This window comes from Lithobates pipiens, unplaced genomic scaffold (genome assembly GCF_037356315.1).
Source record: "Lithobates pipiens isolate NorthernLeopardFrog02 unplaced genomic scaffold, aLitPip1_a1.2 Scaffold_19, whole genome shotgun sequence".
Lineage (NCBI taxonomy): Eukaryota > Metazoa > Chordata > Amphibia > Anura > Ranidae > Lithobates > Lithobates pipiens.
In genome coordinates this window covers 519,342,139-519,482,343 of record NW_027507764.1, presented here as the reverse complement: position 1 = coordinate 519,482,343, position 140,205 = coordinate 519,342,139, and the positions used below count along the sequence as shown (strand labels likewise).

At 47.1% G+C, this 140,205-nt stretch overlaps 53 pseudogenes; all 53 read left to right on the top strand.

Annotated features, from left to right (window-relative positions):
- Nucleotides 1-2,887: 2,887 nt before the first annotated feature.
- LOC143999079 (5S ribosomal RNA) lies at nucleotides 2,888-3,006 on the top strand (annotated as a pseudogene).
- Nucleotides 3,007-3,699: 693 nt separating this feature from the next.
- LOC143998807 (5S ribosomal RNA) lies at nucleotides 3,700-3,818 on the top strand (annotated as a pseudogene).
- Nucleotides 3,819-3,920: 102 nt separating this feature from the next.
- On the top strand, nucleotides 3,921-4,039 carry LOC143998717 (5S ribosomal RNA; annotated as a pseudogene).
- A 375-nt stretch (nucleotides 4,040-4,414) lies between these two features.
- Nucleotides 4,415-4,533, top strand: LOC143999477 (5S ribosomal RNA; annotated as a pseudogene).
- A 1,191-nt stretch (nucleotides 4,534-5,724) lies between these two features.
- Nucleotides 5,725-5,843, top strand: LOC143998761 (5S ribosomal RNA; annotated as a pseudogene).
- Nucleotides 5,844-6,265: 422 nt separating this feature from the next.
- Nucleotides 6,266-6,384, top strand: LOC143999494 (5S ribosomal RNA; annotated as a pseudogene).
- A 102-nt stretch (nucleotides 6,385-6,486) lies between these two features.
- On the top strand, nucleotides 6,487-6,605 carry LOC143998716 (5S ribosomal RNA; annotated as a pseudogene).
- A 360-nt stretch (nucleotides 6,606-6,965) lies between these two features.
- On the top strand, nucleotides 6,966-7,084 carry LOC143999476 (5S ribosomal RNA; annotated as a pseudogene).
- Nucleotides 7,085-8,275: 1,191 nt separating this feature from the next.
- LOC143998760 (5S ribosomal RNA) lies at nucleotides 8,276-8,394 on the top strand (annotated as a pseudogene).
- Nucleotides 8,395-8,816: 422 nt separating this feature from the next.
- LOC143998806 (5S ribosomal RNA) lies at nucleotides 8,817-8,935 on the top strand (annotated as a pseudogene).
- A 102-nt stretch (nucleotides 8,936-9,037) lies between these two features.
- LOC143998715 (5S ribosomal RNA) lies at nucleotides 9,038-9,156 on the top strand (annotated as a pseudogene).
- A 360-nt stretch (nucleotides 9,157-9,516) lies between these two features.
- LOC143999474 (5S ribosomal RNA) lies at nucleotides 9,517-9,635 on the top strand (annotated as a pseudogene).
- Nucleotides 9,636-10,826: 1,191 nt separating this feature from the next.
- Nucleotides 10,827-10,945, top strand: LOC143998759 (5S ribosomal RNA; annotated as a pseudogene).
- A 424-nt stretch (nucleotides 10,946-11,369) lies between these two features.
- On the top strand, nucleotides 11,370-11,488 carry LOC143998616 (5S ribosomal RNA; annotated as a pseudogene).
- Nucleotides 11,489-12,657: 1,169 nt separating this feature from the next.
- LOC143999391 (5S ribosomal RNA) lies at nucleotides 12,658-12,776 on the top strand (annotated as a pseudogene).
- A 5,903-nt stretch (nucleotides 12,777-18,679) lies between these two features.
- On the top strand, nucleotides 18,680-18,798 carry LOC143998435 (5S ribosomal RNA; annotated as a pseudogene).
- A 701-nt stretch (nucleotides 18,799-19,499) lies between these two features.
- On the top strand, nucleotides 19,500-19,618 carry LOC143998431 (5S ribosomal RNA; annotated as a pseudogene).
- A 319-nt stretch (nucleotides 19,619-19,937) lies between these two features.
- Nucleotides 19,938-20,056, top strand: LOC143999532 (5S ribosomal RNA; annotated as a pseudogene).
- A 160-nt stretch (nucleotides 20,057-20,216) lies between these two features.
- LOC143998636 (5S ribosomal RNA) lies at nucleotides 20,217-20,335 on the top strand (annotated as a pseudogene).
- A 99-nt stretch (nucleotides 20,336-20,434) lies between these two features.
- Nucleotides 20,435-20,553, top strand: LOC143999489 (5S ribosomal RNA; annotated as a pseudogene).
- Nucleotides 20,554-21,287: 734 nt separating this feature from the next.
- LOC143999508 (5S ribosomal RNA) lies at nucleotides 21,288-21,406 on the top strand (annotated as a pseudogene).
- A 99-nt stretch (nucleotides 21,407-21,505) lies between these two features.
- LOC143998829 (5S ribosomal RNA) lies at nucleotides 21,506-21,624 on the top strand (annotated as a pseudogene).
- A 321-nt stretch (nucleotides 21,625-21,945) lies between these two features.
- LOC143998950 (5S ribosomal RNA) lies at nucleotides 21,946-22,064 on the top strand (annotated as a pseudogene).
- A 100-nt stretch (nucleotides 22,065-22,164) lies between these two features.
- On the top strand, nucleotides 22,165-22,283 carry LOC143999305 (5S ribosomal RNA; annotated as a pseudogene).
- Nucleotides 22,284-22,384: 101 nt separating this feature from the next.
- LOC143999491 (5S ribosomal RNA) lies at nucleotides 22,385-22,503 on the top strand (annotated as a pseudogene).
- Nucleotides 22,504-37,299: 14,796 nt separating this feature from the next.
- Nucleotides 37,300-37,418, top strand: LOC143999191 (5S ribosomal RNA; annotated as a pseudogene).
- Nucleotides 37,419-50,281: 12,863 nt separating this feature from the next.
- Nucleotides 50,282-50,400, top strand: LOC143999943 (5S ribosomal RNA; annotated as a pseudogene).
- A 687-nt stretch (nucleotides 50,401-51,087) lies between these two features.
- LOC143999266 (5S ribosomal RNA) lies at nucleotides 51,088-51,206 on the top strand (annotated as a pseudogene).
- Nucleotides 51,207-51,310: 104 nt separating this feature from the next.
- Nucleotides 51,311-51,429, top strand: LOC143999372 (5S ribosomal RNA; annotated as a pseudogene).
- A 99-nt stretch (nucleotides 51,430-51,528) lies between these two features.
- On the top strand, nucleotides 51,529-51,647 carry LOC143999016 (5S ribosomal RNA; annotated as a pseudogene).
- A 160-nt stretch (nucleotides 51,648-51,807) lies between these two features.
- On the top strand, nucleotides 51,808-51,926 carry LOC143999994 (5S ribosomal RNA; annotated as a pseudogene).
- A 952-nt stretch (nucleotides 51,927-52,878) lies between these two features.
- On the top strand, nucleotides 52,879-52,997 carry LOC143999507 (5S ribosomal RNA; annotated as a pseudogene).
- A 99-nt stretch (nucleotides 52,998-53,096) lies between these two features.
- LOC143998827 (5S ribosomal RNA) lies at nucleotides 53,097-53,215 on the top strand (annotated as a pseudogene).
- Nucleotides 53,216-53,536: 321 nt separating this feature from the next.
- Nucleotides 53,537-53,655, top strand: LOC143998949 (5S ribosomal RNA; annotated as a pseudogene).
- A 100-nt stretch (nucleotides 53,656-53,755) lies between these two features.
- Nucleotides 53,756-53,874, top strand: LOC143999304 (5S ribosomal RNA; annotated as a pseudogene).
- Nucleotides 53,875-66,689: 12,815 nt separating this feature from the next.
- LOC143999190 (5S ribosomal RNA) lies at nucleotides 66,690-66,808 on the top strand (annotated as a pseudogene).
- Nucleotides 66,809-80,671: 13,863 nt separating this feature from the next.
- On the top strand, nucleotides 80,672-80,790 carry LOC143999015 (5S ribosomal RNA; annotated as a pseudogene).
- A 160-nt stretch (nucleotides 80,791-80,950) lies between these two features.
- Nucleotides 80,951-81,069, top strand: LOC144000087 (5S ribosomal RNA; annotated as a pseudogene).
- A 99-nt stretch (nucleotides 81,070-81,168) lies between these two features.
- LOC143999497 (5S ribosomal RNA) lies at nucleotides 81,169-81,287 on the top strand (annotated as a pseudogene).
- Nucleotides 81,288-82,238: 951 nt separating this feature from the next.
- LOC143998826 (5S ribosomal RNA) lies at nucleotides 82,239-82,357 on the top strand (annotated as a pseudogene).
- A 321-nt stretch (nucleotides 82,358-82,678) lies between these two features.
- On the top strand, nucleotides 82,679-82,797 carry LOC143998590 (5S ribosomal RNA; annotated as a pseudogene).
- A 100-nt stretch (nucleotides 82,798-82,897) lies between these two features.
- Nucleotides 82,898-83,016, top strand: LOC143999303 (5S ribosomal RNA; annotated as a pseudogene).
- A 101-nt stretch (nucleotides 83,017-83,117) lies between these two features.
- On the top strand, nucleotides 83,118-83,236 carry LOC143999408 (5S ribosomal RNA; annotated as a pseudogene).
- A 14,464-nt stretch (nucleotides 83,237-97,700) lies between these two features.
- On the top strand, nucleotides 97,701-97,819 carry LOC143999252 (5S ribosomal RNA; annotated as a pseudogene).
- A 5,872-nt stretch (nucleotides 97,820-103,691) lies between these two features.
- LOC143998736 (5S ribosomal RNA) lies at nucleotides 103,692-103,810 on the top strand (annotated as a pseudogene).
- Nucleotides 103,811-104,508: 698 nt separating this feature from the next.
- On the top strand, nucleotides 104,509-104,627 carry LOC143998628 (5S ribosomal RNA; annotated as a pseudogene).
- Nucleotides 104,628-104,726: 99 nt separating this feature from the next.
- LOC143999244 (5S ribosomal RNA) lies at nucleotides 104,727-104,845 on the top strand (annotated as a pseudogene).
- A 160-nt stretch (nucleotides 104,846-105,005) lies between these two features.
- Nucleotides 105,006-105,124, top strand: LOC143998604 (5S ribosomal RNA; annotated as a pseudogene).
- A 1,188-nt stretch (nucleotides 105,125-106,312) lies between these two features.
- Nucleotides 106,313-106,431, top strand: LOC143998487 (5S ribosomal RNA; annotated as a pseudogene).
- A 320-nt stretch (nucleotides 106,432-106,751) lies between these two features.
- LOC143998948 (5S ribosomal RNA) lies at nucleotides 106,752-106,870 on the top strand (annotated as a pseudogene).
- A 9,612-nt stretch (nucleotides 106,871-116,482) lies between these two features.
- Nucleotides 116,483-116,601, top strand: LOC143998512 (5S ribosomal RNA; annotated as a pseudogene).
- A 1,193-nt stretch (nucleotides 116,602-117,794) lies between these two features.
- On the top strand, nucleotides 117,795-117,913 carry LOC143998758 (5S ribosomal RNA; annotated as a pseudogene).
- Nucleotides 117,914-131,805: 13,892 nt separating this feature from the next.
- On the top strand, nucleotides 131,806-131,924 carry LOC143999189 (5S ribosomal RNA; annotated as a pseudogene).
- The last annotated feature ends 8,281 nt before the right edge of the window (nucleotides 131,925-140,205 follow it).

The window sequence follows — 140,205 nt, the reverse complement described above, 5'->3', positions numbered from 1 at the left end:
GGAAAATGGTCGCCTCCTTCGAGACCGCTCCATTCGCCCAGTTCCACTCAAGGCCTCTGCAAAATTCATCCTTGCGGCTTGGAACAGGAAGCCCCAGTCCTTGGATCTTCCTATGCCTCTATCCCCAGGGAAACGCAAGAGTCTCGTCTAATGAGTCTAAGAGTCTCGTTACAAACCGAGAATTTGCTGAAAGGCAAAACTTTTCTTCCTCTTCCATGGAAGATTATTATGACAAATGGCAGCCTGACAGGCTGGGGAGCAGTGTTGGAAGAGATGTGCTCGCAGTGGAAATGGTCTGTGATCGAGAAGCTATTGCCCATAAATGTCTTGGAGATCCGGGCAGTTTATATGGCTCTCATAAACTGGTCTTTCAGACTACGGGGTCTCCCTGTTCGGGTTCAGTCCGACAATGCCACAGCAGTGGCCTATATCAATCACCAGGGTGGTACCAGGAGTCTGGTTGCGCAAAAAGAGGTGAATCGCATACTTGTCTCGGCAGAAAGGCATGGAACATGCCTTTTTGCAGTCTTCATTCCAGGAGTGGAAAATTGGCAGGCAGATTTTCTGCGCCGCCAGCAGTTGTGCCTAGGAGAATGGGCTCTGCACCCCGACGTGTTTTGGAACATATGTCGCAGGTGGGGTACTCCAGACGTGGATCTGTTTGCGTCCAGGTTCAACAGAAAACTGGACAAATTCGTGTCAAGGACAAGAGATACACTCGCTCAGGGGTCGGATGCTCTGACAGTTCCCTGGGATCAGTACAATTTGATTTATGCCTTCCCCCCGTGCCCGCTTCTGTCGCGGTTCCTGGGAAGAGTCTAGAGGGAAACAAAGTCACTTCTTTTGGTAGCCCCGGCTTGGCCCAGGCGACCGTGGTACGCAGAGATCATGAAGTTGGCAGTAGGCAGGCCGTGGATCCTCCCTCTCTGGCCAGATCTGCTCTCACAGGGTCCAATTTACCATCCTGCTTTACACAGTCTGAATTTGACGGTTTGGCTGCAGAGACCCACATTCTGAGAGACCGTGGGCTTTCGGGGCCATTCCTTTCTACTCTGGTCAATGCCAGAAAGCCGGCCTCCAGGCTTATTTACTACAAAATCTGGAGGGCATATGTTTCCTGTTGTGAACTCAGGGAATGTCATCCTAGAAAGTATGTCATTAGCAGGATCTTGGCCTTCCTCCAGTCAGGCCTAGAAATGAATTTGGCCGTAAGCACTATCAAGGTGCATATTTCGGCCTTGTCAGTGTTTTTTCAGAAACCACTTGCATCACATTCCCTGGTGCGGGCTTTCATCCAGGGGGCTATGCGGATAAGGCCGCCAGTCAAACCTCCGGTATGCCCATGGGATCTGAATTTGGTTCTCTCAGCTTTGCAGGGGCAACCTTTTGAACCTTTGCATCAGGCTTTGTTAGTTCTTTTGACTAAAAAATTGGTTTTCTTGGTAGCCATATCCATGGCTAGAAGAGTGTCAGAAATAGCAGCTCTCTCCAGTAAAGAACCGTATCTAATTATTCATAAGGACCTGGTGGTAATGCGTCCCAACAGGTCCTTTCTGCCTAAGGTGGTTTCAGGATTCCATTTGAATCAAGATGTAAGCCTACCATCCTTTTTTCCGGACCCACAGTCCGCAGAAGAAGAATCTTTGCACACTTTGGATGTGGTAAGGGCAATCAGTATCTATCTTCAGGCAACTGCTCAGATAAGGAAAACTGGTTGCTTATTTATTTTGCCGAAAGGCCCTAGGAAGGGCCAGGCGGCATCAAAATCCACTCTCTCAAATCCCATTGTACGATGCAAAATGGAAACCGTGGTCTATCTTTAGACTCCTACATTAACTGTGCTGGTCTCTCCTCTCTCTTTACTTTGCTATCCTGTTATTTCCTCTTCTTTTCTTTATCTTTGGGTGCTCCCCCCCTCTTTTTTCTTTTTTTCCTCCTTTTGTCTCTTTCAGTTCTTCAGAAATATTCTGTTCTTTTTGAACCATGTGGTATCTTTTATCTCATATGTTAATACTCATGTTATCCATGCGGATTTCACAGTTCCTTTTTTGTTTGTATTGCCATATTCACTCAATTTTGATCATATGTTATGCTCACTATGTTATCTGCGTCTTTTGTTCTGTATGTTTAGACATGCTCTACCACTGTGTATTTCTGATTCTGTTTATTATTTCCTAATAAATACTTTTGAAAACAAAAAAAAAAATCCACTCTCTCAAGGTGGATTAGACAGATTATTTCTCAGGCCTATAGTGTTAAAGGGAAGATCCCTCCTTTTCAAGTGAGAGCGCAATCAACTAGGGCTGTAAGTGCTTCTTGGGCAGTGCATCACCAGGCCTCCCTGGCTCAGATCTGTAAGGCTGCAACTTGGTCATCAGTCCACACATTCACCAGATTCTATCAGGTGGATGTCAGAGGGCAAGAGGATATCGCCTTTGGGCGCAGTGTACTGCAGGCTGCAGTTTAGGTCCTCCGGTCCTTGGCGGTCTATATATTATGATCTGTGTCTCCCTCCCCTCAATCTGAGCATCTTTTCTTGAGAGTACATCACGGGACACAGGGCTCCCACCCCTCTTGGGTTTTACATGGTTTCCTATTGCTTTGCTACAAAACTGAGGTGCCCCCCATATGGGAGGGGTTATATAGGGGAGGAATTGTCCTTAATTTGGGGTTAACCAGTGTCCAATCACCAGAGGTGCCTATATAACCCACTATGTAATGAAGCTCCTGTGTCCCATGATGTACTCTCAAGAAAAGGATTTTACAGGTAAGCTGTATATAAAAATCCTATTTTTTATGTTGTTGGCGTTGACCTGTTTTCTTTCGCTTGTTTCCCAAGATGACCATCTTGGCGTTTGTCAAGAGGGTGAGAGTGCCCAAAGAAAGTGCCTACGGCCAAATCACCCTGAAAGTGCCCGATCTTGTCTGATCTCGGGGGCTAAGCATTGTCGGGCCTGATTAGTAACTGGAAGGGAGACTGACTGGGAATACCAGGTGCCGTAGGCTTCTTTTTATGTTGTTGGCGTTGACATGTTTTTTTTTCCGCTTGTTTCCCAAGGTGACCATCTTGGCATTTGTCAAGAGGGCTGAGAGAGCCCAAAGAAATCTCCTATGGCCACATCACCCTGAAAGTGCCCGATCTTATCTGATCTCAGAGGCTAAGCAGGGTCCGTCCTGGATAGTACCTAATTACAGGTGCCGTAGGAATCTTTTTATATTGTTGGCTTTGACCTGTTTTTTTTTCACTTGTTTCCCAAGGTGACTATTTTAGCATCTGTCAAGAGTTTTGAGTATGTCCCGAAGCGTTCGCCTAAGGCCCCATCACCCTGAAAGAGCCCGATCTCAGAGGCTGAGAAGGGTCAGTGTCAGATGGGAGACCGCCAGGGTCTATGTTGTTGGCGTTGACCTGTTTTTTTTCACTTTTTTCCCAAGATGACCATCTTGGCATTTGTTAAGAGGGTTGAGAGTGTCTGAATAGAACACCTATGGCCACATCACCCTGAAAGCGCACAATCTCATCTGATCTCAGAGGCCTAGCAGTGTACGGCCTGGTTAATACCTGTATGGGAGGCCATCTGTGAATACCAGGTGCCGTAGGCTTCTTTTTATGTTGTTGGTGTTGACCTGTTTATTTTTGCTTGTTTCCCAAGGTGACCATCTTGGCGTTTAACAAGAGGGTCGAGAGTGCCCAAAGAGATCACCTACGGCCCCATCACCCTGAAAGCACCCGATCTTGTCTGATCTCGGAGGCTAAGCAGTGTCAGGCCTGGTTAATACCAGGATGGGAGAACGTCTGGGAATAACAGGTGCCGTAGGCTTCTTTTTATGTTATTGGCCTTGACCTGGTGTTTTTTTTCACTTGTTTCCCAAGGTGACCATCTTGGCATTTGGCAAGAGGGTTGAGAGTGCCCGAAGAGATCACCTACGGCCCCATCACCCTGAAAGCGCCCAATCTTGTCTGATCTCGGAGGCTAAACAGTGTCGGGCCTGGTTAGTACCTGGATGGGAGACCGCCTGGGAATACCAGGTGCCAAAGGCTTCTTTTTATGTTGTTGGCTTTGACCTGTTTTTTTTCGCTTGTTTCTGAAGGCGACCATCTTGGCGTTTGTCAAGAGGGTTGGGCGTGTCTTGAAGAGAACACTTACGGCCACATCACCCTGAAAGCACCCGATCTCATCTGATTTCAGAGGCTAAGCAGTGTCAGGCCTGGTTAGTACTTGGATGGGAGACTGCCTGGAAAGACCATAGAAGGATCTGGCCTGGTTAGTGTCTTGATTGGGAGATCACCTGGGAATACCGGATACCGTAGGCTTCTTTTTATGTTGTTGGCTTTGACCTGGTTTTTTTTTTAGCTTGTTTCCCAAGGTGAGCATCTTGGCCTTTGTCAAGAGGCTTCAGAGTGCCCAAAGAGAGTGCCTACGACCAAATCACCCTGAGAGAGCCCAATCTCATCTGATCTCGTGGGCTAAGCAGCGATGGGCCTGGTTAGTACCTGGGTGGGAGACAGCCTGGGAATACCAGGTGCTGTAGGCTTCTCATTATGTTGTCGGCGTTGACCTGTTTTTTTTCCCTTTTTTCCCAAGGTGACCATCTTGGCATTTGTCAAGAGGGTTGAGAGTGCACAAAGAAATTGCCTACGGGCACAACACCCTGAAAGCGCCCAATCTCGTCTGGTCTCAGAGGCTATGCAGGGTTGGGCCTGATTTGTACCTGGATGGGAGACCACCTGGGTTTTCCACATGCCGCAGGCTTCTTTTTATGTTGTTGGTGTTGACCTGTTTTTTTTCGCTTGTTTCCCAAAGTGATCACCTTGGCATTTGTCAAGAGGGTTGAGAGTGCCTAAATAGATCGCTTACAGCAGCATCACCCTGAAAGCACCCTATCTCTTCTGATCTCGGAGGCTAAGAAGGGTTGGGCCTAGTTAGTACTTGAATGGGAGACGGCCTTGGAATACCAGGTGCCGTATTCTTCTTTTCATGTTAGTGGCGTTAACCTGTTTTTTTCCGCTTGTTTCCCAGGGTGACTATCTTGGCATTTTTCAAGAGGGATGACAGTGCCCAAAGAGATTGCCTATGGGCACATCACCCTGAAAGCACCCAATCTCCTCTGATCTCAGAGGCTAGAAAGGGTCACGCTTGGTAATACCTGGATGGGAGACCACCTGGGAATACTAGGTGCTGTAGGCTTCTTTTTATGTTGTTGGCGTTGACTTGATTTTTTGTTTGCTTCCCAAGGTGACCATCTTGGCGTTTGTCAAGAGGGTTGAACGTGCCTGAAAAAAATCTACTATGACTGCATCACCCTGAAAGAACCCAATCTCATTTGATCTCAGAGGCTAAGCAGGGTTGGGACCTGGTTAGTACCTGGATGGGAGACCGCCTGGGATTTCTCAATGCCATAGGCTTTTTTTTTAAGTTGTTGGCATTGACTTCATTTTTTATTGCTTGTTTCCCAAGGTGACCATCTTGGCGTTTGTCAAGAGGGTTGAAAGTGCCTGAAGGGATTGCCTACGGGCACATCACCCTCAAAGCACCTGATCTCGTTTGATGTTGGAGGCTAAGAAGAGTCTGGCCTTGTTAGTACGTGGATGGGAGACTGCCTGGGAATACCAGGTGTCGTAGGCTTCTTTTTATGTTGTTGGCGTTGACCTGTTTTTTTTTAGCTTGTTTCCCAAGGTCACCATCTTGGTGTTTGTCAAGAGGGTTGAGAGTGCCTGAAGAGATTGCCTATGGCCACATCACTCTGAAAGCACCCAATCTTGTCTGATCTTGGAGGCTAAGAAGAGTCAGGCCTGGTTAGTACCTGGATGGGAGACCACCTGGGAATACCAGTTATTGTAAGCTTCTTTTTATGTTGTTGGCGTTGATTCGTTTTTTTTTTTTCCGCTTGTCTCTCAAGGTGACCATCTTGGCATTTGTCAAGAGGGTTGAGAGTGCACAAAGAGATCGCTTACAGCAGCATCACCCTGAAAGAGCCCTATCTCTTCTCATCTCTGAGGCTAAGAAGGGTTGGGCCTAGTTAGAACCTGTATGGGAGATGGCGTTGGAATACCAGGTGCCGTATTCTTCTTTTTATGTTGTTGACATTGAACTGTCTTTTTTCGCAAGGTTGGGCCTTGCTAGTACCTGGATTGGAGACCACCTGGGAATACTAGGTGCTGTAGGCTTCTTTTTATGTTGTTGGTGTTGACCTGTTTATTTTTGCTTGTTTCCCAAGGTGACCATCTTGGCGTTTAACAAGAGGGTCGAGAGTGCCCAAAGAGATCACCTACGGCCCCATCACCCTGAAAGCACCCGATCTTGTCTGATCTCGGAGGCTAAGCAGTGTCAGGCCTGGTTAATAACAGGATGGGAGAACGTCTGGGAATAACAGGTGCCGTAGGCTTCTTTTTATGTTATTGGCCTTGACCTGGTGTTTTTTTTCACTTGTTTCCCAAGGTGACCATCTTGGCATTTGGCAAGAGGGTTGAGAGTGCCCGAAGAGATCACCTACGGCCCCATCACCCTGAAAGCGCCCAATCTTGTCTGATCTCGGAGGCTAAACAGTGTCGGGCCTGGTTAGTACCTGGATGGGAGACCGCCTGGGAATACCAGGTGCCAAAGGCTTCTTTTTATGTTGTTGGCTTTGACCTGTTTTTTTTCGCTTGTTTCTGAAGGCGACCATCTTGGCGTTTGTCAAGAGGGTTGGGCGTGTCTTGAAGAGAACGCTTACGGCCACATCACCCTGAAAGCACCCGATCTCATCTGATTTCAGAGGCTAAGCAGTGTCAGGCCTGGTTAGTACTTGGATGGGAGACTGCCTGGAAAGACCATAGAAGGATCTGGCCTGGTTAGTGTCTTGATTGGGAATACCGGATACCGTAGGCTTCTTTTTATGTTGTTGGCTTTGACCTGGTTTTTTTAGCTTGTTTCCCAAGGTGAGCATCTTGGCCTTTGTCAAGAGGCTTCAGAGTGCCCAAAGAGAGTGCCTACGACCAAATCACCCTGAGAGAGCCCAATCTCATCTGATCTCGTGGGCTAAGCAGCGATGGGCCTGGTTAGTACCTGGGTGGGAGACAGCCTGGGAATACCAGGTGCTGTAGGCTTCTCATTATGTTGTCGGCGTTGACCTGTTTTTTTTCCCTTTTTTCCCAAGGTGACCATCTTGGCATTTGTCAAGAGGGTTGAGAGTGCACAAAGAAATTGCCTACGGGCACAACACCCTGAAAGCGCCCAATCTCGTCTGGTCTCAGAGGCTATGCAGGGTTGGGCCTGATTTGTACCTGGATGGGAGACCACCTGGGTTTTCCACATGCCGCAGGCTTCTTTTTATGTTGTTGGTGTTGACCTGTTTTTTTTCGCTTGTTTCCCAAAGTGATCACCTTGGCATTTGTCAAGAGGGTTGAGAGTGCCTAAATAGATCGCTTACAGCAGCATCACCCTGAAAGCACCCTATCTCTTCTGATCTCGGAGGCTAAGAAGGGTTGGGCCTAGTTAGTACTTGAATGGGAGACGGCCTTGGAATACCAGGTGCCGTATTCTTCTTTTCATGTTAGTGGCGTTAACCTGTTTTTTTCCGCTTGTTTCCCAGGGTGACTATCTTGGCATTTTTCAAGAGGGATGACAGTGCCCAAAGAGATTGCCTATGGGCACATCACCCTGAAAGCACCCAATCTCCTCTGATCTCAGAGGCTAGAAAGGGTCACGCTTGGTAATACCTGGATGGGAGACCACCTGGGAATACTAGGTGCTGTAGGCTTCTTTTTATGTTGTTGGCGTTGACTTGATTTTTTGTTTGCTTCCCAAGGTGACCATCTTGGCGTTTGTCAAGAGGGTTGAACGTGCCTGAAAAAAATCTACTATGACTGCATCACCCTGAAAGAGCCCAATCTCATTTGATCTCAGAGGCTAAGCAGGGTTGGGACCTGGTTAGTACCTGGATGGGAGACCGCCTGGGATTTCTCAATGCCATAGGCTTTTTTTTTAAGTTGTTGGCATTGACTTCGTTTTTTTTTGCTTGTTTCCCAAGGTGACCATCTTGGCGTTTGTCAAGAGGGTTGAAAGTGCCTGAAGGGATTGCCTACGGGCACATCACCCTCAAAGCACCTGATCTCGTTTGATGTTGGAGGCAAAGAAGAGTCTGGCCTTGTTAGTACGTGGATGGGAGACTGCCTGGGAATACCAGGTGTCGTAGGCTTCTTTTTATGTTGTTGGCGTTGACCTGTTTTTTTTTAGCTTGTTTCCCAAGGTCACCATCTTGGTGTTTGTCAAGAGGGTTGAGAGTGCCTGAAGAGATTGCCTATGGCCACATCACTCTGAAAGCACCCAATCTTGTCTGATCTTGGAGGCTAAGAAGAGTCAGGCCTGGTTAGTACCTGGATGGGAGACCACCTGGGAATACCAGTTATTGTAAGCTTCTTTTTATGTTGTTGGCGTTGATTCGTTTTTTTTTTTTCCGCTTGTCTCTCAAGGTGACCATCTTGGCATTTGTCAAGAGGGTTGAGAGTGCACAAAGAGATCGCTTACAGCAGCATCACCCTGAAAGAGCCCTATCTCTTCTCATCTCTGAGGCTAAGAAGGGTTGGGCCTAGTTAGAACCTGTATGGGAGATGGCGTTGGAATACCAGGTGCCGTATTCTTCTTTTTATGTTGTTGACATTGAACTGTCTTTTTTCGCAAGGTTGGGCCTTGCTAGTACCTGGATTGGAGACCACCTGGGAATACTAGGTGCTGTAGGCTTCTTTTTATGTTGTTGGTGTTGACCTGTTTATTTTTGCTTGTTTCCCAAGGTGACCATCTTGGCGTTTAACAAGAGGGTCGAGAGTGCCCAAAGAGATCACCTACGGCCCCATCACCCTGAAAGCACCCGATCTTGTCTGATCTCGGAGGCTAAGCAGTGTCAGGCCTGGTTAATACCAGGATGGGAGAACGTCTGGGAATAACAGGTGCCGTAGGCTTCTTTTTATGTTATTGGCCTTGACCTGGTGTTTTTTTTCACTTGTTTCCCAAGGTGACCATCTTGGCATTTGGCAAGAGGGTTGAGAGTGCCCGAAGAGATCACCTACGGCCCCATCACCCTGAAAGCGCCCAATCTTGTCTGATCTCGGAGGCTAAACAGTGTCGGGCCTGGTTAGTACCTGGATGGGAGACCGCCTGGGAATACCAGGTGCCAAAGGCTTCTTTTTATGTTGTTGGCTTTGACCTGTTTTTTTTCGCTTGTTTCTGAAGGCGACCATCTTGGCGTTTGTCAAGAGGGTTGGGCGTGTCTTGAAGAGAACGCTTACGGCCACATCACCCTGAAAGCACCCGATCTCATCTGATTTCAGAGGCTAAGCAGTGTCAGGCCTGGTTAGTACTTGGATGGGAGACTGCCTGGAAAGACCATAGAAGGATCTGGCCTGGTTAGTGTCTTGATTGGGAATACCGGATACCGTAGGCTTCTTTTTATGTTGTTGGCTTTGACCTGGTTTTTTTAGCTTGTTTCCCAAGGTGAGCATCTTGGCCTTTGTCAAGAGGCTTCAGAGTGCCCAAAGAGAGTGCCTACGACCAAATCACCCTGAGAGAGCCCAATCTCATCTGATCTCGTGGGCTAAGCAGCGATGGGCCTGGTTAGTACCTGGGTGGGAGACAGCCTGGGAATACCAGGTGCTGTAGGCTTCTCATTATGTTGTCGGCGTTGACCTGTTTTTTTTCCCTTTTTTCCCAAGGTGACCATCTTGGCATTTGTCAAGAGGGTTTAGAGTGCACAAAGAAATTGCCTACGGGCACAACACCCTGAAAGCGCCCAATCTCGTCTGGTCTCAGAGGCTATGCAGGGTTGGGCCTGATTTGTACCTGGATGGGAGACCACCTGGGTTTTCCACATGCCGCAGGCTTCTTTTTATGTTGTTGGTGTTGACCTGTTTTTTTTCGCTTGTTTCCCAAAGTGATCACCTTGGCATTTGTCAAGAGGGTTGAGAGTGCCTAAATAGATCGCTTACAGCAGCATCACCCTGAAAGCACCCTATCTCTTCTGATCTCGGAGGCTAAGAAGGGTTGGGCCTAGTTAGTACTTGAATGGGAGATGGCCTTGGAATACCAGGTGCCGTATTCTTCTTTTCATGTTAGTGGCGTTAACCTGTTTTTTTCCGCTTGTTTCCCAGGGTGACTATCTTGGCATTTTTCAAGAGGGATGACAGTGCCCAAAGAGATTGCCTATGGGCACATCACCCTGAAAGCACCCAATCTCCTCTGATCTCAGAGGCTAGAAAGGGTCACGCTTGGTAATACCTGGATGGGAGACCACCTGGGAATACTAGGTGCTGTAGGCTTCTTTTTATGTTGTTGGCGTTGACTTGATTTTTTGTTTGCTTCCCAAGGTGACCATCTTGGCGTTTGTCAAGAGGGTTGAACGTGCCTGAAAAAAATCTACTATGACTGCATCACCCTGAAAGAGCCCAATCTCATTTGATCTCAGAGGCTAAGCAGGGTTGGGACCTGGTTAGTACCTGGATGGGAGACCGCCTGGGATTTCTCAATGCCATAGGCCTTTTTTTTAAGTTGTTGGCATTGACTTCGTTTTTTTTTGCTTGTTTCCCAAGGTGACCATCTTGGCGTTTGTCAAGAGGGTTGAAAGTGCCTGAAGGGATTGCCTACGGGCACATCACCCTCAAAGCACCTGATCTCGTTTGATGTTGGAGGCTAAGAAGAGTCTGGCCTTGTTAGTACGTGGATGGGAGACTGCCTGGGAATACCAGGTGTCGTAGGCTTCTTTTTATGTTGTTGGCGTTGACCTGTTTTTTTTTAGCTTGTTTCCCAAGGTCACCATCTTGGTGTTTGTCAAGAGGGTTGAGAGTGCCTGAAGAGATTGCCTATGGCCACATCACTCTGAAAGCACCCAATCTTGTCTGATCTTGGAGGCTAAGAAGAGTCAGGCCTGGTTAGTACCTGGATGGGAGACCACCTGGGAATACCAGTTATTGTAAGCTTCTTTTTATGTTGTTGGCGTTGATTCGTTTTTTTTTTTTTCGGCTTGTCTCTCAAGGTGACCATCTTGGCATTTGTCAAGAGGGTTGAGAGTGCACAAAGAGATCGCTTACAGCAGCATCACCCTGAAAGAGCCCTATCTCTTCTCATCTCTGAAGCTAAGAAGGGTTGGGCCTAGTTAGAACCTGTATGGGAGATGGCATTGGAATACCAGGTGCCGTATTCTTCTTTTTATGTTGTTGACATTGAACTGTCTTTTTTCGCAAGGTTGGGCCTTGCTAGTACCTGGATTGGAGACCACCTGGGAATACTAGGTGCTGTAGGCTTCTTTTTATGTTGTTGGCGTTGACTTGTTTTTGTTTTGTTTGTTTACCAAGGTGACCATCTTGGTGTTTGTCAAGAGGGTTGAGAGTGCCTGAAGAGCTTGCCTATGGCCACATAACCCTGAAAGCACCAGATCTCGTCTGATCTCAGAGACTAAACAGGGTCGGGCCTTGTTAATACCTGGATGGGAGACCACCTGGGAATACTAGGTGCTGTAGACTTCTTCTTATGTTGCTGGCGTTAACTTGTTTTTTTTTGTTTGTTTCCCAAAGTGACCATCTTGGCGTTAGTCAAGAGGGTTGAGAGTGGCTGAAGAAATCTCCTACGGCCACATCACCCTGAAAGAGCCCAATCTCATCTGATCTCAGAGGCTAAGCAGGGTTGGGACCAGTTTAATCCCTGGATGGGAGACCGCCTGGGATTTCCAGATGCTGTAGGCTTCTTGTTATGTTGTTGCCGTTGACCTATTTTTTTCCGCTTGTTCCCAAGGTGACCATCTTGGCATTTGTCAAGAGAGTTGAGAGTGCCTGAAGATATTGGCTATGGCCACATCACCCTGAATCTGTTCCATCTCATCTGATCTTGGAGGCTAAGCAGGGTCGGGCCTGGTTAATGCCTGGATAGGAGACCGCCTGGGAATACCAGGTGTCGTAGGCTTCTTTTTTTTTCTCCAAACAGGGGAAGACGCTCCCCCGAGTACATAATGCAACAGAGAAATACAGAGCAAAAAGCAGTTGAACAATACTTGATACAGGTATATTCGCAAATGTGAGTCTGCCTTCCATCAATCATAATGATTCAAGGCACGGATAAAGTACAAGAATTTTTGTGTTATGCATCGGATCTCTGTCCAGAAGTCCACCAAGCTGGGGCAGGACCAAAAAATGTGGAGCAACGTGCCCTCTTCTTCTCCACACCTCCAGCATATGTTCGAGGAAGAGGGGAAACATTTATGCAGCTTTGATGGTGTCAAATACCACCTGGTGAGAAGTTTAAAATTTGTCTCCTGTATCTTCGTAAACTTTTTCAATTTGGCCGAACGGCCGGACGCAAGTTGCCCCCGGCGCGGGAACATGGGGGGAGACATGATGCACATGTTTTGGAGATGCCCGAAGTTGATCTGCTACTGGACGGAGGTGACAGGAACCATTGATCGGGTGTTTGGAACCTCCACCAGGATGGAGGCGAAGGATTGTCTCCTGGGATTAGTTGAAGGAGTTGGAAACCCGGGAAGCAGCCAGATGGCAGTTCTGAGATGCCTATTTCAGGCAAGGAAACTGCCCAACCCTGCTTAGACTCCAATGTTGGCAATGACTTGTTTTTTTTAGCTTGTTTCCCAAGATGACCATGTTGGCGTTTGTCAAGATGGTTGAAAGTGCCCAAAGAGATCGCCTATGGCCCCATCACCTTGAAAGTGCCCGATCTTGTCTGATCTCGGAGGTTAAGCATTGTCGGGCCTGATTAGTAACTGGATGGAAGACCGACTGGGAATACTAGGTGCCGTATGCTTATTTCTTGATCATACATCACGGGACACAGGATCATTACATAATGGGTTATATAGGCACCTCTGGTCATTGGACACTGGTTAACCCCCCATTAAGGAGAATTCCTTCCCTATATAACCCCTCTCATATGGGAGGCACCTAATTTTTTCCTTCGCCAGTGGTGGTTGGTCACGTAAAACATGTGCTATGAAGAAAGTTCTGTGTAGGTCCTTGCAGGGGCCTAAGGGCTACAACAAACCAGATCCATATCTCGGGCCGATATTTTGACTCCCAAGATGATGTGGTACCCGGGCCTCGTCATCTGAAGAAACGAGGTTTTGCCTGTAAGTCCTCTCCTATTGGAAGACTGGGCTCTGGGAAAACCAGACTTACTGTACTATTTACATAGTGGCATGAAAGTTTCTGGCAGAGTCTTTTACAAGGTCCAGGTAGGAGGTTCTTCTGAGAAGGAACCCCAAAAAAAACCTGAAGGTTGGCACAACTCTGCCCGCCGTGATGGGTGAAGGCTGGAATCTGTCTGTTTTCAGCAATTCCTGCGGCGAGGACAGGTAAGGGAAGTTAATCCTGTATAAATTATATTATGGATTTCTTCATTGAGTAGTTGTATGTCTTACCTGGTTTCCACAACTAGGGGGAGTAAGAGCAGCCTGATGCATACTTACATGCCTTTCAGATACACACGCTCAGTGAAGCCTGGTTCTCCCAGATGACTCACGTCTCCACTGCAATCTCTGCCACAATGAAGGTAATACAGGGGTCCCACGTAGTCTGGGGGTCCCAGACAGCTCCGATGGCAATTCCCTTCCCCCCTGGATACCGGCAGTCCTCGTGCATGCGCGCCAAGCACGCTCCCGTGCTAATGGAGGAGGCGGGAGTGTGTTTGCGAGCCGCGTCGTTCGGTGTGCACGGCGCTGTACTGCGCAGGCGCCAGACGGCAGTTTTACAGCCCAGAGCGTCAGGGGGCTGTAAGTGGAGACACAGGAGCTGTGGGCAGTAAGCATCCCAAGGGATTGGATCCAGGCAAACCTAAGACACCTACTCAGCATCAGGTTGTGCAGTTTAAGCATATATATTTATTGTGAGACTTTAAGCACAACAGTGATTGCACTTTGTACTAGTACCTCTGCTTTGTAGCTTAGGACTATGTCTCCTCGTAAGAGGGTCTCAGGGGGAGATAACAAGGACACTGGTAAGTCACCGCCTAGGTCTAGGGGTTCTACAAATGCCTGTAGGTTACCATCCCCCCCTGCAAGACTGGAGTCAGCCTCACAGGATGAGTCAGTGCCCCTGTCAGGATTTGCAGCCTCTCCTAAAATTTCAGCCCCGGTATACATCACTGAGGACTCCCTTAGGGCTACATTGGAGGGTTTTGAAGGGAGAATCATGAATTTTATTTCAGCTTCCCTGAAAGATAGCAGGAAAAGGGGTAGATCCCCTCCCTCTGCTGAGATTCCTCTTTCAGATGACACTTCTGACAATGAGGAGAGATCCCTATCTTGGGACAGGGATCTTGAGCAGTCGGATGAATCAGAGGAAAAGGAGAGAGTCCCCTCCTCCCAGGTGCTCAGAAAACAGGTGCAGTATTATACTGAATTGGTGCGTACCTCATTCAGAATGCCTGCTGCTGAGATCGCTACATCCTCTGTTTCTTCCCTGGGAGTCAGGAAAATCCCACAACCTGCCTTTTCCTTTCCAATTCATCCCTTAATGGATAAATTGTTGTATGAGTATTGGGGACATCCCGATAAACTGTTTGCTCCTCCTAAAAGGTTTTCTATGCTTTATCCTCTGGAGGAAAGTTCCACCAAGAAATGGGGGGTCCCATCTGTCGATGCGGCTGTTTCTTGCGTGAATAGAAACTTGACCTGTCCTTTGGATAATGCTCAGATATTTTAAGATCCAACTGATTAGAAGCTGGAAACATTATTAAAAGCCTCCTTTTCCATGACTGGCGCTGTAGTGCAACCTACAGTCGCAGCTGTGGGGTTGTGTCAGTTCCTCAATGAACAGGTTAAGCAGATGCTTGGCCTCCTTCCCAATGAGGAAGTGGAGAATTATGCAGAAATACCTCAAATTCTGTGTTTCATGATTGATGCGATTTTGGATTCTGTCCAACAAGCATCTCGTTTGTCTCTCCTGTTGGTACACATGCGAAGGGCCCTATGGCTAAAGAATTGGGCAGCTGAGCTATCATGCAAGAAGCATTTGATTGGGTTCCCGTTTAAAGGGGAACGTTTATTTGGAGAAGAATTAGACAAATTCGTCCAAAAAATTTCAGGGGGGAAATCTACTCTCCTTCCAGTCAAAAGGAGCAAACGTCCATCATTTAGGCGTTCTCTCTCTCCCGGAGCATCAAGCTCTAAGCAGTGGCGACGGCCTTCTCAACCCCCCTCTACAGGAAAGGCTCAAGGCCGGGCCCAGGGGCAGAAGAAATCCTGAGGGCGAAAGCCTGCCAAGCAGAGCCCGAAAGCTTCCTTGTGAAGGAGCGCCCCCGCTCGGCCAAGTGGGGGGAAGGCTCCTGCAGTTTGCAGAAGCCTGGCAGGAAGAGATCCGGGACGAGTGGGTGGTCTCTTCGGTATCTCTGGGCTACAAGCTGGAGTTTCAGGAGATTCCACCTTCTCGCTTTCTAAGGTCAAGGATCCCCAGGGACCCAGTAAAGCAAAGACCGCTATTTCTGGCCTTAGATCACTTACTATCCCAGGGAGTGATAGTAGAAGTGGACCCAAAAGAACAGGTTTCAGGGTTTTACTCGAATCTCTTTACCGTTACAAAGCCAAATAAAAGTGTCAGACCTATCCTGGATCTGAAGGATCTGAACCGATTTTTACGCATCCGGTCCTTCCGAATACAGTCAATTCGCACTGTGGTCTCCTCCCTGCAAGGGGGAGAGTTTATGGCATCAATAGACATCAAGGATGCATATCTCCATGTGCCAATTTTTCCCGCACACCAAAAGTATCTAAGGTTCGAAGGTAGAGCAGCACCATTTTCAATTTGTGGCTTTGCCGTTTGGGCTAGCTACGGCCCCTCGAGTCTTCACAAAGATTCTGGACCCTCTCTTGGCAAACCTAAGAGCTCAGGGTATAGCCATCATGGCTTATCTAGATGATTTGCTTCTCATAGAGAAAACAGTAGCGCTCCTGAACCACAGTGTTACCAGAACACTAGAATACCTGAAACGCCTAGGTTGGATTATAAACCTAGAAAAGTCGTCCCTACAGCCTGCTACCAGGTTGGAATACCTGGGTATGGTTATCGACACTGCTCAGGGCAAGGTGTTTCTACCAAGGCCAAAAGCCTTGGCCATTGGGGATCTGGTGCGCCTAATTCTGGGCAGAAGATCTTGCCCCATTCGGTTGTGCATGAGACTGTTAGGGGAAATGGTCGCCTCCTTCGAGGCCGTTCCATTCGCCCAGTTCCACTCAAGGCCTCTGCAAAGATGCATCCTTGCGGCTTGGAACAGGAATCCCCAATCCTTGGATCTTCCTATGCGTCTATCCCCAGGGACACGCAAGAGCCTCGTCTGGTGGTTACAAACCGAGAATTTGCTGAAAGGCAAAACTTTTCTTCCTCTTCCATGGAAGATTATTATGACAGATGCCAGCCTGACAGGCTGGGGAGCAGTGTTGGAGGAGACGTGCTCACAGGGGAAATGGTCTGCGATCGAGAAGCTATTGCCCATAAATGTCTTGGAGATCCGGGCAGTTTATATGGATCTCATAAACTGGTCTTTCAGACTACAGGGTCTCCCTGTTTGGGTTCAGTCCGACAATGCCACAGCAGTGGCATATATCAATCACCAGAGCGGTACCAGGAGTCTGGTTGCGCAAAAAGAGGTGAATCGCATACTTGTCTGGGCAGAAAGGCATGTTCCATGCCTTTCTGCAGTCTTCATTCCAGGAGTGGAAAATTGGCAGGCGGATTTTCTGCGCCACCAGCAGTTGTGCCCAGGAGAATGGGCTCTGCACCCCGACGTGTTTTGGAACATATGTCGCAGGTGGGGTACTCCAGACGTAGATCTGTTTGCGTCCAGGTTCAACAGAAAACTGGACAAATTTGTGTCAAAGACAAGAGATACACTCGCTCAGGGGTCGGATGCTCTGACAGTTCCCTGGGATCAGTACAATTTGATTTTTGCCTTCCCCCCGTGCCTGCTTCTGTCGCAGTTCCTGGGAAGAGTCAAGAGGGAAACAAAGTCGGTTCTTTTGGTAGCCCCGCCTTGGCCCAGGCGACCGTGGTACGCAGAGATCATGAAGTTGGCAGTAGGCAGGCCGTGGATCCTCCCTCTCCGGCCAGATCTGCTCTCACAGGGTCCAATTTACCATGCTGCTTTACACAGTCTGAATTTGACGGTTTGGCTGCTGAGACCCACATTCTGAGAGACCGTGGGCTTTCGGGGCCAGTCCTTTCTACTCTGGTCAATGCCAGAAAGCCGGCCTCCAGGCTTATTTACTACAAAATCTGGAGGGCATATGTTTCCTGTTGTGAACTCAGGGAATGTCATCCTAGAAAGTATGTCATTAGCAGGATCTTGGCCTTCCTCCAGTCAGGCCTAGAAATGAATTTGGCCGTAAGCACTATCAAGGTGCATATTTCGGCCTTGTCAGTGTTTTTTCAGAAACCACTTGCATCACATTCCCTGGTGCGGGCTTTCATCCAGGGGGCTATGCGGATAAGGCCGCAAGTCAAACCTCCGGTATGCCCATGGGATCTGAATTTGGTTCTCTCAGCTTTGCAGGGGCAACCTTTTGAACCTTTGCATCAGGCTTCGTTAGTTCTTTTGACTAAAAAATTGGTTTTCTTGGTAGCCATATCCACGGCTAGAAGAGTGTCAGAACTAGCAGCTCTCTCCAGTAAAGAACCGTATCTAATTATTCATAAGGACCTGGTGGTAATGCATCCCAACAGGTCCTTTCTGCCTAAGGTGGTTTCAGGATTCCATTTGAATCAAGATGTAAGCCTACCATCCTTTTTTCCGGACCCACAGTCTGCAGAAGAAAAATCTTTGCACACTTTGGATGTGGTAAGGGCAATCAGTATCTATCTTCAGGCAACTGCACAGATAAGGAAAACTGATTGCTTATTTATTTTGCCGGAAGGCCCTAGGAAGGGTCAGGTGGCATCAAAATCCACTCTCTCATGGTGGATTAGACAGATTATTTCTCAGGCCTATAGTGTTAAAGGGAAGATCCCTCCTTTTCAAGTGAAAGCGCACTCAACTAGGGCTGGAAGTGCTTCTTGGGCAGTGCATCACCAGGCCTCCCTGGCTCAGATCTGTAAGGCTGCAACTTGGTCATCAGTCCACATATTCACCAGATTCTATCAGGTGGATGTCAGAGGGCAAGAGGATATCGCCTTTGGGCGCAGTGTACTGCAGGCTGCAGTTTAGGTCCTCCGGTCCTTGGCGGTCTATATATTATGATCTGTGTCTCCCTCCCCTCAATCTGAGCATTGCTTTGGGACATCCCACTATGTAATGAAGCTCCTGTGTCCCCTGATGTATGATCAAGAAAATAGGATTTTTATACACAGCTTACCTGTAAAATCCTTTTCTTGAGAGTACATCACGGGACACAGAGCTCCCACCCCTCTTGGGTTTTACGTGGTTTCCTATTGCTTTGCTACAAAACTGAGGTGCCTCCCATATGGGAGGGGTTATATAGGGGAGGAATTCTCCTTAATTGGGGGTTAACCAGTGTCCAATCACCAGAGGTGCCTATATAACCCACTATGTAATGAAGCTCCTGTGTCCCGTGATGTACTCTCAAGAAAAGGATTTTACAGGTAAGCTGTATATAAAAATTCTATTTTTTATGTTGTTGGCGTTGACCTGTTTTTTTTCACTTGTTTCCCAAGATGACCATCTTGGCGTTTGTCAAGAGGGTGAGAGTGCCCAAAGAAAGTGCCTACGGCCAAATCACCCTGAAAGTGCCAGATCTTGTCTGATCTCGGAGGTTAAGCATTGTCGGGCCTGATTAGTAACTGGATGGGAGACCGACTGGGAATACCAGGTGCCGTAGGCTTCTTTTTATGCTGTTGGCGTTGACATGTTTTTTTTTTCCGCTTGTTTCCCAAGGTGACCATCTTGGCATTTGTCAAGAGGGCTGAGAGAGCCAGAAGAAATCTCCTCTGGCCACATCACCCTGAAAGTGCCCGATCTCATCTGATCTCGGAGGCTAAGCAGGGTCCGGTCTGGATAATACCTAATTACAGGTGCCGTAGGAATCTTTTTATATTGTTGGCTTTGACCTGTTTTTTTTTCGCTTGTTTCCCAAGGTGACCATTTTAGCATCTGTCAAGAGTTTTGAGTATGTCCCGAAGCGTTCGCCTAAGGCCACATCACCCTGAAAGCGCCCGATCTCAGAGGCTAAGCAGGGTCAGGGTCAGGGTCAGATGGGAGACCGCCAGGGTCTATGTTGTTGGCGTTGACCTGTTTTTTTTTCACTTTTTTCCCAAGATGACCATCTTGGCATTTGTCAAGAGGGTTGAGAGTGTCTGAATAGAACACCTATGGCCACATCACCCTGAAAGCGCACAATCTCATCTGATCTCAGAGGCCTAGCAGTGTACGGCCTGGTTAATACCTGTATGGGAGACCATGTGTGAATACCAGGTGCCGTAGGCTTCTTTTTATGTTGTTGGTGTTGACCTGTTTATTTTCGCATGTTTCCCAAGGTGACCATCTTGGCTTTTAAAAAGAGGGTCTTGAGTGCCTGAAGAGATCACCTACGGCCCCATCACCCTGAAAACACCCGATCTTGTCTGATCTCGGAAGCTAAGCAGTGTTGGGCCTGGTTAATACCAGGATAGGAGAACGTCTGGGAATAACAGGTGCCGTAGGCTTCTTTTTATGTTATTGGCCTTGACCTGTTTTTTTTTTCACTTGTTTCCAAAGGTGACCATCTTGGCATTTGTCAAGAGGGTTGAGAGTGCCCGAAGAGATCACCTAAGGCCCCATCACCCTGAAAGCGTCCAATCTCGTCTGATCTCGGAGGCTAAACAGTGTCAGGCCTGGTTAGTACCTGGATTGGAGACCGCCTGGGAATACCAGGTGCCATAGGCTTCTTTTTATGTTGTTGGCTTTGACCTGTTTTTTTCGCTTGTTTCTGAAGGCGACCATCTTGGCGTTTGTCAAGAGGGTTGGGCGTGTCTTGAAGAGAATGCTTACGGCCACATCACCCTGAAAGCACCCAATCTCATCTGATTTCAGAGGCTAAGCAGTGTCAGGCCTGGTTAGTACCTGGATGGGAGACTGCCTGGGAAGACCAGGTGCCATAGAAGGATCTGGCCTGGTTAGTGTCTTGATTGGGAGATCGCCTGGGAATACGGGATGCCGTAGACTTCTTTTTATGTTGTTGGCTTTGACCTGTTTTTTTTAGCTTTTTTCCCAAGGTGAGCATCTTGGCCTTTGTCAAGAGGCTTCAGAGTGCCCAAAGAGAGTGTCTACGGCCAAATCACCCTGAGAGAGCCCAATCTCATCTGATCTAGGAGGCTAAGCAGCGATGGGCCTGGTTAGTACCTGGACGGGAGACAGCCTGGGAATACCAGGTGCCGTAGGCTTCTCATTATGTTGTCGGCGTTGACCTGTGTTTTTTCCCTTTTTTCCCAAGGTGACCATCTTGCCATTTGTCAAGAGGGTTGAGAGTGCACAAAGAAATTGCCTACGGCCACAACACCCTTAAAGCACCCAATCTCGTCTGGTCTCAGAGGCTAAGCAGGGTTGGGCCTGGTTTGTACTTGGATGGGAGACCGCCTGGGTTTTCCAGATGCCGCAGGCTTCTTTTTATGTTGTTGGTGTTGACCTGTTTTTTTTCGCTTGTTTCCCAAAGTGATCATCTTGGCATTTGTCATGAGGGTAGAGAGTGCTTAAAGAGATCGCTTACAGCAGCATCACCCTGAAAGCACCCTATCTCTTCTGATCTCGGAGGCTAAGAAGGGTTGGGCCTAGTTAGTACTTGAATGGGAGACGGCCTTGGAATACCAGGTGCCGTATTCTTCTTTTCATGTTGTTGGCGTTGACCTGTTTTTTTTCGCTTGTTTCCCAGGGTGACTATCTTGGCATTTTTCAAGAGGGATGAGAGTGCCCAAAGAGATTGCCTATGGGCACATCACCCTGAAAGCACCCAATCTCCTCTGATCTCAGAGGCTAGAAAGGGTCGTGCCTTGTTAATACCTGGATGGGAGACCGCCTGGGAATACTAGGTGCTGTAGGCTTCTTTTTATGTTGTTGGCGTTGACTTGATTTTTTGTTTGCTTCCCAAGGTGACCATCTTGGCGTTTGTCAAGAGGGTTGAGCGTGCCTGAAAAAAAATCTACTATGGCTGCATCACCCTGAAAGAGCCCAATCTCATTTGATCTCAGAGGCTAAGCAGGGTTGGGACCTGGTTAGTACCTGGATGGGAGACCGCCTGGGATTTCTCAATGCCATAGGCTTTTTTTTTAAGTTGTTGCTTGATTCCCAAGGTGACCATCTTGGCGTTTGTCAAGAGGGTTGAAAGTGCCTGAAGGGATTGCCTACGGGCACATCACCCTGAAAGCACCCGATCTCATTTGATGTTGGAGGCTAAGAAGAGTCAGGCCTTGTTAGTACGCGGATGGGAGACCGCCTGGGAATACCAGGTGTCGTAGGCTTCTTTTTATGTTGTTGGAGTTGACCTGTTTTTTTTAGCTTGTTTCCCAAGGTCACCATCTTGGTGTTTGTCAAGAGGGTTGAGAGTGCCTGAAGAGATTGCCTATGGCCACATCACTCTGAAAGCACCCAATCTTGTCTGATCTTGGAGGCTAAGAATAGTCAGGCCTGGTTAGTACCTGGATGGGAGACCACCTGGGAATACCAGTTATTGTAGGCTTCTTTTTATGTTGTTGGCGTTGATTCGTTTGTTTTTTTCCGCTTGTTTCCCAAGGTGACCATCTTGGCATTTGTCAAGAGGGTTGAGAGTGCCCAAAGAGATCGCTTACAGCAGCATCACCCTGAAAAAGCCCTAGCTCTTCTTATCTCTGAGGCTAAGAAGGGTTGGGCCTAGTTAGTACCTGGATGGGAGATGGCGTTGGAATACCAGGTGCCGTATTCTTCTTTTTATGTTGTTGACATTGACCTGTCTTTTTTCGCTTGTATCTCAAGGTGACTATCTTGGCATTTGTCAAGAGGGTTGAGAGTGCCCAAAGAGATTGCATATGGGCACATAACCCTGAAAGCGCCCGATCTCCTCTGATCTCAGAGGCTAAACAGGGTTGGGCCTTGCTAGTACCTGGATTGGAGACAACCTGGGAATACTAGGTGCTGTAGGCTTCTTTTTATGTTGTTGGCGTTGACTTGTTTTTGTTTTGTTTGTTTACCAAGGTGACCATCTTGGTGTTTGTCAAGAGGGTTGAGAGTGCCTGAAGAGCTTGCCTATGGCCACATAACCCTGAAAGCACCAGATCTCGTCTGATCTCAGAGACTAAACAGGGTCGGGCCTTGTTAATACCTGGATGAGAGACCACCTGGGAATACTAGGTGCTGTAGACTTCTTTTTATGTTGTTGGTGTTGACTTGTTTTTTTTTTTGTTTCTTTCCCAAGGTGACCATCTTGGCGTTTGTCAAGAGAGTTGAGAGTGCCTGAAGTTATTGGCTACGGCCACATCCCCCTGAATCTGTTCCATCTCGTCTGATCTTGGAGGCTAAGCAGGGTTGGGCCTGGTTAATGCCTGGATGGGAGACCGCCTGGGAATATCAGGTGTCGTAGGCTTCTTTTTTTTTTTCAAATATAATTTTTTCTCCAAACAGGGGAAGACGGTCCCCCGAGTACATAATGCAACAGAGAAATACAGAGCAAAAAGCAGCTGAACAATACTTGATACAGGTATATTCGCAACTGTGAGTCTGCCTTCCATCAATCATAATGATTCAAGGCACGGATAAAGTACTGTACCAAGATCCAGGGTCACACAAACCCCAGGTCCCTCCGGCATAATCCATCCAGAGGGGGGGGTGGGGCCGTCATTCCCAATTTTCCACTTTTTCCAAAAGAGAGAGTGGGTGGAGGGGGTGAGAGATAGGGGAGGAAGGCAGAAAAGAGAAGGGGTGAAAGATCAGGAAAGGAGAAGAGGGGACGAGACACAATGGCAGCCACTGTCCAAGGGGCCAGTCAAGGAAAGCTCAGAGCATTAAGGTGATAGCAGGCGACATCCTTCCAGCGAGAATATAAAGGTATTCCAGATGTCCCAGGTTTGTTTAAAAAATTCTTGTTTACCTTGTGATGTGAGGATCAAGTCCTCCATTTTTTTTAATGTCCTCTATTTTCCTAAGCCAGTGAGTAATGAAAGGGGGGGAACATTTTTTCCAATAGAGAGGGATGCAGGATTTCGCCGCATTTATCACATGCCGTAAAATTTATTTTTTTGTACTTCTTAATGGGAATCTGTGAATGGTGCAAGAGAAAGAATGCAGCCTCTTCCGGGATGGAGAAGTCTGTGAATTTTTGTGTTATGCATCGGATCTCTGTCCAGAAGTCCACCAAGCTGGGGCAGGACCAAAAAATGTGGATCAACGTGCCCTCTTCTTCTCCACACCTCCAGCATATGTTCGAGGAAGAGGGGAATTATTTATGCAGCTTTGATGGTGTCAAATACCACCTGGTGAGAAGTTTAAAATTTGTCTCCTGTATCTTCGTGCACAGCGAGGTTTTGAGAGCCAAAGTGATAATGCGTTGTCTCTGTGCTGGGGAAAACGAGCAATTAAGGTCCTTTTCCCAGTTGGACAGACAGGTTAAGTGTGGGTGATCTGTTTGAGAGAGAATGTGGACCAAAGGGCCTTCGCTCCTGCATAGAGTCTCAAACTCCGTCTGAGGGCGTGCGAAAGTTTGAGTATTGGGGATGGAATGGAAAAAATGATGTTGTTGCGCCGCTCTCCAAAAAGGCATTTGGAAAAGCCCTGTCGGATCTGTTAGGGTTGAGAAAGAAGGTCATTTTCCATCAATGACGAATTTAGACGCATGGTCTAGGTTGGAATTTCTAAGTGGGTCCCCGGTTCCAAGTTCGGATGGCCACGTATAGGGAATAGGGGGGAAGTCAAAGACGTGAGTGTGTTTTGGGTAGCGATCAGGTGACTGACTTTCAATGAAGCCCCTATAGTGGGATGTGACGTCAATTCTGTGGGTAAATCCTTATAGCACCACATGGTGCTTCTTAGCGGAATTTGGGAGTGAGATTGTCCTAGTAGCACCCAGAGCTTAGAAAGTTTGTTTCCATTCCAGTCCAATACACGCCCCAGATGGGAGGCCAGGTAGTAGCATCGCAAGTCAGGGAGAACCAACCCTCCCTGTTGTTTAGACAATGTCAGCTGTGACCACTTAAGTCTGGGATTTTTGTGGGCCCAGTTAAATTGAGTGAGCAGGGATTGAGCTTGCTTAAAAAACGGGACTGGAATCTGGATCGGGAGAGCTTGGAAAAGATAGGTAAATTTAGGGAGTATGTTCATTTTAATGAGATTGCATCTCCTGAACCAGGAATGGAGGCCAGAATGCCACCCGTGAAGCAAACTGCGGATCTTAGTGACAAGGGGTGGGGGGAAGTTCAACATAAACGTACGCGCGTTGTCCTGTGGAATGTAAGTACCTAAGTACTTAAGGGCTGTATGGGTCTATTTAAATCGAAAATTGGACTACAAGTCTAGTAACGTTTGCAGGCGGACTTCGACCCCCATGGCCTCTGATTTCAAGAAGTATCCCGTATATCTGGAATTCCCGAAGGAGATTTGGCAAGGAAACTCTGGGATTCGTCAACGAGAACAGCATGTCATCTACGTAGGCAGATGTCAATAGTACCGATTTGGAGTCGCGTTATGTCTGAGTTTTGTCGAATTGTGGAGAGAAAGGGTTCCAATGACAGTGCGAATAACTGGGGCGACAGGGGGCAACCCTGTCTGGTCCCATTCCCGATGTCAAGGGGAGATGAGAGCACCCCATTCGCTTTGAGTTGAGCTGAAGGGCGTGAGTATATCTTACTTATCCATGCCAACATCCGTTCACTCAGACCTATATGGCGAAGGACCGAGAACATGAATGTCCATTTGACCCGATCAAAAGCTTTCTCGGCATCAGTACTCACGAAAAGACAAGGGGTCCCAGATGACTTTGCTTTATGGACCAGGGTAAGCACCTTAATGGTGTTGTCCCTATCTTCCCTGGTGGGAATAAAACCTAACTGGTCAATATGTATAAGGGACTGCAAGTGCTGTGCCAATCACGTGGCGAGGATTTTAGAGAATCGTTTTAGGACCGAATTTAGGAGGGAAATTGGTCTGTAGCTCCCACATAGGCCCGGGTCTTTGCCCTCCTTAGGTATCAACGAGATGTGGGCTCTAAGGGTATGCTCAGGAAAATCCCCATTCAAGCTCAGAGTATTCAATAAATTCACCAAGCGTGGGCCGAGAATAGGGAGGAAGGTCTTATAGTATTGTGCGGTATATCCGTCAGGGCCCGGAGCCTTACCCACCTTCGGAGGTCCCACGGCCATCTGGACTTCTTCCAGTGTGATCGGGTTGGTAGACCAGAACCGGTTACATATCTGTCTATATTGTCCTGTCCGGACCCTGAATCGGGCAGGTTGTAGAGATCAGAGTAGCATTTTTCAAAGACTTTGGCTATTTGGGTTGGGGTAGAGCCCCTCTGGCCATTCTCATCTATCAACTGTTGTATGTAAGAGGCAGATTTCAACTCCTTTACTGACCTGGCAAAGATTTTTCCGCATTTGTCCCCTGATTCCTACATCAGTTTACGACAAAACTGGAGTACTGCTTTCGCTTTATAATGGAGTAGGTCAGTAATCTGGGTACGGAGTGTCCCCAATTCAATCTCTAAGGTCCGTGAGGGGGCATGTTTATGTTTCGCTTCCACAGAGGCAAGTTCACAAAACAGATTAGCAATTTGTTCCTTCCGTGTTCGTTTGATGCGTGCCCCGTGCCTGATAAGTACCCTGCGGAGTACTGACTTGTGAGCCTCCCAAATTATCCCCGGGTCGCAGTCCTGCGTTTAGTTTTCTTGGAAATAAAGGTCCAATTCCCTGGTCACATCTGCTAAAACTTCCGGTATCTGGAGGAGGCTCTCATTAAGGTGCCAGAATAGAGTCCTAGGTGAGGGGTTCCTAGAGAGGGTGTAGGTAAGGGCTACAGGAGCGTGGTCAGACCAAGTAATATGGCCAATGGAGGAAGAGCTCACCAAGTGCAGTTGGTCATGTGGAATCAAGAAGAAGTCTATCCTCAAGTATGATTTGTGAGGGGAAGAGCAAAAAGAGTAGTCCCTTTCCCCGGAGTGTTGCAGACACCAGATATCAACTAATTGGTCATTCAGTAAGCACTTAGTAATCCGCTTTCTAGAGTAAATGAGGAGCGAGGAGCAAGAGGCAGAAGTGTCAACCGATGGCGAAAGGGGACATTAAAGTCCCCACCTAATATCAACTGGCCCTCCCGAAAGTCACATCATCTGTGCAGGGTAGTTCTGAGGAATGTGTCTTGGTGATCATTGGGAGCGTACACAATGGCAAATGTAAAAAGGAGCTCTCCAATGTGGCCCCTAAGAAAAAGATATCGGCCCCCAGGGTCCACCAGAGAATCCTGGAGAACCGAGGGGAGCCTGCTAGAGATCAGAATGGAGATTCCCTTGGTCTTAGAGGAGGGGTTAGTAGAGTGGTAGACCTTAGCGAAGGATCTTGACTGTAGAAAGGGGAGGCTAGTATTTTTAAAATGTGTTTCTTGTATAAAGGCCACATCAGTACAGGAAGTCTTCAGTTCTCACAGGAGGATCCACCGTTTTTCAGAGGAGTTCAGTCCCTTAACGTTTAGAGAGGTGACCTTGACTGAGTCTGCCATCGCTCCTCGGGGAGGGGAAGGGGGACGTCCGAGAAAAGCAAAGAAAGTTGAACCAAGGTAGGTATTGGGTAGGTAATGGATGGCGGGAACTAAGGGGGAAAAAGGAAGGGCAAATGGAAGGAAAGGTAAGGGGAAAAAGAGGCCGGGCACCTAAACCCCAGGGGGAGAGGGAAATTAAGGGTTGTCCGCACTCAACAGTACAGGAATTGTATACTAAAACAGCACAATTATGCTATAGCGTTTACCAGATGTACACTGGGTTTAAAGCGCCGTCCTACTTGGGTTGGTGGGTAGACAGGTCGGAGAGGGAGCCCCCGGATCCCAGTCCCCCCAGTCCCGGCAGTGGTAAATGTCATGTCTGATACCGGTATGCAAATAAAAGACAATCAGTAACATCACAGAACCAAAAAACAATAGTATAATTAAAACAGAGGTAGAGCATAGAACTGTCAGCACTGAGGGGTCTCCTCAGCTCGCCCTAAATGTAGGCATGCACGAGGGAGCCCGTCACAACAGAAAAGGCATCACAGAATGGGATCCACCACCCCCCGTCCCATACCAGAAAAGTACATGCAGCCTCTCCTTACCCCCTCTCCTCCATCCACGCCCCGGGGGAAAGGGGGGAGGGAAGGGGGGAAAAGAGAGGGGTAAGGGGGGAAAGGGGGAGTGAAAGGGGGGAGGGAAGGGGGGAGGGAAGGGAAGAAGGTAAGGGAGGGAAGGGGGAGGGAAGGAGGGGCAGCAAAGGAGAGGGGACAAACATGCGGAAAGGTCAAGTCCTTTAGCGTGCTCACACCAGCAACCACCCGGACCCCATAAGTTTCAACTCCTCCCCTCCATGGTCACCACATGAAGATCAAAGAGGAGCAGCCCTGGTCAGTGCATGGAGAATCCGGCAGGCAAGGGGCTGGGGCCACCATCCCTCCATCCAACGGGAGACTTCACCCGAGCAGCAGTTCTGGGGCCCGCCAATTAGTGTCTCTCCTGCATCACCATCGGGGGCTGTGTAGAGCATCCAGAGGGAGGCTGGGACCGCCAAAACAGTAAGGGGTAAATCCTCCAGGGGGGTCCAGAGTCAAACTGGAGGGAAGCAGTGTCTCGCACCAATAGGCTCAATAAATAAGTCATCCAGGGTGTCCCCGAAAGCTGCAGAAGGCAATGTCGGCAAAGAGTAGGTGGGGGCCAGAGGGGGGACGAGGGGCGCAACCAGGGAGAGGGGACACATATGCGGGAATGTCAAGCCCTTCCAGTACAGCGCACTAGGTATCACTCAGACCCCCCAAAGTGCAACTCCCCCCTCTAAGGTCAAGACTCCAGAAGGGAAGATGAGCCGCCCTGGTCTGTACATGAAAGAACCTGCTGCCAAGGGGTTGGGGCCATCATCCCTTCCTCCAATGGGAGATGCCACCTGTCAAGTGGTGCCCCTCCGACAATGTCTTTGGGGTATATGTGGAGCATCCAGGGGGAGGCAGGGACCACCCAAACAGTGAGGGGTAACGCCTCCAATGGGGACCGGTGTCAGACAGGAGGATAGCGGTGTCTTGTACAAGTTGGTTAATTAGACAAGTATTCCAGTGTGTTCCTGTGAGCAGCGGAAGGAAAGGTCGGTAAGGATTATGAATGGGTGGGGGCCAGGGAGTGCATAAAACTGCCACCAGATGACCGGGGCAGAGAGGGCAAGGGGATGAAAGTCAGATCTGGTAGGTGGGGGGGGGGGGTGAGGAGTCTCACTCATATTACTCACGTTGGCCATCCCTTGAAGCTGAGCTCTCTGCATACCCAGGATGTTCTTCTGTATAATCTAGCCTCTCTGTATCAACTAGCCGGTCTTCTGTATACACTAGTCCGTCCCTAGCTTGTCTTTTATACACATAGTCTCTCGGTATACCCCGCCTTTCTGTATACATCTTTATACCCTAGCCTCTATGTATAATCTTGCCTCTCATTATACCCCAGCCTGTATTCTGTTTACCCAATTTTGTCTTTTATATAAACTAGCCTGTCTACTGTATAACTTAGCTTCTCATTATACCCCGGCCTCACTGTCAGCTTGTCTCTGTACACTAGCCTCTCTGTTTTCCCTAGTCTCTCTGTTTAAAATAGCCTCTCTGTATACACTAGTCTGTCCGTATACTTTAGCAAGTCTGCACACACTAGCCTCTTTGTGTAAAACAGCCTCTCCCTCTGTATAACCTCGCCTCCATCTCTGCATATCCAGTACGTTCTTCTATATAATCTAGCCTGTCTTTTGTACACATTAGCCTCTCTGTATAAACTAGCTGGTCTTCTGTATACACTATTCCGTCTGTATACACTAGCAAGTCTGTGTAACCCGGTCTCTCTCTCCCTAGAAAACACCAACCCTGGCCCTGACAGAGGAGGAGGGTTTAATAGTCCCTCAGACACCTCCCACAAATACGGGTTGGCCTGCGGCCAGCCTTCCCACTTGTAATCGGAGTCTTCAAGTGGGAAATGCGATATTACTTAACCACTTCCCACCCGGCCAATGCACATATACGGCCGGGTGGGAGCCGTCTACTTCTGATAGGACGTTCAGGAATGTCAATCAGGGCTCTGTGATTGGCCCTCCTGATCACATGACGGCCGTGTCCAATCACGGCCATCATGTGATGTAAACAAACAGCCGGTTGCTAGGCAATCGGCTCCTCCTCTCCTCACACAGAAGTCATCGCTGAGGAGAGGAGAGTAAATTGCTGCAGCCGGCTGATGATCAGTGAGTATGAGCTGTTTTTTACAGCTTTTTACTCACTGATCTTCAGTCTAGTGTAAACACACAACACACCACACAGTGTAAACACAGTCCCCACATATGTCCCCATAACACACATGTCCCCAAAACATACATGTCCCCAAAAAATAAAAACACATGTCCCTAATAATAAAAACATGTACCCCACATATGTCCCACTAAAATCACTTGTCCCAATGATTATGTGCACACATATGTACGTGATCACCTGCACACATATGTACATGATCATTTGCGTACATATGTCCGTGATCACACAAACCAATTATTATACACTTAACGGATTTTTTTTTACCAAAAACATGTAGCAGAATACATTTTGGCTTAAATTTATGACAAAATTTGATTTTATTGGATTTCTTTTAAAATAGAAAAAAGAAAATATTGTTTTTTTTCCAAATTTCCGCTTTTTTGCGCTTATATCGCAAAAAATAAAAAACGGAGTCGTGAATAAATACCACCAAAATAAATCTCTATTTGTGCGAACAAAATGATAAAAATTTCATTTGGGTACAGTGTAGCATGACCGCGCAATTGTCACTGAAAGCGCTAGAGCGATGAAAGCTGAAAATTGGGCTGGGAAGGAAGGGGGCGAAAGTGCCCTGTATTGTAGTGGTTAAGAACCAAGGCCTGAGGTGTGCCATGGCCTGGATGGTCAGTATGCTTGAAAAGAGGGCAAAAAGACACAAGTATAGGTGGAAAAGGAAAGGTAAAGATCCCATCCATAAAATGACATATGCCCAAACGCCAACTGTAAGTTACCGCTGTGAGAGTAGAACCCACCGACTCTTGACCTGAAGATGAGAAGGAACCCCCTAAGAGCCTGCAAGCTACGCAAACCCAAATGAATGTCCCGTGAAGGATAGGATGAGCCTGATGCCCAAGGTAACCCAGACATGAGAATGAACTTCTTGTGAATGAGAGGATACGTGGGGAAAAGGGAGCAAGGGCTGACCCGAAGAACCCTACAAGAAGATGGCTGAGCAGACTGAAAAAACCCAACACAAGACTGCCTGGGGTATACAGTGAGGCTATTATAATTGGAATGAGGCTGGGGTAATAAGATTGGCTTGGGTATACGGCGAGGTAGACCCTAGAAAAGAAACAGAAATCAGAAAAGTCAAACAAGGTAATACAGATAGGCTAATGTTATTCCCCTGAGCCTGGTGTATACAGAAGAATGGCTAGTGTATACAGAGAGGCTAGTGTGTACAGATGACAAGCTATTGTTTACAGATAGGCTTGTGTATACAGAAGAGAGTCTGGGGAATTCAGTGAGGCTAGTGTATGCAGAGAGGCTGGGACACCGAGACTATTGTAAAAAGAAGGCAGGCTAGTGTATATAGGTTACGGGCACGTGTATACAGAAGACAGAGAGGCTAGTCTATATAGAGGGACTGGTGTACACAGAAAGATTAATGTATACAGAAAGGCTAGCGTGTACAGAAGACAGGACTTTATTTTTTGCTAATGCAACTACATCTAAATCATGTAAAGAGTTACAGTGCTTTTTTCATATTTGGTGCTGTTAAAAGGTCAGTGGTGTGTTGTCAGTGGTGATATCAATGTGACAGTTAATGTAGAGAACTACATATATAAAAAATAGAGCAAAAGAGTGCTAAGTTTATTTTGTTAAGTCATTGACTGATAGACGTTAAGTAATTGGCCGTTATTGGTTTGGCAGTACATGGTTTATTTTGATGTAAGATAGTTTTATTCTCTACCTATAGCCGAGTTTTAGACGACTTTATTATTAGCATTAGTCGCATTAATCATATTTATTATGCAGTTGATATTGCTTTTGAAAGATTTGTATTATTATACATAGCATTGTTAGTAGACCAATAGGACAATTTACATGGCTTAATATTGCAGAGCGTAATTTAACAGGAAAGAAATCCAAAGCGTTAGTTGCAGTAGCTTCATAAAACTGAGAAATCGTTGCATTACTCTAAATGTAAAAGTTGTTCCGGTAGCACTGAGAAGACTGATATTAGATGAGTGATCTACCCATTCCGTTTACTATTGCAGAGAGATACCGGTTAAATGTTAATATCTTAATATTTATTGCTGCGTGTAAGGTAGAAATAAGATGGTTTTGTGTGAGTTGGTTTACCAGGATATAGAGATCGTAATCTGGTTATTCTAATAATAAATATAGCAAAATAACACAGATTAATATTGAGACAGTATATACAAGTCGAGTTTAAGTGGAAATACACGAGATGACAGCAACGACGTGTGTAGGTTTTTATCAATCGGGTTCATTACGTGTCTTTAATAATGTAGTAAATCTACCCCAAATATAGCATAAGGATAAGAAAGGAAAATAACTGGCAGAGGATGACATGGCAAAAAGACAAACTGCATTAGAAATGTGAATGTGAATTAGACATGAAATGTCAATCCCCATTGGTAACCATTAATAAAGTTAACACGGCTACGTACAGCAAAGTTTGAGCTAAGCAGCTAAATATTCCTTTATATTGCAGAGCTTAAGTATTGCAGTTGAAAAGAGATCGGAAGCGTTTTTTGCAGTAGCTTCAAAATGACTGAGAAATCATTTCATTACTCTAAAGAAAAAGTTATCCCGGTAGCACTGAGTGGACTGATATTAGATGAGTTATCGTTGTAGTACAAATTCAGTTTCCTATAGCAGAGAGATACCAGCTAAATGTAAGAAGAGCAATTGAACTGTTCACATCGGTAGCATTGCATTACTCTTAATATGTGAAGCGTGTAAAGAAGCAAAAGATGGTTTTGTATTATCCTAAAAGTAGCAGTATACGTAATAAAGGTGGATTTAGACATAGCAAACCCTATAATCTAATTTAGCAAAATTAGAAAGGATAATATTGAGACAGTATAAACAGGTCGAGTTTAAGTGGAAATACACAAAATATCTAGCTTACCTTTACATTGTTCAATAGAGCCTTGCAAAGTAATACCAAGTTAGAATATCGGACTAGCAATTAGATGAGATGATTGCTGTAATCATAAAATATCAGCAACTTGTCTTTAAGGATGAGAAAGTATAATAACCGGAAAAGTATGAAATTTTAGAGACAAATTGCATTAGAGATGTGAGATAGACATGAAATGTCAATCCCCATTGGTTACTTACATGAAACCATTAATACAGTTAACGCGGCTACATACAGCAAAGTGTGAGCTAAGCAGCTAAAGGGTATACATTATTTAAGAGTAAATTAACGTAGCTTGTAAATTCCAACGTGTAAATCGTTCCATAAATTTTGTTACGCACGAAGACGGCTTACCCTGACTTTTCTCCGTTTCCACTGGTTATCCGCATAATGTATCAGTAACCCTGAAAATTAATAGTGATAGACAGTTTACAATAGGATGTATGCTTGATGTGAATGTAAAATAGTTGCATTATGTGTTATTAATGTAATCAAACTTTATTGCTATCCTTTGCTACTGCAACCACTTTCTCGCATTTTGCTGCTTTTAAAAAATGTGTTGCCAGTGTTATGTGTTACAAATGGTTATCAGTGTGACAGTTGAAGTAATATACAAAATAGAGTCAGAAAGAGAATCCTATTGCATAGAGGTAGAGAGATGGTTGCATTATTCTTAATGTGCCGGCTTTAAAAGGTTTTAAAAAGATGGTTTTGTGTGAATTTTGCTTTAACGTAAAATTAGCTGTAGACATTATAACTATGGTTACGTTTACAATGATTTAGAGATAGTAATCTCTATAATATAATAATAATAAGTATATTGAGGCAGTAAATATAAATACAGATAAAGTGAATACACAAAAGGGATCAAGAGATTGTTGCAAAGTAATATCCTCATTAAGGCCGATTGTCGGAATAGCAACATAACACGAAATATGAGCACGGCTAAAATACAGAAAAACAGTACATTATTTAGGAGTACAGTAGAATATAGTATAAATTATTTAAGATTAAATTGACTTAGCCTGAAAAAATCTAAGTTTAAATCGTTGAGTAAATCGTTGAGTAAATCGTAAATTTATCAGCTAAATTAACTCTGAGATTATGATTAATTTGACAATTCCATTACGCGGTCCATTTCCACTGGTATAATCATAATGTAATATCAGTAATTGCTATCAGTAAATGTTAAAATTTTAGACAGTTTACATTAGGATGTGGAATTGATATGGATTTAAAAGCGGTACATTAATTTTCTGAAGCATATGGCAGAAAGACGGCTTACACTGCTTTTCTCACATTTTGCTGCGGTAAAAAGAAATGTTTTGTCACTGTGTTTTAACTGTGCAATGATCCTAGTGCAGAGAGATACTCAGTTAATGTCAGAGATACTCGGTTAATGTCAGAAAAGCAATAAAACTTTTTACATCGTTAGCGAGCGATAGTTACATTACTCATAATATGTGCAGCATGTCTGGTAGCAAATGGATGGTTTTGTGAACATTTTGCATTACCGGTACAATTAGCGGTAGACCTCATCGAAGTGAATAGATTTAACTGGTTTTGAGATAGTACTCTCTATTTCTAATAATAAATAAAGCAAAATAAGTCAGGATGGTGTGTCGTCAGTGGTGATATCAAAGTGACAGTTGATGTGGAGAATTACAAATATGCAAAATAGAGCAAAAGAGTGCAAAGTTTATTTTGTTAAGTCATTGACTGATAAGTAATTTTTTAAGTTATTGGCCGTTATTGTTTTGGCAGTACATGGTTTATTTTGATGTATGATAGTTTTATTGCATGCTTGATGTGGGTGATTAAAATCGTGTAGTCTATATTTAGCATAAGAATGAAAAGGCATAACATGGCAATGAGACAAACTCCATTAGAGATGCGAACTAGATGAAATGATTAATTTGTGTCTGTATATCCAAGATTGTCTATTGTTATCACTTAGCCTACCCTCTAAATTCACTAGCCTCTCTATATACACGAGCATGTTTTCTGTTTCTGTATACATTACTCTGTCTTCTTTACACCCTGGCCTGTCTTCTATATACACTCTGTTATACACTAGTTTCTCTGTATACACTAGCCGGTCTTCTGCATACAAAAGCCTGTCTTCGGTATACACTAGCCTATTTTCTGAATACACTAGCCCGTCTTCTGTATGCCCTAGCCTGTCTTCTGTATACATTAGTCTCTCTGTATAAACTAGCATCTCTCTATACCCCAAACTGTCCTCTGTAAACACCTGTCTCTCTTTATAGCCTGTCTAGCCTTTCATCTGTACACACTAGCTTCTCTGTATACACTAAACAGGCTTCTATATAAAATAGCTTCACTGTATGCACTAGCCTCTCTGTATAATCTAGCCTTTATTCTGTATTCACTAGCCTTTCTTCTGTATGCTGTAGTCTTCTATATATACTAGCTTCTCTGTACACCCTTGCATCTCTATAAACACTGTGTAAACTAGCCAGTCTTATGTATACACTCGCCGACTGTATACACCAGACTCAGCTGTGTATACACTGTCAGCTTTGATGTATACCCAAGCCTGTCTTCTGTATATGCACTGTCCTTTCTGTATACACTCGACTCTCTCTATACACTAACATCTTTGTATATACTAGCCTCTCTTTAAACTAGCCTCTCTGTGTACCCCAGCCTCACTGTTTACTCTAGCATCTCTGTATACTCAAGCCTATCTGCATGCACGAGTCTGTATTCTGTATTCACTAGCCTTTCTTCTGTATGCTGTAGTCTTCTTTATATACCAGCTTCTCTGTACACCCTTGCATCTCTGTAAACACTGTGTAAACTAGCCAGTCTTATTTATACACTCGCCGACTGTATACACTAGACTCTCTGAATACCTAGCCTATGTTCTGAATACACTAGCCCGTCTTCTGTCTTCTGTATGCCCTCTCTGTATAAACTAGCATCTTTCTATACCCCAAACTGTCCTCTGTAAACACTTGTCTCTCATTATAGCCTGTTTAGCCTTTCTTCTGTACACACTAGCTTCTCTGTATACACTAACCAGGCTTCTATATAAAATAGCTTCACTGTATGCACTAGCCTCTCTGTATAATCTAGCCTCTCTTTATACCCTAGATAGTGTTCTGCATACACTAGCCTCTCCGTAGAAGCCAGCCTTTATTCTGTATTCACTAGCCTTTCTTCTGTATGCTGTAGTCTTCTATATATACTAGCTTCTCTGTACACCCTTGCATCTCTATACACCAGACTCTCTGAATACACTAAACCCTCTGTATACCACAGCCTGTCTTCTGTATACACTAGACTTTAAAAACTAGCTAGAATACACCAGCCTGTCTTCTTTATCCACTAGATTCTCTGTATACACTACCCAGGCTTCTGTATACACTGTCAGCTTGGATGTATACCCAAGCCTGTCTTCTGTATACACTAGTCTCTCTATATGCACTGTCCTATCTGTATACACTCGACTCTCTCTATACACTAACATCTTTGTATATACTAGCCTCTCTTTAAACTAGCCTTTCTGTGTACCCCAGCCTCACTGTTTACTCTAGCATCTCTGTATACTCAAGCCTATCTGCATACACGAGTCTGTATTCTGTATACACTAGCCTCTCTTTAAACTAGTCTCTGTATACCCCAGAATAACTGTATACTCTAGCCTCTCAGTATACACTAGCATTTCTGTACACATCACCCTATCTGTATTCACTAGCCTCTCTGTATACCCCAGCCTGCCTCTCTCTATACACTAGCTTTTCTTCTGAATATAATAGTCTCAGTCTCTCTCTATAACCAAGCCTGTTTTCTCTATACATTAGCATGTGTCCTGTATACACTAGCCTGTCTTCTTTATTCTCTAGCCTACCTTCTGTATACCTTAGCCTCTCTGTATAAACTAGCCTTCCTTCTATATACACTGCCATTTATGAGGTAAACAAAGAGTCTAGTGTACATAAACGACAGGCTAGAGTATAAAGAGAGGATAGGGTATACAGAAGAAAGCCTAGTGTATACAGAACACAGGCTAGTACCCTGAGCCTGGGTGAGAGAGGATGAGGAGCATTAGGAGGGCTTGGTCTTTCACATCCGACCAAGCCATGATGTGGCTCAACACGTCCAGCTGCCGAAAATAAGGACAAGCGTGGGAGGCACACAACACCCACTGTAACAGTGCTAGGTTCCTGCATTACAGAAACAGAACACCAGCAATAAGGGGTATCTTCAGGTGTATACTGTGCAGGAGGCACACAACACCCACTCTAACTTCTGCACTGCCGATGCCTGTATTGCAAAAATTGAACACCAGTAATAAAGGGTAGCTTCAGGTGTGTACTGTGCAGGAGGAACATAACACCCACTGTAACAGTGCTAGGTTCCCAAGCAGTAAAGACACTGTCCCTGCCTATCGTCCTCTTTCCCTGACCGCCGCAACACACTATACAAGGCCGCCGCGCTGGCTGCCTTATATAGTGTGGGGTGTGTACTAAACCCCCTTGAGCTATAATTGGCCACAGGAATACTGCCTGTGGTCAATTGTGGCTCTCCTCTCAGAGGATGTCACATCTGTTCTTATTATATAGAACTTATTATGCTCCTCGTAAACTTTTTCAATTTGGCCGAACTGCCGGACGCAAGTTGCCCCCGGTGCGGGAACATGGGGGGAGACATGATGCACATGTTTTGGAGATGCCCGAAGTTGATCTGCTACTGGACGGAGGTGACAGGAACCATTGATCGGGTGTTTGGAACCTCCACCAGGATGGAGGCGAAGTATTGTCTCCTGGGATTAGTTGAAGGAGTTGGAAACCCGGGAAGCAGCCAGATGGCAGTTCTGAGATGCCTATTTCAGGCAAGTAAACTGATTGCCCAACCCTGCTTAGCCTCCAATGTTGGCATTGGCTTGGTTTTCTTAGCTTGTTTCCCAAGATCACCATGTTGGCGTTTGTCAAGATGGTTGAGAGTGCCCAAAGAGATCGCCTATGGCCCCATCCCCTTGAAAGTGCCCGATCTTGTCTGATCTCGGAGGTTAAGCATTGTCGGGCCTGATTAGTAACTGGATGGAAGACCGACTGGGAATACCAGGTGCCGTATGCTTATTTCTTGATCATACATCACGGGAAACAGGATCATTACATAATGGGTTATATAGGCACCTCTGGTGATGGGACACTGGTTAACCCCCAATTAAGGAGAATTCCTTCCCTATATAACCCCTCCCATATGGGAGGCACCTAATTTTTCCCTTTGCCAGTGGTGGTTGGTCACGTAAAACATGTGCTATGAAGAAAGTTCTGTGCAGGTCCCTGCGGGGGCCTAAGGGCTACAACAAACCGGATCCATATCTCGGGCCGATATTTTGACTCCCAAGATGATATGGTACCCGGGCCTCGTCATCTGAAGAAACGAGGCTTTGCCTGTAAGTCCTCTCCTATTGGAAGACTGGGCTCTGGGAAAACCAGACTTACTGTACTATTTACACAGTGGCACGAAAGTTTCTGGCAAAGTCTTTTACAAGGTCCAGGTAGGAGGTTCTTCTGAGAAGGAACCCCAAAAAAAACCTGAAGGTTGGCACAACTCTGCCCGCCGTGATGGGTGAAGGCTGGAATCTGTCTGTTTTCAGCAATTCCTGCGGCGAGGACAGGTAAGGGAAGTTAATCCTGTATAAATTATATTATGGATTTCTTCATTGAGTCTTACTTCATTATGTCTTACTTGGTTTCCATCACTAGGGGGAGTAAGAGCAGCCTGATGCATACTTACATGCCTTTCAGATACACACGCTCAGTGAAGACTGGTTCTCCCAGATGACTCATGTCTCCACTGCAATCTCAGCCACAATGAATGTAATACGTAGTCTGGGGGTCCCAGACAGCTCCGATGGCAATTCCCTTCCCCCCTGGATACCGGCAGTCCTCGTGCACGCACACCAAGCACGCTTCCGTGCTAATGGAGGAGGCGGGAGTGTGTTTGCGAGCCGTGTCGTTCGGTGTGCACGGCGCTGTACTGCGCAGTTTTACAGCCCAGAGCGTCAGGGGGCTGTAAGTGGAGACACAGGAGCTGTGGGCAGTAAGCATCCCAAGGGATTGGATCCAGGCAAACCTAAGACACCTACTCAGCATCAGGTTGTGCAGTTTAAGCATATATATTTATTGTGAGACTTTAAGCACAACAGTGATTGCACTTTGTACTAGTACCTCTGCTTTGTAGCTTAGGACTATGTCTCCTCGTAAGAGGGTCTCAGGGGGAGATAACAAGGACACTGGTAAGTCACCGCCTAGGTCTAGGGGTTCTAAAAATGCCTGTAGGTTACCATCCCCCCCCTGCAAGACTGGAGTCAGCCTCACAGGATGAGTCAGTGCCCCTGTCAGGATTTGCAGCCTCTCCTGATATTTCAGCCCCGGTATACATCACTGAGGACTCCCTTAGGGCTACATTGGAAGGTTTTGAAGGGAGAATCATGAATTTTATTTCAGCTTCCCTGAAAGAAAGCAGGAAAAGGGGTAGATCCCCTCCCTCTGCTGAGATTCCTCTTTCAGATGACACTTCTAACAATGAGGAGAGATCCCTATCTTGGGACAGGTATCTTGAGCAGTCGGATGAATCAGAGGAAGAGGAGAGAGTCCCCTCCTCCCAGGCGCTCAGAAAACAGGTGCAGTATTATACTGAATTGGTGCGTACCACATTCAGAATGCCTGCTGCTGAGATCGCTACGTCCTCTGTTTCTTCCCTGGGAGTCAGGAAAATCCCACAACCTGCCTTTTCCTTTCCAATTAATCCCTTAATGGATAAATTGTTGTATGAGGATTGGGGACATCCCGATAAACTGTTTGCTCCTCCTAAAAGGTTTTCTATGCTTTATCCTCTGGAGGAAAGTTTCACCAAGAAATGGGGGGTCCCATCTGTCGATGCGGCTGTTTCTTGCGTGAATAGAAATCTGACCTGTCCTTTGGATAATGCTCAGGTATTTAAAGATCCAACTGATAAGAAGCTGGAAACATTATTAAAAGCCTCCTTTTGGGGGGGCGTGTCCTGACCATGGAGGAGTGAGGAAGTGCTTCACCTCAGCTCCGCTCCATCGCCGCACATATCAGCTGCCCTCAGCGGGGAAATCCGATCCACATCACCGGGCTCAATGTCCCAACGATCCCGGCAGTCTTCCCGACCGCCGCAGGGTAACAAGAAGCGGCAGGGACAGCTGGATCAGTTCTTCCCGGGCCCCCACAGACAGGGCCGCGATGGACCCAATATCGACCGGGAAACTTCAGAAAGGTGGGAAATCCTCACAGCCTGCTACAGCGACGCCTTCCCAGTCGACCGGACCGTCTCCCCTGGCTTCTCCGGTGCCCTCCCCAGGATCGGTAAGCGATTCGGCCCCCCCTGCATCCCCCGGGTCCCTGGATGGCCGCTCAGAGGTCTCAGACCTCATGGGAGATGACACAATACGCCGCCATATTATGTCTCTCCCCACCAGAGAGGATCTAGAAAAGTTCACTAGCAGAGTGGAGAAGGCTTTCACCGCTGATATTGCCCAGCTTAAAGCTGATACTACACATCTGGGTCACAGAGTGGAGGCCCTGGAGGAAAAACTAGAGGAGACTCTCCCCGCTATTGCTCTGCTGCAATCTAGGTGCCAAACACAAGACCATCAGCTTGAGGTACTGCTGGGGCAATTGGATGATGTTGAAAACCGCAGCAGGAGGGCCAATATCAGGATCAGGGGGCTCCCGGAGGCTACTGGACCCAGTGATACTGTCCCCACTCTGACTGATATCTTTAGGGACATATTGGGACTCCCAGCCACTGCTCCTATTGAAATAGACCGAGCCCACAGAGCACTGCGCCCCCCGTCTCAAGACGCTGACAATCCCAGGGATATAATCTGTAAACTTCACAAATATACTATCAAGGACCGGATTATGAAAAAAGTGCGGGGTAAGCCCTTTTATGATTTTGATGGTGCTCGACTGACTTTCTATCAGGATCTCTCGCGGCGCACCCTCATGCGGCGGAGAGCCCTTCGCCCGCTCCTTTCTGTGCTCCAGGCTGCAGGACTGTCCTACCGCTGGGGTTTCCCCTTCTCTCTGCATGTGCTTAAGGATGGCAGGCAGGTGACCCTGTGCACAAAAGACGATCTTCCACATTTTCTATCCTCTCTGGGGCTGAATCCCGTGGACTTTCTTGATTGGAGAGGACCCCCGAGCGACTTGCTTGTCCCCCCCCTTCCTCACAGATGGTCTACAGTCACACGCAAGCATCGACGGAGGGACAGACATAGTTCAACCCGCAACTCTTCAGTGGTTCCTTCTACCACCCGAGACTGATACCGAGCCTGGGCTGTGTGATAGACGGCTGATTGCGGACTTTTTCTACTATGATTGCTGGTGTCTGGGCCTTCCCCCAAGGGAATTGTAAATGGGATGTTTTGACCCTGTACCCCCCCCCGGGTGTTCCAGGGACCTGGATGTGCCCTATGCGGCCGAAGACTGTGGCTGCCGTGGCCGCAAGAATTTTTGGTGACTTCTCTCCAGCCCTTGTTACTGTTTGACTATCAGATTAGGCCTACAGGGCGGAGAATGTTTACATTCCCAATGTTGGAAGGTGGTCTGCCACGGCGCCCCCTTTTTCTTCCCTTTGCGGGGCACCAGGGGTGGGGGGAGGGTTTTTTTTTTATGTGTTTTGGTTTCTGTTTTTATTTCCCCCTTTTCTTTTGCCATCGTAGCTACCTCCGTGACCCCCCCCCCCCTCCGCGGTCTGCAGTTTGCTGTGCGGCTACCGTGGCGGGGGGGCCTCTGCCAGGGATCGGCCAGACTCCACGTCCCCGAATGCAATCAGCCCACACTGGGCTTCACCCCTTTTTTCCTCCTCTTTTATTTTTTACTTTTGTTGCTTTTTTGGATCGTTTTTTCTCCCGAATTGAGGCTATTCTGCTCTCAGATGTGGTGGGCGGGGCGGGGACCTTCCTTTTCCCCCTTGTTTTGGTTTACGTTCCCCACATAGGCCATCCATCCATGGGTTTAGTTCCCTGTTGGGACTTTAGGAGGGGGCTAGGAGCCCCCCCGGATAGTGGGGTGGGTCCCATCTCCCCCCAAACTGCTGCATTGTCTAATTTTGATGTAGCTGTTTTGTTTTTATGTTGTTGGTATTTTTGTACTTTTTTTTGTGTTTTTTATCTCCCTATCTCTCCCCTTTTCTTCTCCCTCTTTTTTCACTCCCCCCTTTTCCTAGGAGCCTGCTGTTGCTGCGGTCCTTACACCAGGCGGGTTGGGACGCTTGCCCAGTCCTCCACCCTCCAACTCTCCCATGTCTACACTCCAGGTAATTTCCTACAATTTACGGGGTCTCTGCTCTCCGGGGAAGAGGAACAAATTGTGGTGGGAACTTAAAAAGTTGAAGGCCCAAGTGGTCTTCCTGCAGGAAACACATTTCACCAGCCATTCCCTACCCAGGTTGCCCACCCATATGTTTAATCAGTGGTTTCACAGTACATCTCCTAAGGCCAAGTCCAGAGGGACTGCCATAGCGTTCCATAAGACGTGCCCTTTTCAGCCAGTGGATAGCAAAATTGACCCTCAGGGCCGATTTGTTTTCCTAAAGGGCACCATAGCTGGGTGCATGTACACATTCGCCTCCTTATACGCCCCCAACTCTGATCAGCGTACCTTCCTGGACGCTACCCTTGACCTATTGACAGACTTTAAAGCCGGGTATTTAATTTTAGGCGGGGACTTTAATGTCTGCCCGGACCATCTACTCGACACTTCGAGCACCCGACCCTCACACTACCATGCCTTTTTCAAACACTTTCGCAAATCACTGCAGGCACACCTTTTACTTGATATCTGGAGGATTTTGCATCCCTCGGGACGAGACTTTAGCTATTACTCGTCCGTCCATGACGTATACACGCGCATAGACCATGTCTATGTTGACCGTCCCACGCTTGAGCTTCTGCAGACGGCATCCATTGGCAGCATCACCCTTTCGGACCATGCACCGGTTGGCGTGACCATTCAATTACCATCTGGTCCCCACAGGGCCTGGACGTGGAGACTGAACGAAAATCTCTTGGATGACTCTGCTGCGGTTGCCAAGGTGTCGGAGACTATCTCCCACTATTTTAGGGAAAACGCCTCGGATGAGATAAGTGCGGGTGTGCTTTGGGAGGGGCACAAAGCCGTGATTAGAGGGGAACTGATATCATTGGGTTCCCAAATCAAGAAAGCACGTCAAGAGGATTTCAACAGGGTTCTGGCCGCCTTACAGGCGGCAGAACTCTCCCATAAGCAGGGGGGGAGCCCAGAGGCTAAGCAGAAGCTTTTTGAATTGCGTGACCTGTTTTTACGTTTATTAGATCGCCACACGTGTAGGCAGGCCAGGCATCTTTCACACAGGTACTATGAACATGGAAACAAATGCGGCCGTATGCTGGCCAGGGCCCTTCGCAAGAAACATGCTCAAGCTTATGTACAGAAGCTCCGTTCCCCCTCGGGTGCCGTTTGGGTCCAATCCAACAAGATTGCCTCGGGGTTCCAGGAATTTTACGCCCAACTTTATAACCTTTCCCCGGCCTCACCCGCACACGCTCAGCCTCCCAAGTCTGCTGCCATTCAAGAATTTTTAGCGTCGGCGAGAGTCCCTACACTTACGGCGGAACAATGCGTCGACTTGGAGCGGCCGATTTCGCCAGGGGGAAATTGCGCTAACGGTGAAATCCCTGCCCAAGGGCAAGAGCCCGGGATCGGATGGTTTTTCGGGTTCCTACTATAAGATCTTCCTGCCCCTCTTAACGCCACATATGTGCACCTACTTTAATTCCATCGCGGAGGGGAAGCCTATCCCAACCGAAGCACTGTTGGCACACATTACGGTGCTGCCAAAAGAGGGCAAAGATCCTACCGTCCCCCAGAGCTATCGACCGATTTCCCTTCTTAACGTCGATATTAAGATTCTAGCAAAAGTCCTGGCAAACAGACTTGGGAGTCTTATGCCCCAAATTATCCACCCAGACCAAGCAGGGTTTATTCGTGGCAGGGAGGCGAGAGATAACTCCATCAGGGCAATCCAACTCATTCATTGGGCACGTAACAGTCCTGATCCTAAACCTTGTATCGTCCTTTCGACGGACGCCGAACAGGCGTTTGACCGCGTCGACTGGGGGTACTTATGGGCGGTACTGGAGGCTCAGGGGTTGGGGACGCGTATGATGTCCTCGATTATGGCCTTGTACTCCACTCCGTGTGCACAGGTGAAGGTGAATGGGGTGCTTTCCTCCCGGTTCCCGATTCGAAACGGCACGAGACAGGGGTGTCCACTGTCTCCTCTCCTTTTTGCCTTGGTACTGGAACCACTGCTCTGCAGGGTGAGGGCGAACGCAGACATTAGAGGCCTGAAGGTTGGGATGACGGAGCACAAACTGTCGGCGTATGCGGACGATGTGCTCCTTTATCTCTCTGAACCCCTGATCTCGTTGCCGGTTCTGTTGAAGGAGCTGAGGACTTTTGGTGAGTTATCCAATTTCAAGATAAACCTTTCCAAATCGGAGATTTTGCCTATTCACCTCGCCCCGCCTCAAGCGGACCACCTGCAATTAGCATTCCCCTTTACCTGGGCCACGTCTTCTATTAAATACCTGGGCATCCAGTTGACCAACTGCTTTGATGCCTTATATGCCGCTAATTTCCCCCCCTTATTACATGCGATCAAGGCGGATTTGTTGCAGTGGACCAAAACCGCTTTTACGTGGTTCGGCCGCATTAATATTATTAAAATGAATATCCTGCCCCGAGTATTATTCTTTTTACAAATGATACCCATCTCCCTCCCTAAACTGTTTTTTACCCAATTGAATAGCATTCTGTCGACATTTGTGTGGAACACAAAGAAACCTAGAATAGCCATGGCCTTGCTGAAACGCTCGAAGCTGACGGGGGGTCTGGGGGTTCCGGATATCCAGAGGTACTACAGGGCTATTGTTCTACAGAGGATACTTAATTGGAAATTTCATACTAAGTCAAAAGTGTGGGTCTCTCTGTAAAAATGGCTAGCTGGGAGAGATTTGGCTTATGCGCCCTGGTTGTCCCCGGAATATAGGGGGTTATCGGTGGATGTCTCCCCGCTCACTGTACAGTCTCTTTTGATTTGGGACAAACTGAACAAGACGCTGGGCCTATCCCCCCCTGTTTCTCCGCTTGCCCTGCTGGGAGGGTTCCTATGGTTCCCGCCAGGGGAGCGGAGGGCCTTTTTTGTCCCCTGGGCAGCTGACGGGAATGCCAGTTGTGGACAGTTTCTCAGCGGTGGCCAAATGGTCAGCTATGAATCCCTGCAGACCGGGCATGCGCAGACAGCTATGAATTTTTGGCGATACAGGCAATTGCACCACTTTTTTGAAGCCCATGGCCACTTAATCAGGGACGAAGCGCTCCTTACACCATTTGAGCGTTTTTTTGTAGCAGATGAACTCACTCCCCACCTGATCTCCGAATTATATCACTTGCTGGGCTGTGTTACCGAGGTCGCTAGACCGACATACATACGGGTCTGGGAGAGGGAGCTACAACTTGACTTTTCCGCGGCCCAACTGTCCCACCTCTACAAACTCACGTACGCTAGCTCCATGGAGTCCAAAACCCAAGAAACTAATTTTAAAGTACTGTCTCGCTGGTACAGAGTGCCGGCAGACTTAGCACGTATCTACCCTTCGGAATCGGACCGGTGCTGGAGGGAATGTGGCCAATTGGGCACCCTCCTTCATATTTGGTGGGATTGCCCACGAATCAAGCCACTCTGGGAGGACATCCGATCCCGCATAGAGGCAGTTTTGCATCTTGATGTGCCACTGTCTCCGGCCAACTATCTTTTGCACATTCCTCCGATCCCGATTGGTAGATACAAAAAAAGCCCTCTGCCGCATCTGTTGAACGCGGCCAGACGTCTTATACCGATTTACTGGAAACAAACTAGGACTCCCACAGTGGAGGACTGGGTCAAAAAAGTGAATGACATCAGAGAAGCGGAATATTGGGTGGCAACCTGTAGGGGTACACGGGCTAAGTGTGACAGCATATGGCAATCATGGACAGTCTACATGTCCGAAACTATATACGCTACCTCCAGTCTGGACTTGGCTCTACTGGAGCTAGCGGAACCCTCTTTGAGATCCCGCACACACAATGATGTTCCCACCTAGTGGCTGTTTTTCACCTTCTTGCCCCATGGACGGAGAGACGACTTTGCTGCTGAGACTCGCCTGGTGCTGGACCGCTGCACTTCGCAGGGATGTCAAGTAGGCTCCACCCTCCTCCCTTACCCTATCCCCCAATCCCCTCTCTATCCCTTCTTGCCTCTCTCTCACCCTTCCTACTGTTCTTTTTTACCTTCTTTCTCTGTATTCCACACTATAAGATGTTGCCTTTTATTGACCTACGTGGTATTGAGCTGTGGTGGTGCGTTAGGCTTCCTGTGGGCTGGCTGGCCCTGCGGCCACTTTGTTTGGCTGACGGGGGGAATCCCTCTGTCCGGAGGGGTCCATGCTGGGACGTCCCTCCTGGGCGGGGGGGTTGCTGTGGGCCTGTCCTACCCCCGGGGGACGCTCGGGAGAGGTTGCTGGAGGTGATTGTGCCCCCCTCTCCTGGGCGGCCCCTGGGGGTGGTCCCATGCCTCCCCGGCCTTTTGTATGACGGGAGGTGGGGGACTGGGCTCCGGCCCGTCCTCTCCTTTCCGCTCAGAGGCACCTTGGAGCGGGGCCCTAGCCCACGGAGGCCGGACTTGATGTGTATGAGCTAGAAGACACTCCAGACATTCACCTCCACCCGTTTGCCTAATTCATGTGTCTGGTTTGAGCCGCCAACTCTTGGCCACTGGGTCAGTTTTATGGGTGTCATTGTTTCCTACAGTTTATTTGTTCTTTGTTTGGTCCTGACACACCTGTCTAATGTATACTTAAGTGTGTTTCAATGTCAAAATATCTCAAAATAAAGATTTTACAAAAAAAAAAAAAAGCCTCCTTTTCCATGACTGGCACTGTAGTGCAACTTACAGTCGCAGCTGTGGGGTTGTGTCAGTTCCTCAAGGAACAGGTTAAGCAGATGCTTGGCCTCCTTCCCAGTGAGGAAGTGGAGAATTATGCAGAAATACCTCAAATTCTGTGTTTCCTGATTGATGCGATTTCGGATTCTGTCCAACAAGCATCTCGTTTGTCTCTCCTGTTGGTACACATGCGAAGGGCCCTATGGCTAAAGAATTGGGCAAGCTGAGCTATCATGCAAGAAGCATTTGATTGGGTTCCCGTTTAAAGGGGAACGTTTGTTTGTAGAAGAATTAGACAAATTCGTCCAAAAAATTTCAGGGGGTAAATCTACTCTCCTTCCAGTCAAAAGGAGCAAACGTCCATCATTTAGGCGTTCTCTCTCTCCCGGAGCATCAAGCTCTAAGCAGTGGCGACGGCCTTCTCAACCCCCCTCTACAGGAAAGGCTCAAGGCCGGGCCCAGGGGCAGAAGAAATCCTGAGGGCGAAAGCCTGCCAAGCAGAGCCCGAAAGCTTCCTTGTGAAGGAGCGCCCCCGCTCGGCCAAGTGGGGGGAAGGCTCTTGCAGTTTGCAGAAGCCTGGCGGGAAGAGATCCGGGATGAGTGGGTGGTCTCTTCGGTATCTCTGGGCTACAAGCTGGAGTTTCAGGAGATTCCACCTTCTCGCTTTCTAAGGTCAAGGATCCCCAGGGACCCAGTAAAGCAAAGACCGCTATTTCTGGCCTTAGATCTCTTACTATCCCAGGGGGTGATAGTAGAAGTGGACCCAAAAGAACAGGGTTCAGGGTTTTACTCGAATCTCTTCACCGTTCCAAAGCCAAATGGAAGTGTCAGACCTATCCTGGATCTGAAGGATCTGAACCGTTTTTTACGCATCCGGTCCTTCTGAATACAGTCAATTCACACTGTGGTCTCCTCCCTGCAAGGGGGAGAGTTTATGGCATCAATAGACATCAAGGATGCATATCTCCATGTGCCAATTTTTCCCGCACACCAAAAGAATCTAAGGTTTGCGGTAGAGCGGCGCCATTTTCAATTTGTGGCCTTGCCGTTCGGGCTAGCTACGGCCCCTCGAGTCTTCACAAAGATTCTGGACCCTCTCTTGGCAAACCTAAGAGCTCAGGGTATAGCCGTCATGGCTTATCTAGACGATTTGCTTCTCATAGAGAAAACAGTAGCGCTCCTGAACCACAGTGTTACCAGAACGCTAGAACAGCTGGAACGCCTAGGTTGGATTATAAACCTAGAAAAGTCGTCCCTACAGCCTGCTACCAGGTTGGAATACCTGGGTATGGTTATCGACACTGCTCAGGGCAAGGTGTTTCTACCAAGGCCAAAAGCCTTGGCCATTGGGGATCTGGTGCGTCTAATTCTGGGCAGAAGATCTTCCCCCATTCGGTTGTGCATGAGACTCTTTGGGAAAATGGTCGCCTCCTTCGAGGCCGTTCCATTCGCCCAGTTCCACTCAAGGCCTCTGCAAAGATTCATCCTTGCGGCTTGGAACAGGAAGCCCCAGTCCTTGGATCTTCCTATGCGTCTATCCCCAGGGACACGCAAGAGTCTCGTCTAACGAGTCTAAGAGTCTCGTTACAAACCGAGAATTTGCTGAAAGGCAAAACTTTTCTTCCTCTTCCATGGAAGATTATTATGACAAATGGCAGCCTGACAGGCTGGGGAGCAGTGTTGGAGGAGACGTGCTCGCAGTGGAAAGAAGCTATTGCCCATAAATGTCTTGGAGATCCGGGCAGTTTATATGGCTCTCATAAACTGGTCTTTCAGACCTGTTCGGGTTCAGTCCGACAATGCCACAGCAGTGGCCTATATCAATCACCAGGGCGGTACCAGAAGTCTGGTTGCGCAAAAAGAGGTGAATCGTATACTTGTCTGGGCAGAAAGGCATGTTCCATGCCTTTCTGCAGTCTTCATTCCAGGAGTGGAAAATTGGCAGACAGATTTTCTGCGACGCCAGCAGTTGTGCCTAGGAGAATGGGCTCTGCACCCCGACGTGTTTTGGAACATATGTCGCAGGTGGGGTACTCCAGACGTAGATCTGTTTGCGTCCAGGTTCAACAGAAAACTGGACAAATTCGTGTCAAGGACAAGAGATACACTCGCTCAGGGGTCGGATGCTCTGACAGTTCCCTGGGATCAGTACAATTTGATTTATGCCTTCCCCCCGTGCCCGCTTCTGTCGCGGTTCCTGGGAAGAGTCTAGAGGGAAACAAAGTCGCTTCTTTTGGTAGCCCCGGCTTGGCCCAGGCGACCGTGGTACGCAGAGATCATGAAGTTGGCAGTAGGCAGGCCGTGGATCCTCCCTCTCCGGCCAGATCTGCTCTCACAGGGTCCAATTTACCATGCTGCTTTACACAGTCTGAATTTGACGGTTTGGCTGCTGAGACCCACATTCTGAGAAACCGTGGGCTTTCGGGGCCAGTCCTTTCTACTCTGGTCAATGCCAGAAAGCCGGCCTCCAGGCTTATTTACTACAAAATCTGGAGGGCATATGTTTCCTGTTGTGAACTCAGGGAATGTCATCCTAGAAAGTATGTCATTAGCAGGATCTTGGCCTTCCTCCAGTCAGGCCTAGAAATGAATTTGGCCATAAGCACTATCAAGGTGCATATTTCGGCCTTGTCAGTGTTTTTTCAGAAACCACTTGCATCACATTCCCTGGTGCGGGCTTTCATCCAGGGGGCGATGCGGATAAGGCCGCCAGTCAAACCTCCGGTATGCCCATGGGATCTGAATTTGGTTCTCTCAGCTTTGCAGGGGCAACCTTTTGAACCTTTGCATCAGGCTTCGTTAGTTCTTATGACTAAAAAATTGGTTTTCTTGGTAGCCATATCCACGGCTAGAAGAGTGTCAGAACTAGCAGCTCTCTCCAGTAAAGAACCGTATCTAATTATTCATAAGGACCTGGTGGTAATGCGTCCCAACAGGTCCTTTCTGCCTAAGGTGGTTTCAGGATTCCATTTGAATCAAGATGTAAGCCTACCATCCTTTTTTCTGGACCCACAGTCTGCAGAAGAAGAATCTTTGCACACTTTGGATGTGGTAAGGGCAATCAGTATCTATCTTCAGGCAACTGCACAGATAAGGAAAACTGATTGCTTATTTATTTTGCCGGAAGGCCCTAGGAAGGGTCAGGTGGCATCAAAATCCACTCTCTCATGGTGGATTAGACAGATTATTTCTCAGGCCTATAGTGTTAAAGGGAAGATCCCTCCTTTTCAAGTGAAAGCGCACTCAACTAGGGCTATAAGTGCTTCTTGGGCAGTGCATCACCAGGCCTCCCTGGCTCAGATCTGTAAGGCTGCAACTTGGTCATCAGTCCACATATTCACCAGATTCTATCAGGTGGATGTCAGAGGGCAAGAGGATATCGCCTTTGGGCGCAGTGTACTGCAGGCTGCAGTTTAGGTCCTCCGGTCCTTGGCGGTCTATATATTATGATCTGTGTCTCCCTCCCCTCAATCTGAGCATTGCTTTGGGACATCCCACTATGTAATGAAGCTCCTGTGTCCCCTGATGTATGATCAAGAAAATAGGATTTTTATACACAGCTTACCTGTAAAATCCTTTTCTTGAGAGTACATCACGGGACACAGGGCTCCCACCCCTCTTGGGTTTTACGTGGTTTCCTATTGCTTTGCTACAAAACTGAGGTGCCTCCCATATGGGAGGGGTTATATAGGGGAGGAATTCTCCTTAATTGGGGGTTAACCAGTGTCCAATCACCAGAGGTGCCTATATAACCCACTATGTAATGAAGCTCCTGTGTCCCGTGATGTACTCTCAAGAAAAGGATTTTACAGGTAAGCTGTATATAAAAATTCTATTTTTTATGTTGTTGGCGTTGACCTGTTTTTTTTCACTTGTTTCCCAAGATGACCATCTTGGCGTTTGTCAAGAGGGTGAGAGTGCCCAAAGAAAGTGCCTACGGCCAAATCACCCTGAAAGTGCCCGATCTTGTCTGATCTCGGAGGTTAAGCATTGTCGGGCCTGATTAGTAACTGGATGGGAGACCGACTGGGAATACCAGGTGCCGTAGGCTTCTTTTTATGCTGTTGGCGTTGACATTTTTTTTTTTTTCCGCTTGTTTCCCAAGGTGACCATCTTGGCATTTGTCAAGAGGGCTGAGAGAGCCCGAAGAAATCTCCTACGGCCACATCACCCTGAAAGCGCCCGATCTCATCTGATCTCGGAGGCTAAGCAGGGTCCGGTCTGGATAGTACCTAATTACAGGTGCCGTAGGAATCTTTTTATATTGTTGGCTTTGACCTGTTTTTTTTTCGCTTGTTTCCCAAGGTGACCATTTTAGCATCTGTCAAGAGTTTTGAGTATGTCCTGAAGCGTTCGCCTAAGGCCACATCACCCTGAAAGCGCCCAATCTCAGAGGCTAAGCAGGGTCAGGGTCAGATGGGAGACCGCCAGGGTCTATGTTGTTGGCGTTGACCTGTTTTTTTTTCACTTTTTTCCCAAGATGACCATCTTGGCATTTGTCAAGAGGGTTGAGAGTGTCTGAATAGAACACCTATGGCCACATCACCCTGAAAGCGCACAATCTCATCTGATCTCAGAGGCCTAGCAGTGTACGGCCTGGTTAATACCTGTATGGGAGACCATCTGTGAAAAGTAGGCTTCTTTTTATGTTGTTGGTGTTGACCTGTTTATTTTCGCTTGTTTCCCAAGGTGACCATCTTGGCTTTTAAAAAGAGGGTCGAGAGTGCCTAAAGAGATCACCTACGGCCCCATCACCCTGAAAACACCCGATCTTGTCTGATCTCGGAGGCTAAGCCGTGTTGGGCCTGGTTAATACCAGGATAGGAGAACGTCTGGGAATAACAGGTGCCGTAGGCTTCTTTTTATGTTATTGACCTTGACCTGTTTTTTTTTTTTTCACTTGTTTCCCAAGGTGACCATCTTGGCATTTGTCAAGAGGGTTGAGAGTGCCCGAAGAGATCACCTACGGCCCCATCACCCTGAAAGCGTCCAATCTCGTCTGATCTCGGAGGCTAAACAGTGTCAGGCCTGGTTAGTACCTGGATGAGAGACCGCCTGGGAATACCAGGTGCCATAGGCTTCTTTTTATGTTGTTGGCTTTGACCTGTTTTTTTCGCTTGTTTCTGAAGGCGACCATCTTGGCGTTTGTCAAGAGGGTTGGGCGTGTCTTGAAGAGAATGCTTACGGCCACATCACCCTGAAAGCACCCGATCTCGTCTGATTTCAGAGGCTAAGCAGTGTCAGGCCTGGTTAGTACCTGGATGGGAGACTGCCTGGGAAGACCAGGTGCCATAGAAGGATCTGGCCTGGTTAGTGTCTTGATTGGGAGATCGCCTGGGAATACCGGATGCCGTAGACTTCTTTTTATGTTGTTGGCTTTGACCTGTTTTTTTTAGCTTTTTTCCCAAGGTGAGCATCTTGGCCTTTGTCAAGAGGCTTCAGAGTGCCCAGAGAGAGTGCCTACGGCCAAATCACCCTGAGAGAGCCCAATCTCATCTGATCTTGGAGGCTAAGCAGCGATGGGCCTGGTTAGTACCTGGACGGGAGACAGCCTGGGAATACCAGGTGCCGTAGGCTTCTCATTATGTTGTCGGCGTTGACCTGTGTTTTTTCCCTTTTTTCCCAAGGTGACCATCTTGCCATTTGTCAAGAGGGTTGAGAGTGCACAAAGAAATTGCCTACGGCCACAACACCCTTAAAGCACCCAATCTCGTCTGGTCTCAGAGGCTAAGCAGGGTTGGGCCTGGTTTGTACCTGGATGGGAGACCGCCTGGGTTTTCCAGATGCCGCAGGCTTCTTTTTATGTTGTTGGTGTTGACCTGTTTTTTTCCGCTTGTTTCCCAAAGTGATCATCTTGGCATTTGTCAAGAGGGTAGAGAGTGCTTAAAGAGATCGCTTACAGCAGCATCACCCTGAAAGCACCCTATCTCTTATGATCTCGGAGGCTAAGAAGGGTTGGGCCTAGTTAGTACTTGAATGGGAGACAGCCTTGGAATACCAGGTGCCGTATTCTTCTTTTCATGTTGTTGGCGTTGACCTGTTTTTTTTCGCTTGTTTCCCAGGGTGACTATCTTGGCATTTGTTCAAGAGGGATGAGAGTGCCCAAAGAGATTGCCTATGGGCACATCACCCTGAAAGCACCCAATCTCCTCTGATCTCAGAGGCTAGAAAGGGTCGTGCCTTGTTAATACCTGGATGTGAGACCGCCTGGGAATACTAGGTGCTGTAGGCTTCTTTTTATGTTGTTGGCGTTGACTTGATTTTTTGTTTGCTTCCCAAGGTGACCATCTTGGCGTTTGTCAAGAGGGTTGAGCGTGCCTGAAAAAAATCTACTATGGCTGCATCACCCTGAAGGAGCCCAATCTCATTTGATCTCAGAGGCTAAGCAGGGTTGGGACCTGGTTAGTACCTGGATGGGAGACCGCCTGGGATTTCTCAATGCCATAGGCTTTTTTTTTAAGTTGTTGCTTGATTCCCAAGGTGACCATCTTGGCGTTTGTCAAGAGGGTTGAAAGTGCCTGAAGGGATTGCCTACGGGCACATCACCCTGAAAGCACCCGATCTCATTTGATGTTGGAGGCTAAGAAGAGTCAGGCCTTGTTAGTACGCGGATGGGAGACCGCCTGGGAATACCAGGTGTCGTAGGCTTCTTTTTATGTTGTTGGCGTTGACCTGTTTTTTTTAGCTTGTTTCCCAAGGTCACCATCTTGGTGTTTGTCAAGAGGGTTGAGAGTGCCTGAAGAGATTGCCTATGGCCACATCACTCTGAAAGCACCCAATCTTGTCTGATCTTGGAGGCTAAGAATAGTCAGGCCTGGTTAGTACCTGGATGGGAGACCACCTGGGAATACCAGTTATTGTAGGCTTCTTTTTATGTTGTTGGCGTTGATTCGTTTGTTTTTTTCCGCTTGTTTCCCAAGGTGACCATCTTGGCATTTGTCAAGAGGGTTGAGAGTGCCCAAAGAGATCGCTTACAGCAGCATCACCCTGAAAAAGCCCTAGCTCTTCTTATCTCTGAGGCTAAGAAGGGTTGGGCCTAGTTAGTACCTGGATGGGAGATGGCGTTGGAATACCAGGTGCCGTATTCTTCTTTTTATGTTGTTGACATTGACCTGTCTTTTTTCGCTTGTATCTCAAGGTGACTATCTTGGCATTTGTCAAGAGGGTTGAGAGTGCCCAAAGAGATTGCATATGGGCACATAACCCTGAAAGCGCCCGATCTCCTCTGATCTCAGAGGCTAAACAGGGTTGGGCCTTGCTAGTACCTGGATTGGAGACAACCTGGGAATACTAGGTGCTGTAGGCTTCTTTTTATGTTGTTGGCGTTGACTTGTTTTTGTTTTGTTTGTTTACCAAGGTGACCATCTTGGTGTTTGTCAAGAGGGTTGAGAGTGCCTGAAGAGCTTGCCTATGGCCACATAACCCTGAAAGCACCAGATCTCGTCTGATCTCAGAGACTAAACAGGGTCGGGCCTTGTTAATACCTGGATGAGAGACCACCTGGGAATACTAGGTGCTGTAGACTTCTTTTTATGTTGTTGGTGTTGACTTGTTTTTTTTTTGTTTCTTTCCCAAGGTGACCATCTTGGCGTTTGTCAAGAGAGTTGAGAGTGCCTGAAGTTATTGGCTACGGCCACATCCCCCTGAATCTGTTCCATCTCGTCTGATCTTGGAGGCTAAGCAGGGTCGGGCCTGGTTAATGCCTGGATGGGAGACCGCCTGGGAATACTAGGTGTCGTAGGCTTCTTTTTTTTTTTCAAATATAATTTTTTCTCCAAACAGGGGAAGATGGTCCCCCGAGTACATAATGCAACAGAGAAATACAGAGCAAAAAGCAGCTGAACAATACTTGATACAGGTATATTCGCAACTGTGAGTCTGCCTTCCATCAATCATAATGATTCAAGGCACAGATAAAGTACTGTACCAAGATCCAGGGTCACACAAACCCCAGGTCCCTCCGGCATAATCCATCCAGAGGGGGGGGGGGGCCGTCATTCCCAATTTTCCACTTTTTCCAAAAGAGAGAGTGGGTGGAGGGGGTGAGAGATAGGGGAGGAAGGCAGAAAAGAGAAGGGGTGAAAGATCAGGAAAGGAGAAGAGGGGACGAGACACAATGGCAGCCACTGTCCAAGGGGCCAGTCAAGGAAAGCTCAGAGCATTAAGGTGATAGCAGGCGACATCCTTCCAGCGAGAATATAAAGGTATTCCAGATGTCCCAGGTTTGTTTAAAAAATTCTTGTTTACCTTGTGATGTGAGGATCAAGTCCTCCATTTTTTTTAATGTCCTCTATTTTCCTAAGCCAGTGAGTAATGAAAGGGGGGGAACATTTTTTCCAATAGAGAGGGATGCAGGATTTCGCCGCATTTATCACATGCCGTAAAATTTATTTTTTTGTACTTCTTAATGGGAATCTGTGAATGGTGCAAGAGAAAGAATGCAGCCTCTTCCGGGATGGAGAAGTCTGTGAATTTTTGTGTTATGCATCGGATCTCTGTCCAGAAGTCCACCAAGCTGGGGCAGGACCAAAAAATGTGGATCAACGTGCCCTCTTCTTCTCCACACCTCCAGCATATGTTCGAGGAAGAGGGGAATTATTTATGCAGCTTTGATGGTGTCAAATACCACCTGGTGAGAAGTTTAAAATTTGTCTCCTGTATCTTCGTGCACAGCGAGGTTTTGAGAGCCAAAGTGATAATGCGTTGTCTCTGTGCTGGGGAAAACGAGCAATTAAGGTCCTTTTCCCAGTTGGACAGGCAGGTTAAGTGTGGGTGATCTGTTTGAGAGAGAATGTGGACCAAAGGGCCTTCGCTCCTGCATAGAGTCTCAAACTCCGTCTGAGGGCGTGCGAAAGTTTGAGTATTGGGGATGGAATGGAAAAAATGATGTTGTTGCGCCGCTCTCCAAAAAGGCATTTGGAAAAGCCCTGTCGGATCTGTTAGGGTTGAGAAAGAAGGTCATTTTCCATCAATGACGAATTTAGACGCATGGTCTAGGTTGGAATTTCTAAGTGGGTCCCCGGTTCCAAGTTCGGATGGCCACGTATAGGGAATAGGGGGGAAGTCAAAGACGTGAGTGTGTTTTGGGTAGCGATCAGGTGACTGACTTTCAATGAAGCCCCTATAGTGGGATGTGACGTCAATTCTGTGGGTAAATCCTTATAGCACCACATGGTGCTTCTTAGCGGAATTTGGGTGTGAGATTGTCCTAGTAGCACCCAGAGCTTAGAAAGCTTGTTTCCATTCCAGTCCAATACACGCCCCAGATGGGAGGCCAGGTAGTAGCATCCCAAGTCAGGGAGAACCAACCCTCCCTGTTGTTTAGACAATGTCAGCTGTGACCACTTAAGTCTGGGATTTTTGTGGGCCCAGTTAAATTGAGTGAGCAGGGATTGAGCTTGCTTAAAAAACGGGACTGGAATCTGGATCGGGAGAGCTTGGAAAAGATAGGTAAATTTAGGGAGTATGTTCATTTTAATGAGATTGCATCTCCTGAACCAGGAATGGAGGCCAGAATGCCACCCGTGAAGCACACTGCGGATCTTAGTGACAAGGGGTGGGGGGAAGTTCAACATAAACGTACGCGCGTTGTCCTGTGGAATGTAAGTACCTAAGTACTTAAGGGCTGTATGGGTCCATTTAAATCGAAAATTGGACTACAAGTCTAGTAACGTTTGCGGGCGGACTTCGACCCCCATGGCCTCTGATTTCAAGAAGTATCCCGTATATCTGGAATTCCCGAAGGAGATTTGGCAAGGAAACTCTGGGATTCGTCAACGAGAACAGCATGTCATCTACGTAGGCAGATGTCAATAGTACCGATTTGGAGTCGCGTTATGTCTGAGTTTTGTCGAATTGTGGAGAGAAAGGGTTCCAATGACAGTGCGAATAACTGGGGCGACAGGGGGCAACCCTGTCTGGTCCCATTCCCGATGTCAAGGGGAGATGAGAGCACCCCATTCGATTTGAGTTGAGCTGAAGGGCGTGAGTATATCTTACTTATCCATGCCAACATCCGTTCACTCAGACCTATATGGCGAAGGACCGAGAACATGAATGTCCATTTGACCCGATCAAAAGCCTTCTCGGCATCAGTACTCACGAAAAGACAAGGGGTCCCAGATGACTTTGCTTTATGGACCAGGGTAAGCACCTTAATGGTGTTGTCCCTATCTTCCCTGGTGGGAATAAAACCTAACTGGTCAATATGTATAAGGGACTGCCAGTGCTGTGCCAATCACGTGGCGAGGATTTTAGAGAATCGTTTTAGGACCGAATTTAGGAGGGAAATGGGTCTGTAGCTCCCACATAGGCCCGGGTCTTTGCCCTCCTTAGGTATCAACGAGATGTGGGCTCTAAGGGTATGCTCAGGAAAATCCCCATTCAAGCTCAGAGTATTCAATAAATTCACCAAGCGCGGGCCGAGAATAGGGAGGAAGGTCTTATAGTATTGTGCGGTATATCCGTCAGGGCCCGGAGCCTTACCCACCTTCGGAGGTCCCACGGCCATCTGGACTTCTTCCAGTGTGATCAGGTTGGTAGACCAGAACCGGTTACATATCTGTCTATATTGTCCTGTCCGGACCCTGAATCGGGCAGGTTGTAGAGATCAGAGTAGCATTTTTCAAAGACTTTGGCTATTTGGGTTGGGGTAGAGCCCCTCTGGCCATTCTCATCTATCAACTGTTGTATGTAAGAGGCAGATTTCCACTCCTTTACTGACCTGGCAAAGATTTTTCCGCATTTGTCCCCTGATTCCTACATCAGTTTACGACAAAACTGGAGTACTGCTTTCGCTTTATAATGGAGTAGGTCAGTAATCTGGGTACGGAGTGTCCCCAATTCAATCTCTAAGGTCCGTGAGGGGGCATGTTTATGTTTCGCTTCCACAGAGGCAAGTTCACAAAACAGATTAGCAATTTGTTCCTTCCGTGTTCGTTTGATGCGTGCCCCGTGCCTGATAAGTACCCTGCGGAGTACTGACTTGTGAGCCTCCCAAATTATCCCCAGGTCGCAGTCCTGCGTTTAGTTTTCTTGGAAATAAAGGTCCAATTCCCTGGTCACATCTGCTAAAACTTCCGGTATCTGGAGGAGGCTCTCATTAAGGTGCCAGAATAGAGTCCTAGGTGAGGGGTTCCTAGAGAGGGTGTAGGTAAGGGCTACAGGAGCGTGGTCAGACCAAGTAATATGGCCGATGGAGGAAGAGCTCACCAAGTGCAGTTGGTCATGTGGAATCAAGAAGAAGTCTATCCTCAAGTATGATTTGTGAGGGGAAGAGCAAAAAGAGTAGTCCCTTTCCCCGGAGTGTTGCAGACACCAGATATCAACTAATTGGTCATTCAGTAAGCACTTAGTAATCCGCTTTCTAGAGTAAATGAGGAGCGAGGAGCAAGAGGCAGAAGTGTCAACCGATGGCGAAAGGGGACATTAAAGTCCCCACCTAATATCAACTGGCCCTCCCGAAAGTCACATCATCTGTGCAGGGTAGTTCTGAGGAATGTGTCTTGGTGATCATTGGGAGCGTACACAGTGGCAAATGTAAAAAGGAGCTCTCCAATGTGGCCCCTAAGAAAAAGATATCGGCCCCCAGGGTCCACCAGAGAATCCTGGAGAACCGAGGGGAGCCTGCTAGAGATCAGAATGGAGATTCCCTTGGTCTTAGAGGAGGGGTTAGTAGAGTGGTAGACCTTAGCGAAGGATCTTGACCGTAGAAAGGGGAGGCTAGTATTTTTAAAATGTGTTTCTTGTATAAAGGCCACATCAGTACAGGAAGTCTTCAGTTCTCACAGGAGGATCCACCATTTTTCAGAGGAGTTCAGTCCCTTAACGTTTAGAGAGGTGACCTTGACTGAGTCTGCCATCGCTCCTCGGGGAGGGGAAGGGGGACGTCCGAGAAAAGCAAAGAAAGTTGAACCAAGGTAGGTATTGGGTAGGTAATGGATGGCGGGAACTAAGGGGGAAAAAGGAAGGGCAAATGGAAGGAAAGGTAAGGGGAAAAAGAGGCCGGGCACCTCAACCCCAGGGGGAGAGGGAAATTAAGGGTTGTCCGCACTCAACAGTACAGGAATTGTATACTAAAACAGCACAATTATGCTATAGCGTTTACCGGATGTACACTGGGTTTAAAGCGCCGTCCTACTTGGGTTGGTGGGTAGACAGGTCGGAGAGGGAGCCCCCGGATCCCAGTCCCCCCAGTCCCGGCAGTGGTAAATGTCATGTCTGATACTGGTATGCAAATAAAAGACAATCAGTAACATCATAGAACCAAAAAACAATAGTATAATTAAAACAGAGGTAGAGCATAGAACTGTCAGCACTGAGGGGTCTCCTCAGCTTGCCCTAAATGTAGGCATGCACGAGGGAGCCCGTCACAACAGAAAAGGCATCACAGAATGGGATCCACCACCCCCCGTCCCATACCCCAAAAGTACATGCAGCCCCCGAACAAATGTATTTCTCTCTTTGGCAGATTGTCCTCTCCTTACCCCCTCTCCTCCATCCACGCCCCGGGGGAAAAGGGGGAGGGAAGGGGGGAAAAGAGGGGGTAAGGGGGGAAAGGGGGAGTGAAAGGGGGGAGGGAAGGGGGGAGGGAAGGGAAGGAGGTAAGGGAGGGAAGGGGGAGGGAAGGAGGGGCAGCAAAGGAGAGGGGACAAACATGCGGAAAGGTCAAGTCCTTTAGCGTGCTCACACCAGCAACCACCCGGACCCCATAAGTTTCAACTCCTCCCCTCCATGGTCACCACATGAAGATCAAAGAGGAGCAGCCCTGGTCAGTGCATGGAGAATCTGGCAGGCAAGGGGCTGGGGCCACCATCCCTCCATCCAACGGGAGACTTCACCCGAGCAGCAGTTCTGGGGCCCGCCAATTAGTGTCTCTCCTGCATCACCATCGGGGGCTGTGTAGAGCATCCAGAGGGAGGCTGGGACCGCCAAAACAGTAAGGGGTAAATCCTCCAGGGGGGTCCAGAGTCAAACTGGAGGGAAGCAGTGTCTCGCACCAATAGGCTCAATAAATAAGTCATCCAGGGTGTCCCCGAAAGCTGCAGAAGGCAATGTCGGCAAAGAGTAGGTGGGGGCCAGAGGGGGGGACGAGGGGCGCAACCAGGGAGAGGGGACACATATGCGGGAATGTCAAGCCCTTCCAGTACAGCGCACTAGGTATCACTCAGACCCCCCAAAGTGCAACTCCCCCCTCTAAGGTCAAGACTCCAGAAGGGAAGATGAGCCGCCCTGGTCTGTACATGAAAGAACCTGCTGCCAAGGGGTTGGGGCCATCATCCCTTCCTCCAATGGGAGATGCCACCTGTCAAGTGGTGCCCCTCCGACAATGTCTTTGGGGTATATGTGGAGCATCCAGGGGGAGGCAGGGACCACCCAAACAGTGAGGGGTAACGCCTCCAATGGGGACCGGTGTCAGACAGGAGGATAGCGGTGTCTTGTACAAGTTGGTTAATTAGACAAGTATTCCAGTGTGTTCCTGTGAGCAGCGGAAGGAAAGGTCGGTAAGGATTATGAATGGGTGGGGGCCAGGGAGTGCATACAACTGCCACCAGATGACCGGGGCAGAGAGGGCAAGGGGGTGAAAGTCAGATCTGGTAGGTGGGGGGGGGGGTGAGGAGTCTCACTCATATTACTCACGTTGGCCATCCCTTGAAGCTTACAGATAGGCTTGTGTATACAGAAGAGAGTCTGGGGAATTCAGTGAGGCTAGTGTATGCAGAGAGGCTGGGACACCGAGACTATTGTAAAAAGAAGGCAGGCTAGTGTATATAGGTTACGGGCACGTGTATACAGAAGACAGAGAGGCTAGTCTATATAGAGGGACTGGTGTACACAGAAAGATTAATGTATACAGAAAGGCTAGCGTGTACAGAAGACAGGACTTTATTTTTTGCTAATGCAACTACATCTAAATCATGTAAAGAGTTACAGTGCTTTTTTCATATTTGGTGCTGTTAAAAGGTCAGTGGTGTGTTGTCAGTGGTGATATCAATGTGACAGTTAATGTAGAGAACTACATATATAAAAAATAGAGCAAAAGAGTGCTAAGTTTATTTTGTTAAGTCATTGACTGATAGACGTTAAGTAATTGGCCGTTATTGGTTTGGCAGTACATGGTTTATTTTGATGTAAGATAGTTTTATTCTCTACCTATAGCCGAGTTTTAGACGACTTTATTATTAGCATTAGTCGCATTAATCATATTTATTATGCAGAGTGTAAGTATTGTAGTGAGTTGATATTGCTTTTGAAAGATTTGTATTATTATACATAGCATTGTTAGTAGACCAATAGGACAATTTACATGGCTTAATATTGCAGAGCGTAATTTAACAGGAAAGAAATCCAAAGCGTTAGTTGCAGTAGCTTCATAAAACTGAGAAATCGTTGCATTACTCTAAATGTAAAAGTTGTTCCGGTAGCACTGAGAAGACTGATATTAGATGAGTGATCTACCCATTCCGTTTACTATTGCAGAGAGATACCGGTTAAATGTTAATATCTTAATATTTATTGCTGCGTGTAAGGTAGAAATAAGATGGTTTTGTGTGAGTTTGTTTACCAGGATATAGAGAGCGTAATCTGGTTATTCTAATAATCAATATAGCAAAATAACACAGATTAATATTGAGACAGTATATACAAGTCGAGTTTAAGTGGAAATACACGAGATGACAGCAACGACGTGTGTAGGTTTTTATCAATCGGGTTCATTACGTGTCTTTAATAATGTAGTAAATATACCCCAAATATAGCATAAGGATAAGAAAGGAAAATAACTGGCAGAGGATGACATGGCAAAAAGACAAACTGCATTAGAAATGTGAATGTGAATTAGAGATGAAATGTCAATCCCCATTGGTAACCATTAATAAAGTTAACACGGCTACGTACAGCAAAGTTTGAGCTAAGCAGCTAAATATTCCTTTATATTGCAGAGCTTAAGTAATGCAGTTGAAAAAAGATCGGAAGCGTTTTTTGCAGTAGCTTCAAAATGACTGAGAAATCATTTCATTACTCTAAATGCAAAAGTTATCCCGGTAGCACTGAGTGGACTGATATTAGATGAGTTATCGTTGTAGTACAAATTCAGTTTCCTATAGCAGAGAGATACCAGCTAAATGTAAGAAGAGCAATTGAACTGTTCACATCGGTAGCATTACATTACTCTTAATATGTGAAGGGTGTAAAGAAGCAAAAGATGGTTTTGTTCAATAGAGCCTTGCAAAGTAATACCAAGTTAGAATATCGGACTAGCAATTAGATGAGATGGTTGCTGTAATCATAAAATATCAGCAACTTGTCTTTAAGGATGAGAAAGTATAATAACCGGAAAAGTATGAAATTTTAAAGAGACAAATTGCATTAGAGATGTGAGATAGACATGAAATGTCAATCCCCATTGGTTACTTACATGAAACCATTAATACAGTTAACGCGGCTACATACAGCAAAGTGTGAGCTAAGCAGCTAAAGGGTATACATTATTTAAGAGTAAATTAACGTAGCTTGTAAATTCCAACGTGTAAATCGTTCCATTAATTTTGTTACGCACGAAGACGGCTTACACTGACTTTTCTCCGTTTCCACTGGTTATCCGCATAATGTATCAGTAACCCTGAAAATTAATAGTGATAGACAGTTTACAATAGGATGTATGCTTGATGTGAATGTAAAATAGTTGCATTATGTGTTATTAATGTAATCAAACTTTATTGCTATCCTTTGCTACTGCAACCACTTTCTCGCATTTTGCTGCTTTTAAAAAATGTGTTGCCAGTGTTATGTGTTACAAATGGTTATCAGTGTGACAGTTGAAGCAATATACAAAATAGAGTCAGAAAGAGAATCCTATTGCATAGAGGTAGAGAGATGGTTGCATTATTCTTAATGTGCCGGCTTTAAAAGGTTTTAAAAAGATGGTTTTGTGTGAATTTTGCTTTAACGTAAAATTAGCTGTAGACATTATAACTATGGTTACGTTTACAATGATTTAGAGATAGTAATCTCTATAATATAATAATAATAAGTATATTGAGGCAGTAAATATAAATACAGATAAAGTGAATACACAAAAGGGATCAAGAGATTGTTGCAAAGTAATATCCTCATTAAGGCCGATTGTCGGAATAGCAACATAACACGAAATATGAGCACGGCTAAAATACAGAAAAACAGTACATTATTTAGGAGTACAGTAGAATATAGTATAAATTATTTAAGATTAAATTGACTTAGCCTGAAAAAATCTAAGTTTAAATCGTTGAGTAAATCGTTGAGTAAATCGTAAATTTATCAGCTAAGTTAACTCTGAGATTATGATTAATTTGACATTTCCATTACGCGGTCCATTTCCACTGGTATAATCATAATGTAATATCAGTAATTGCTATCAGTAAATGTTAAAATTTTAGACAGTTTACATTAGGATGTGGAATTGATATGGATTTAAAAGCGGTACATTAATTTTCTGAAGCATATGGCAGAAAGACGGCTTACACTGCTTTTCTCACATTTTGCTGCGGTAAAAAGAAATGTTTTGTCACTGTGTTTTAACTGTGATCCTAGTGCAGAGAAATACTCAGTTAATGTCAGAGATACTCGGTTAATGTCAGAAAAGCTATAAAACTTTTTACATCGTTAGCGAGCGATAGTTACATTACTCATAATATGTGCAGCATGTCTGGTAGCAAATGGATGGTTTTGTGAACATTTTGCATTACCGTACAATTAGCGGTAGACCTCATCGAAGTGAATAGATTTAACTGGTTTTGAGATAGTACTCTCTATTTCTAATAATAAATAAAGCAAAATAAGTCAGGATGGTGTGTCGTCAGTGGTGATATCAAAGTTACAGTTGATGTGGAGAATTACAAATATGCAAAATAGAGCAAAAGAGTGCAAAGTTTATTTTGTTAAGTCATTGACTGATAAGTAATTTTTTTAAGTTATTGGCCGTTATTGTTTTGGCAGTACATGGTTTATTTTGATGTATGATAGTTTTATTGCATGCTTGATGTGGGTGATTAAAATCGTGTAGTCTATATTTAGCATAAGAATGAAAAGGCATAACATGGCAATGAGACAAACTCCATTAGAGATGCGAACTAGATGAAATGATGAAATGTGTCTGTATATCCAAGATTGTCTATTGTTATCACTTAGCCTACCCTCTAAATTCACTAGCCTCTCTATATACACGAGCATGTTTTCTGTTTCTGTATACATTACTCTGTCTTCTTTACACCCTGGCCTGTCTTCTATATACACTCTGTTATACACTAGTTTCTCTGTATACACTAGCCGGTCTTCTGCATACAAAAGCCTGTCTTCGGTATACACTAGCCTATTTTCTGAATACACTAGCCCGTCTTCTGTATGCCCTAGCTTGTCTTCTGTATACATTAGTCTCTCTGTATAAACTAGCATCTCTCTATACCCCAAACTGTCCTCTGTAAACACCTGTCTCTCTTTATAGCCTGTCTAGCCTTTCTTCTGTACACACTATCTTCTCTGTATACACTAAACAGCCTTCTATATAAAATAGCTTCACTGTATGCACTAGCCTCTCTGTATAATCTAGCCTTTATTCTGTATTCACTAGCCTTTCTTCTGTATGCTGTAGTCTTCTATATATACTAGCTTCTCTGTACACCCTTGCATCTCTATAAACACTGTGTAAACTAGCCAGTCTTATGTATACACTCGCCGACTGTATACACCAGACTCTCTGAATACACTAAACCCTCTGTATACCACATCCTGTCTTCTGTATACACTAGACTGTAAAAATTAGCTAGAATACACCAGCCTGTCTTCTGTACCCACTAGACACTCTGTATACACTACCCAGTCTTCTGTATACACTGTCAGCTTTGATGTATACCCAAGCCTGTCTTCTGTATATGCACTGTCCTTTCTGTATACACTCGACTCTCTCTATACACTAATCTCTCTATATACACTAACATCTTTGTATATACTAGCCTCTCTTTAAACTAGCCTCTCTGTGTACCCCAGCCTCACTGTTTACTCAAGCATCTCTGTATACTCAAGCCTATCTGCATGCACGAGTCTGTATTCTGTATTCACTAGCCTTTCTTCTGTATGCTGTAGTCTTCTTTATATACCAGCTTCTCTGTACACCCTTGCATCTCTGTAAACACTGTGTAAACTAGCCAGTCTTATTTATACACTCGCCGACTGTATACACTAGACTCTCTGAATACCTAGCCTATGTTCTGAATACACTAGCCCGTCTTCTGTCTTCTGTATGCCCTCTCTGTATAAACTAGCATCTTTCTATACCCCAAACTGTCCTCTGTAAACACTTGTCTCTCTTTATAGCCTGTTTAGCCTTTCTTCTGTACACACTAGCTTCTCTGTATACACTAACCAGGCTTCTATATAAAATAGCTTCACTGTATGCACTAGCCTCTCTGTATAATCTACCCTCTCTTTATACCCTAGATAGTGTTCTGCATACACTAGCCTCTCCGTAGAAGCCAGCCTTTATTCTGTATTCACTAGCCTTTCTTCTGTATGCTGTAGTCTTCTATATATACTAGCTTCTCTGTACACCCTTGCATCTCTATACACCAGACTCTCTGAATACACTAAACCCTCTGTATACCACAGCCTGTCTTCTGTATACACTAGACTTTAAAAACTAGCTAGAATACACCAGCCTGTCTTCTGTATCCACTAGAGTCTCTGTATACACTACCCAGGCTTCTGTATACACTGTCAGCTTGGATGTATACCCAAGCCTGTCTTCTGTATACACTAGTCTCTCTATATGCACTGTCCTATCTATATACACTCGACTCTCTCTATACACTAACATCTTTGTATATACTAGCCTCTCTTTAAACTAGCCTTTCTGTGTACCCCAGCCTCACTGTTTACTCTAGCATCTCTGTATACTCAAGCCTATCTGCATACACGAGTCTGTATTCTGTATACACTAGCCTCTCTTTAAACTAGCCTCTCTGTATACCCCAGAATAACTGTATACTCTAGCCTCTCAGTATACACTAGCATTTCTGTACACATCACCCTATCTGTATTCACTAGCCTCTCTGTATACCCCAGCCTGCCTCTCTCTATACACTAGCTTTTCTTCTGAATATAATAGTCTCAGTCTCTCTCTATAACCAAGCCTGTTTTCTCTATACATTAGCATGTGTCCTGTATACACTAGCCTGTCTTCTTTATTCTCTAGCCTACCTTCTGTATACCTTAGCCTCTCTGTATAAACTAGCCTTCCTTCTATATACACTGCCATTTATGAGGTAAACAAAGAGTCTAGTGTACATAAACGACAGGCTAGAGTATAAAGAGAGGATAGGGTATACAGAAGAAAGCCTAGTGTATACAGAACACAGGCTAGTACCCTGAGCCTGGGTGAGAGAGGATGAGGAGCATTAGGAGGGCTTGGTCTTTCACATCCGACCAAGCCATGATGTGGCTCAACACGTCCAGCTGCCGAAAATAAGGACAAGCGTGGGAGGCACACAACACCCACTGTAACAGTGCTAGGTTCCTGCATTACAGAAACAGAACACCAGCAATAAGCGGTATCTTCAGGTGTATACTGTGCAGGAGGCACACAACACCCACTCTAACTTCTGCACTGCCGATGCCTGTATTGCAAAAATTGAACACCAGTAATAAAGGGTAGCTTCAGGTGTGTACTGTGCAGGAGGCACATAACACCCACTGTAACAGTGCTAGGTTCCCAAGCAGTAAAGACACTGTCCCTGCCTATCGTCCTCTTTCCCTGACCGCCGCAACACACTATACAAGGCCGCCACGCTGGCTGCCTTATATAGTGTGGGGTGTGTACTAAACCCCCTTGAGCTATAATTGGCCACAGGAATACTGCCTGTGGTCAATTGTGGCTCTCCTCTCAGAGGATGTCACATCTGTTCTTATTATATAGAACTTATTATGCTCCTCGTAAACTTTTTCAATTTGGCCGAACTGCCGGACGCAAGTTGCCCCCGGTGCGGGAACATGGGGGGAGACATGATGCACATGTTTTGGAGATGCCCGAAGTTGATCTGCTACTGGACGGAGGTGACAGGAACCATTGATCGGGTGTTTGGAACCTCCACCAGGATGGAGGCGAAGTATTGTCTCCTGGGATTAGTTGAAGGAGTTGGAAACCCGGGAAGCAGCCAGATGGCAGTTCTGAGATGCCTATTTCAGGCAAGTAAACTGATTGCCCAACCCTGCTTAGCCTCCAATGTTGGCATTGACTTGGTTTTCTTAGCTTGTTTCCCAAGATCACCATGTTGGCGTTTGTCAAGATGGTTGAGAGTGCCCAAAGAGATCGCCTATGGCCCCATCCCCTTGAAAGTGCCCGATCTTGTCTGATCTCGGAGGTTAAGCATTGTCGGGCCTGATTAGTAACTGGATGGAAGACCGACTGGGAATACCAGGTGCCGTATGCTTATTTCTTGATCATACATCACGGGACACAGGATCATTACATAATGGGTTATATAGGCAGCTCTGGTGATGGGACACTGGTTAACCCCCAATTAAGGAGAATTCCTTCCCTATATAACCCCTCCCATATGGGAGGCACCTCATTTTTCCCTTTGCCAGTGGTGGTTGGTCACGTAAAACATGTGCTATGAAGAAAGTTCTGTGCAGGTCCCTGCGGGGGCCTAAGGGCTACAACAAACCGGATCCATATCTTGGGCCGATATTTTGACTCCCAAGATGATATGGTACCCGGGCCTCGTCATCTGAAGAAAAAGATTTTGCCTGTAAGTCCTCTCCTATTGGAAGACTGGGCTCTGGGAAAACCAGACTTACTGTACTATTTACATAGTGGCACGAAAGTTTCTGGCAGAGTCTTTTACAAGGTCCAGGTAGGAGGTTCTTCTGAGAAGGAACCCCAAAAAAAACCTGAAGGTTGGCACAACTCTGCCCGCCGTGATGGGTGAAGGCGGGAATCTGTCTGTTTTCAGCAATTCCTGCGGCGAGGACAGGTAAGGGAAGTTAATCCTGTATAAATTATATTATGGATTTCTTCATTGAGTAGTTGTATGTCTTACTTGGTTTCCACCACTAGGGGGAGTAAGAGCAGCCTGATGCATACTTACATGCCTTTCAGATTCACACGCTCAGTGAAGCCTGGTTCTCCCAGATGACTCATGTCTCCACTGCAATCTCAGCCACAATGAAGGTAATACGTAGTCTGGGGGTTCCAGACAGCTCCGATGGCAATTCCCTTCCCCCCTGGATACCGGCAGTCCTCGTGCACGCACACCAAGCACGCTTCCGTGCTAATGGAGGAGGCGGGAGTGTGTTTGCGAGCCGCGTCGTTCGGTGTGCACAGCGCTGTACTGCGCAGTTTTACAGCCCAGAGCATCAGGGGGCTGTAAGTGGAGACACAGGAGCTGTGGGCAGTAAGCATCCCAAGGGATTGGATCCAGGCAAACCTAAGACACCTACTCAGCATCAGGTTGTGCAGTTTAAGCATATATATTTATTGTGAGACTTTAAGCACAACAGTGATTGCACTTTGTACTAGTACCTCTGCTTTGTAGCTTAGGACTATGTCTCCTTGTAAGAGGGTCTCAGGGGGAGATAACAAGGACACTGGCAAGTCACCGCCTAGGTCTAGGGGTTCTAAAAATGCCTGTAGGTTACCATCCCCCCCTGCAAGACTGGAGTCAGCCTCACAGGATGAGTCAGTGCCCCTGTCAGGATTTGCAGCCTCTCCTGATATTTCAGCCCCGGTATACATCACTGAGGACTCCCTTAGGGCTACATTGGAAGGTTTTGAAGGGAGAATCATGAATTTTATTTCAGCTTCCCTGAAAGAAAGCAGGAAAAGGGGTAGATCCCCTCCCTCTGCTGAGATTCCTCTTTCAGATGACACTTCTGACAATGAGGAGAGATCCCTATCTTGGGACAGGTATCTTGAGCAGTCGGATGAATCAGAGGAAGAGGAGAGAGTCCCCTCCTCCCAGGCGCTCAGAAAACAGGTGCAGTATTATACTGAATTGGTGCGTACCACATTCAGAATGCCTGCTGCTGAGATCGCTACGTCCTCTGTTTCTTCCCTGGGAGTCAGGAAAATCCCACAACCTGCCTTTTCCTTTCCAATTAATCCCTTAATGGATAAATTGTTGTATGAGGATTGGGGACATCCCGATAAACTGTTTGCTCCTCCTAAAAGGTTTTCTATGCTTTATCCTCTGGAGGAAAGTTTCACCAAGAAATGGGGGGTCCCATCTGTCGATGCGGCTGTTTCTTGCGTGAATAGAAATCTGACCTGTCCTTTGGATAATGCTCAGGTATTTAAAGATCCAACTGATAAGAAGCTGGAAACATTATTAAAAGCCTCCTTTTGGGGGGACGTGTCCTGACCATGGAGGAGTGAGGAAGTGCTTCACCTCAGCTCCGCTCCATCGCCGCACATATCAGCTGCCCTCAGCGGGGAAATCCGATCCACATCACCGGGCTCAATGTCCCAACGATCCCGGCAGTCTTCCCGACCGCCGCAGGGTAACAAGAAGCGGCAGGGACAGCTGGATCAGTTCTTCCCGGGCCCCCACAGACAGGGCCGCGATGGACCCAATATCGACCGGGAAACTTCAGAAAGCTGGGAAATCCTCACAGCCTGCTACAACGACGCCTTCCCAGTCGACCGGACCGTCTCCCCTGGCTTCTCCGGTGCCCTCCCCTAGATCGGTAAGCGATTCGGCCCCCCCTGCATCCCCCGGGTCCCTGGATGGCCGCTCAGAGGTCTCAGACCTCATGGGAGATGACACAATACGCCGCCATATTATGTCTCTCCCCACCAGAGAGGACCTAGAAAAGTTCACTAGCAGAGTGGAGAAGGCTTTCACCGCTGATATTGCCCAGCTTAAAGCTGATACTACACATCTGGGTCACAGAGTGGAGGCCCTGGAGGAAAAACTAGAAGAGACTCTCCCCGCTATTGCTCTGCTGCAATCTAGGTGCCAAACACAAGACCATCAGCTTGAGGTACTGCTGGGGCAATTGGATGATGTTGAAAACCGCAGCAGGAGGGCCAATATCAGGATCAGGGGGCTCCCGGAGGCTACTGGACCCAGGGATATTGTCCCCACTCTGACTGATATCTTTAGGGACATATTGGGACTCCCAGCCACTGCTCCTATTGAAATAGACCGAGCCCACAGAGCACTGCGCCCCCCGTCTCAAGACGCTGACAATCCCAGGGATATAATCTGTAAACTTCACAAATATACTATCAAGGACCAGATTATGAAAAAAGTGCGGGGTAAGCCCTTTTATGATTTTGATGGTGCTCGACTGACTTTCTATCAGGATCTCTCGCGGCGCACCCTCATGCGGCGGAGAGCCCTTCGCCCGCTCCTTTCTGTGCTCCAGGCTGCAGGACTGTCCTACCGCTGGGGCTTCCCCTTCTCTCTGCATGTGCTTAAGGATGGCAGGCAGGTGACCCTGCGCACAAAAGACGATCTTCCACATTTTCTATCCTCTCTGGGGCTGAATCCCGTGGACTTTCTGGATTGGAGAGGACCCCCGAGCGACTTGCTTGTCCCCCCCCTTCCTCACAGATGGTCTACAGTCACACGCAAGCATCGACGGAGGGACAGACATAGTTCAACCCGCAACTCTTCAGTGGTTCCTTCTACCACCCGAGACTGATACCGAGCCTGGGCTGTGTGATAGACGGCTGATTGCGGACTTTTTCTACTATGATTGCTGGTGTCTGGGCTTCCCCCCACGGGAATTGTAAATGGGATGTTTTGACCCTGTACCCCCCCCCCAGGTGTTCCAGGGACCTGGATGTGCCCTATGCGGCTGAAGACTGTGGCTGCCGTGGCCGCAAGAATTTTTGGTGACTTCTCTCCAGCCCTTGTTACTGTTTGACTATCAGATTAGGCCTACAGGGCGGAGAATGTTTACATTCCCAATGTTGGAAGGTGGTCTGCCACGGCGCCCCCTTTTTCTTCCCTTTGCGGGGCACCAGGGGTGGGGGGAGGGTTTTTTTTTTAATGTGTTTTGGTTTCTGTTTTATTTCCCCCTTTTCTTTTGCCATCGTAGCTACCTCCGTGACCCCCCCCCCCTCCGCGGTCTGCAGTTTGCTGTGCGGCTACCGTGGCGGGGGGGCCTCTGCCAGGGATCGGCCAGACTCCACGTCCCCGAATGCAATCAGCCCACACTGGGCTTCACCCCTTTTTTCCTCCTCTTTTATTTTTTACTTTTGTTGCTTTTTTGGATCGGTTTTTTTCCCGAATTGAGGCTATTCTGCTCTCAGATGTGGTGGGCGGGGCGGGGACCTTCCTTTTCCCCCTTGTTTTGGTTTACGTTCCCCACATAGGCCATCCATCCATGGGTTTAGTTCCCTGTTGGGACTTTAGGAGGGGGCTAGGAGCCCCCCCGGATAGTGGGGTGGGTCCCATCTCCCCCCAAACTGCTGCATTGTCTAATTTTGATGTAGCTGTTTTGTTTTTATGTTGTTGGTATTTTTGTACTTTTTTTTGTGTTTTTTATCTCCCTATCTCTCCCCTTTTCTTCTCCCTCTTTTTTCACTCCCCCCTTTTCCTAGGAGCCTGCTGTTGCTGCGGTCCTTACACCAGGCGGGTTGGGACGCTTGCCCAGTCCTCCACCCTCCAACTCTCTCATGTCTACACTCCAGGTAATTTCCTACAATTTACGGGGTCTCTGCTCTCCGGGGAAGAGGAACAAATTGTGGTGGGAACTTAAAAAGTTGAAGGCCCAAGTGGTCTTCCTGCAGGAAACACATTTCACCAGCCATTCCCTACCCAGGTTGCCCACCCATATGTTTAATCAGTGGTTTCACAGTACATCTCCTAAGGCCAAGTCCAGAGGGACTGCCATAGCGTTCCATAAGACGTGCCCTTTTCAGCCAGTGGATAGCAAAATTGACCCTCAGGGCCGATTTGTTTTCCTAAAGGGCACCATAGCTGGGTGCATGTACACATTCGCCTCCTTATACGCCCCCAACTCTGATCAGCTTACCTTCCTGGACGCTACCCTTGACCTATTGACAGACTTTAAAGCCGGGTATTTAATTTTAGGCGGGGACTTTAATGTCTGCCCGGACCATCTGCTCGACACTTCGAGCACCCGACCCTCACACTCCCATGCCTTTTTCAAACACTTTCGCAAATCACTGCAGGCACACCTTTTACTTGATATCTGGAGGATTTTGCATCCCTCGGGACGAGACTTTAGCTATTACTCGTCCGTCCATGACGTATACACGCGCATAGACCATGTCTATGTTGACCGTCCCACGCTTGAGCTTCTGCAGGCGGCATCCATTGGCAGCATCACCCTTTCGGACCATGCACCGGTTGGCGTGACCATTCAATTACCATCTGGTCCCCACAGGGCCTGGACGTGGAGACTGAACGAAAATCTCTTGGATGACTCTGCTGCGGTTGCCAAGGTGTCGGAGACCATCTCCCACTATTTTAGGGAAAACGCCTCGGATGAGATAAGTGTGGGTGTGCTTTGGGAGGGGCACAAAGCCGTGATTAGAGGGGAACTGATATCATTGGGTTCCCAAATCAAGAAAGCACGTCAAGAGGATTTCAACAGGGTTCTGGCCGCCTTACAGGCTTATGGGGGAGCCCAGAGGCTAAGCAGAAGCTTTTTGAATTGCGTGACCTGTTTTTACGTTTATTAGATCGCCACACGTGTAGGCAGGCCAGGCATTTTTCACACAGGTACTATGAACATGGAAACAAATGCGGCCGTATGCTGGCCAGGGCCCTTCGCAAGAAACATGCTCAAGCTTATGTACAGAAGCTCCGTTCCCCCTCGGGTGCCGTTTGGGTCCAATCCAACAAGATTGCCTCGGGGTTCCAGGAATTTTACGCCCAACTTTATAACCTTTCCCCGGCCTCGCCCGCACACGCTCAGCCTCCCAAGTCTGCTGCCATTCAAGAATTTTTAGCGTCGGCGAGAGTCCCTACACTTACGGCGGAACAATGCGTCGACTTGGAGCGGCCGATTTCGCCGGAGGAAATTGCGCTAACGGTGAAATCCCTGCCCAAGGGCAAGAGCCCGGGATCGGATGGTTTTTCGGGTTCCTACTATAAGATCTTCCTGCCCCTCTTAACGCCACATATGTGCACCTACTTTAATTCCATCGCGGAGGGGAAGCCTATCCCAACCGAAGCACTGTTGGCACACATTACGGTGCTGCCAAAAGAGGGCAAAGATCCTACCGTCCCCCAGAGCTATCGACCGATTTCCCTTCTTAACGTCGATATTAAGATTCTAGCAAAAGTCCTGGCAAACAGACTTGGGAGTCTTATGCCCCAAATTATCCACCCAGACCAAGCAGGGTTTATTCGTGGCAGGGAGGCGAGAGATAACTCCATCAGGGCAATCCAACTCATTCATTGGGCACGTAACAGTCCTGATCCTAAACCTTGTATCGTCCTTTCGACGGACGCCGAAAAGGCGTTTGACCGCGTCGACTGGGGGTACTTATGGGCGGTACTGGAGGCTCAGGGGTTGGGGACGCGTATGATGTCCTCGATTATGGCCTTGTACTCCACTCCGTGTGCACAGGTGAAGGTGAATGGGGTGCTTTCCTCCCGGTTCCCGATTCGAAACGGCACGAGACAGGGGTGTCCACTGTCTCCTCTCCTTTTTGCCTTGGTACTGGAACCACTGCTCTGCAGGGTGAGGGCGAACGCAGACATTAGAGGCCTGAAGGTTGGGATGACGGAGCACAAACTGTCGGCGTATGCGGACGATGTGCTCCTTTATCTCTCTGAACCCCTGATCTCATTGCCGGTTCTGTTGAAGGAGCTGAGGACTTTTGGTGAGTTATCCAATTTCAAGATAAACCTTTCCAAATCGGAGATTTTGCCTATTCACCTCGCCCCGCCTCAAGCGGACCACCTGCAATTAGCATTCCCCTTTACCTGGGCCACGTCTTCTATTAAATACCTGGGCATCCAGTTGACCAACTGCTTTGATGCCTTATATGCCGCTAATTTCCCCCCCTTATTACATGCGATCAAGGCGGATTTGTTGCAGTGGACCAAAAACGCTTTTACGTGGTTCGGCCGCATTAATATTATTAAAATGAATATCCTGCCCCGAGTATTATTCTTTTTACAAATGATACCCATCTCCCTCCCTAAACTGTTTTTTACCCAATTGAATAGCATTCTGTCGACATTTGTGTGGAACACAAAGAAACCTAGAATAGCCATGGCCTTGCTGAAACGCTCGAAGCTGACGGGGGGTCTGGGGGTTCCGGATATCCAGAGGTACCACAGGGCTATTGTTCTACAGAGGATACTTAATTGGAAATTTCATACTAAGTCAAAAGTGTGGGTCTCTCTGTAAAAATGGCTAGCTGGGAGAGATTTGGCTTATGCGCCCTGGTTGTCCCCGGAATATAGGGGGTTATCGGTGGATGTCTCCCCGCTCACTGTACAGTCTCTTTTGATTTGGGACAAACTGAACAAGACGCTGGGCCTATCCCCCCCTGTTTCTCCGCTTGCCCCGCTGGGAGGGTTCCTATGGTTCCCGCCAGGGGAGCGGAGGGCCTTTTTTGTCCCCTGGGCAGCTGACGGGAATGCCAGTTGTGGACAGTTTCTCAGCGGTGGCCAAATGGTCAGCTATGAATCCCTGCAGACCGGGCATGCGCAGACAGCTATGAATTTTTGGCGATACAGGCAATTGCACCACTTTTTTGAAGCCCATGGCCACTTAATCAGGGACGAAGCGCTCCTTACACCATTTGAGCGTTTTTTTGTAGCAGATGAACCCACTCCCCACCTGATCTCCGAATTATATCACTTGCTGGGCTGTGTTACCGAGGTCGCTAGACCGACATACATACGGGTCTGGGAGAGGGAGCTACAACTTGACTTTTCCGCGGCCCAACTGTCCCACCTCTACAAACTCACGTACGCTAGCTCCATGGAGTCCAAAACCCAAGAAACTAATTTTAAAGTACTGTCTCGCTGGTACAGAGTGCCGGCAGACTTAGCACGTATCTACCCTTCGGTATCGGACCGGTGCTGGAGGGAATGTGGCCAATTGGGCACCCTCCTTCATATTTGGTGGGATTGCCCACGAATCAAGCCATTCTGGGAGGACATCCGATCCCGCATAGAGGCAGTTTTGCATCTTGATGTGCCACTGTCTGCGGCCAACTATCTTTTGCACATTCCTCCGATCCCGATTGGTAGATACAAAAAAAGCCCTCTGCCGCATCTGTTGAACGCGGCCAGACGTCTTATACCGATTTACTGGAAACAAACTAGGACTCCCACAGTGGAGGACTGGGTCAAAAAAGTGAATGACATCAGAGAAGCGGAATATTGGGTGGCAACCTGTAGGGGTACACGGGCTAAGTGTGACAGCATATGGCAATCATGGACAGTCTACATGTCCGAAACTATATACGCTACCTCCAGTCTGGACTTGGCTCTACTGGAGCTAGCGGAACCCTCTTTGAGATCCCGCACACACAATGATGTTCCCACCTAGTGGCTGTTTTTCACCTTCTTGCCCCATGGACGGAGAGACGACTTTGCTGCTGAGACTCGCCTGGTGCTGGACCGCTGCACTTCGCAGGGATGTCAAGTAGGCTCCACCCTCCTCCCTTACCCTATCCCCCAATCCCCTCTCTACCCCTTCTTGCCTCTCTCTCACCCTTCCTACTGTTCTTTTTTACCTTCTTTCTCTGTATTCCACACTATAAGATGTTGCCTTTTATTGACCTACGTGGTATTGAGCTGTGGTGGTGCGTTAGGCTTCCTGTGGGCTGGCTGGCCCTGCGGCCACTTTGTTTGGCTGACGGGGGGAATCCCTCTGTCCGGAGGGGTCCATGCTGGGACGTCCCTCCTGGGCGGGAGGGTTGCTGTGGGCCTGTCCTACCCCCGGGGGACGCTCGGGAGAGGTTGCTGGAGGTGATTGTGCCCCCCTCTCCTGGGCGGCCCCTGGGGGTGGGCCCATGCCTCCCCGGCCTTTTGTATGACGGGAGGTGGGGGACTGGGCTCCGGCCCGTCCTCTCCTTTCCGCTCAGAGGCACCTTGGAGCGGGGCCCTAGCCCACGGAGGCCGGACTTGATGTGTATGAGCTAGAAGACACTCCAGACATTCATCTCCACCCGTTTGCCTAATTCATGTGTCTGGTTTGAGCCGCCAACTCTTGGCCACTGGGTCAGTTTTTATGGGTGTCATTGTTTCCTACAGTTTATTTGTTCTTTGTTTGGTCCTGACACACCTGTCTAATGTATACTTAAGTGTGTTTCAATGTCAAAATATCTCAAAATAAAGATTTTACAAAAAAAAAAAAAAGCCTCCTTTTCCATGACTGGCACTGTAGTGCAACTTACAGTCGCAGCTGTGGGGTTGTGTCAGTTCCTCAAGGAACAGGTTAAGCAGATGCTTGGCCTCCTTCCCAGTGAGAAAGTGGAGAATTATGCAGAAATACCTCAAATTCTGTGTTTCCTGATTGATGCGATTTCGGATTCTGTCCAACAAGCATCTCGTTTGTCTCTCCTGTTGGTACACATGCGAAGGGCCCTATGGCTAAAGAATTGGGCAAGCTGAGCTATCATGCAAGAAGCATTTGATTGGGTTCCCGTTTAAAGGGGAACGTTTGTTTGTAGAAGAATTAGACAAATTCGTCCAAAAAATTTCAGGGGGTAAATCTACTCTCCTTCCAGTCAAAAGGAGCAAACGTCCATCATTTAGGCGTTCTCTCTCTCCCGGAGCATCAAGCTCTAAGCAGTGGCGACGGCCTTCTCAACCCCCCTCTACAGGAAAGGCTCAAGGCCGGGCCCAGGGGCAGAAGAAATCCTGAGGGCGAAAGCCTGCCAAGCAGAGCCCGAAAGCTTCCTTGTGAAGGAGCGCCCCCGCTCGGCCAAGTGGGGGGAAGGCTCTTGCAGTTTGCAGAAGCCTGGCGGGAAGAGATCCGGGATGAGTGGGTGGTCTCTTCGGTATCTCTGGGCTACAAGCTGGAGTTTCAGGAGATTCCACCTTCTCGCTTTCTAAGGTCAAGGATCCCCAGGGACCCAGTAAAGCAAAGACCGCTATTTCTGGCCTTAGATCACTTACTATCCCAGGGGGTGATAGTAGAAGTGGACCCAAAAGAACAGGGTTCAGGGTTTTACTCGAATCTCTTCACCGTTCCAAAGCCAAATGGAAGTGTCAGACCTATCCTGGATCTGAAGGATCTGAACCGTTTTTTACGCATCCGGTCCTTCTGAATACAGTCAATTCGCACTGTGGTCTCCTCCCTGCAAGGGGGAGAGTTTATGGCATCAATAGACATCAAGGATGCATATCTCCATGTGCCAATTTTTCCCGCACACCAAAAGAATCTAAGGTTTGCGGTAGATCGGCGCCATTTTCAATTTGTGGCCTTGCCGTTCGGGCTAGCTACGGCCCCTCGAGTCTTCACAAAGATTCTGGACCCTCTCTTGGCAAACCTAAGAGCTCAGGGTATAGCCGTCATGGCTTATCTAGACGATTTGCTTCTCATAGAGAAAACAGTAGCACTCCTGAACCACAGTGTTACCAGAACGCTAGAACAGCTGGAACGCCTAGGTTGGATTATAAACCTAGAAAAGTCGTCCCTACAGCCTGCTACCAGGTTGGAATACCTGGGTATGGTTATCAACACTGCTCAGGGCAAGGTGTTTCTACCAAGGCCAAAAGCCTTGGCCATTGGGGATCTGGTGCGTCTAATTCTGGGCAGAAGATCTTCCCCCATTCGGTTGTGCATGAGACTCTTTGGGAAAATGGTCGCCTCCTTCGAGGCCGTTCCATTCGCCCAGTTCCACTCAAGGCCTCTGCAAAGATTCATCCTTGCGGCTTGGAACAGGAAGCCCCAGTCCTTGGATCTTCCTATGCGTCTATCCCCAGGGACACGCAAGAGTCTCGTCTAACGAGTCTAAGAGTCTCGTTACAAACCGAGAATTTGCTGAAAGGCAAAACTTTTCTTCCTCTTCCATGGAAGATTATTATGACAAATGGCAGCCTGACAGGCTGGGGAGCAGTGTTGGAGGAGACGTGCTCGCAGTGGAAATGGTCTGCGATGGAGAAGCTATTGCCCATAAATGTCTTGGAGATCCGGGCAGTTTATATGGCTCTCATAAACTGGTCTTTCAGACCTGTTCGGGTTCAGTCCGACAATGCCACAGCAGTGGCCTATATCAATCACCAGGGCGGTACCAGAAGTCTGGTTGCGCAAAAAGAGGTGAATCGTATACTTGTCTGGGCAGAAAGGCATGTTCCATGCCTTTCTGCAGTCTTCATTCCAGGAGTGGAAAATTGGCAGACAGATTTTCTGCGCCGCCAGCAGTTGTGCCTAGGAGAATGGGCTCTGCACCCCGACGTGTTTTGGAACATATGTCGCAGGTGGGGTACTCCAGACGTAGATCTGTTTGCGTCCAGGTTCAACAGAAAACTGGACAAATTCGTGTCAAGGACAAGAGATACACTCGCTCAGGGGTCGGATGCTCTGACAGTTCCCTGGGATCAGTACAATTTGATTTATGCCTTCCCCCCGTGCCCGCTTCTGTCGCGGTTCCTGGGAAGAGTCTAGAGGGAAACCAAGTCGCTTCTTTTGGTAGCCCCGGCTTGGCCCAGGCGACCGTGGTACGCAGAGATCATGAAGTTGGCAGTAGGCAGGCCGTGGATCCTCCCTCTCCGGCCAGATCTGCTCTCACAGGGTCCAATTTACCATGCTGCTTTACACAGTCTGAATTTGACGGTTTGGCTGCTGAGACCCACATTCTGAGAGACCGTGGGCTTTCGGGGCCAGTCCTTTCTACTCTGGTCAATGCCAGAAAGCCGGCCTCCAGGCTTTTTTACTACAAAATCTGGAGGGCATATGTTTCCTGTTGTGAACTCAGGGAATGTCATCCTAGAAAGTATGTCATTAGCAGGATCTTGGCCTTCCTCCAGTCAGGCCTAGAAATGAATTTGGCCGTAAGCACTATCAAGGTGCATATTTCGGCCTTGTCAGTGTTTTTTCAGAAACCACTTGCATCACATTCCCTGGTGCGGGCTTTCATCCAGGGGGCTATGCGCATAAGGCCGCCAGTCAAACCTCCGGTATGCCCATGGGATCTGAATTTGGTTCTCTCAGCTTTGCAGGGGCAACCTTTTGAACCTTTGCATCAGGCTTCGTTAGTTCTTTTGACTAAAAAATTGGTTTTCTTGGTAGCCATATCCACGGCTAGAAGAGTGCCAGAACTAGCAGCTCTCTCCAGTAAAGAACCATATCTAATTATTCATAAGGACCTGGTGGTAATGCGTCCCAACAGGTCCTTTCTGCCTAAGGTGGTTTCAGGATTCCATTTGAATCAAGATGTAAGCCTACCATCCTTTTTTCCGGACCCACAGTCTGCAGAAGAAGAATCTTTGCACACTTTGGATGTGGTAAGGGCAATCAGTATCTATCTTCAGGCAACTGCACAGATAAGGAAAACTGATTGCTTATTTATTTTGCCTGAAGACACTAGGAAGGGTCAGGTGGCATCAAAATCCACTCTCTCATGGTGGATTAGACAGATTATTTCTCAGGCCTATAGTGTTAAAGGGAAGATCCCTCCTTTTCAAGTGAAAGCGCACTCAACTAGGGCTGTAAGTGCTTCTTGGGCAGTGCATCACCAGGCCTCCCTGGCTCAGATCTGTAAGGCTGCAACTTGGTCATCAGTCCACATATTCACCAGATTCTATCAGGTGGATGTCAGAGGGCAAGAGGATATCGCCTTTGGGCGCAGTGTACTGCAGGCTGCAGTTTAGGTCCTCCGGTCCTTGGCGGTCTATATATTATGATCTGTGTCTCCCTCCCCTCAATCTGAGCATTGCTTTGGGACATCCCACTATGTAATGAAGCTCCTGTGTCCCCTGATGTATGATCAAGAAAATAGGATTTTTATACACAGCTTACCTGTAAAATCCTTTTCTTGAGAGTACATCACGGGACACAGGGCTCCCACCCCTCTTGGGTTTTACGTGGTTTCCTATTGCTTTGCTACAAAACTGAGGTGCCTCCCATATGGGAGGGGTTATATAGGGGAGGAATTCTCCTTAATTGGGGGTTAACCAGTGTCCAATCACCAGAGGTGCCTATATAACTCACTATGTAATGAAGCTCCTGTGTCCCGTGATGTACTCTCAAGAAAAGGATTTTACAGGTAAGCTGTATATAAAAATTCTATTTTTTATGTTGTTGGCGTTGACCTGTTTTTTTTCACTTGTTTCCCAAGATGACCATCTTGGCGTTTGTCAAGAGGGTGAGAGTGCCCAAAGAAAGTGCCTACGGCCAAATCACCCTGAAAGTGCCCGATCTTGTCTGATCTCGGAGGTTAAGCATTGTCGGGCCTGATTGGGAATACCAGGTGCCGTAGGCTTCTTTTTATGCTGTTGGCGTTGACATTTTTGACATTTTTTTTTTCCGCTTGTTTCCCAAGGTGACCATCTTGGCATTTGTCAAGAGGGCTGAGAGAGCCCGAAGAAATCTCCTACGGCCACATCACCCTGAAAGCGCCCGATCTCATCTGATCTCGGAGGCTAAGCAGGGTCCGGTCTGGATAGTACCTAATTACAGGTGCCGTAGGAATCTTTTTATATTGTTGGCTTTGACCTGTTTTTTTTCCGCTTGTTTCCCAAGGTGACCATTTTAGCATCTGTCAAGAGTTTTGAGTATGTCCCGAAGCGTTCGCCTAAGGCCACATCACCCTGAAAGCGCCCGATCTCAGAGGCTAAGCAGGGTCAGGGTCAGGGTCAGATGGGAGACCGCCAGGGTCTATGTTGTTGGCGTTGACCTGTTTTTTTTTTCACTTTTTTCCCAAGATGACCATCTTGGCATTTGTCAAGAGGGTTGAGAGTGTCTGAATAGAACACCTATGGCCACATCACCCTGAAAGCGCACAATCTCATCTGATCTCAGAGGCCTAGCAGTGTACGGCCTGGTTAATACCTGTATGGGAGACCATCTGTGAATACCAGGTGCCGTAGGCTTCTTTTTATGTTGTTGGTGTTGACCTGTTTATTTTCGCTTGTTTCCCAAGGTGACCATCTTGGCATTTGTCAAGAGGGTTGAGAGTGCCCGAAGAGATCACCTACGGCCCCATCACACAATCTCGTCTGATCTCGGAGGCTAAACAGTGTCAGGCCTGGTTAGTACCTGGATGGGAGACCGCCTGGGAATACCAGGTGCCATAGGCTTCTTTTTATGTTGTTGGCTTTGACCTGTTTTTTTCGCTTGTTTCTGAAGGCGACCATCTTGGCGTTTGTCAAGAGGGTTGGGCGTGTCTTGAAGAGAATGCTTACGGCCACATCACCCTGAAAGCACCCGATCTCGTCTGATTTCAGAGGCTAAGCAGTGTCAGGCCTGGTTAGTACCTGGATGGGAGACTGCCTGGGAAGACCAGGTGCCATAGAAGGATCTGGCCTGGTTAGTGTCTTGATTGGGAGATCGCCTGGGAATACCGGATGCCGTAGACTTCTTTTTATGTTGTTGGCTTTGACCTGTTTTTTTTAGCTTTTTTCCCAAGGTGAGCATCTTGGCCTTTGTCAAGAGGCTTCAGAGTGCCCAAAGAGAGTGCCTACGGCCAAATCACCCTGAGAGAGCCCAATCTCATCTGATCTTGGAGGCTAAGCAGCGATGGGCCTGGTTAGTACCTGGACGGGAGACAGCCTGGGAATACCAGGTGCCGTAGGTTTCTCATTATGTTGTCGGCGTTGACCTGTGTTTTTTCCCTTTTTTCCCAAGGTGACCATCTTGCCATTTGTCAAGAGGGTTGAGAGTGCACAAAGAAATTGCCTACGGCCACAACACCCTTAAAGCACCCAATCTCGTCTGGTCTCAGAGGCTAAGCAGGGTTGGGCCTGGTTTGTACCTGGATGGGAGACCGCCTGGGTTTTCCAGATGCCGCAGGCCTCTTTTTATGTTGTTGGTGTTGACCTGTTTTTTTTCGCTTGTTTCCCAAAGTGATCATCTTGGCATTTGTCAAGAGGGTAGAGAGTGCTTAAAGAGATCGCTTACAGCAGCATCACCCTGAAAGCACCCTATCTCTTCTGATCTCGGAGGCTAAGAAGGGTTGGGCCTAGTTAGTACTTGAATGGGAGACGGCCTTGGAATACCAGGTGCCGTATTCTTCTTTTCATGTTGTTGGCGTTGACCTGTTTTTTTTCGCTTGTTTCCCAGGGTGACTATCTTGGCATTTTTCAAGAGGGATGAGAGTGCCCAAAGAGATTGCCTATGGGCACATCACCCTGAAAGCACCCAATCTCCTCTGATCTCAGAGGCTAGAAAGGGCCGTGCCTTGTTAATACCTGGATGGGAGACCGCCTGGGAATACTAGGTGCTGTAGGCTTCTTTTTATGTTGTTGGCGTTGACTTGATTTTTTGTTTGCTTCCCAAGGTGACCATCTTGGCGTTTGTCAAGAGGGTTGAGCGTGCCTGAAAAAAATCTACTATGGCTGCATCACCCTGAAGGAGCCCAATCTCATTTGATCTCAGAGGCTAAGCAGGGTTGGGACCTGGTTAGTACCTGGATGGGAGACCGCCTGGGATTTCTCAATGCCATAGGCTTTTTTTTTAAGTTGTTGCTTGATTCCCAAGGTGACCATCTTGGCGTTTGTCAAGAGGGTTGAAAGTGCCTGAAGGGATTGCCTACGGGCACATCACCCTGAAAGCACCCGATCTCACTTGATGTTGGAGGCTAAGAAGAGTCAGGCCTTGTTAGTACGCGGATGGGAGACCGCCTGGGAATACCAGATGCCGTAGGCTTCTTTTTATGTTGTTGGCGTTGACCTGTTTTTTTTAGCTTGTTTCCCAAGGTCACCATCTTGGTGTTTGTCAAGAGGGTTGAGAGTGCCTGAAGAGATTGCCTATGGCCACATCACTCTGAAAGCACCCAATCTTGTCTGATCTTGGAGGCTAAGAATAGTCAGGCCTGGTTAGTACCTGGATGGGAGACCACCTGGGAATACCAGTTATTGTAGGCTTCTTTTTATGTTGTTGGCGTTGATTTGTTTGTTTTTTTCCGCTTGTTTCCCAAGGTGACCATCTTGGCATTTGTCAAGAGGGTTGAGAGTGCCCAAAGAGATCGCTTACAGCAGCATCACCCTGAAAAAGCCCTAGCTCTTCTTATCTCTGAGGCTAAGAAGGGTTGGGCCTAGTTAGTACCTGGATGGGAGATGGCGTTGGAATACCAGGTGCCGTATTCTTCTTTTTATGTTGTTGACATTGACCTGTCTTTTTTCGCTTGTATCTCAAGGTGACTATCTTGGCATTTGTCAAGAGGGTTGAGAGTGCCCAAAGAGATTGCATATGGTCACATAACCCTGAAAGCGCCCGATCTCCTCTGATCTCAGAGGCTAAACAGGGTTGGGCCTTGCTAGTACCTGGATTGGAGACAACCTGGGAATACTAGGTGCTGTAGGCTTCTTTTTATTTTGTTGGCGTTGACTTGTTTTTGTTTTGTTTGTTTACCAAGGTGACCATCTTGGTGTTTGTCAAGAGGGTTGAGAGTGCCTGAAGAGCTTGCCTATGGCCACATAACCCTGAAAGCACCAGATCTCGTCTGATCTCAGAGACTAAACAGGGTCGGGCCTTGTTAATACCTGGATGAGAGACCACCTGGGAATACTAGGTGCTGTAGACTTCTTTTTATGTTGTTGGTGTTGACTTGTTTTTTTTTTTGTTTCTTTCCCAAGGTGACCATCTTGGCGTTTGTCATGAGAGTTAAGAGTGCCTGAAGTTATTGGCTACGGCCACATCCCCCTGAATCTGTTCCATCTCGTCTGATCTTGGAGGCTAAGCAGGGTCGGGCCTGGTTAATGCCTGGATGGGAGACCGCCTGGGAATACCAGGTGTCGTAGGCTTCTTTTTTTTTTTCAAATATAATTTTTTTCTACAAACAGGGGAAGACGGTCCCCCGAGTACATAATGCAACAGAGAAATACAGAGCAAAAAGCAGCTGAACAATACTTGATACAGGTATATTCGCAACTGTGAGTCTGCCTTCCATCAATCATAATGATTCAAGGCACGGATAAAGATCCCAAGATCCAGGGTCACACAAACCCCAGGTCCCTCCGGCATAATCCATCCAGAGGGGGGGGGTGGGGCCGTCATTCCCCTTTTTTACCACTTTTTCCAAAAGAGAGAGTGGGTGGAGGGGTTGAGAGATAGGGGAGGAAGGAAGAAAAGAGAAGGGGTGAAAGATCAGGAAAGGAGAAGAGGGGACGAGACACAATGGCAGCCACTGTCCAAGGGGCCAGTCAAGGAAAGCTCAGAGCATTAAGGTGATAGCAGGTGACATCCTTCCAGCGAGAATATAAAGGTATTCCAGATGTCCCAGGTTTGTTTAAAAAATTCTTGTTTACCTTGTGATGTGAGGATCAAGTCCTCCATTTTTTTTAATGTCCTCTATTTTCCTAAGCCAGTGAGTAATGAAAGGGAGGGAACATTTTTTCCAATAGAGAGGGATGCAGGATTTCGCCGCATTTATCACATGCTGTAAAATTTATTTTTTTGTACTTCTTAATGGGAATCTGTCAATGGTGCAAGAGAAAAAATGCAGCCTCTTCCGGGATGGAGAAGTCTGTGAATTTTTGTGTCATGCATCGGATCTCTGTCCAGAAGTCCACCAAGCTGGGGCAGGACCAAAAAATGTGGATCAACGTGCCCTCTTCTTCTCCACACCTCCAGCATATGTTCGAGGAAGAGGGGAATTATTTATGCAGCTTTGATGGTGTCAAATACCACCTGGTGAGAAGTTTAAAATTTGTCTCCTGTATCTTCGTGCACAGCGAGGTTTTGAGAGCCAAAGTGATAATGCGTTGTCTCTGTGCTGGGGAAAACGAGCAATTAAGGTCCTTTTCCCAGTTGGACAGGCAGGTTAAGTGTGGGTGATCTGTTTGAGAGAGAATGTGGACCAAAGGGCCTTTGCTCCTGCATAGAGCCTCAAACTCCGTCTGAGGGCGTGCGAAAGTTTGAGTATTGGGGATGGAATGGAAAAAATGATGTTGTTGCGCCGCTCTCCAAAAAGGCATTTGGAAAAGCCCTGTCGGATCTGTTAGGGTTGAGAAAGAAGGTCATTTTCCATCAATGACGAATTTAGACGCATGGTCTAGGTTGGAATTTCTAAGTGGGTCCCCGGTTCCAAGTTCGGATGGCCACGTATAGGGAATAGGGGGAAGTCAAAGACGTGAGTGTGTTTTGGGTAGCGATCAGGTGACTGACTTTCAATGAAGCCCCTATAGTGGGATGTGACGTCAATTCTGTGGGTAAATCCTTATAGCACCACATGGTGCTTCTTAGCGGAATTTGGGAGTGAGATTGTCCTAGTAGCACTCAGAGCTTAGAAAGTTTGTTTCCATTCCAGTCCAATACACGCCCCAGATGGGAGGCCAGGTAGTAGCATCGCAAGTCAGGGAGAACCAACCCTCCCTGTTGTTTAGACAATGTCAGCTGTGACCACTTAAGTCTGGGATTTTTGTGGGCCCAGTTAAATTGAGTGAGCAGGGATTGAGCTTGCTTAAAAAACGGGACTGGAATCTGGATCGGGAGAGCTTGGAAAAGATAGGTAAATTTAGGGAGTATGTTCCATTTGACCCGATCAAAAGCCTTCTCGGCATCAGTACTCACGAAAAGACAAGGGGTCCCAGATGACTTTGCTTTATGGACCAGGGTAAGCACCTTAATGGTGTTGTCCCTATCTTCCCTGGTGGGAATAAAACCTAACTGGTCAATATGTATAAGGGACTGCAAGTGCTGTGCCAATCACGTGGCAAGGATTTTAGAGAATCGTTTTAGGACCGAATTTAGGAGGGAAATTGGTCTGTAGCTCCCACATAGGCCCGGGTCTTTGCCCTCCTTAGGTATCAACGAGATGTGGGCTCTAAGGGTATGCTCAGGAAAATCCCCATTCAAGCTCAGAGTATTCAATAAATTCACCAAGCGCGGGCCGAGAATAGGGAGGAAGGTCTTATAGTATTGTGCGGTATATCCGTCAGGGCCCGGAGCCTTACCCACCTTCGGAGGTCCCACGGCCATCTGGACTTCTTCCAGTGTGATCGGGTTGGTAGACCAGAACCGGTTACATATCTGTCTATATTGTCCTGTCCGGACCCTGAATCGGGCAGGTTGTAGAGATCAGAGTAGCATTTTTCAAAGACTTTGGCTATTTGGGTTGGGGTAGAGCCCCTCTGGCCATTCTCATCTATCAACTGTTGTATGTAAGAGGCAGATTTCCACTCCTTTACTGACCTGGCAAAGATTTTTCCGCATTTGTCCCCTGATTCCTACATCAGTTTACGACAAAACTGGAGTACTGCTTTCGCTTTATAATGGAGTAGGTCAGTAATCTGGGTACGGAGTGTCCCCAATTCAATCTCTAAGGTCCGTGAGGGGGCATGTTTATGTTTCGCTTCCACAGAGGCAAGTTCACAAAACAGATTAGCAATTTGTTCCTTCCGTGTTCGTTTGATACGTGCCCCATGCCTGATAAGTACCCTGCGGAGTACTGACTTGTGAGCCTCCCAAATTATCCCCGGGTCGCAGTCCTGCGTTTAGTTTTCTTGGAAATAAAGGTCCAATTCCCTGGTCACATCTGCTAAAACTTCCGGTATCTGGAGGAGGCTCTCATTAAGGTGCCAGAATAGAGTCCTAGGTGAGGGGTTCCTAGAGAGGGTGTAGGTAAGGGCTACAGGAGCGTGGTCAGACCAAGTAATATGGCCGATGGAGGAAGAGCTCACCAAGTGCAGTTGGTCATGTGGAATCAAGAAGAAGTCTATCCTCAAGTATGATTTGTGAGGGGAAGAGCAAAAAGAGTAGTCCCTTTCCCCGGAGTGTTGCAGACACCAGATATCAACTAATTGGTCATTCAGTAAGCACTTAGTAATCCGCTTTCTAGAGTAAATGAGGAGCGAGGAGCAAGAGGCAGAAGTGTCAACCGATGGCGAAAGGGGACATTAAAGTCCCCACCTAATATCAACTGGCCCTCCCGAAAGTCACATCATCTGTGCAGGGTAGTTCTGAGGAATGTGTCTTGGTGATCATTGGGAGCGTACACAGTGGCAAATGTAAAAAGGAGCTCTCCAATGTGGCCCCTAAGAAAAAGATATCGGCCCCCAGGGTCCACCAGAGAATCCTGGAGAACCGAGGGGAGCCTGCTAGAGATCAGAATAGAGATTCCCTTGGTCTTAGAGGAGGGGTTAGTAGAGTGGTAGACCTTAGCGAAGGATCTTGACCGTAGAAAGGGGAGGCTAGTATTTTTAAAATGTGTTTCTTGTATAAAGGCCACATCAGTACAGGAAGTCTTCAGTTCTCACAGGAGGATCCACCGTTTTTCAGAGGAGTTCAGTCCCTTAACGTTTAGAGAGGTGACCTTGACTGAGTCTGCCATCGCTCCTCGGGGAGGGGAAGGGGGACGTCCGAGAAAAGCAAAGAAAGTTGAACCAAGGTAGGTATTGGGTAGGTAATGGATGGCGGGAACTAAGGGGGAAAAAGGAAGGGCAAATGGAAGGAAAGGTAAGGGGAAGAAGAGGCCGGGCACCTCAACCCCAGGGGGAGAGGGAAATTAAGGGTTGTCCGCACTCAACAGTACAGGAATTGTATACTAAAACAGCACAATTATGCTATAGCGTTTACCAGATGTACACTGGGTTTAAAGCGCCGTCCTACTTGGGTTGGTGGGTAGACAGGTCGGAGAGGGAGCCCCCGGATCCCAGTCCCCCCAGTCCCGGCAGTGGTAAATGTCACGTCTGATACCGGTATGCAAATAAAAGACAATCAGTAACATCATAGAACCAAAAAACAATAGTATAATTAAAACAGAGGTAGAGCATAGAACTGTCAGCACTGAGGGGTCTCCTCAGCTCGCCCTAAATGTAGGCATGCACGAGGGAGCCCGTCACAACAGAAAAGGCATCACAGAATGGGATCCACCACCCCCCGTCCCATACCCCAAAAGTACATGCAGCCCCCGAACAAATGTATTTCTCTCTTTGGCAGATTGTCCTCTCCTTACCCCCTCTCCTCCATCCACGGCCCGGGGGAAAAGGGGGAGGGAAGGGGGGAAAAGAAGGGGGTAAGGGGGGAAAGGGGGAGTGAAATGGGGGAGGGAAGGGGGGAGGGAAGGGAAGGGGGTAAGGGAGGGAAGGGGGGAGGGAAGGAGGGGCAGCAAAGGAGAGGGGACAAACATGCGGAAAGGTCAAGTCCTTTAGCGTGCTCACACCAGCAACCACCCGGACCCCATAAGTTTCAACTCCTCCCCTCCATGGTCACCACATGAAGATGAAAGAGGAGCAGCCCTGGTCGGTGCATGGAGAATCCGGCAGGCAAGGGGCTGGGGCCACCATCCCTCCATCCAACGGGAGACTTCACCCGAGCAGCAGTTCTGGTGCCCGCCAATTAGTGTCTCTCCTGCATCACCATCGGGGGCTGTGTAGAGCATCCAGAGGGAGGCTGGGACCGCCAAAACAGTAAGGGGTAAATCCTCCAGGGGGGTCCAGAGTCAAACTGGAGGGAAGCAGTGTCTCGCACCAATAGGCTCAATAAGTAAGTCATCCAGGGTGTCCACAAAAGCTGCAGAAGGCAATGTCGGCAAAGAGTAGGTGGGGGCCAGAGGGGGGGACGAGGGGCGCAACCAGGGAGAGGGGACACATATGCAGGAATGTCAAGCCCTTCCAGTACAGCGCACTAGGTATCACTCAGACCCCCCAAAGTGCAACTCCCCCCTCTAAGGTCAAGACTCCAGAAGGGAAGATGAGCCGCCCTGGTCTGTACATGAAAGAACCTGCTGCCAAGGGGTTGGGGCCATCATCCCTTCCTCCAATGGGAGATGCCACCTGTCAAGTGGTGCCCCTCCGACAATGTGGTCGGGGTATTTGTGGAGCATCCAGGGGGAGGCAGGGACCACCCAAACAGTGAGGGGTAACGCCTCCAATGGGGACCGGTGTCAGACAGGAGGATAGCGGTATCTTGTACAAGTTGGTTAATTAGACAAGTCATCCAGTGTGTTCCTGTGAGCAGCAGAAGGAAAGGTCGGTAAGGATTATGAATGGGTGGGGGCCAGGGAGTGCATAAAACTGCCACCAGATGACCGGGGCAGAGAGGGCAAGGGCATGAAAGTCAGATCTGGTAGGTGGGGGGGGGGTGAGGAGTCTCACTCATATTACTCACGTTGGCCATCCCTTGAAGCTGAGCTCTCTGCATACCCAGGATGTTCTTCTGTATAATCTAGCCTATCTGTATACATTAGCCTGTCTTTTGTACACATTAGCCTCTCTGTATCAACTAGCCGGTCTTCTGTATACACTAGTCCGTCCCTAGCTTGTCTTTTATACACATAGTCTCTCGGTATACCCCGCCTTTCTGTATACATCTTTATACCCTAGCCTCTATGTATAATCTTGCCTCTCATTATACCCCAGCCTGTATTCTGTTTACCCAATTTTGTCTTTTATATAAACTAGCCTGTCTACTGTATAACTTAGCTTCTCATTATACCCCGGCCTCACTGTCAGCTTGTCTCTGTACACTAGCCTCTCTGTTTTCCCTAGTCTCTCTGTTTAAAATAGCCTCTCTGTATACACTAGTCTGTCCGTATACTTTAGCAAGTCTGCACACACTAGCCTCTTTGTGTAAAACAGCCTCTCCCTCTGTATAACCTCGCCTCCATCTCTGCATATCCAGTACGTTCTTCTGTATAATCTAGCCTGTCTTTTGTACACATTAGCCTCTCTGTATAAACTAGCTGGTCTTCTGTATACACTATTCCCTCTGTATACACTAGCAAGTCTGTGTAACCCGGTCTCTCTCTCCCTAGAAAACACCAACCCTGGCCCTGACAGAGGAGGAGGGTTTAATAGTCCCTCAGACTCCTCCCACAAATACGGGCTGGCCTGCGGCCAGCCTTCCCACTTGTAATCGGAGTCTTCAAGTGGGAAATGCGATATTACTTAACCACTTCCCACCCGGCCAATGCACATATACGGCCGGGTGGGAGCCATCTACTTCTGATAGGACGTTCAGGAATGTCAATCAGGGCTCTGTGATTGGCCCTCCTGATCACATGACGGCCGTGTCCAATCACGGCCGTCATGTGATGTAAACAAACAGCCGGTTGCTAGGCAATCGGCTCCTCCTCTCCTCACACAGAAGTCATCGCTGAAGAGAGGAGAGTAGATTGCTGCAGCCGGCTGATGATCAGTGAGTATGAGCTGTTTTTTACAGCTTTTTACTCACTGATCTTCAGTCTAGTGTAAACACACAACACACCACACAGTGTAAACACAGTCCCCACATTTGTCCCCATAACACACATGTCCCCAAAACATACATGTCCCCAAAAAATAAAAACACATGTCCCTAATAATAAAAACATGTCCCCCACATATGTCCCACTAAAATCACTTGTCCCAATGATTATGTGCACACATATGTACGTGATCACCTGCACACATATGTACATGATCATTTGCGTACATATGTCCGTGATCACACAAACCAATTATTATACACTTAACGGATTTTTTGTTACCAAAAACATGTAGCAGAATACATTTTGGCTTAAATTTATGACAAAATTTGATTTTATTGGATTTCTTTTAAAATAGAAAAAATAAAATATTGTTTTTTTTCCAAATTTCCGCTTTTTTGCGCTTATATCGCAAAAAATAAAAAACGGAGTCGTGAATAAATACCACCAAAATAAATCTCTATTTGTGCGAACAAAATGATAAAAATTTCATTTGGGTACAGTGTAGCATGACCGCGCAATTGTCACTGAAAGCGCTAGAGCGATGAAAGCTGAAAATTGGGCTGGGAAGGAAGGGGGCGAAAGTGCCCTGTATTGTAGTGGTTAAGAACCAAGGCCTGAGGTGTGCCATGGCCTGGATGGTCAGTATGCTTGAAAAGAGGGCAAAAAGACACAAGTATAGGTGGAAAAGGAAAGGTAAAGATCCCATCCATAAAATGACATATGCCCAAACGCCAACTGTAAGTTACCGCTGTGAGAGTAGAACCCACCGACTCTTGACCTGAAGATGAGAAGGAACCCCTTAAGAGCCTGCAAGCTACGCAAACCCAAATGAATGTCCCGAGAAGGATAGGATGAGCCTGATGCCCAAGGTAACCCAGACATGAGAATGAACTTCTTGTGAATGAGAGGATACGTGGGGAAAAGGGAGCAAGGGCTGACCCGAAGAACCCTACAAGAAGATGGCTGAGCAGACTGAAAAAACCCAACACAAGACCGCCTGGGGTATACAGTGAGGCTATTATAATTGGAATGAGGCTGGGGTAATAAGATTGGCTTGGGTATACGGCGAGGTAGACCCTAGAAAAGAAACAGAAATCAGAAAAGTCAAACAAGGTAATACAGATAGGCTAATGTTATTCCCCTGAGCCTGGTGTATACAGAAGAATGGCTAGTGTATACAGAGAGGCTAGTGTGTACAGATGACAAGCTATTGTTTACAGATAGGCTTGTGTATACAGAAGAGAGTCTGGGGAATTCAGTGAGGCTAGTGTATGCAGAGAGGCTGGGACACCGAGACTATTGTAAAAAGAAGGCAGGCTAGTGTATATAGGTTACGGGCACGTGTATACAGAAGACAGAGAGGCTAGTCTATATAGAGGGACTGGTGTACACAGAAAGATTTATGTATACAGAAAGGCTAGCGTGTACAGAAGACATGACTTTATTTTTTGCTAATGCAACTACATCTAAATCATGTAAAGAGTTACAGTGCTTTTTTCATATTTGGTGCTGTTAAAAGGTCAGTAGTGTGTTGTCAGTGGTGATATCAATGTGACAGTTAATGTAGAGAACTACATATATAAAAAATAGAGCAAAAGAGTGCTAAGTTTATTTTGTTAAGTCATTGACTGATAGACGTTAAGTAATTGGCCGGTTTTGGTTTGGCAGTACATGGTTTATTTTGATGTAAGATAGTTTTATTCTCTACCTATAGCCGAGTTTTAGACGACTTTATTATTAGCATTAGTCGCATTAATCATATTTATTATGCAGAGTGTAAGTATTGTAGTGAGTTGATATTGCTTTTGAAAGATTTGTATTATTATACATAGCATTGTTAGTAGACCAATAGGACAATTTACATGGCTTAATATTGCAGAGCGTAATTTAACAGGAAAGAAATCCAAAGCGTTAGTTGCAGTAGCTTCATAAAACTGAGAAATCGTTGCATTACTCTAAATGTAAAAGTTGTTCCGGTAGCACTGAGAAGACTGATATTAGATGAGTGATCTACCCATTCCGTTTACTATTGCAGAGAGATACCGGTTAAATGTTAATATCTTAATATTTATTGCTGCGTGTAAGGTAGAAATAAGATGGTTTTGTGTGAGTTGGTTTACCAGGATATAGAGATCGTAATCTGGTTATTCTAATAATAAATATAGCAAAATAACACAGATTAATATTGAGACAGTATATACAAGTCGAGTTTAAGTGGAAATACACGAGATGACAGCAACGACGTGTGTAGGTTTTTATCAATCGGGTTCATTACGTGTCTTTAATAATGTAGTAAATATACCCCAAATATAGCATAAGGATAAGAAAGGAAAATAACTGGCAGAGGATGACATGGCAAAAAGACAAACTGCATTAGAAATGTGAATGTGAATTAGAGATGAAATGTCAATCCCCATTGGTAACCATTAATAAAGTTAACACGGCTACGTACAGCAAAGTTTGAGCTAAGCAGCTAAATATTCCTTTATATTGCAGAGCTTAAGTATTGCAGTTGAAAAGAGATCGGAAGCGTTTTTTGCAGTAGCTTCAAAATGACTGAGAAATCATTTCATTACTCTAAATGAAAAAGTTATCCCGGTAGCACTGAGTGAACTGATATTAGATGAGTTATCGTTGTAGTACAAATTCAGTTTCCTATAGCAGTTTCCTATTCCTAAATGTAAGAAGAGCAATTGAACTGTTCACATCGGTAGCATTGCATTACTCTTAATATGTGAAGCGTGTAAAGAAGCAAAAGATGGTTTTGTATTATCCTAAAAGTAGCAGTATACGTAATAAAGGTGGATTTAGACATAGCAAACCCTATAATCTAATTTAGCAAAATTAGAAAGGATAATATTGAGACAGTATAAAGAGGTCGAGTTTAAGTGGAAATACACAAAATATCTAGCTTACCTTTACATTGTTCAATAGAGCCTTGCAAAGTAATACCAAGGCAGAATATCGGACTAGCAATTAGATGAGATGATTGCTGTAATCATAAAATATCAGCAACTTGTCTTTAAGGATGAGAAAGTATAATAACCGGAAAAGTATGAAATTTTAAAGAGACAAATTGCATTAGAGATGTGAGATAGACATGAAATGTCAATCCCCATTGGTTACTTACATGAAACCATTAATACAGTTAACGCGGCTACATACAGCAAAGTGTGAGCTAAGCAGCTAAAGGGTATACATTATTTAAGAGTAAATTAACGTAGCTTGTAAATTCCAACGTGTAAATCGTTCCATTAATTTTGTTACGCACGAAGACGGCTTACACTGACTTTTCTCCGTTTCCACTGGTTATCCGCATAATGTATCAGTAACCCTGAAAATTAATAGTGATAGACAGTTTACAATAGGATGTATGCTTGATGTGAATGTAAAATAGTTGCATTATGTGTTATTAATGTAATCAAACTTTATTGCTATCCTTTGCTACTGCAACCACTTTCTCGCATTTTGCTGCTTTTAAAAAATGTGTTGCCAGTGTTATGTGTTACAAATGGTTATCAGTGTGACAGTTGAAGTAATATACAAAATAGAGTCAGAAAGAGAATCCTATTGCATAGAGGTAGAGAGATGGTTGCATTATTCTTAATGTGCCGGCTTTAAAAGGTTTTAAAAAGATGGTTTTGTGTGAATTTTGCTTTAACGTAAAATTAGCTGTAGACATTATTACTATGGTTACGTTTACAATGATTTAGAGATAGTAATCTCTATAATATAATAATAATAAGTATATTGAGGCAGTAAATATAAATACAGATAAAGTGAATACACAAAAGGGATCAAGAGATTGTTGCAAAGTAATATCCTCATTAAGGCCGATTGTCGGAATAGCAACATAACACGAAATATGAGCACGGCTAAAATACAGAAAAACAGTACATTATTTAGCAGTACAGTAGAATATAGTATAAATTATTTAAGATTAAATTGACTTAGCCTGAAAAAATCTAAGTTTAAATCGTTGAGTAAATCGTTGAGTAAATCGTAAATTTATCAGCTAAGTTAACTCTGAGATTATGATTAATTTCACAATTCCATTACGCGGTCCATTTCCACTGGTATAATCATAATGTAATATCAGTAATTGCTATCAGTAAATGTTAAAATTTTAGACAGTTTACATTAGGATGTGGAATTGATATGGATTTAAAAGCGGTACATTCATTTTCTGAAGCATATGGCAGAAAGACGGCTTACACTGCTTTTCTCACATTATGCTGCGGTAAAAAGAAATGTTTTGTCACTGTGTTTTAACTGTGCAATGATCCTAGTGCAGAGAGATACTCAGTTAATGTCAGAGATACTCGGTTAATGTCAGAAAAGCAATAAAACTTTTTACATCGTTAGCGAGCGATAGTTACATTACTCATAATATGTGCAGCATGTCTGGTAGCAAATGGATGGTTTTGTGAACATTTTGCATTACCGTACAATTAGCGGTAGACCTCATCGAAGTGAATAGATTTAACTGGTTTTGAGATAGTACTCTCTATTTCTAATAATAAATAAAGCAAAATAAGTCAGGATGGTGTGTCGTCAGTGGTGATATCAAAGTGACAGTTGATGTGGAGAATTACAAATATGCAAAATAGAGCAAAAGAGTGCAAAGTTTATTTTGTTAAGTCATTGACTGATAAGTAATTTTTTAAGTTATTGGCCGTTATTGTTTTGGCAGTACATGGTTTATTTTGATGTATGATAGTTTTATTGCATGCTTGATGTGGGTGATTAAAATCGTGTAGTCTATATTTAGCATAAGAATGAAAAGGCATAACATGGCAATGAGACAAACTCCATTAGAGATGCGAACTAGATGAAATGATGAAATGTGTCTGTATATCCAAGATTGTCTATTGTTATCACTTAGCCTACCCTCTAAATTCACTAGCCTCTCTATATACACGAGCATGTTTTCTGTTTCTGTATACATTACTCTGTCTTCTTTACACCCTGGCCTGTCTTCTATATACACTCTGTTATACACTAGTTTCTCTGTATACACTAGCCGGTCTTCTGCATACAAAAGCCTGTCTTCGGTATACACTAGCCTATTTTCTGAATACACTAGCCCGTCTTCTGTATGCCCTAGCCTGTCTTCTGTATACATTAGTCTCTCTGTATAAACTAGCATCTCTCTATACCCCAAACTGTCCTCTGTAAACAGTTGTCTCTCTTTATAGCCTGTCTAGCCTTTCATCTGTACACACTAGCTTCTCTGTATACACTAAACAGGCTTCTATATAAAATAGCTTCACTGTATGCACTAGCCTCTCTGTATAATCTAGCCTCTCTTTATACCCTAGATAGTGTTCTGCATACACTAGCCTCTCCGTAGAAGCCAGCCTTTATTCTGTATTCACTAGCCTTTCTTCTGTATGCTGTAGTCTTCTATGTATACTAGCTTCTCTGTACACCCTTGCATCTCTGTAAACCCTGTGTAAACTAGCCAGTCTTATGTATACACTCGCCGACTGTATACACCAGACTCTCTGAATACACTAAACCCTCTGTATTCTACATCCTGTCTTCTGTATACACTAGACTGTAAAAATTAGCTAGAATACAGCAGCCTGTCTTCTGTACCCACTAGACTCTCTGTATAAACTACCCAGTCTTCTGTATACACTATCAGCTTTGATGTATACCCAAGCCTATCTTCTGTATATGCACTGTCCTTTCTGTATACACTCGACTCTCTCTTTACACTAATCTCTCTATATACACTAACATCTTTGTATATACTAGCCTCTCTTTAAACTAGCCTCTCTGTGTACCCCAGCCTCACTGTTTACTCTAGCATCTCTGTATACTCAAGCCTATCTTCATGCACGAGTCTGTATTCTGTATTCACTAGCGTTTCTTCTGTATGCTGTAGTCTTCTTTATATACCAGCTTCTCTGTACACCCTTGCATCTCTGTAAACACTGTGTAAACTAGCCAGTCTTATTTATACACTCGCCGACTGTATACACTAGACTGTCTGAATACCTAGCCTATGTTCTGAATACACTAGCTCGTCTTCTGTCTTCTGTATGCCCTCTCTGTATAAACTAGCATCTCTCTATACCCCAAACTGTCCTCTGTAAACACTTGTCTCTCGTTATAGCCTGTCTAGCCTTTGTTCTGTACACACTAGCTTCTCTGTATACACTAAGCAGGCTTCTATATAAAATAGCTTCACTGTATGCACTAGCCTCTCTGTATAATCTAGCCTCTCTTTATACCCTAGATAGTGTTCTGCATACACCTCTCCATAGAAGCCAGCCTTTATTCTGTATTCACTAGCCTTTCTTCTGTATGCTGTAGTCTTCTATATATACTAGCTTCTCTGTACACCCTGGCATCTCTATACGCCAGACTCTCTGAATACACTAAACCCTCTGTATACCACAGCCTGTGTTCTGTATACACTAGACTGTAAAAACTAGCTAGAATACACCAGCCTGTCTTCTGTACCCACTAGATTCTCTGTATACACTACCCAGTCTTCTGTATACACTATCAGCTTTGATGTATACCCAAGCCTGTCTTCTGTATACACTAGTCTCTCTATATGCACTGTCCTATCTGTATACACTCGACTCTCTCTATACACTAACATCTTTGTATATACTAGCCTCTCTTTAAACAAGCCTCTCTGTGTACCCCAGCCTCACTGTTTACTCTAGTATCTCTGTATACTCAAGCCTATCTGCATACACGAGTCTGTATTCTGTATACACTAGCCTCTCTTTAAACTAGCCTCTCTGTATACCCCAGAATAACTGTATACTCTAGCCTCTCTGTATACACTAGCATTTCTGTATACATCACCCTATCTGTATTCACTAGCCTCTCTGTATACCGCAGCCTGCCTCTCTATATACACTCGCTTTCTTCTGAATATAATAGTCTCAGTCTCTCTCTATAACCAAGCCTGTTTTCTGTATACATTAGCATGTGTCCTGTATACACTAGCCTGTCTTCTTTATTCTCTAGCTTACCTTCTATATACACTGCCATTTATGAGGTAAACAAAGATTCTAGTGTACATAAACGACAGGCTAGAGTATAAAGAGAGGATAGGTTATACAGAAGAAAGCCTAGTTTATACAGAACACAGGCTAGTACCCTGAGCCTGGGTGAGAGAGGATGAGGAGCATTAGGAGGGCTTGGTCTTTCACATCCGACAAAGTGTTCGGCATGATGTGGCTCAACACGTCCAGCTGCCGAAAATAAGGACAAGCGTGGGAGGCACACAACACCCACTGTAACAGAGCTAGGTTCCTGCATTACAGAAACAGAACACCAGCAATAAGGGGTATCTTCAGGTGTATACTGTGCAGGAGGCACACAACACCCACTCTAACTTCTGCACTGCAGATGCCTGTATTGCAAAAATTGAACACCAGTAATAAAGGGTAGCTTCAGGTGTGTACTGTGCAGGAGGCACATAACACCCACTGTAACAGTGCTAGGTTCCCAAGCAGTAAAGACACTGTCCCTGCCTATCGTCCTCTATCCCTGACCGCCGAAACACACTATACAAGGCGGCCTCGCTGGCGGCCTTATATAGTGTGGGGTGTGTACTAAACCCCCTTGAGATATAATTGGCCACAGGAATACTGCCTGTGGTCAATTGTGGCTCTCCTCTCAGAGGATGTCACATCTGTTCTTATTATATAGAACTTATTATGCTCCTCGTAAACTTTTTCAATTTGGCTGAACGGCCGCACGCAAGTTGCCCCCAGTGCGGGAACATGGTGGGAGACATGATGCACATGTTTTGGAGATGCCCGAAGTTGATCTGCTACTGGACGGAGGTGACAGGAACCATTGATCGGGTGTTTGGAACCTCCACCAGGATGGAGGCGAAGTATTGTCTCCTGGGATTAGTTGATTGAGTTGGAAACCCGGGAAGCAGCCAGATGGCAGTTCTGAGATGCCTATTTCAGGCAAGGAAACTGATTGCCCAACCCTGCTTAGCCTCCAATGTTGGCAATGACTTGTTTTTTTTAGCTTGTTTCCCAAGATCACCATGTTGGCGTTTGTCAAGATGGTTGAGAGTGCCCAAAGAGATCGCCTATGGCCCCATCACCTTGAAAGTGCCCGATCGTGTCTGATCTCGGAGGTTAAGCATTGTCGGGCCTGATTAGTAACTGGATGGAAGACCGACTGGGAATACCAGGTGCCGTATGCTTATTTCTTGATCATACATCACGGGACACAGGATCAGTACATAATGGGTTATATAGGCACCTCTGGTGATTGGACACTGGTTAACCCCCAATTAAGGAGAATTCCTTCCCTATATAACCCCTCCCATATGGGAGGCACCTCATTTTTTCCTTCGCCAGTGGTGGTTGGTCACGTAAAACATGTGCTATGAAGAAAGTTCTGTGCAGGTCCCTGCGGGGGCCTAAGGGCTACAACAAACCGGATCCATATCTCGGGCCGATATTTTGACTCCCAAGATGATATGGTACCCGGGACTCGTCATCTGAAGAAACGAGGTTTTGCCTGTAAGTCCTCTCCTATTGGAAGACTGGGCTCTGGGAAAACCAGACTTACTGTACTATTTACATAGTGGCACGAAAGTTTCTGGCAGAGTCTTTTACAAGGTCCAGGTAGGAGGTTCTTCTGAGAAGGAACCCCAAAAAAAACCTGAAGGTTGGCACAACTCTCCCCGCCGTGATGGGTGAAGGCTGGAATCTGTCTGTTTTCAGCAATTCCTGCGGCAAGGACAGGTAAGGGAAGTTAATCCTGTATAAATTATATTATGGATTTCTTCATTGAGTAGTTGTATGTCTTACCTGGTTTTCACAACTAGGGGGAGTAAGAGCAGCCTGATGCATACTTACATGCCTTTCAGATACACACGCTCAGTGAAGCCTGGTTCTCCCAGATGACTCATGTCTCCACTGCAATCTCTGCCACAATGAAGGTAATACAGGGGTCCCACGTAGTCTGGGGGTCCCAGACAGCTCCGATGGCAATTCCCTTCCCCCTGGATACCGGCAGTCCTCGTGCATGCGCGCCAAGCACGCTCCCGTGCTAATGGAGGAGGCGGGAGTGTGTTTGCGAGCCGCGTCGTTCGGTGTGCACGGCGCTGTACTGCGCAGGCGCCAGGCGGCAGTTTTACAGCCCAGAGCGTCAGGGGGCTGTAAGTGGAGACACAGGAGCTGTGGGCAGTAAGCATCCCAAGGGATTCGATCCAGGCAAACCTAAGACACCTACTCAGCATCAGGTTGTGCAGTTTAAGCATATAAATTTATTGTGAGACTTTAAGCACAACAGTGATTGCACTTTGTACTAGTACCTCTGCTTTGTAGCTTAGGACTAAGTCTCCTCGTAAGAGGGTCTCAGGGGGAGATAACAAGGACACTGGTAAGTCACCGCCTAGGTCTAGGGGTTCTAAAAATGCCTGTAGGTTACCATCCCCCCCCTGCAAGACTGAAGTCAGCCTCACAGTGCCCCTGTCAGGATTTGCAGCCTCTCCTAATATTTCAGCCCCGGTATACATCACTGAGGACTCCCTTAGGGCTACATTGGAGGGTTTTGAAGGGAGAATCATGAATTTTATTTCAGCTTCCCTGAAAGATAGCAGGAAAAGGGGTAGATCCCCTCCCTCTGCTGAGATTCCTCTTTCAGATGACACTTCTGACAATGAGGAGAGATCCCTATCTTGGGACAGGGATCTTGAGCAGTTGGATGAATCAGAGGAAGAGGAGAGAGTCCCCTCCTCCCTGGCACTTAGAAAACAGGTGCAGTATTATACTGAATTGGTGCGTACCACATTCAGAATGCCTGCTGCTGAGATCGCTACATCCTCTGTTTCTTCCCTGGGAGTCAGGAAAATCCCACAACCTGCCTTTTCCTTTCCAATTAATCCCTTAATGGATAAATTGTTGTATGAGGATTGGGGACATCCCGATAAACTGTTTGCTCCTCCTAAAAGGTTTTCTATGCTTTATCCTCTGGAGGAAAGTTTCACCAAGAAATGGGGGGTCCCATCTGTCGATGCGGCTGTTTCTTGCGTGAATAGAAACCTGACCTGTCCTTTGGATAATGCTCAGGTATTTAAAGATTCAACTGATAAGAAGCTGGAAACATTATTAAAAGCCTCCTTTCCATGACTGGCACTGTAGTGAAACTTACAGTCACAGCTGTGGGGTTGTGTCAGTTCCTCAAGGAACAGGTTAAGCAGATGCTTGGCCTCCTTTCCAATGAGGAAGTGGAGAATTATGCAGAAATACCTCAAATTCTGTGTTTCATGATTGATGCGATTTTGGATTCTGTCCAACAAGCATCTCGTTTGTCTCTCCTGTTGGTACACATGCGAAGGGCCCTATGGCTAAAGAATTGGGCAGCTGAGCTATCATGCAAGAAGCATTTGATTGGGTTCCGTTTAAAGGGAAACGTTTGTTTGGAGAAGAATTAGACAAATTAGTCCAAAAAATTTCAGGGGGTAAATCTACTCCCCTTCCAGTCAAAAGGAGCAAACGTCCATCATTTAGGCATTCTCTCTCTCCCGGAGCATCAAGTTCAAAGCAGTGGTGATGGCCTTCTCAACCCCCCTCTACAGGAAAGGCTCAAGGCCGGGCCCAGGGGCAGAAGAAATCCTGGGGGCGAAAGCCTGCCAAGCAGAGCCCGAAAGCTTCCTTGTGAAGGGGCGCCCCCGCTCGGCCAAGTGGGGGGAAGGCTCTTGCAGTTTGCAGAAGCCTGGCGTGAAGAGATCCGGGATGAGTGGGTGGTCTCTTCGGTATCTCTGGGCTACAAGCTGGAGTTTCAGGAGATTCCACCTTCTTGCTTTCTAAGGTCAAGGATCCCCAGGGACCCAGTAAAGCAAAGACCGCTATTCCTGGCCTTAGATCACTTACTATCCCAGGGGGTGATAGTAGAAGTGGACCCAAAAGAACAGGGTTCAGGGTTTTACTCGAATCTCTTCACCGTTCCAAAGCCAAATGGAAGTGTCAGACCTATCCTGGATCTGAAGGATCTGAACCGTTTTTTACGCATCCGGTCCTTCTGAATACAGTCAATTCGCACTGTGGTCTCCTCCCTGCAAGGGGGAGAGTTTATGGCATCAATAGACATCAAGGATGCATATCTCCATGTGCCAATTTTTCCCGCACACCAAAAGAATCTAAGGTTTGCGGTAGAGCGGCGCCATTTTCAATTTGTGGCCTTGCCGTTTAGGCTAGCTACGGCCCCTCGAGTCTTCACAAAGATTCTGGACCCTCTCTTGGCAAACCTAAGACGATTTGCTTCTCATAGAGAAAACAGTAGCGCTCCTGAACCACAGTGTTACCAGAACGCTAGAACAGCTGGAACGCCTAGGTTGGATTATAAACCTAGAAAAGTCGTCCCTACAGCCTGCTACCAGGTTGGAATACCTGGGTATGGTTATCGACACTGCTCAGGGCAAGGTGTTTCTACCAAGGCCAAAAGCCTTGGCCATTGGGGATCTGGTGCGCCTAATTCTGGGCAGAAGATCTTCCCCCATTCGGTTGTGCATGAAACTCTTAGGTAAAATGGTCGCCTCCTTCGAGGCCGCTCCATTCGCCCAGTTCCACTCAAGGCCTCTGCAAAGATTCATCCTTGCGGCTTGGAACAGGAAGCCCCAGTCCTTGGATCTTCCTATGCGTCTATCCCCAGGGACACGCAAGAGTCTCGTCTAACGAGTCTAAGAGTCTCGTTACAAACCGAGAATTTGCTGAAAGGCAAAACTTTTCTTCCTCTTCCATGGAAGATTATTATGACAAATGGCAGCCTGACAGGCTGGGGAGCAGTGTTGGAGGAGACGTGCTCGCAGTGGAAATGGTCTGTGATCGAGAAGCTATTGCCCATAAATGTCTTGGAGATCCGGGCAGTTTATATGGCTCTCATAAACTGGTCTTTCAGACTACGGGGTCTCCCTGTTCGGGTTCAGTCCGACAATGCCACAGCAGTGGCCTATATCAATCACCAGGGTGGTACCAGGAGTCTGGTTGCGCAAAAAGAGGTGAATCGCATACTTGTCTGGGCAGAAAGGCATGGAACATGCCTTTCTGCAGTCTTCATTCCAGGAGTGGAAAATTGGCAGGCAGATTTTCTGCGCCGCCAGCAGTTGTGCCTAGGAGAATAGGCTCTGCACCCCGACGTGTTTTGGAACATATGTCGCAGGTGGGGTACTCCAGACATAGATCTGTTTGCGTCCAGGTTCAACAGAAAACTGGACAAATTCGTGTCAAGGACAAGAGATACACTCGCTCAGGGGTCGAATGCTCTGACAGTTCCCTGGGATCAGTACAATTTGATTCATGCCTTCCCCCCGTGCCCGCTTCTGTCGCGGTTCCTTGGAAGAGTCTAGAGGGAAACAAAGTCACTTCTTTTGGTAGCCCCGGCTTGGCCCAGGCGACCGTGGTACGCAGAGATCATGAAGTTGGCAGTAGGCAGGCCGTAGATCCTCCCTCTCCAGCCAGATCTGCTCTCACAGGGTCCAATTTACCATCCTGCTTTACACAGTCTGAATTTGACGGTTTTGCTGCAGAGACCCACATTCTGAGAGACCGTGGGCTTTCGGGGCCAGTCCTTTCTACTCTGGTCAATGCCAGAAAGCCGGCCTCCAGGCTTATTTACTACAAAATCTGGAGGGCATATGTTTCCTGTTGTGAACTCAGGGAATGTCATCCTAGAAAGTATGTCATTAGCAGGATCTTGGCTTTCCTCCAGTCAGGCCTAGAAATGAATTTGGCCGTAAGCACTATCAAGGTGCATATTTCGGCCTTGTCAGTGTTTTTTCAGAAACCACTTGCATCACATTCCCTGCTGCGGGCTTTCATCCAGGGGGCTATGCGGATAAGGCCGCCAGTCAAACCTCCGGTATGCCCATGGGATCTGAATTTGGTTCTCTCAGCTTTGCAGGGGCAACCTTTTGAACCTTTGCATCAGGCTTCGTTAGTTCTTTTGACTAAAAAATTGGTTTTCTTGGTAGCCATATCCATGGCTAGAAGAGTGTCAGAAATAGCAGCTCTCTCCAGTAAAGAACCGTATCTAATTATTCATAAGGACCTGGTGGTAATGCGTCCCAACAGGTCCTTTCTGCCTAAGGTGGTTTCAGGATTCCATTTGAATCAAGATGTAAGCCTACCATCCTTTTTTCCGGACCCACAGTCCGCAGAAGAAGAATCTTTGCACACTTTGGATGTGGTAAGGGCAATCAGTATCTATCTTCAGGCAACTGCTCAGATAAGGAAAACTGGTTGCTTATTTATTTTGCCGAAAGGCCCTAGGAAGGGCCAGGCGGCATCAAAATCCACTCTCTCAAGGTGGATTAGACAGATTATTTCTCAGGCCTATAGTGTTAAAGGGAAGATCCCTCCTTTTCAAGTGAGAGCGCACTCAACTAGGGCTGTAAGTGCTTCTTGGGCAGTGCATCACCAGGCCTCCCTGGCTCAGATCTGTAAGGCTGCAACTTGGTCATCAGTCCACACATTCACCAGATTCTATCAGGTGGATGTCAGAGGGCAAGAGGATATCGCCTTTGGGCGCAGTGTACTGCAGGCTGCAGTTTAGGTCCTCCGGTCCTTGGCGGTCTATATATTATGATCTGTGTCTCCCTCCCCTCAATCTGAGCATTGCTTTGGGTCATCCCACTATGTAATGAAGCTCCTGTGTCCCGTGATGTATGATCAAGAAAATAGGATTTTTATATACAGCTTACCTGTAAAATCCTTTTCTTGAGAGTACATCACGGGACACAGGGCTCCCACCCCTCTTGGGTTTTACGTGGTTTCCTATTGCTTTGCTACAAAACTGAGGTGCCCCCCATATGGGAGGGGTTATATAGGGGAGGAATTGTCCTTAATTTGGGGTTAACCAGTGTCCAATCACCAGAGGTGCCTATATAACCCACTATGTAATGAAGCTCCTGTGTCCCGTGATGTACTCTCAAGAAAAGGATTTTACAGGTAAGCTGTATATAAAAATCCTATTTTTTATGTTGTTGGCGTTGACCTGTTTTTTTTCGCTTGTTTCCCAAGATGACCATCTTGGCGTTTGTCAAGAGGGTGAGAGTGCCCAAAGAAAGTGCCTACGGCCAAATCACCCTGAAAGTGCCCGATGTTGTCTGATCTCGGAGGCTAAGCATTGTCGGGCCTGATTAGTAACTGGATGGGAGACCGACTGGGAATACCAGGTGCCGTAGGCTTCCTTTTATGCTGTTGGCGTTGACATGTTTTTTTTTTCCGCTTGTTTCCCAAGGTGACCATCTTGGTATTTGTCAAGAGGGCTGAGAGAGCCCAAAGAAATCTCCTACGGCCACATCACCCTGAAAGCGCCCGATCTCATCTGATCTCAGAGGCTAAGCAGGGTCCGGTCTGGATAGTACCTAATTACAGGTGCCGTAGGAATGTTTTTATATTATTGGCTTTGACCTGTTTTTTTTCCGCTTGTTTCCCAAGGTGACCATTTTAGCATCTGTCAAGAGTTTTGAGTATGTCCCGAAGCGTTCGCCTAAGGCCACATCACCCTGAAAGTGCCCGATCTCAGAGGCTAAGCAGGGTCAGGGTCAGATGGGAGACCGCCAGGGTCTATGCTGTTGGTGTTGACCTGTTTTTTTTTCACTTTTTTCCCAAGATGACCATCTTGGCATTTGTCAAGAGGGTTGAGAGTGTCTGAATAGAACACCTATGGCCACATCACCCTGAAAGCGCACAATCTCATCTGATCTCAGAGGCCTAGCAGTGTACGGCCTGGTTAATACCAGGATAGGAGAACGTCTGGGAATAACAGGTGCCGTAGGCTTCTTTTTATGTTATTGGCCTTGACCTGTTTTTTTTTTTCACTTGTTTCCCAAAGTGACCATCTTGGCATTTGTCAAGAGGGTTGAGAGTGCCCGAAGAGATCACCTACGGCCCCATCACCCTGAAAGCGCCCAATCTCGTCTGATCTCGGAGGCTAAACAGTGTCAGGCCTGGTTAGTACCTGGATGGGAGACTGCCTGGGAATACCAGGTGCCATAGGCTTCTTTTTATGTTGTTGGCTTTGACCTGTTTTTATCGCTTGTTTCTGAAGGCGACCATCTTGGCGTTTGTCAAGAGTGTTGGGCGTGTCTTGAAGAGAATGCTTACGGCCATATCACCCTGAAAGCACCCGATCTCATCTGATTTCAGAGACTAAGCAGTGTCAGGCCTGGTAAGTACCTGGATGGGAGACTGCCTGGGAAGACCAGGTGCCATAGAAGGATCTGGCCTGGTTAGTGTCTTGATTGGGAGATCGCCTGGGAATACCGGATGCCGTAGGCTTCGTTTTATGTTGTTGGCTTTGACCTGTTTTTTTTAGCTTGTTTCCCAAGGTGAGCATCTTGGCCTTTGTCAAGAGGCTTCAGAGTGCTCAAAGAGAGTGCCTACGGCCAAATCACCCTGAGAGAGCCCAATCTCATCTGATCTTGGAGGCTAAGCAGCGATGGGCCTGGTTAGTACCTGGACGGGAGACAGCCTGGGAATACAAGGTGCCGTAGGCTTCTCATTATGTTGTCGGCGTTGACCTGTTTTTTTTCCCTTTTTTCCCAAGGTGACCATCTTGCCATTTGTCAAGAGGGTTGAGAGTGCACAAAGAAATTGCCTACGGGCACAACACCCTGAAAGCACCCAATCTCGTCTGGTCTCAGAGGCTAAGCAGGGTTGGGCCTGGTTTGTACCTGGATGGGAGACCGCCTGGGTTTTCCAGATGCCGCAGGCTTCTTTTTATGTTGTTGGTGTTGACCTGTTTTTTTTCGCTTGTTTCCCAAAGTGATTATCTTGGCATTTGTCAAGAGGGTAGAGAGTGCTTAAAGAGATCGCTTAGAGCAGCATCACCCTGAAAGAGCATCACCCTGAAAGCACCCTATCTCTTCTGATCTCGGAGGCTAAGAAGGGTTGGGCCTAGTTAGTACTTGAATGGGAGATGGCCTTGGAATACCAGGTGCCATATTCTTCTTTTCATGTTGTTGGCGTTGACCTGTTTTTTTTTTGCTTGTTTCCCAGGGTGACTATCTTGGCATTTTTCAAGAGGGATGAGAGTGCTCAAAGAGATTGCCTATGGGCACATCACCCTGAAAGCACCCAATCTCCTCTGATCTCAGAGGCTAGAAAGGGTCGTGCCTTGTTAATACCTGGATGGGAGACCGCCTGGGAATACTAGGTGCTGTAGGCTTCTTTTTATGTTGTTGGCGTTGACTTGATTTTTTGTTTGCTTCCCAAGGTGACCATCTTGGCGTTTGTCAAGAGGGTTGAGCGTGCCTGAAAAAAATCTACTATAGCTGCATCACAATGAAAGAGCCCAATCTCATTTGATCTCAGAGGCTAAGCAGGGTTGGGACCTGGTTAGTACCTGGATGGGAGACCGCCTGGGATTTCTCAATGCCATAGGCTTTTTTTTTAAGTTGTTGCTTGATTCCCAAGGTGACCATCTTGGCGTTTGTCAAAAGTGTTGAAAGTGCCTGAAGGGATTGCCTACGGGCACATCACCCTGAAAGCACCCGATCTCATTTGATGTTGGAGGCTAAGAAGAGTCGGGCTTTGTTAGTACGTGGATGGGAGACCGCCTGGGAATACCAGGTGTCGAAGGCTTCTTTTTATGTTGTTGGCGTTGACCTGTTTTTTTTTTAGCTTGTTTCCCAAGGTCACCATCTTGGTGTTTGTCAAGAGGGTTGAGAGTGCTTGAAGAGATTGCCTATGGCCACATCACTCTGAAAGCACCCAATCTTGTCTGATCTTGGAGGCTAAGAAGAGTCAGGCCTGGTTAGTACCTGGATGGGAGACCACCTGGGAATACCAGTTATTGTAGGCTTCTTTTATGTTGTTGGCATTGATTTGTTTGTTTTTTTCCGCTTGTTTCCCAAGGTGACCATCTTGGCATTTGTCAAGAGGGTTGAGAGTGCCCAAAGAGATCGCTTACAGCAGCATCTCCCTGAAAAAGCCCTATCTCTTCTCATCTCTGAGGCTAAGAAGCGTTGGGCCTAGTTAGTACCTGGATGGGAGATGGCGTTGGAATACCAGGTGCCGTATTCTTCTTTTTATGTTGTTGACATTGACCTGTCTTTTTTCGCTTGTATCTCAAGGTGACTATCTTGACATTTGTCAAGAGGGTTGAGAGTGCCCAAAGAGATTGCATATGGGCACATAACCCTGAAAGCGCCCGATCTCCTCTGATCTCAGAGGCTAAACAGGGTTGGGCCTTGCTAGTACCTGGATTGGAGACAACCTGGGAATACTAGGTGCTGTAGGCTTCTTTTTATGTTGTTGGCATTGACTTGTTTTTGGTTTGTTTGTTTACCAAGGTGACCATCTTGGTGTTTGTCAAGAGGGTTGAGAGTGCCTGAAGAGCTTGCCTATGGCCACATAACCCTGAAAGCACCAGATCTCGTCTGATCTCAGAGACTAAACAGGGTCGGCCCTTGTTAATACCTGGATGAGAGACCACCTGGGAATACTAGGTGCTGTAGACTAATCCATCCAGAGGGGGGGTGGGGCCGTCATTCCCAATTTTCCACTTTTTCCAAAAGAGAGAGTGGGTGGAGGGGGTGAGAGATAGGGGAGGAAGGCAGAAAAGAGAAGGGGTGAAAGATCAGGAAAGGAGAAGAGGGGACGAGACACAATGGCAGCCACTGTCCAAGGGGCCAGTCAAGGAAAGCTCAGAGCACTAAGGTGATAGCAGGCGACATCCTTCCAGCGAGAATATAAAGGTATTCCAGATGTCCCAGGTTTGTTTAAAAAATTCTTGTTTACCTTGTGATGTGAGGATCAAGTCCTCCATTTTTTTTAATGTCCTCTATTTTCCTAAGCCAGTGAGTAATGAAAGGGGGGGAACATTTTTTCCAATTGAGAGGGATGCAGGATTTCGCCGCATTTATCACATGTCGTAAAATTGATTTTTTTGTACTTCTTAATGGGAATCTGTGAATGGTGCAAGAGAAAGAATGCAGCCTCTTCCGGGATGGAGAAGTCTGTGAATTTTTGTGTTATGCATCGGATCTCTGTCCAGAAGTCCACCAAGCTGGGGCAGGACCAAAAAATGTGGAGCAACGTGCCCTCTTCTTCTCCAAACCTCCAGCATATGTTCGAGGAAGAGGGGAAACATTTATGCAGCTTTGATGGTGTCAAATACCACCTGGTGAGAAGTTTAAAATTTGTACACTGTGTGGTCATTGTTGTGGATGTCTTGTGACATTATGTTTTCATATAAAAACTTTTTCTGATAAAAAAAAAAGATATGGGGGGTCCCATCTGTCGATGCGGCTGTTTCTTGCGTGAATAGAAACCTGACCTGTCCTTTGGATAATGCTCAGGTATTTAAAGATCCAACTGATAAGAAGCTGGAACCATTATTAAAAGCCTCCTTTCCGGGGGGCGTGGCCTGAGCTGCAATGGAGTTGGACGTCTGCAGTAGGAGCTCCGCTCATCCACACTCCTGCAACCTCCATCCTGCAACATCCTGCCTTGGTACTGTGCCTGGACGTCCCTGCCTTCTCCCCCGCAATACTCCTGGAGCCATCCGCCCGTTCGGGCGCTGCGCGGAGCCGTTCTGGTAGGATTTCCCCGTTCGGGGACGGCCTGTAGGAAGGTCCGTGGCTTCGACCTAGGCGCCGGAGCGGCGGCCATCTTGCTACACCCGGCGGCGGCTCTCCGGCCTCCCCAGCCCCCTAGGCTACTCCAGAGCTGCCCCGCAGCACTCCCGGCTGCCGGATCGCCCTCGGCCGCGGGTGTGGGACCTATTTTTCGGACGGAGACCGGTGGGACAGTCCGCGGCTTCGGCCTGGTCCCTCTGCCGGCGGCCATCTTGCTACACCCGAGGCGGCCTCTACATTTATGACTGCCTGCAAACTTGCATCTCTCTGCTGTGGCCACCGATTGCTTTCTACCACCTGTGAAGTGCCCCTTTATCTTCCTGCGACTGGTGGGACAGCCTGTGGGACCGGCCTGGGCCTAGGAGCAGTGGCCATCTTGCTATACCCGCTGAGGTACTGTGCCCAGTGATCTGTAACCCCCTGACCGTCCTGTCCCCGGTTTATTCCCGCTGCAGCCGCTGATCCTTTTGAACACAGTCCATAACCTTAATTGCGGCACTGTACAGCTGTTGTGAGCGGGGAATTTAAGAGGTTGGCCTAATACACAGCGGCCATATTGGAACACCTCGGACCACTTCTGGACCATGTCCCCTCCTAAAAAGTCAGCCGAGGCCGCTGACAAGCTTGCCAGGTACCGCCGCCATGAGGAGGAGCACCGGGCCAGGGATGGCGCCAGAGCTCCCTCTGACGCAGACCACTCTGCGTCAGCCACTAACCAAGTCTTCGATGCCATCGCCCTGTGCCAGAGCACGCTCACCTCCAAAATTGAGGAGGTTAAAATTGATGTGTCCCTCATCCAGCAAGACCTCTCCACCCTCCGGGACCGCGTGGCGGAGACAGAGACCCGCATCAGTAGAGCTGAGGACATCATACATCCCCTGCAACACACCACTGACGAGGTACGCCGCCAGTTGCAACAGCTTAGCGCAAAACAGGACGACATGGAGAACCGCCTTCGGAGGTGCAATCTCCGCTTTATTGGCCTCCCTGAGTCGGCTGAGGGCAGCGACCCGGCGGGTTTCCTTGAAAATCTCCTGACCTCCACCTTCGGCAGAGAGGCATTTTCAGTGATGTTCGCGGTGGAGAGGGCCCATCGCATTCCTGCTCGTCCTCCTCCCCAGGGAGCCCCACCGCGCACCTTGATAGCGAAATTTCTTAATTTCCGGGACCGCGACAAAATCCTCCGCCTGACCAGAGAAAGGGGTAATATCCCTCATACCAATACGCATGTGGCAGTATTTCCAGACTTCTCCAGTGAGGTACAGCGGCAGCGCTCCAGGTTTCAGGATGTTAAACTACGCCTTCGTGTTCTACACCTCAAATACGCAATGTTGTATCCTGCGAAGCTTTGCGTGGAACACGAGGGCCGAACCCTCTTTTTTGAAGATCCTGCACTGGCGTCCACCTGGATTGACCAGAGGGAACACCGAGACTGAACATGCTACCCTACCTGGGCGCCCATGACTTTTTGATTAAGCCGTTGATGGGCCCATTACAACTGACGGCCCTTTGCGGAACCTGGGGGCTAACCCGGAAATTCCTTTAACGCTAGTTCCGGCTCTTACAGCATGCTTATCGACTCCGGGCGACCTTGCCGGCATGCGCTCCCTGCCTCCTTTATACCTGCAGAGCGCCTGGGGAAGACCGTAGGCTACGCGACGTCCACACCTTTTCTACTATACTTTAAGCAATCATCCCTATGGCGGGCGGAGCTACCCCCTGCTCAGCCATGATGGTGTTACACCTTTTTGGCTCCTACTCCCCAAGCACCCTTCAGAGAAGACGTCAGACTACGTGCCTCTAAACATTGAACCCCTGTATACCCTGATCAAGAACAAGACACAAACCTGGGCCAGACTACCTCTAGGTGTTATGGGACACATCAGTCTGGTCAAAATGATACTTCTACCTAAGATACTTTATTTGGTGTGGCATGCACCCCTATACATACCACAAAAGTTTTTCAAAACAATCGAATGAATTCTTAATTCATTTGTATGGGGTCACAGCAGACACAAATTGTCTTGGAAAATTCTGAAGAATCCAACGATATTGGGAGGGGCTGCTCTTCCAGATTTCCAGGATTACTATCTTGCCTCCCAATTGTCCCACTTTTATCATTTTGACAAGAGCGAGCTACCAAGATACCAGACACTACTTTGCCAACGTCCGGGCGACCCGGCCCATACCCCACTTCAGTCGGTCCCCTGGGGCCTCATTGTCAGGACATTCCCCCCATCACAAAGTAGACATGCTCACACATCACTGGAGGATCTGGCGGACGGCCCTGAAAAAAATCGGGACCCCGCAGGTCCATTCCTATACACCTCTCTGGTTCAACACTCATTTGCCCGAACTGTTGTCCGTTCCAGACCCCGCGGTCTGGATACGTTATGGGATCCTATACGTGCACCAAACTATGACTAACGCTGGGCTCAAATCATTTCAAACATTAAAGGAAGAATTCTCACTCCCTAACCATGTCCTTTTCAGGTACTTACAGCTCCGACATGCTTTATAGACTCAATTCGCCGGCTCCAACCCAACCCTGACAGTCCCTCCTATAGTTGATATAATTAAAGGTGATGAGCCAACCAGGTTGATTTCCGCCCTCTACTCCACCATCCGTCTCCCAGGCACCGTGACATTGGCATATGCTGCTAAGACCCGATGGGAGGTGGATTTTGGAATAATTGAGGATGAGGAGTGGGATGAAGTCTTGGGGGATGTGAAGAGAGTTTCCCCCAAGCTGTCGGACCGCCTTACGCAGTTGTACATCATTCATAGGACATACTTGACTCCCCAGAGGATAGCACGGTTTAAACCAATGTATAATCCGGGATGCCGCTTATGCGACCACACCCCAGGCGCCTTCTATCACCTCATATGGTCCTGTCCGGTTATCCAAACATACTGGATACAGGTGATTCGCTTTCTCCATGATCGGATGGGCTCTCCTGCTAGCCTTGACCCGAAGATGTGCCTGCTTGGTCTGTTGCCGGAGTTAGACGCTGACAAACCTCTTCGCACCTTTTTACATGAAACGCTGTTCCTGGCGAGAAAAGGGATTGCTCGTGGCTGGATGCAGGCCCTCCCCCCCACGGTCCAGTGCTGGAAGAAGGAGATCAACGATACCCTTCCATATAAGAAATTGATTTATGCACATAGAGGATGTCCACTTAAATATGAGCAGATCTGGGGTAGATGGTTGGAAGATGGGGAGACATGTACCTGATTTGCTGCTATATTGCTCCCTTACCCCCCTCCCCCCTCTGCCTCTCCCTTTCTGTGTATCTTCCACCCATTGGGCCTCCTCTTATTATTTTCCTCTCCTCCTCCTTCCCCCCCCTTTTCAGTTACTTTTGTATTAATTTTCTCTTTTTTTTTTCTCTGCTTGCTCCCCCTACCCCGGCTGATACACAATGGCTCTATAATGACTTTGCCAATGATGAGTGTTTATTTTTCTACAGCACAGATAATCTACTGTACTCATATAGGCAATACTGCCTTGGCCATGTTGGCCTATGTTACCCTCTGTACCGATGGCATGTTTGCTATGTCTGCTTTTTACCCTGTTTTCTGCTCCTTTCAATAAAGTTTGTTTTTCAATAAAAAAAAAAAAAGCCTCCTTTTCCATGACTGGCGCTGTAGTGCAACCTACAGTCGCAGCTGTGGGGTTGTGTCAGTTCCTCAACGAACAGGTTAAGCAGATGCTTGGCCTCCTTCCCAGTGAGGAAGTGGAGAATTATGCAGAAATACCTCAAATTCTGTGTTTCATGATTGATGCGATTTTGGATTCTGTCCAACAAGCATCTCGTTTGTCTCTCCTGTTGGTACACATGCGAAGGGCCCTATGGCTAAAGAATTGGGCAGCTGAGCTATCATGCAAGAAGCATTTGATTGGGTTCCCGTTTAAAGGGGAATGTTTGTTTGGAGAAGAATTAGACAAATTCGTCCAAAAAATTTCAGGGGGTAAATCTACTCTCCTTTCAGTCAAAAGGAGCAAACGTCCATCATTTAGGCGTTCTCTTTCTCCCAGAGCATCAAGCTCTAAGCAGTGGCGACGGCCTTCTCAACCCCCCTCTCCAAGAAAGGCTCAAGGCCGGGCCCAGGGGCAGAAGAAATCCTGGGGGCGAAAGCCTGCCAAGCAGAGCCCGAAAGCTTCCTTGTGAAGGGGCGCCCCCGCTCGGCCAAGTGGGGGGAAGGCTCCTGCAGTTTGCAGAAGCCTGGCAGGAAGAGATCCGGGACGAGTGGGTGGTCTCTTCGGTATCTCTGGGCTACAAGCTGGAGTTTCAGGAGATTCCACCTTCTCGCTTTCTAAGGTCAAGGATCCCCAGGGACCCAGTAAAGCAAAGACCGCTATTTCTGGCCTTAGATCACTACTATCCCAGAGGGTGATAGTAGAAGTGGACCCAAAAGAACAGGGTTCAGGGTTTTACTCGAATCTCTTCACCGTTCCAAAGCCAAATGGAAGTGTCAGATCTATCCTGGATCTGAAGGATCTGAACCAGTTTTTACGCATCCGGTCCTTCTGAATACAGTCAATTTGCACTGTGGTCTCCTCCCTGCAAGGGGGAGAGTTTATGGCATCAATAGACATCAAGGATGCATATCTCCATGTGCCAATTTTTCCCGCACACCAAAAGTATCTAAGGTTCGCGGTAGAGCGGCGCCATTTTCAATTTGTGGCCTTGCCGTTCGGGCTAGCTACGGCCCCTCGAGTCTTCACAAAGATTCTGGACCCTCTCTTGGCAAACCTAAGAGCTCAGGGTATATCCGTCATGGCTTATCTAGACTATTTGCTTCTCATAGAGAAAACAGTAGCGCTCCTGAACCACCGTGTTACCAGAACGCTAGAACACCTGGAACGCCTAGGTTGGATTATAAACCTAGAAAAGTCGTCCCTACAGCCTGCTACCAGGTTGGAATACCTGGGTATGGTTATCGACACTGCTCAGGGCAAGGTGTTTCTACCAAGGCCAAAAGCCTTGGCCATTGGGGATCTGGTGCGCCTAATTCTGGGCAGAAGATCTTCCCCCATTCGGTTGTGCATGAGACTATTATGCCCCGTACACACGACCGGACTTTTCAACATCCAAAGTCTGACGGAATGATTCCGGCAGACTATTCCATCGTGTGTGGGCTGCAACGGACTTTTGATTCGCAAAAGTCTGACAGACTTTAGAAATGGAACATGCTTCAAATTCTTCCGACAGAACTCTGCCGGACCCAGTTCCTACCGAGAAATTCGCTAGTGTGTATGCTATTTCGACGGACTAAAACCGACGCTAGTGCAGCTATTGGCTACTGGCTATGAACTTCCTTATTCGAGTCGAGTCGTACGTCATCACGTTCGAATCCATCGGAGTTTGGTGTGATTGTGTGTGCCCAAGTCCGCTCATTCGGAAAGTCAGTCAGAACTCTGCCGGAACTCCGTCAGAACTCCTTCGAAAGTCTGTCGGACATAAGTCTGGTCGTGTGTACGCGGCTTTAGGGAAAATGGTCGCCTCCTTCTAAACCGTTCCATTCGCCCAACTGCAAAGATGCATCCTTGCCGCTTGGAACAGGAAGCCCCAGTCCTTGGATCTTCCTATGCGTCTATCCCCAGGGACACGCAAGAGCCTCGTCTGGTGGTTACAAACCGAGAATTTGCTGAAAGGCAAAACTTTTCTTCCTCTTCCATGGAAGATTATTATGACAAATGGCAGCCTGACAGGCTGGGGAGCAGTGTTGGAGGAGACATGCTCGCAGTGGAAATGGTCTGCGATCGAGAAGCTATTGCCCATAAATGTCTTGGAGATCCGGGCAGTTTATATGGCTCTCATAAACTGGTCGTTCAGACTACGGGGTCTCCCTGTTCGGGTTCAGTCCGACAATGCCACAGCAGTGGCCAATATCAATCACCAGGGCAGTACCAGGAGTCTGGTTGCGCAAAAAGAGGTGAATCGCATACTTGTCTGGGCAGAAAGGCATGTTTCATGCCTTTCTGCAGTCTTCATTCCAGGAGTGGAAAATTGGCAAGCAGATTTTCTGTGCTGCCAGCAGTTGTGCCCAGGAGAATGGGCTCTGCACCCCGACGTGTTTTGGAACATATGTCGCAGGTGGGGTACTCCAGACGTAGATCTGTTTGCGTCCAGGTTCAACAGAAAACTGGACAAATTTGTGTCAAGGACAAGAGATACACTCGCTCAGGGGTCGGATACTCTGACAGTTCCCTGGGATCAGTACAATTTGATTCATGCCTTCCCCCCGTGCCCGCTTCTGTCGCGGTTCCTGGGAAGAGTCAAGAGGGAAACAAAGTCGCTTCTTTTGGTAGCCCTGGCTTGGTATGCAGAGATCATGAAGTTGGCAGTAGGCAGGCCGTGGATCCTCCCTCTCCGGCCAGATCTGCTCTCACAGGGTCCAATTTACCATCCTGCTTTACACAGTCTGAATTTGACGGTTTGGCTGCTGAGACCCACATTCTGAGAGACCGTGGGCTTTCGGGGCCAGTCCTTTCTACTCTGGTCAATGCCAGAAAGCCAGCCTCCAGGCTTATTTACTACAAAATCTGGAGGGCATATGTTTCCTGTTGTGAACTCAGGGAATGTCATCCTAGAAAGTATGTCATTAGCAGGATCTTGGCCTTCCTCCAGTCAGGCCTATAAATTAATTTGGCCGTAAGCACTATCAAGGTGCATATTTCGGCCTTGTCAGTGTTTTTTCAGAAACCACTTGCATCGCATTCCCTGGTGCGGGCTTTCATCCAGGGGGCTATGCGGATAAGGCCGCCAGTCAAACCTCCGGTATGTCCATGGGATCTGAATTTGGTTCTCTTAGCTTTGCAGGGGCAACCTTTTGAACCTTTGCATCAGGCTTCGTTAGTTCTTTTGACTAAAAAATTGGTTTTCTTGGTAGCCATATCCACGGCTAGAAGAGTGTCAGAACTAGCAGCTCTCTCCAGTAAAGAACCGTATCTAATTATTCATAAGGACCTGGTGGTAATGCGTCCCAACAGTTCCTTTCTGCCTAAGGTGGTTTCAGGATTCCATTTGAATCAAGATGTAAGCCTACCATCCTTTTTTCCGGACCCACAGTCCGCAGAAGAAGAATCTTTGCACACTTTGGATGTGGTAAGGGCAATCGGTATCTATCTTCAGGCAACTGCTCAGATAAGGAAAACTGATTGCTTATTTATTTTGCCGGAAGGCCCTAGGAAGGGTCAGGTGGCATCAAAATTCACTCTCTCAAGGTCGATTAGACAGATTATTTCTCAGGCCTATAGTGTTAAAGGGAAGATCCCTCCTTTTCAAGTGAAAGCGCACTCAACTAGGGCTGTAAGTGCTTCTTGGGCAGTGCATCACCAGGCCTCCCTGGCTCAGATCTGTAAGGCTGCAACTTGGTCATCAGTCCACACATTCACCAGATTATATCAGGTGGATGTCAGAGGGCAAGAGGATATCGCCTTTGGGCGCAGTGTACTGCAGGCTGCAGTTTAGGTCCTCCGGTCCTTGGCGGTCTATATATTATGATCTGTGTCTCCCTCCCCTCAATGTGAGCATTGCTTTGGGTCATCCCACTATGTAATGAAGCTCCTGTGTCCCGTGATGTATGATCAAGAAAATAGGATTTTTATATACAGCTTACCTGTAAAATCCTTTTCTTGAGAGTACATCACGGGACACAGAGCTCCCACCCCTCTTGGGTTTTACGTGGTTTCCTATTGCTTTGCTACAAAACTGAGGTGCCTCCCATATGGGAGGGGTTATATAGGGGAGGAATTCTCCTTAATTGGGGGTTAACCAGTGTCCAATCACCAGATGTGCCTATATAACCCACTATGTAATGAAGCTCCTGTGTCCCGTGATGTACTCTCAAGAAAAGGATTTTACAGGTAAGCTGTATATAAAAATCCTATTTTTTATGTTGTTGGATTTGACCTTTTTTTTTTCGCTTGTTTCTCAAGGCGACCATCTTGGCATTTGTCAAGAGGGTTGGGCGTGTCTTGAAGAGAACGCTTACAGCCACATCACCCTGAAAGCACCCGATCTCGTCTGATTTCAGAGGCTAAGCAGTGTCAGGCCTGGTTAGTACCTGGATGGGAGACTGCCTGGGAAGACCAGGTGCCATAGAAGGATCTGGCCTGGTTAGTGTCTTGATTGAGAGATCGCCTTGGAATACTGGATGCCGTAGGCTTCTTTTTATGTTGTTGGCTTTGACCTGTTTTTATTAGCTTGTTTCCCAAGGTGAGCATCTTGGCCTTTGTCAAGAGGCTTCAGAGTGCCCAAAGAGAGTGCCTACAGCCAAATCACCCTGAGAGAGCCCAATCTCATCTGATCTCGGAGGCTAAGCAGCGATGGGCCTGGTTAGTACCTGGATGGGAGACAGCCTGGGAATACCAGGTGCCGTAGGCTTCTCATTATGTTGTCGGCGTTGACCTGTTTTTTTTTCCCTTTTATCCCAAGGTGACCATCTTGCCATTTGTCAAGAGGGTTGAGAGTGCACAAAGAAATTGCCTATGGGCACAACACCCTGAAAGCACCCAATCTCGTCTGGTCTCAGAGGCTAAGCAGGGTTGGGCCTGATTTGTACCTGGATGGGAGACCACCTGGGTTTTCCAGATGCCGCAGGCTTCTTTTTATGTTGTTGGTGTTGACCTGTTTTTTTTCCGCTTGTTTCCCAAAGTGATCATCTTGGCATTTGTCAAGAGGGTTGAGAGTGCCCAAAGAGATCGCTTACAGCAGCATCACCCTGAAAGCACCCTATCTCTTCTGATCTTGGAGGCTAAGAAGGGTTGGGCCTAGTTAGTACTTGAATGGGAGACGGCCTTGGAATACCAGGTGCCATATTCTTCATTTCATGTTGTTGGCGTTGACCTGTTTTTTTTCGCTTGTTTCCCAGGGTGACTAACTTGGCATTTTTCAAGAGGGATGAGAGTGCCCAAAGAGATTGCCTATGGGCACATCACCCTGAAAGCACCCAATCTCCTCTGATCTCAGAGGCTAGAAAGGGTCGCGCTTGGTAATACCTGGATGGGAGACCGCCTGGGAATACTAGGTGCTGTAGGCTTCTTTTTATGTTGTTGGCGTTGACTTGATTTTTTGTTTGCTTCCCAAGGTGACCATCTTGGCGTTTGTCAAGAGGGTTGAGCGTGCCTGAAAAAATCTACTATGGCCGCATCACCCTGAAAGAGCCCAATCTCATTTGATCTCAGAGGCTAAGCAGGGTTGGGACCTGGTTAGTATCTGGATGGGAGACTGCCTGGGATTTCTCAATGGCATAGGCTTTTTTTTTTAAGTTGTTGGCATTGACTTAGTTTTTTTTTGCTTGTTTCCCAAGGTGACCATCTTGGCGTTTGTCAAGCGGGTTGAAAGTGCCTGAAGGGATTGCCTACAGGCACATCACCCTGAACGCACCTGATCTCGTTTAATGTTGGAGGCTAAGAAGAGTCGGGCCTTGTTAGTACGTGGATGGGAGACCGCCTGGGATTACCAGGTGTCGTAGGCTTCTTTTTATGTTGTTGGCGTTGACCTGTTTTTTTTTAGCTTGTTTCCCAAGGTCACCATCTTGGTGTTTGTCAAGAGGGTTGAGAGTGCCTGAAGAGATTGCCTATGGCCACATCACTCTGAAAGCACCCAATCTTGTCTGATCTTGGAGGCTAAGAAGAGTCAGGCCTGGTTAGTACCTGGATGGGAGACCACCTGGGAATACCAGTTATTGTAAGCTTCTTTTTATGTTGTTGGCGTTGATTCGTTTTTTTTCCCGCTTGTTTCCCAAGGTGACCATCTTGGCATTTGTCAAGAGGGTTGAGAGTGCCCAAAGAGATCGCTTACAACAGCATCACCCTGAAAGAGCCCTATCTCTTCTCATCTCTGAGGCTAAGAAGGGTTGGGCCTAGTTAGTACCTGTATGGGAGATGGCGTTGGAATACCAGGTGCCGTATTCTTCTTTTTATGTTGTTGACATTGACCTGTCTTTTTTCCCAAGGTTGGGCCTTGCTAGTACCTGGATTGGAGACCACCTGGGAATACTAGGTGCTGTAGGATTCTTTTTATGTTGTTGGCGTTGACTTGTTTTTGTTTTGTTTGTTTACCAAGGTGACCATCTTGGTGTTTGTCAAGAGGGTTGAGAGTCCAGCTTGCCTATGGCCACATAACCCTGAAAGCACCAGATCTCATCTGATCTCAGAGACTTAACAGGGTCTCGTCTGATCTCAGAGACTAAACAGGGTCGGGCCTTGTCTGATCTCAGAGACTAAACAGGGTCGGGCCTTGTTAATACCTGGATGGGAGACCACCTGGGAATACTAGGTGCTGTAGACTTCTTCTTATGTTGTTGGCGTTAACTTGTTTTTTTTTGTTTGTTTCCCAAAGTGACCATCTTGGCGTTAGTCAAGAGGGTTGAGAGTGCCTGAAGAAATCTCCTACGGCCACATCACCCTGAAAGAGCCCAATCTCATCTGATCTCAGAGGCTAAGCAGGGTTGGGACCAGTTTAATCCCTGGATGGGAGACTGCCTGGGATTTCCAGATGCCGTAGGCTTCTTGTTATGTTGTTGCCGTTGACCTATTTTTTTCCGCTTGTTCCCAAGGTGACCATCTTGGCATTTGTCAAGAGAGTTGAGAGTGCCTGAAGATATTGGCTACGGCCACATCACCCTGAATCTGTTCCATTTCATCTGATCTTGGAGGCTAAGCAGGGTCAGGCCTGGTTAATGCCTGGTTAATGCCTGGATGGGAGACCGCCTGGGAATACCAGGTGTCGTAGGCTTCTTTTTTTTTTTCTCCAAACAGGGGAAGACGGTCCCCCGAGTACATAATATAACAGAGAAATACAGAGCAAAAAGCACCTGAACAATACTTGATCCAGGTATATTCGCAAATGGGAGTCTGCCTTCCATCAATCATAATGATTCAAGGCACGGATAAAGTACTGTACCAAGATCCAGGGTCACACAAACCCCAGGTCCCTCCGGCATAATCCATCCAGAGGGGCGTGTGGGGCCGTCATTCCCAATTTTCCACTTTTTCCAAAAGAGAGAGGGGGTGGAGGGGGTGAGAGATAGGGGAGGAAGGCAGAAAAGAGAAGGGGTGAAAGATCAGGAAAGGAGAAGAGGGGATGAGATACGATGGCAGCCACTGTCCAAGGGGCCAGTCAAGGAAAGCTCAGAGCACTAAGGCGATAGCAGGCGACATCCTTCCAGAGAGAATATAAAGGTATTCCAGATGTCCCAGGTTTGTTTAAAAAATTCTTGTTTACCTTGTGATGTGAGGATCAAGTCCTCTATTTTTTTTAATGTCCTCTATTTTCCTAAGCCAGTGAGTAATGAAAGGGGGGGAACATTTTTTGCAATTGCAGGATTTCGCCGCATTTATCACATGTCGTAAAATTGATTTTTTGTACTTCTTAATGGGAATCTGTGAATGGTGCAAGAGAAAGAATGCAGCCTCTTCCGGGATGGAGAAGTCTGTGAATTTTTGTGGTATGCATCGGATCTCTGTCCAGAAGTCCACCAAGCTGGGGCAGGACCAAAAAATGTGGAGCAACGTGCCCTCTTCTTCTCCACACCTCCAGCATATGTTCAAGGAAGAGGGGAAACATTTATGCAGCTTTGATGGTGTCAAATACCACCTGGTGAGAAGTTTAAAATTTGTCTCCTGTATCTTCGTGCACAGCAAGGTTTTGAGAGCCAAAGTGATAATGCGTTGTCTCTGTGCTGGGGAAAACAAGCAATTAAGGTCCTTTTCCCAGTTGGACAGACAGGTTAAGTGTGGGTGATCTGTTTGAGAGAGAATGTGGACCAAAGGGCCTTCGCTCCTGCATAGAGTCTCAAACTCCGTCTGAGGGCGGGCGAAAGTTTGAGTATTGGGGATGGAATGGAGAAAATGATGTTGTTGCGCCGCTCTCCAAAAAGGCAGTTGGGAAAGAAGGCCATTTTCCATCAATGACGAATTTAGACGCATGGTCTAGGTTGGAATTTCTAAGTGGGTCCCCGGTTCAAAGTTTGGATGGCCACGTATAGGGAATAGGAGGGAAGTCAAAGACGTGAGTGTGTTTTGGGTAGCGATCAGGTGACTGACTTTCAATGAAGCCCCTATAGTGGGATGTGACGTCAATTCTGTGGGTAAATCCTTATAGCACCACATGGCGCTTCTTAGCGGAATTCGGGAGTGAGATTGTCCTAGTTGCACCCAGAGCTTAGAAAGTTTGTTTCCATTCCAGTCCAATACACGCCTCAGATGGGAGGCCAGGTAGTAGCGTCGCAAGTCAGGGAGAACCAACCCTCCCTGTTGTTTAGACAATGTCAGCTGTGACCACTTAAGTCTGGGATTTTTGTGGGCCCAGTTAAATTGAGTGAGCAGGGATTGAGCTTGCTTAAAAAACGGGACTGGAATCTGGATCGGGAGAGCTTGGAAAAGATAGGTAAATTTAGGCAGTATGTTCATTTTAATGAGATTGCATCTCCTGAACCAGTAATGGAGGCCAGAATGCCACCCGTGAAGCAAACTGCAGATCTTAGTGACAAGGGGTGGGGGGAAGTTCAACTTAAACGTACGCGCGATGTCCGGTGGAATGTAAGTACCTAAGTACTTAAGGGCTGTATGGGTCCATTTAAATCGAAAATTGGACTGCAAGTCTAGTAACGTTTGCGGGGGGACTTCGACCCCCATGGCCTCTGATTTCAAGAAGTATCCCGTATATCTGGAATTCCCGAAGGAGATTTGGCAAGGAAACTCTGAGATTCGTCAACGAGAACAGCATGTCATCCACGTAGGCAGATATCTTGCACTCAATAGTACCCATTTGGAGTCCCGTTATGTCTGAGTTTTGTCGAATTGTGGAGAGAAAGGGTTCCAATGACAGTGCGAATAATAGGGGCGACAGGGGGCAACCCTGTCTGGTCCCATTCCCGATGTCAAGGGAAGATGAGAGCACCCCATTCGCTTTGAGTTGAGCTGAAGGGCGTGAGTATATCTTACTTATCCATGCCAGCATCCGTTCACTCAGACCTATATGGCGAAGGACCGAGAACATGAATGTCCATTTGACCCGATTAAAAGCCTTCTCGGCATCAGTACTCACAAAAAGACAAGGGGTCCCAGATGACTTTGCTTTATGGACCAGGGTAAGCACCTTAATGGTGTTGCCCCTATCTTCCCTGGTGGGAATAAAACCTAACTGGTCAATATGTATAAGGGACTGCAAGTGCTGTGCCAATCACGTGGCGAGAATTTTAGAGAATAGTTTTAGGACCGAACTTAGGAGGGAAATGGGTCTGTAGCTCCCTCATAGGCCCGGGTCTTTGCCCTCCTTAGGTATCAATGAGATGTGGGCTCTAAGGGTATCCTCAGGAAAATCCCCATTCGAGCTCAGAGTATTCAATAAAGTCACCAAGCGCGGGCCGAGAATAGGGAGGAAGGTCTTATAGTATTGTGCGGTATATCCGTCAGGGCCCGGAGCCTTACCCACCTTCGGAGGTCCCACGGCCATCTGGACTTCTTCCAGTGTGATCGGGTCCTCCAAGTACTCCCGTGATTCCGATGAGAGGGTTGGTAGACCAGAACCGGTTACATATCTGTCTATATTATCCTGTCCGGACCCCGAATCGGGCAGGTTGTAGAGATCAGAGTAACATTTTTCAAAGACTTTGGCTATTTGGGTTGGGGTAGAGGCCCTCTGGCCATTCTCATCTATCAACTGTGGTATGTAAGAGGCAGATTTCAACTCATTTACCGACCTGGCTAAGATTTTTCCGCATTTGTCCCCTGACTCCTACGTCAGTTTACGACAAAACTGGAGTGCCGCTTTCGCTTTATAATGGAGTAGATCAGTAATCTAGGTACGGAGTGTCCCCAATTCAATCTCTAAGGTCCGTGAGGGGGCATGTTTATGTTTCGCTTCCACAGAGGCAAGTTCACAAAACAGATTAGCAAGCTGTTCCTTCCGTGTTCGTTTGATGCGCCCCCGTGCCTGATAAGTACCCTGCGGAGTACTGACTTGTGAGCCTCCCAAATTATCCCCAAGTCGCAGTACTGCGTTTAGTTTTCTTGGAAATAAAGGTCCAATTCCCTGGTCACACAGACCTTAGTGAAGGATCTTGACCGTAGAAAGGGGAGGCTAGAATTTTTAAAATGTGTTTCTTGTATAAAGGCCACATCAGTACAGGAAGTCTTCAGTCCTCACAGGAGGATCCACCATTTTTCAGAGGAGTTCAGTCCCTTAACGTTTAGAGAGGTGACCTTGACTGAGTCTGCCATCGCTCCTAGGGGAGGGGAAGGGGGACGTCAGAGAAAAGCAAAGAAAGTTGAACCAAGGTAGGTATTGGGTAGGTAATGGATCGCGGGAACTAAGGGGGAGAAAGGAAGGAAAGGTAAGGGGAAAAAGAGGTCGGGCACCTCAACCCCAGGGGGAGAGGGAAATTAATGGTTGTCCGCACTCAACAGTACAGGAATTGTATACTAAAACAGCACAATTATGCTATAGCATTTACCAGATGTACACTGGGTTTAAAGCGCCGTCCTACTTGAGTTGGTGGGTAGACAGGTCGGAGAGGGAGCCCCCGGATTCCAGTCCCCCCAGTCCCGGCAGTGGTAAATGTCCCGTCTGATACCAGTATGCAAATAAAAGACAATCAGTAAAATCATAGAACCAAAAAACAATAGTATAATCAAAACAGAGGTAGAGCATATAACTGTCAGCGCTGAGGGGTCTCCTTAGCTCGCCCTAAATGTAGGCATGCATGTGGGAGCCCGTCACAACAGAAAAGGCATCACAGAATGGGATCCAACACCCCCGTCCCATACCCCAAAAGTACATGCAGCCCCCGAACAAATGCATTTCTTCCTTTGGCAGATTGTCCTCTCCTTACCCCCTCTCCTCCGTCCACACCCCGGGGGAAAAGGGGGAGGGAAGGGGGGAAAAGAGGGGGGGAGGGGGGATTGAAGGGGGGAGGGAAGGGAAGGAGGTAAGGGAGGGAAGGGGGGAGGGAAGGGGGCAGCAAGGGAGAGGGGAAAAACATGCGGAAAGGTCAAGTCCTTTAGCACACCCACACCAGCAACCACCCGGACCCCATAAGTTTCAACTCCTCCCCTCCATGGTCACCACATCAAGATGAAAGATGAGCAGCCCTGGTCGGTGCATGGAGAATCCGGCAGGCAAGGGGCTGGGGCCACCATCCCTCCATCCAACGGGAGACTTCACTCGAGCAGCAGTCCTGGGGCCCGCCAATTAGCATCTCTCCTGCATCGCCATCGGGGGCTGTGTAGAGCAACCAGAGGGAGGCTGGGACCGCCCAAACAGTAAGGGGTAAATCCTCCAGGGGGGTCCAGAGTCAAACTGGAGGGAAGCAGTGTCTCGTACCAATAGGCGCAATAAATAAGTCATCCAGGGTGTCCCCGAAAGCTGCAGAAGGCAATGTCGGCAAAGAGTAGGTGGGGACCAGAGCGGGGGACGAGGGGCACAACCAGGGGGAGGGGACACATATGCGGGAATGTCAAGCCCTTCCAGTACAGCGCACTAGGTATCACTCAGACCCCCCAAAGTGCAACTCCCCCCTCTAAGGTCAAGACTCCAGAAGGGAAGATGAGCCGCCCTGGTCTGTACATGAAAGAACCTGCTGCCAAGGGGTTGGGGCCATCATCCCTTCCTCCAATGGGAGATGCCACCAGCATGACAGCCCCGTGTCCTGTCAAGTGGTGCCCCTCCGACAATGTCGTCGGGGTATATGTGGAGCATCCAGGGGGAGGCAGGGACCACCCAAACAGTGAGGGGTAAAGCCTCCAATGGGGACCGGTGTCAGACAGGAGGATAGCAGTGTCTTGTACAAGTTGGTTAATTAGACAAGTCATCCAGTGTGTTCCTGTGAGCAGCGGAAGGAAAGGTCGGTAAGGATTATGAATGGGTGGGGGCCAGGGAGTGCATAAAACTGCCACCAGATGACCGGGGCAGAGAGGGCAAAGGGATGAAAGTCAGATCTGGTAGGTGGGGGGGGTGAGGAGTGTCATTCATATTACTCACGTTGGCCATCCCTTGAAGCTGAGCGCTCTGCATACCCAGGATTTTCTTCTGTATAATCTAGTATATCTGTATACATTAGCCTGTCTTTTGTACACATTAGCCTCTCTGTATCAACTAGCCGGTCCTCTGTATACACTAGTCCGTCCCTAGCTTGTCTTTTATACACCTAGTCTCTCGGTATACCCCGCCTTTCTGTATACATCTTTATACACTAGCCTCTCTGTGTACCCTAGCCTCTCTGTATAATCTTGCCTCTCATTATACCCCAGCCTGTATTCTGTTTACCCAATTTTGTCTTTTATATAATGTCTACTTTATATATGTCTACTGTATAACTTAGCTTCTCATTATACCCAGGCCTCACTGTCAGCTTGTCTCTGTACACTAGCCTCTCTGTTTTCCCTAGTCTCTCTGTATAAAATAGCCTCTCTGTATACACTAGTCTGTCCGTATACTCTAGCAAGTCTGCATACACTAGCCTCTTTGTGTAAAACAGCCTCTCCCTCTGTATAACCTCGCCTCCATCTCTGCATATCCAGTACGTTCTTCTGTATAATCTAGCCTGTCTTTTGTACACATTAGCCTCTCTGTATAAACTAGCTGGTCTTCTGTATACACTATTCCGTCTGTATACACTAGCAAGCCTGTGTAACCCAGTCTCTCTCTCCCTAGAAAACACCAACCCTGGCCCTGACAGAGGAGGAGGGTTAAATAGTCCCTCAGACTCCTCCCACAAATATGGGCTGGCCTGCGGCCAGCCTTCCCACTTGTAATCGGAGTCTTCAAGTGGGAAATGCGATATTACTTAAGACCCAAGGCCTGGATGGTCAGTATGCTTGAAAAGAGGGCAAAAAGACACAAGTATAGGTGGAAAAGGAAAGGTAAATATCCCATCCATAAAATGAGGTATGCCCAAACGCCAACTGTAAGTAACCGGTAAGTTACCGCTGTGAGAGTAGAATCCACCGACTCTTGACCTGAAGATGAGAAGGAACCCCCTAAGAGTCTGCAAGCTACGCAAACCCAAATTAATGTCCCGTGAAGGATAGGATGAGCCTGATGCCCAAGGTAACCCAGACATGAGAATGAACTTCTTGTGAATGAGAGGATACGTGGGGAAAAGGGAGCAAGGGCTGACCCGAAGAACCCCTGCAAGAAGATGGCTGAGCAGACTGAAAAAACCCAACACAAGACCGCCTGGGGTATACAGTGAGGCTATTATAATTGGAATGAGGCTGGGGTAATAAGATTGGCTTGGGTATATGGCGAGGTACACCCTAGAAAAGAAACAGAAATCAGAAAAGTCAAACAAGGTAATACAGATATGCTAATGTTATTCCCCTGAGCCTAGTGTATACAGAAGAATGGCTAGTGTATACAGAGGGGCTAGTGTGTACAGATGACAAGCTATTGTTTACAGATAGGCTTGTGTATACAGAAGAGAGTCTGGGGAATTCAGTGAGGCTAGTGTATGCAGAGAGGCTGGGACACCGAGACTATTGTAAAAAGAAGGCAGGCTAGTGTATATAGGTTACGGGCACGTGTATACAGAAGACAGAGAGGCTAGTCTATATGGAGGGACTGGTGTACACAGAAAGATTAATGTATACAGAAAGGCTAGCGTGTACAGAAGACAGGACTTTATTTTTTGCTAATGCAACTACTTCTAAATCATGTAAAGAATTACAGTGCTTTTTTCCTATTTTGGTGCTGTTAAAAGGTCAATGGTGTGTTGTCAGTGGTGATATCAATGTGACAGTTAATGTGGAGAACTACATATATACAAAATAGAGCAAATGAGTGCTAAGTTTATTTTGTTAAGTCATTGACTGATAGACGTTAAGTAATTGGCCGTTATTGGTTTGGCAGTACATGGTTTATTTTGATGTAAGATAGTTTTATTCTCTACCTATAGCCGAGTTTTAGACGACTTTAATTATTAGCATTAGTCACATTAATCATATTTATTTTTGCAGAGTGTAAGTATTGTAGTGAGATGATATTGCTTTTGAAAGATTTGTATTATTATACATAGCATTGTTAGTAGACCAATAGGACAATTTACATGGCTTAATATTGCAGAGCGTATTTTAACAGGAAAGAAATCCAAAGCGTTAGTTGCAATAGCTTCATAAAACTGAGAAATCGTTGCATTACTCTAAATGTAAAAGTTGTTCCGGTAGCACTGAGAAGACTGATATTAGATGAGTGATCTACCCATTCCGTTTACTATTGCAGAGAGATACCGGTTAAATGTTAATATCTTAATATTTGTGGCTGCGTGTAAGGTAGAAATAAGATGGTTTTGTGTGAGTTGGTTTACCAGGATTTAGAGATCGTAGTCTGATTATTCTAATAATAAATATAGCAAAATAACTCAGATTAATATTGAGACAGTATATACAGGTCGAGTTTAGGTGGCAATACACGAAATAAGAGCAACGACGAGTGTAGGTTTTTATCAATCAGGTTCACTACGTGTCTTTAATCATGCAGTGAATATACCCCAAATATAGCAAAGGATGAGAAAGGAAAATAACTGGCAGAGGATGACATGGCAAAAAGACAAACTGCAATAGAAATGTGAATGTGAATTAGAGATGAAATTTCAATCCCCATAAGTAACCATTAATAAAGGTAACACGGCTACGTACAGCAAAGTTTGAGCTAAGCAGCTAAATATTCCGTTATATTGCAGAGCTTAAGTATTGCAGTTGAAAAGAGATCGGAAGCGTTTGTTGCAGTAGCTTCAAAATGACTGAGAAATTATTTCATTACTCTAAATGCAAAAGTTATCCCGGTAGCACTGAGAGGACTGATATTAGATGAGTTATCGTTGTAGTACAAATTCAGTTTCCTATAGCAGAGAGATACCAGCTAAATGTAAGAAGAGCAATTAAACTGTTCACATCGGTAGCATTGCATTACTCTTAATGTGTGAAGCGTGTAAAGAAGCAAAAGATGGTTTTGTATTATCCTAAAAGTAGCAGTATACGTAATAAAGGTGAGTAGGTTACCGGGATTTAGTCATAGCAAACCCTATAATCTAATTTAGCAAAATTAGAAAGGATAATATTGAGACAGTATATACAGGTCGAGTTTAAGTGGAAATACACAAAATATCTAGCTAACCTTTACATTGTTCAATAGAGCCTTGCAAAGTAATACCAAGGCAGAATATCGGACTAGCAATTAGATGAGATGATTGCTGTAATCATAAAATATCAGCAACTTGTCTTTAAGGATGAGAAAGTATAATAACTGGAAAAGTATGACATTTCAAAGAGACAATTTGCATTAGAGATGTGAGATAGACATGAAATATCAATCCCCATTGGTTACTTACATGTAACCATTAATACAGTTAACGCGGCTACATACAGCAAAGTGTGAGCTAAGCAGCTAAAGGGTATACATTATTTAAGAGTAAATTGACGTAGCTTGTAAATTCCAACGTGTAAATCGTTCCATTAATTTTGTTACGCACGAAGACGGCTTACACTGACTTTTTTCCGTTTCCACTGGTTATCCGCATAATGTATCAGTAACCCTGAAAATTAATAGTGATAGACAGTTTACAATAGGATGTATGCTTGATGTGAATGTAAAATAGTTGCATTATGTGTTATTAATGTAATCAAACTTTATTGCTATCCTTTGCTACTGCAACCAATTCTCAATCAAGTAAACCGTCCCACTGCTTTTCTCGCATTTTGCTGCTGTTAAAAAATGTGTTACCAGTGTTATGTGTTACAAATGGTTATCAGTGTGACAATTAATGTGGAGAAGAAGTAATACATAAAATAAAGTCAGAAAGAGAATCCTATTGCATAGAGGTAGAGAGATGGTTGCATTATTCTTAATGTGCCGGCTGTAAAAGGTTTTAAAAAGATGGTTTTGTGTGAATTTTGCTTTAACGTAAAATTAGCTGTAGACATAATAACTATGGTTACGTTTACAATGATTTAGAGATAGTAATCTCTATAATATAATAATAATAAGTATATTGAGGCAGTATATATAGGTCGAGATAAAGTGAATACACAAAAGGGATCAAGGGATAGTTGCAAAGTAATATCCTCATTAGGGCAGAAAGTCGGAATAGCAATGAGATCAGATGGTTGCAACATAACACGAAATATGAGCACGGCTAAAATACAGAAAAACAGTACATTATTTAAGAGTACAGTAGAATATAGTATAAATTATTTAAGATTAAATTGACTTAGCTTGAAAAAATCTAAGTTTAAATCGTTGAGTAAATCGTTGAGTAAATCGTAAATTTATCAGCTAAGTTAACTCTGAGATTATGACTAAGTTGACAATTCCATTACGCGGTCCAATTCCACTGGTATAATCATAATGTAATATCAGTAATTGCTATCAGTAAATGTTAAAATTTTAGACGGTTTACATTAGGATGTGGAATTGATATGAATTTAAAAGCGGTACATTAATTTCCTGAAGCATATGGCAGAAAGACGACTTACACTGCTTTTCTCACATTTTGCTGCGGTAAAAAGAAATGTTTTGTCACTGTGTTTTAACTGTGACTTATTTGCTTATGTCATGACAGCTTGATACTGGTTGAGCAATAAAACAGTTTTATTAAGATGTAAGACTAGTTTTATTCTCTACATATATACTTTTCAGAGAGTTGTATAATATAGGCGACCAATAAGACATTTAAATGGCTTAATATTGAAGGGAGGAAGTATCGCTGTTCAACGGTAAGAGATTGAAAAATTAGCTTGATAGTCTAATTTTAAATGATATGCCGGTACCACTGAGAAAGCTTATATTCGACTAGTTGATCTTTGCCTTACACAATCCTATTATTATTATTAAGATTCTAATGCAGAGAGATACTCAGTTAATGTCAAAGATACTCGGTTAATGTCAGAAAAGCAATAAACCTGTTTACATCGTTAGCGAGCGATAGTTACATTACTAATAATATGTGCAGCATGTCTGGTAGCAAATGGATGGTTTTGTGAACATTTTGCATTACCGTACAATTAGCGGTAGACCTCATCGAAGTGAATAGATTTAACTGGTTTTGAGATAGTACTCTCTATTTCTAATAATAAATAAAGCAAAATAAGTCAGGATGGTGTGTCGTCAGTGGTGATATCAAAGTGACAGTTGATGTGGAGAATTACAAATATGCAAAATAGAGCAAAAGAGTGCAAAGTTTATTTTGTTAAGTCATTGACTGATAAGTCATTTTTTAAGTTATTGGCCGTTATTGTTTTGGCAGTACATGGTTTATTTTGATGTATGATAGTTTTATTGCATGCTTGATGTGGGTGATTAAAATCGTGTAGTGAGTATAATCTATATTTAGCATACGAATGAAAAGGCATAACGTGGCTATGAGACAAACTCCATTAGAGATGCGAGCTAGATGAAATGATGAAATGTGTCTGTATATCCACGATTGTCTTCTGTTATCACTTAGCCTACCCTCTAAATTCACTAGCCTCTCTATATACACGAGCATGTTTTCTGTTTCTGTATACATTACTCTGTCTTCTTTATACCCTGGCCTGTCTTTTATATACACTCTGTTATACACTAGTTTCTCTGTATACACTAGCCGGTCTTCTGCATACAATAGCCTTTCTTCTGTACACACTAGCTTCTCTGTATACACTAACCAGGCTTCTATATAAAATAGCTTCACTGTATGCACTAGCCTCTCTGTATAATCTAGCCTCTCTTTATACCCTAGATAGTGTTCTGCATACACTAGCCTCTCCGTAGAAGCCAGCCTTTATTCTGTATTCACTAGCCTTTCTTCTGTATGCTGTAGTCTTCTATATATACTAGCTTCTCTGTACACCCTTGCATCTCTATACACCAGACTCTCTGAATACACTAAACCCTCTGTATACCACAGCCTGTCTTCTGTATACACTAGACTTTAAAAACTAGCTAGAATACACCAGCCTGTCTTCTGTATCCACTAGAGTCTCTGTATACACTACCCAAGCTTCTGTATACACTGTCAGCTTGGATGTATACCCAAGCCTGTCTTCTGTATACACTAGTCTCTCTATATGCACTGTCCTATCTGTATACACTCGACTCTCTCTATACACTAACATCTTTGTATATACTAGCCTCTCTTTAAACTAGCCTTTCTGTGTACCCCAGCCTCACTGTTTACTCTAGCATCTCTGTATACTCAAGCCTATCTGCATACACGAGTCTGTATTCTGTATACACTAGCCTCTCTTTAAACTAGCCTCTCTGTATACCCCAGAATAACTGTATACTCTAGCCTCTCAGTATACACTAGCATTTCTGTACACATCACCCTATCTGTATTCACTAGCCTCTCTGTATACCCCAGCCTGCCTCTCTCTATACACTAGCTTTTCTTCTGAATATAATAGTCTCAGTCTCTCTCTATAACCAAGCCTGTTTTCTCTATACATTAGCATGTGTCCTGTATACACTAGCCTGTCTTCTTTATTCTCTAGCCTACCTTCTGTATACCTTAGCCTCTCTGTATAAACTAGCCTTCCTTCTATATACACTGCCATTTATGAGGTAAACAAAGAGTCTAGTGTACATAAACGACAGGCTAGAGTATAAAGAGAGGATAGGGTATACAGAAGAAAGCCTAGTGTATACAGAACACAGGCTAGTACCCTGAGCCTGGGTGAGAGAGGATGAGGAGCATTAGGAGGGCTTGGTCTTTCACATCCGACCAAGCCATGATGTGGCTCAACACGTCCAGCTGCCGAAATAAGGACAAGCGTGGGAGGCACACAACACCCACTGTAACAGTGCTAGGTTCCTGCATTACAGAAACAGAACACCAGCAATAAGGGGTATCTTCAGGTGTATACTGTGCAGGAGGCACACAACACCCACTCTAACTTCTGCACTGCCGATGCCTGTATTGCAAAATTTGAACACCAGTAATAAAGGGTAGCTTCAGGTGTGTACTGTGCAGGAGGCACATAACACCCACTGTAACAGTGCTAGGTTCCCAAGCAGTAAAGACACTGTCCCTGCCTATCATCCTCTTTCCCTGACCGCCGCAACACACTATACAAGGCCGCCGCGCTGGCTGCCTTATATAGTGTGGGGTGTGTACTAAACCCCCTTGAGCTATAATTGGCCACAGGAATACTGCCTGTGGTCAATTGTGGCTCTCCTCTCAGAGGATGTCACATCTGTTCTTATTATATAAAACTTATTATGCTCCTCGTAAACTTTTTCAATTTGGCCGAATGGCCGGACGCAAGTTGCCCCCGGTGCGGGAACATGGGGGGAGACATGATGCACATGTTTTGGAGATGCCCGAAGTTGATCTGCTACTGGACGGAGGTGACAGGAACCATTGATCGGGTGTTTGGAACCTCCACCAGGATGGAGGCGAAGTATTGTCTCCTGGGATTAGTTGAAGGAGTTGGAAACCCGGGAAGCAGCCAGATGGCAGTTCTGAGATGCCTATTTCAGGCAAGTAAACTGATTGCCCAACCCTGCTTAGCCTCCAATGTTGGCATTGACTTGGTTTTTTTAGCTTGTTTCCCAAGATCACCATGTTGGCGTTTGTCAAGATGGTTGAGAGTGCCCAAAGAGATCGCCTATGGCCCCATCCCCTTGAAAGTGCCCGATCTTGTCTGATCTCGGAGGTTAAGCATTGTCGGGCCTGATTAGTAACTGGATGGAAGACCGACTGGGAATACCAGGTGCCGTATGCTTATTTCTTGATCATACATCACGGGACACAGGATCATTACATAATGGGTTATATAGGCACCTCTGGTGATGGGACACTGGTTAACCCCCAATTAAGGAGAATTCCTTCCCTATATAACCCCTCCCATATGGGAGGCACCTAATTTTTCCCTTTGCCAGTGGTGGTTGGTCACGTAAAACATGTGCTATGAAGAAAGTTCTGTGCAGGTCCCTGCGGGGGCCTAAGGGCTACAACAAACCGGATCCATATCTCGGGCCGATATTTTGACTCCCAAGATGATATGGTACCCGGGCCTCGTCATCTGAAGAAACGAGGTTTTGCCTGTAAGTCCTCTCCTATTGGAAGACTGGGCTCTGGGAAAACCAGACTTACTGTACTATTTACATAGTTGCACGAAAGTTTCTGGCAGAGTCTTTTACAAGGTCCAGGTAGGAGGTTCTTCTGAGAAGGAACCCCCAAAAAAACCTGAAGGTTGGCACAACTCTGCCCGCCGTGATGGGTGAAGGCTGGAATCTGTCTGTTTTCAGCAATTCCTGCGGCGAGGACAGGTAAGGGAAGTTAATCCTGTATAAATTATATTATGGATTTCTTCATTGAGTAGTTGTATGTCTTACTTGGTTTCCACCACTAGGGGGAGTAAGAGCAGCCTGATGCATACTTACATGCCTTTCAGATACACACGCTCAGTGAAGCCTGGTTCTCCCAGATGACTCATGTCTCCACTGCAATCTCAGCCACAATGAAGGTAATACGTAGTCTGGGGGTCCCAGACAGCTCCGATGGCAATTCCCTTCCCCGCTGGATACCGGCAGTCCTCGTGCACGCACACCAAGCACGCTTCCGTGCTAATGGAGGAGGCGGGAGTGTGTTTGTGAGCCGCGTCGTTCGGTGTGCACGGCGCTGTACTGCGCAGTTTTACAGCCCAGAGCGTCAGGGGGCTGTAAGTGGAGACACAGGAGCTGTGGGCAGTGAGCATCCCAAGGGATTGGATCCAGGCAAACCTAAGACACCTACTCAGCATCAGGTTGTGAAGTTTAAGCATATATATTTATTGTGAGACTTTAAGCACAACAGTGATTGCACTTTGTACTAGTACCTCTGCTTTGTAGCTTAGGACTATGTCTCCTTGTAAGAGGGTCTCAGGGGGAGATAACAAGGACACTGGTAAGTCACCGCCTAGGTCTAGGGGTTCTAAAAATGCCTGTAGGTTACCATCCCCCCCCCTGCAAGACTGGAGTCAGCCTCACAGGATGAGTCAGTGCCCCTGTCAGGATTTGCAGCCTCTCCTGATATTTCAGCCCCGGTATACATCACTGAGGACTCCCTTAGGGCTACATTGGAAGGTTTTGAAGGGAGAATCATGAATTTTATTTCAGCTTCCCTGAAAGAAAGCAGGAAAAGGGGTAGATCCCCTCCCTCTGCTGAGATTCCTCTTTCAGATGACACTTCTGACAATGAGGAGAGATCCCTATCTTGGGACAGGTATCTTGAGCAGTCGGATGAATCAGAGGAAGAGGAGAGAGTCCCCTCCTCCCAGGCGCTCAGAAAACAGGTGCAGTATTATACTGAATTGGTGCGTACCACATTCAGAATGCCTGCTGCTGAGATCGCTACGTCCTCTGTTTCTTCCCTGGGAGTCAGGAAAATCCCACAACCTGCCTTTTCCTTTCCAATTAATCCCTTAATGGATAAATTGTTGTATGAGGATTGGGGACATCCCGATAAACTGTTTGCTCCTCCTAAAAGGTTTTCTATGCTTTATCCTCTGGAGGAAAGTTTCACCAAGAAATGGGGGGTCCCATCTGTCGATGCGGCTGTTTCTTGCGTGAATAGAAATCTGACCTGTCCTTTGGATAATGCTCAGGTATTTAAAGATCCAACTGATAAGAAGCTGGAAACATTATTAATAGCCTCCTTTTGGGGGGCGTGTCCTGACCATGGAGGAGTGAGGAAGTGCTTCACCTCAGCTCCGCTCCATCGCCGCACATATCAGCTGCCCTCAGCGGGGAAATCCGATCCACATCACCGGGCTCAATGTCCCAACGATCCCGGCAGTCTTCCCGACCGCCGCAGGGTAACAAGAAGCGGCAGGGACAGCTGGATCAGTTCTTCCCGGACCCCCACAGACAGGGCCGCGATGGACCCAATATCGACCGGGAAACTTCAGAAAGCTGGGAAATCCTCACAGCCTGCTACAGCGACGCCTTCCCAGTCGACCGGACCGTCTCCCCTGGCTTCTCCGGTGCCCTCCCCAGGATCGGTAAGCGATTCGGCCCCCCCCTGCATCCCCCGGGTCCCTGGATGGCCGCTCAGAGGTCTCAGACCTCATGGGAGATGACGCAATACGCCGCCATATTATGTCTCTCCCCACCAGAGAGGACCTAGAAAAGTTCACTAGCAGAGTGGAGAAGGCTTTCACCGCTGATATTGCCCAGCTTAAAGCTGATACTACACATCTGGGTCACAGAGTGGAGGCCCTGGAGGAAAAACTAGAGGAGACTCTCCCCGCTATTGCTCTGCTGCAATCTAGGTGCCAAACACAAGACCATCAGCTTGAGGTACTGCTGGGGCAATTGGATGATGTTGAAAACCGCAGCAGGAGGGCCAATATCAGGATCAGGGGGCTCCCGGAGGCTACTGGACCCAGGGATATTGTCCCCACTCTGACTGATATCTTTAGGGACATATTGGGACTCCCAGCCACTGCTCCTATTGAAATAGACCGAGCCCACAGAGCACTGCGCCCCCCGTCTCAAGACGCTGACAATCCCAGGGATATAATCTGTAAACTTCACAAATATACTATCAAGGACCGGATTATGCAAAAAGTGCGGGGTAAGCCCTTTTATGATTTTGATGGTGCTCGACTGACTTTCTATCAGGATCTCTCGCGGCGCACCCTCATGCGGCGGAGAGCCCTTCGCCCGCTCCTTTCTGTGCTCCAGGCTGCAGGACTGTCCTACCGCTGGGGCTTCCCCTTCTCTCTGCATGTGCTTAAGGATGGCAGGCAGGTGACCCTGCGCACAAAAGACGATCTTCCACATTTTCTATCCTCTCTGGGGCTGAATCCCATGGACTTTCTGGATTGGAGAGGACCCCCGAGCGACTTGCTTGTCCCCCCTCTTCCTCACAGATGGTCTACAGTCACACGCAAGCATGGACGGAGGGACAGACATAGTTCAACCCGCAACTCTTCAGTGGTTCCTTCTACCACCCGAGACTGATACCGAGCCTGGGCTGTGTGATAGACGGCTGATTGCGGACTTTTTCTACTATGATTGCTGGTGTCTGGGCCTCCCCCCACGGGAATTGTAAATGGGATGTTTTGACCCTGTACCCCCCCCCCGGGTGTTCCAGGGACCTGGATGTGCCCTATGCGGCCGATGACTGTGGCTGCCGTGGCCGCAATAATTTTTGGTGACTTCTCTCCAGCCCTTGTTACTGTTTGACTATCAGATTAGGCCTACAGGGCGGAGAATGTTTACATTCCCAATGTTGGAAGGTGGTCTGCCACGGCGCCCCCTTTTTCTTCCCTTTGCGGGGCACCAGGGGTGGGGGGAGGGGGGGGTTTAATGTGTTTTGGTTTCTGTTTTTATTTCCCCCTTTTCTTTTGCCATCGTAGCTACCTCCGTGACCCCCCCCCCCCTCCGCGGTCTGCAGTTTGCTGTGCGGCTACCGTGGCGGGGGGGCCTCTGCCAGGGATCGGCCAGACTCCACGTCCCCGAATGCAATCAGCCCACACTGGGCTTCACCCCTTTTTTCCTCCTCTTTTATTTTTTACTTTTGTTGCTTTTTTGGATCGGTTTTTCTCCCGAATTGAGGCTATTCTGCTCTCAGATGTGGTGGGCGGGGCGGGGACCTTCCTTTTCCCCCTTGTTTTGGTTTACGTTCCCCACATAGGCCATCCATCCATGGGTTTAGTTCCCTGTTGGGACTTTAGGAGGGGGCTAGGAGCCCCCCCGGATAGTGGGGTGGGTCCCATCTCCCCCCAAACTGCTGCATTGTCTAATTTTGATGTAGCTGTTTTGTTTTTATGTTGTTGGTATTTTTGTACTATTTTTTTGTGTTTTTTATCTCCCTATCTCTCCCCTTTTCTTCTCCCTCTTTTTTCACTCCCCCCTTTTCCTAGGAGCCTGCTGTTGCTGCGGTCCTTACACCAGGCGGGTTGGGACGCTTGCCCAGTTCTCCACCCTCCAACTCTCCCATGTCTACACTCCAGGTAATTTCCTACAATTTACGGGGTCTCTGCTCTCCGGGGAAGAGGAACAAATTGTGGTGGGAACTTAAAAAGTTGAAGGCCCAAGTGGTCTTCCTGCAGGAAACACATTTCACCAGCCATTCCCTACCCAGGTTGCCCACCCATATGTTTAATCAGTGGTTTCACAGTACATCTCCTAAGGCCAAGTCCAGAGGGACTGCCATAGCGTTCCATAAGACGTGCCCTTTTCAGCCAGTGGATAGCAAAATTGACCCTCAGGGCTGATTTGTTTTCCTAAAGGGCACCATAGCTGGGTGCATGTACACATTCACCTCCTTATACGCCCCCAACTCTGATCAGCTTACCTTCCTGGACGCTACCCTTGACCTATTGACAGACTTTAAAGCCGGGTATTTAATTTTAGGCGGGGACTTTAATGTCTGCCCGGACCATCTGCTCGACACTTCGAGCACCCGACCCTCACACTCCCATGCCTTTTTCAAACACTTTTGCAAATCACTGCAGGCACACCTTTTACTTGATACCTGGAGGATTTTGCATCCCTCGGGACGAGACTTTAGCTATTACTCGTCCGTCCATGACGTATACACGCGCATAGACCATGTCTATGTTGACCGTCCCACGCTTGAGCTTCTGCAGACGGCATCCATTGGCAGCATCACCCTTTCGGACCATGCACCGGTTGGCGTGACCATTCAATTACCATCTGGTCCCCACAGGGCCTGGACGTGGAGACTGAACGAAAATCTCTTGGATGACTCTGCTGCGGTTGCCAAGGTGTCGGAGACCATCTCCCACTATTTTAGGGAAAACGCCTCGGATGAGATAAGTGCGGGTGTGCTTTGGGAGGGGCACAAAGCCGTGATTAGAGGGGAACTGATATCATTGGGTTCCCAAATCAAGAAAGCACGTCAAGAGGATTTCAACAGGGTTCTGGCCGCCTTACAGGCGGCAGAACTCTCCCATAAGCAGGGGGGGAGCCCAGAGGCTAAGCAGAAGCTTTTTGAATTGCGTGACCTGTTTTTACGTTTATTAGATCACCACACGTGTAGGCAGACCAGGCATCTTTCACACAGGTACTATGAACATGGAAACAAATGCGGCCGTATGCTGGCCAGGGCCCTTCGCAAGAAACATGCTCAAGCTTATGTACAGAAGCTCCGTTCCCCCTCGGGTGCCGTTTGGGTCCAATCCAACAAGATTGCCTCGGGGTTCCAGGAATTTTACGCCCAACTTTATAACCTTTCCCCGGCCTCGCCCGCACACGCTCAGCCTCCCAAGTCTGCTGCCATTCAAGAATTTTTAGCGTCGGCGAGAGTCCCTACACTTACGGCGGAACAATGCGTCGACTTGGAGCGGCCGATTTCGCCGGAGGAAATTGCGCTAACGGTGAAATCCCTGCCCAAGGGCAAGAGCCCGGGACCGGATGGTTTTTCGGGTTCCTACTATAAGATCTTCCTGCCCCTCTTAAAGCCACATATGTGCACCTACTTTAATTCCATCGCGGAGGGGAAGCCTATCCCAACCGAAGCACTGTTGGCACACATTACGGTGCTGCCAAAAGAGGGCAAAGATCCTACCGTCCCCCAGAGCTATCGACCGATTTCCCTTCTTAACGTCGATATTAAGATTCTAGCAAAAGTCCTGGCAAACAGACTTGGGAGTCTTATGCCCCAAATTATCCACCCAGACCAAGCAGGATTTATTCGTGGCAGGGAGGCGAGAGATAACTCCATCAGGGCAATCCAACTCATTCATTGGGCACGTAACAGTCCTGATCCTAAACCTTGTATCGTCCTTTCGACGGACGCCGAAAAGGCGTTTGACCGCGTCGACTGGGGGTACTTATGGGCGGTACTGGAGGCTCAGGGGTTGGGGACGCGTATGATGTCCTCGATTATGGCCTTGTACTCCACTCCGTGTGCACAGGTGAAGGTGAATGGGGTGCTTTCCTCCCGGTTCCCGATTCGAAACGGCATGAGACAGGGGTGTCCACTGTCTCCTCTCCTTTTTGCCTTGGTACTGGAACCACTGCTCTGCAGGGTGAGGGCGAACGCAGACATTAGAGGCCTGAAGGTTGGGATGACGGAGCACAAACTGTCGGCGTATGCGGACGATGTGCTCCTTTATCTCTCTGAACCCCTGATCTCGTTGCCGGTTCTGTTGAAGGAGCTGAGGACTTTTGGTGAGTTATCCAATTTCAAGATAAACCTTTCCAAATCAGAGATTTTGCCTATTCACCTCGCCCCGCCTCAAGCGGACCACCTGCAATTAGCATTCCCCTTTACCTGGGCCACGTCTTCTATTAAATACCTGGGCATCCAGTTGACCAACTGCTTTGATGCCTTATATGCCGCTAATTTCCCCCCCTTATTACATGCGATCAAGGCGGATTTGTTGCAGTGGACCAAAACCGCTGTTATGTGGTTCGGCCGCATTAATATTATTAAAATGAATATCCTGCCCAGAGTATTATTCTTTTTACAAATGATACCCATCTCCCTCCCTAAACAGTTTTTTACCCAATTGAATAGCATTCTGTCGACATTTGTGTGGAACACAAAGAAACCTAGAATAGCCATGGCCTTGCTGAAACGCTCGAAGCTGACGGGGGGTCTGGGGGTTCCGGATATCCAGAGGTACCACAGGGCTATTGTTCTACAGAGGATACTTAATTGGAAATTTCATACTAAGTCAAAAGTGTGGGTCTCTCTGGAAAAATGGCTAGCTGGGAGAGATTTGGCTTATGCGCCCTGGTTGTCCCCGGAATATAGGGGGTTATCGGTGGATGTCTCCCCGCTCACTGTACAGTCTCTTTTGATTTGGAACAAACTGAACAAGACGCTGGGCCTATCCCCCCCTGTTTCTCTGCTTGCCCCGCTGGGAGGGTTCCTATGGTTCCCGCCAGGGGAGCGGAGGGCCTTTTTTGTCCCCTGGGCAGCTGACGGGAATGCCAGTTGTGGACAGTTTCTCAGCGGTGGCCAAATGGTCAGCTATGAATCCCTGCAGACCGAGCATGAGCAGACAGCTATGAATTTTTGGCGATACAGGCAATTGCACCACTTTTTTGAAGCCCATGGCCACTTAATCAGGGACGAAGCGCTCCTTACACCATTTTAGCGTTTTTTTGTAGCAGATGAACCCACTCCCCACCTGATCTCCGAATTATATCACTTGCTGGGCTGTGTTACCGAGGTCGCTAGACCGACATACATACGGGTCTGGGAGAGGGAGCTACAACTTGACTTTTCCGCGGCCCAACTGTCCCACCTCTACAAACTCACGTACGCTAGCTCCATGGAGTCCAAAACCCAAGAAACTAATTTTAAAGTACTGTCTCGCTGGTACAGAGTGCCGGCAGACTTAGCACGTATCTACCCTTCGGTATCGGACCGGTGCTGGAGGGAATGTGGCCAATTGGGCACCCTCCTTCATATTTGGTGGGATTGCCCACGAATCAAGCCATTCTGGGAGGACATCCGATCCCGCATAGAGGCAGTTTTGCATCTTGATGTGCCACTGTCTCCGGCCAACTATCTTTTGCACATTCCTCCGATCCCGATTGGTAGATACAAAAAAAGCCCTCTGCCGCATCTGTTGAACGCGGCCAGACGTCTTATACCGATTTACTGGAAACAAACTAGGACTCCCACAGTGGAGGACTGGGTCAAAAAAGTGAATGACATCAGAGAAGCGGAATATTGGGTGGCAACCTGTAGGGGTACACGGGCTAAGTGTGACAGCATATGGCAATCATGGACAGTCTACATGTCCGAAACTATATACGCTACCTCCAGTCTGGACTTGGCTCTACTGGAGCTAGCGGAACCCTCTTTGAGATCCCGCACACACAATGATGTTCCCACCTAGTGGCTGTTTTTCACCTTCTTGCCCCATGGACGGAGAGACGACTTTGCTGCTGAGACTCGCCTGGTGCTGGACCGCTGCACTTCGCAGGGATGTCAAGTAGGCTCCACCCTCCTCCCTTACCCTATCCCCCAATCCCCTCTCTACCCCTTCTTGCCTCTCTCTCTCACCCTTCCTACTGTTCTTTTTTACCTTC